The sequence below is a fragment of the Procambarus clarkii genome, chromosome 52 (genome assembly GCF_040958095.1).
Source record: "Procambarus clarkii isolate CNS0578487 chromosome 52, FALCON_Pclarkii_2.0, whole genome shotgun sequence".
NCBI classification, from domain to species: Eukaryota; Metazoa; Arthropoda; class Malacostraca; order Decapoda; family Cambaridae; genus Procambarus; species Procambarus clarkii.
In genome coordinates this window covers 9,183,093-9,317,555 of record NC_091201.1, presented here as the reverse complement: position 1 = coordinate 9,317,555, position 134,463 = coordinate 9,183,093, and the positions used below count along the sequence as shown (strand labels likewise).

The 134,463-nt window shown below is 59.3% G+C and overlaps 2 protein-coding genes across 2 annotated transcripts; one reads left to right on the top strand and one right to left on the bottom strand.

Annotated features, from left to right (window-relative positions):
• Positions 1 to 4,715: 4,715 nt before the first annotated feature.
• On the top strand, positions 4,716 to 10,670 carry LOC138352072 (putative uncharacterized protein DDB_G0271606). The gene is made up of 7 exons (XM_069304256.1): positions 4,716 to 5,063; positions 5,136 to 5,252; positions 5,297 to 5,446; positions 7,501 to 7,746; positions 8,977 to 9,180; positions 9,306 to 9,443; positions 10,437 to 10,670. The coding sequence occupies exons 1-7, from the start codon at positions 4,716 to 4,718 to the stop codon at positions 10,668 to 10,670; spliced, it is 1,437 nt and encodes a 478-aa protein (XP_069160357.1).
• Positions 10,671 to 15,995: 5,325 nt separating this feature from the next.
• On the bottom strand, positions 15,996 to 114,911 carry LOC138352071 (protein AHNAK2-like). Its single transcript, XM_069304255.1, has 69 exons — positions 114,822 to 114,911; positions 112,305 to 112,439; positions 110,744 to 111,067; positions 107,567 to 107,890; positions 106,612 to 106,839; positions 104,847 to 105,035; positions 104,551 to 104,793; positions 102,802 to 102,936; positions 102,101 to 102,343; positions 100,352 to 100,486; positions 98,708 to 98,842; positions 97,416 to 97,739; positions 91,735 to 91,896; positions 91,061 to 91,195; positions 89,850 to 90,092; positions 87,172 to 87,426; positions 86,471 to 86,941; positions 85,326 to 85,460; positions 83,844 to 83,978; positions 82,552 to 82,875; positions 79,981 to 80,154; positions 79,496 to 79,750; positions 79,131 to 79,265; positions 78,795 to 79,022; positions 75,899 to 76,114; positions 74,335 to 74,577; positions 71,159 to 71,266; positions 70,632 to 70,861; positions 69,825 to 70,120; positions 67,266 to 67,507; positions 66,281 to 66,415; positions 64,059 to 64,313; positions 57,610 to 57,717; positions 57,085 to 57,366; positions 56,492 to 56,638; positions 53,612 to 53,866; positions 49,077 to 49,184; positions 48,525 to 48,779; positions 47,932 to 48,078; positions 46,773 to 47,162; positions 46,153 to 46,273; positions 45,910 to 46,044; positions 45,236 to 45,504; positions 43,511 to 43,927; positions 42,943 to 43,172; positions 41,300 to 41,447; positions 39,118 to 39,261; positions 36,645 to 36,779; positions 36,256 to 36,429; positions 34,275 to 34,382; positions 33,697 to 33,790; positions 32,552 to 32,754; positions 31,866 to 32,013; positions 29,470 to 29,631; positions 27,515 to 27,744; positions 26,802 to 26,895; positions 26,028 to 26,168; positions 24,944 to 25,051; positions 23,948 to 24,217; positions 23,192 to 23,326; positions 22,573 to 22,707; positions 21,980 to 22,369; positions 21,654 to 21,872; positions 21,172 to 21,561; positions 19,286 to 19,729; positions 17,120 to 17,349; positions 16,877 to 17,038; positions 16,537 to 16,660; positions 15,996 to 16,444 (listed from the first exon to the last, which is right to left on the bottom strand). Exons 1-69 carry the CDS (start codon positions 114,909 to 114,911, stop codon positions 15,996 to 15,998), a joined length of 14,583 nt encoding a protein of 4,860 aa, XP_069160356.1.
• Positions 114,912 to 134,463: the final 19,552 nt, after the last annotated feature.

Here is a 134,463-nt window from a genome sequence, read left to right as displayed (position 1 = left end):
AACCTAACCTAACCTAACTTTTTAGGGTACCTAACCTAACCTAACACATAAAGATAGGTTAGGTTAGGTTAGGTAGGGTTGGTTAGGTTCGGTCATATATCTACGTTAATTTTAACTCCAATAAAAAAAATTTACTTTATACATAATGAAATGGGTACCTTTATCATTTCATAAGAAAAAAAATAGAGAAAATATATTAATTCAGGAAAACTTGGCTTATTAGGCAAATCGGGCCTTGCATAGTAGGCTGAGAAGTGCGTTCTGGCTATTAGGTACGACATATATATATATATATATATATATATATATATATATAATCGTAGTGTCACGGTGCCTAGTGTTATTGTGTCATTTACTGTGTGGTGATTGAAATATATTGACCTATGTTCTAGGAGTTATTGAGAGCACTGGGGTCATTTGCAACAGTAAGTAAGTAAGTGTGTGCAGTATTCTAATATTTGGAAATTAGAGTACTTGCCGTGTGTGTTATTGCCGAGGGGTTTTTATTTGACGGTGATTGTTGCTAGTGTTGAGCATCACCGTAGGTGATTGCAGTTTAGTAAAGTCATTGTGGGGCAGTGTTCTAGAGGGTTCATGTCCTGTATGTTATTTTACTAGGTTCTGCAGTATTGTCATTTTAACCGGATTGTAACGTAAATCACTGTGATTTGTCATTGTCGTGGGGGAACTCGGCTGTAGACGAGTACTTGGGTACACATATATTCTCCTGTTATCACATCGAAGTCCAGTATTCAGTGAGGTGATTGCGAGGCAATTAATATAACGTAACCAAGGGAACGCCCATTGCTTTAAGAGAATTTGTTCTTTGACAATTTGAGTAACGTAGAATACGTTTGGGTTAATTTACTTTCCTGCAAGCAGCTACGGTAGTCTCGAGGAGCCTAGCCATCAGCCAGATAAGAATTAGAGTATTGTCTGTCGTAATTAACGGTCAGTGGGCCGGGTAATTGACGTGTTTCAGGAAGTCAAAGTAATTAACCTCGATTCTTGTTTGATCGACTCACACGAAGGCTACATTGTTCCATTAACGTAACGTCGTTATCTGCCCGGAAGTACCGGCACTTGATTGACTCGTGGGAAGAGTAACGTCATTTTAGAATAACGTAAACGTGGTGCTAATTACTATTATTAGCCACCTGAATTGGTCTGAGTATGGAAGGCTTAGACGGAATTCATACCTTAATGTAAATTGCTGAGCCAGTGTGAAAGGTTGCGTAATTTAATTGTTTAATTATTGATCTTGAGGATAGTAATTAATTACTCTAAAGGTAATCACGAGTGATTACCGTTCTCTTAGCACTTTGGACATTGTAAATCAGAGTTTACCATCGCTGAGTGATTAGTAACCGATTAACGTAAATTAACGTAACTACTAAAGAGCTGTAACTATTAATCAGCTGTCTGGTAGGACAGGGATTAATGGGATTTTCTCACTGAATGCTCGACGGGTAGAGTGTTGTGTAATTTCCGCGTTATTAGTGACAGTTGTAAGAGTTATTAATTTAACGTAAATGTTATTTTGTTATTAACATAAATCAATTGTTATTGATTGTTGATCGTCCGTGGGACGGAGTGTTAACGTAAGGATTGATTTGAGGAAGGGTGCTGGAGTTGCTAGTGAACCCATTAGTTATTGTTGTCATTGAAAGACTGCTGATTTGATTGCATTGCAACCGCTATTGCAGGTGTAGACTGCACTGAGGCGTAGAACAGTTAGGAGGTTACTGGAGACGTGTTTCAGAACCTACTGTGTCATTTGTTGTAATTGTGATTATAGATCTGTTAGTTCTTGTTTCTTGTTGATTCCTCTGTGGTCACGTTCGAGTTAGTTCATTATGCAGTCCGAGGGGCTGGTGTCTAGCTGTCACTGATAGTGTCACAGGAAGGATTTCGAGTAACGTCATTGACATTTCTTTTTGTTTTGTTGTAGTAATTAGTACTTTATTGAATAAACTAAGTTGTTATGGTTAACACTGTCTTTTCGTTACACCCCCACACATTATTATTGTTATGCAAATGTTCTTCACACTCGACTAATAAAATTGAGACTGATTCTGAGCTTTGGACCAAATATACGGCACCACACAACTATAAATTATTGTTGTGAGAGCCCAGGACCTACTCGTTAGATTCGCTTCGGCGAATAGCGAAGGTCGTCGGCCTAGTGGAGGGGATTTCAATTTTCATTGGGGTCTCGGCGTTTGCTCACGCCTAGTCAATTGTTCATACATGGTCCCAAAGTGAGGAATGAGCTGCCTACTACACTGGTGTGTTAGCTAAGCAAGTCCTTCCTCAGGCGACCTAATTGAATATCACGACAGGAATAAAGGTTAAATAATAAAGAAAATTCTTAGAAATTTTCCGAGCTAAATTCCTTATACCAATTTCATTTTATTCCAAACTTCTCACAAGTTACACAAAAACTCTCACAGATACTCGCTCACGAATTCTGAGCAGGTACTGACGGAAGTAGCCTAGGGTTAAATTTGCAGTCACTAGGCTTAAGTCCTACCTCCTTGAAGGATAGCTAAAAAATAATAATATATATATGTATAATCATACACAAATACTATGAGGGTTAATCAGTGTCACTGGATGTGCCTAAAGTTAGCTCCTCAAAATCACCCTTGGTTGGTATAGAAACTAATTAACACTCAAAGGTGAAATGATTACCGATAAATAACTGGAGATACACAACACAACTCTTGCTGGTAAAGATTCCACCCAAAATAAGGTCTCTACAATTAATTATGATACTAGATTGTTATATATTTAGTACAACTCTAGACTATGGCAATGTAATGGGATTAGGTTGAACATCATTTATTTCAACAATAGACAATTTTAATATATTGGACTAGATTGAACAATATTTATTTATACTAGTCAGTGTTAATATATGGGACAAGGTTATCAATAAACACGAGTCAATGTTAATGTCCTACCCCTGAAGTAGGATGGCAATTAGATATAGCAAATTAAGTAATAGAGACCAGTGCAATATATGTAATTGGAGTTATAGTTTATATGTGAAATAATTCTCTATTCAAGAGAAAATATTTACACCTCTAATATATACAAATAATATACAGCTGATGATAGACTCTCATTAACCTCTACTGTTATTTGGAAGTATTAATTCCTTTATTAGTCACTTTGCGAAATTATACACCACAAATTTAGTGCAGATAAACTCTGTGAAGGATTAGTCACAATTTGGCTGGATTTTGTGTATGCGGTGTCACTCCACAGATATAAAACGCCACATAAATGGGGGTTATACTCCGTGAAACCGCTGAGGCTAGTATGGCCCATCTGCGACTGGCTATCTCTATAATATATTATTTACTGATTTATTGCACTGTTTATTTATTGATGGATAAGTGTAGCATTTTTGGCTCATGTAAGAGCCATTCATCATGATCCTAGTTCGAAGTAGATCAATCATATGTGGTCTGAGAACCAGTATAATGTTCCTGGTTCATGCGGTTCGTTGAGGACTAATCATATGGGGAAAACTGACTCATGGGATTTTTTATTTATTTTATTAAAATTATTAATTTATTTAATGAATTTTTATATTATAATTAATATATAATTTATACATTAATATATTTCTTACGTTAATTAATTTTTTTTGATAGCGGACTGTATGATGATAAATTAGACAGTATGATATTAAATTCCCACAAATCGTTTTCTACACAAGCTTGGGGTTTATTATTTATATATAGTCTACCAATCGAAATTTATCAATTGGTAGACATTCATTACAATGTTACTAGGTGTTAAGACTACAAAGGTTACTATATACTGGGAAAGCCTTATCTGATAAGAAGGCTTCTGCATTCAGTTATTGGTGTAGAAAATTTGGGTAGCTAGTCTGCCACGTGGTCTCCCCTGAGTAATGCCACATTACTTCACTTCTCAATTTACCTATAGAAGAGTTTACACAATAAATTTTGCCACATATAAGTTATTTAGTGATATGTATAATAATAACCTGTAATAAAGAGATAAGATAGTTGCTCACCCTTGGATTTATTGTTTATATATGGCATAACAATAACAGTAAAATTACTCAATGAAATAAGAGCTCTACAAATCATTTAGTATACTGTACGGATATAATGCCTGGTAACGATGGTGCCCATTTTGCTGTTTAACTCCTCGACAATAACTTGTTATGCACAAGTACTGCAGATGATAACATGACATGTTTGAACTCTCCAGGGTTAAAATAGCTTCTCCCCTCTTTCTCATCCATATCGGCGTCAACACCAGATGTGTTTTTTATGGAGGAAAGAGGCTTTAAATTTAATATATTCTAGTACTGATAATTTATTTCGTTTAAAGGAATTTATTTTATTATGTTTACTTCTCCAGCGACAGATGATTTAAGAAGAATTCCCAATATTATTAGATGGTGAATTAAACGGTAACATTGCAATTATATCCCTGTTTTCTTTTGAGGAAAATTCCACGTCAATCTCGTTTTCTTTGAGTTAACTTGTTAGAAGTAAATCAGCAGCAAGAATATCCGCCTAATGTATTGAAAGTTAGCAAATGGTGCCGTTGTTGTAACAGTTATCACAACCTGGTGTATTAAACTCTACAACTATGATAACCTTACAGGTACTTCCACCTGGTCTATTATACACTATCTATATGAGAACCTTTACAAGTACTACTACATGGTGTATTATACACTACACATGTATGAGAACAGATGGAGAACTGCAGGAAAAAATTATCTCGAAGAACTACAGCAGCTGTCTGTGGGTCACCAGCTGCAGCAGCTGTCTGTCGGTCAACAGCTGCAGCAGCTGTCTGTGGGTCAACAGCTGCAGCAGGTGTCTGAGGGTCACCAGCTGCAGCAGGTGTCTGAGGGTCAACAGCTGCAGCAAGTTTCTCAGGGTCACCAGCTGCTGCAGCTGTCTGTGAGTCAACAGCTGCAGCAGGTACCTGTGGGTCACCAGCTGCAGCAGGTGTCTGTGGGTCAACAGCTGCAGCAGGTGTCTGAGGGTCAACAGCTACAACAGGTGCCTGATGGTCAACAGCTGCAGCAGGTGTATAAGGGTCAACAGCTGCAGCATGTGACTGTGGGTCAACAGCTGCAGCAGGTGCCTGATGGTCAACAGCTGCAGCAGGTGACTGTGGGTCAACAGCTGCAGCAAGTGCATGTAAGTCAACAGCTGCAGCAGGTGCCAGAGGGTCAACAGCTGCAGCAGGTACCTGTGGGTCAACAGCTGCAGAAGTGCCTGTGGGTCAACAGCTGCAGCAGGTGCCTGTGGGTCAACAGCTGCAGCAAGTGCATGTAAGTCAACAGCTGCAGCAGGTGCCAGAGGGTCAACAGCTGCAGCAGGTACCTGTGGGTCAAGAGCTGCAGCAGGAGCCAGTAAGCCAACAGCTGCAGCAGGTGCCAGTGAGTCAACACCTGCAGCAGGTGTCTGAGGGTCAACAGCTGCAGCAGGTGTCTGAGGGTCAACAGCTGCAGCATGTGACTGTGGGTCAACAGCTGCAGCAGGTGCCTGTGGGTCAACAGCTGAAGCAGGTGCCTGAGTGTCAACAGCTGCAGCAGGTGCCTGTGGGTCAACAGCTGTAGCAGGTGCCTGTAGGACAACAGCTGCAGCAGGTGCCAGTGAGTCAACACCTGCAGCAGGTGTCTGAGGGTCAACAGCTGCAGCAGGTGTCTGAGGGTCAACAGCTGCAGCATGTGACTGTGGGTCAACACCTGCAGCAGGTGCCTGTAGGACAACAGCTGCAGCAGGTGCCAGTGAGTCAACACCTGCAGCAGGGGCCTGAGGGTCAACAGCTGCAGCAAAGGCCTGTGGGTCAACAGGTGATTGGGGTCAACAGCTGCAGCAGGTGCCTGAGGGTCAACAACTGCAGCAGGTGCCTGAGGGTCAACAGCTGCAGCAGGTGCCTGTGGGTCAACAGCTGCAGCAGGTGCCTGAGGGTCAACAGCTGCAGCAGGTGCCTGAGGGTCAACAGCTGCAGCAGGTGCCTGAGGGTCAACAACTGCAGCAGGTGCCTGAGGGTCAACAGCTGCAGCAGGTGCCTGTGGGTCAACAGCTACAGCAGGTGCCTGAGGGTCAACAGCTGCAGAAGTGCCTGTGGGTCAACAGCAGCAGCAGGTGCCTGAGGGTCAACAGCTGCAGAAGGTGCCTGAGGGTCAACAGCTGCAGCAGGTGCCTGAGGGTCAACAGCTGCAGAAGGTGCCTGAGGGTCAACAGCTGCAGCAAAGGCCTGTGGGTCAACAGCTGCAGCAGGTGCCTGTGGGTCAACAGCTGCAACAGGTGCCTGAGGGTCAACAGCTGCAACAGGTGCCTGAGGGTCAACAGCTGCAGCAGGTGCCTGAGGGTCAACAGCTGCAACAGGTGCCTGAGGGTCAACAGATGCAGCAGGTGCCTGAGGATCAACAACTGCAGCAGTTGCCAGTGGGTCAACAGCTGCAGAAGTGCCTGTGGGTCAACAGCAGCAGCAGGTGCCTGAGGGTCAACAGCTGCAGCAGGTGCCAGTGGGTCAACAGCTGCAGAAGTGCCTGTGGGTCAACAGCTGCAGCAGGTGCCTGTGGGTCAACAGCTGCAGCAGGTGCCTGAGGGTCAACACCTGCAGCAGGTGCCAGTGGGTCAACAGCTGCAGCAGGTGCCTGAGGGTCAACACCTGCAGCAGGTGCCTGAGGGTCAACAACTGCAGCAGGTGCCTGAGTGTCAAAAGCTCCAGCAGGTGCCTGAGGGACAACAGCTCCAGCAGGTGCCTGTGGGTAAACAGCTGCAGCAGGTGCCTGTGGGTCAACAGCTGCAGAAGTGCCTGAGGATCAACAGCTGCAGCAGGTGCCTGAGGGTCAACACCTGCAGCAGGTGCCTGAGGGTCAACAACTGCAGCAGGTGCCTGAGTGTCAAAAGCTCCAGCAGGTGCCTGAGGGACAACAGCTCCAGCAGGTGCCTGTGGGTAAACAGCTGCAGCAGGTGCCTGTGGGTCAACAGCTGCAGAAGTGCCTGAGGATCAACAGCTGCAGCAGGTGCCTGAGGGTCAACACCTGCAGCAGGTGCCTGTGGGTCAACAGCTGCAGCAGGTGACTGTGGGTCAACACCTGCAGGAGGTGCCTGTGGGTCAACACCTGCAGCAGGTGCCTGAGGGTCAACAGCTGCAGCAGGTGCCTGAGGGTCAACAGCTGCAGCAGGTGCCTAAGGGTCAACAGCTGCAGCAGGTGCCTGAGTGTCAACATCTGCAGCAGGTGCGTGAGTGTCAACAGCTGCAGCAGGTGCCTGCGGGTCAACAGCTGCAGCAGGTGCCTGAGGGTCAACAGCTGCAGCAGGTGCCTGTGGGTCAACAGCTGCAGAAGTGCCTGAGGGTCAATAGTTGCAGCAGGTGTCTGTGGGTCAACAGCTGCAGCAGGTGCCTGAGGGTCAACAGCTGCAGCAGGTGCCTTAGGGTCAACAGCTGCAGCAGGTGACTGTGGGTCAACACCTGCAGGAGGTGCCTGTGGGTCAACACCTGCGGCAGGTGCCTGTGAATCAACACCTGCAGCAGGGGACTGTGGGTCAACACCTGCAGCAGGTGCCTGTGGGACAACAGCTGCAGCAGGTGCCAGTGAGTCAACAGCTGCAGCAGGTGCCTGAGGGTCTACAGCTGAAGCAGGTGCCTGTGTGTCAACAGCTGCAGCAGGTGCCAATGAGTCAACAGCTGCAGCAGGTGCCTGTGGGTCAACAGCTGCAACAGGTGCCTGAGGGTCAACAGCTGCAGCAGGTGCCTGAATGTCAACAGCTGCAGCAGGTGCCTGAGGGTCAACAGCTGCAGCAGGTGCATGAGGGTCAACAGCTGCCGCTGGTGCCTGAGTGTCAACAGCTGCAGCAGGTGCCTGAGGGTCAACAGCTGCTGCAAAGGCCTGTGGGTCAACAGCTGCAACAGGTGCCTGTGGGTCAACAGCTGCAGCAGGTGCTTGAGTGTCAACAGCTGCAGCAGGTGCCTGAGTGTCAACAGCTGCAGCAGGTGCCTGAGTGTCAACACCTGCAACAGGTGCTTGAGGGTCAACAGCTGCAGCAGGTGACTGTGGGTCAACACCTGCAGCAGATGCCAGTGGGTCAACAGCTGCAGCAGGTGCCTGAAGGTCAACAGCTGCAGCAGGTGCCTGAGGGTCAACAGCTGCAGCAGGTGACTGTGGGTCAACACCTGCAAGAGGTGTGTGGGTCAACACCTGCAGCAGGTGCCTGAGGGTCAACACCTGCAGCTTTTGCCTGAGGGTCAACAGCTGCAGCAGATGCCTGTGGGTCAACAGCTGCAGCAGGTGCCTGTGGGTGAACAGCTGCAGCAGGTGCCAGTGGGTCAACAGCTGCAGCAGGTGCCTGTGGGTCAACAGATGCAGCAGGTGTCTGAAGGTCAACAGCTGCAGCAGGTGCCTCAGGGTCAACAGCTGCAGCAGGTGTCTGAGGGTAAACACCTGCAGCAGGTGCCTGAGGGTCAACTGCTGCAGCTGGTGCCTGTGGGTCAACAGCTCCAGCAGGTGCCTGAGGGTCAACAGCTGCAGCAGGTGCCTGAGGGTCAACACCTGCAGCAGGTGCCTGAGGGTCAACAGCTGCAGCACGTGACTGTGGGTCAACACCTGCAGGAGGTGCCTTTGGGTCAACAGCTGCAGCAGTTGCCTGAGGGTCAACACCTGCAGCAGGTGACTCTGGGTCAACACCTGCAGCAGGTGACTATGGGTCAACACCTGCAGCAGGTGCCTGAGGGTCAACAGCTGCAGCAGGTGCCTGAGGGTCAACACCTGCAGCAGGTACCTGAGGGTCAACAGCTGCAGCAGTTTCCTGAGGGTCAACACCTGCAGCAGGTGCCTGAGGGTCAACACCTGCAGCAGGTGCCAGAGGGTCAACACCTGCAGCAGGTGACTGTGGGTCAACACCTGCAGCAGGTGCCAGTGGGTCAACAGCTGCAGAAGTGCCTGTGGGTCAACAGCTGCAACAGGTGCCTGAGGGACAACATCTCCAGCAAGTGCCTGTGGGTCAACAGCTCCAGCAGGTGCCTGAGGGTCAACAGCTGCAGCAGGTGCCTGAGTGTCAACAGCTGCAGCAGGTGCCTAAGAGACAACATCTCCAGCAGGTGCCTGAGGGTCAACAGCTGCAGCAGGTGTCTGTGGGTCAACACCTGCAGCAGGTGCCAGTGGGTCAACTGCTGCAGAAGTGCCTGTGGGTCAACACCTGCAGCAGGTGCCTGAGGGTCAACACCTGCAGCAGGTGCCTGAGGGTCAACAGCTGCAGCAGGTGACTGTGGGTCAACACCTGCAGGAGGTGCCTATGGGTCAACACCTGCAGCAGGTGCCTGAGGGTCTACACCTGCAGCAGGCGCCTGTGGGTCAAGACCTGCAGCAGGTGCCTGAGGGTCAACACCTGCAGCAGGTGCTTGAGGGTCAACAGCTGCAGCAGGTGCCTGAGGGTCAACACCTGCAGCAGATGACTGTGGGTCAACACCTGCAGCAGGTGACTGTGGGTCAACACCTGCAGCAGGTGCCTGAGGGTCAACAGCTGCAGCAGGTGCCTGAGGGTCAACACCTGCAGCAGGTGCCTGAGGGTCAACACCTGCAGCAGGTGCCTGAGTGTCAACAGCTGCAGCAGGTGCCTGAGAGACAACATCTCCAGCAGGTGCCTGAGGGTCAACAGCTGCAGCAGGTGACTGTGGGTCAACACCTGCAGCAGATGCCTGTGGGTCAACAGCTGCAGCAGGTGCCTGAGGGTCAACAGCTGCAGCAGGTGCCTGAGGGTCAACAGCTGCAGCAGGTGACTGTGGGTCAATAGCTGCAGAAGTGCCTGAGGGTCAACAGCTGCAGCAGGTGCCAGTGGGTTAACAGCTGCAGAAGTGCCTGTGGGTCAACACCTGTAGCAGGTGCCTGAGGGTCAACAGCTGCAGCAGGTGTCTGAGGGTCAACAGCTGCAGCAGGTGCCTGAGGGTCAACAGCTGCAGCAGGTGCCTGTGGGTCAACAGCTGCAACATGTGCCTGAGGGTCAACAGCTGCAGCAGGTGCCTGAGGGTCAACACCTGCATTAGTTACTTGAGGGTCAACCGCTGCAGCAGGTGCCTGAGGATCAACACCTGCAGCAGGTGCCAGTGGGTCAACAGCTGCAGAAGTGCCTGTGGGTCAACAGCTGCAACAGGTGCCTGAGGGTCAACAGCTGCAGCAGGTGCCTGAGGGTCAACAGCTGCAGCAGGTGACTGTGGGTCAACACCTGCAGGAGGTGCCTGTGGGTCAACACCTGCAGTAGGTGACTGTGGGTCAACACCTGCAGGAGGTGCCTGAGGGTCAACACCTGTAGCAGGTGCCTGAGGGTCAATAGCTGCAGCAGGTGCCTGAGGATCAACAGCTGCAGCAGGTGCCTGAGGGTCAACAGCTGCAGCAGGTGTCTGTGGGTCAACACCTGCAGGAGGTGCCTGTGGGTCAACACCTGCAGGAGGTGCCTGAGGGTCAACAGCTGCAGCAGGTGCCTGAGAGACAACATCTCCAGCAGGTGCCTGAGGGTCAACAGCTGCAACAGGTGACTGTGGGTCAACACCTCCAGCAGATGCCTGTGGGTCAACAGCTGCAGCAGTTGCCTGAGGGTCAACAGCTGCAGCAGGTGCCTGAGGGTCAACACCTGCAGCAGTTGCTTGAGGGTTAACCGCTGCAGCAGGTGCCTTAGGGTCAACACCTGCAGCAAGTAGCTGAGGGTCAACAGCTGCAGCAGGTGACTGTGGGTCAACAGCTGCAGAAGTGCCTGAGGGTCAACAGCTGCAGCAGGTGCCAGTGGGTTAACAGCTGCAGAAGTGCTTTTGGGTCAACACCTGCAGCAGGTGCCTGAGGGTCAACAGCTGCAGCAGGTGTCTGAGGGTAGGTGCCTGAGGGTCAACAGCTGCAGCAGGTGCCTGTGGGTCAACAGCTGCAACAGGTGCCTGAGGGTCAACAGCTGCAGCAGGTGCCTGAGGGTCAACAGCGCTAGGAGGTGCCTGATGGTCAACACCTGCAGCAGGTGCTGTGGGTCAACACCTGCAGCAGGTGCCAGTGGGTCAACAGCTGCAGAAGTGCCTGTGGGTTACCAGCTGCAACAGGTGCCTGAGGGTCAACAGCTGCAGCAGATGCCTTAGGACCAACACCTGCAGCAGGTGCCTTAGGGTCAACAGCTGCAGCAGGTGCCTGAGGGTCAACAGCTGCAGCAGGTGCCTGAGGGTCAACAGCTGCAGCAGGTGACTGTGGGTCAACACCTGCAGGAGGTGCCTGTGGGTCAACACCTGCAGGAGGTGACTGTGGGTCAACACCTGCAGCAGGTGCCTGAGGGTCAACACCTGTAGCAGGTGCCTGAGGGTCAACAGCTGCAGCAGGTGCCTGAGGATCAACAGCTGCAGCAGGTGCCTGAGGGTCAACAGCTGCAACAGGTGACTGTGGGTCAACACCTGCAGAAGGTGCCTGTGGGTCAACACCTGCAGGAGGTGCCTGAGGGTCAACACCTGCAGCAGGTGCCTGAGGGTCAACAGCTGCAGCAGATGCTTGTGGGTCAACAGCTGCAGCAGGTGCCTGTGGGTCAACAGCTGCAGCAGGTGCCTGAGGGTCAACAGCTGCAGCAGGTGCCTGAGGGTCAACAGCTGCAGCAGGTGCATGAGGGTCAACAGCTGCAGCAGGTGACTGTGGGTCAACACCTGCAGCAGATGCCTGTGGGTCAACAGCTGCAGCAGGTGCCTGAGGGTCAACAGCTGCAGGAGGTGCATGAGGGTCAACACCTGCATTAGTTGCTTGAGGGTCAACCGCTGCAGCAGGTGCCTGAGGGTCAACACCTGCAGCAGGTGCCTGAGGGTCAACAGCTGCAGCAGGTGACTGTGGGTCAACAGCTGCAGAAGCGCCTGAGGGTCAACAGCTGCAGCAGGTGCCAGTGGGTTAACAGCTGCAGAAGTGCCTGTGGGTCAACACCTGCAGCAGGTGCCTGAGGGTTAACAGCTGCAGCAGGTGCTGTGGGTCAACACCTGCAGCAGGTGCCAGTAGGTCAACAGCTGCAGAAGTGCCTATGGGTCAACAGATGCAACAGGTGCCTGAGGGTCAACAGCTGCAGCAGGTGCCTGAGGGTCAACACCTGCATCAGGTGCCTGAGGGTCAACAGCTGCAGCAGGTGACTGTGGGTCAACACCTGCAGCAGGTGCCAGTGGTTCAACAGCTGCAGCAGGTGCCTGAGGGTCAACAGCTGCAGCAAGTGCCTGAGGGTCAACAGCTGCAGCAGGTGATTGTGGGTCAACACCTGCAGCAGGTGCCAGTGGGTCAACAGCTGCAGCAGGTGCCTGAGGGTCAACAGCTGCAGCAGGTGCCTGAGGGTCAACAGCTGCAGCAGGTGATTGTGGGTCAACACCTGCAGGAGGTGCCTGTGGGTCAACACCTGCAGTAGGTGACTGTGGGTCAACTCCTGCAGGAGGTGCCTGAGGGTCAAAACCTGTAGCAGGTGCCTGAGGGTCAACAGCTTCAGCAGGTGCCTGAGGATCAACAGCTGCAGCAGGTGCCTGAGGGTCAACAGCTGCAGCAGGTGACTGTGGGTCAACACCTGCAGGAGGTGCCTGAGGGTCAACACCTGCAGGAGGTGCCTGAGGGTCAACACCTGCAGCAGGTGCCTGAGGGTCAACCGCTGCAGCAGATGCCTGTGGGTCAACAGCAGCAGCAGGTGCCTGTGGGTCAATAGCTGCAGCAGGTGCCTGAGGGTCAAAAGCTGCAGCAGGTGCCTGAGGGTCAACAGCTGCAGCAGGTGCCTGAGGGTCAACAGCTGCAGCAGGTGACTGTGGGTCAACAGCTGCCGCAGGTGCCTGAGGGTCAACACCTGCAGCAGGTGCCTGAGGGTCAACAGCTGCAGCAGGTGCCTGAGGGTCAACAGCTGCAGCAGGTGCCTGAGGGTCAACACCTGCAGCAGGTGCCTGAGGGTCAACAGCTGCAGCAGGTGACTGTGGGTCAAAAGCTGCAGAAGTGCCTGAGGGTCAACAGCTGCAGCAGGTGCCAGTGGGTTAACAGCTGCAGAAGTGATTTTGGGTCAACACCTGCAGCAGGTGCCTGAGGGTCAACAGCTGCAGCAGGTGTCTGAGGGTAGGTGCCTGAGGGTCAACAGCTTCAGCAGGTGCCTGAGGGTCAACAGCTCCAGCAGATGCCTGAGGGTCAACACCTGCAGCAGATGCTGTGGGTCAACACCTGCAGCAGGTGCCAGTGGGTCAACAGCTGCAGAAGTGCCTGTGGGTCAACAGCTGCAACAGGTGCCTGAGGGTCAACAGCTGCAGCAGGTGCCTGAGGGTCAACACCTGCAGCAGGTGCCTGAGGGTCAACAGCTGCAGCAGGTGTCTGAGGGTCAACAGCTGCAGCAGGTGCTTGAGGGTCAACAGCTGCAGCAGGTGACTGTGGGTCAACATCTGCAGGAGGTGCCTGTGGGTCAACTCCTGCAGCAGGTGACTGTGGGTCAACACCTGCAGGAGGTGCCTGAGGGTCAACACCTGTAGCAGGTGCCTGAGGGTCAACAGCTGCAGCAGGTGCCTGAGGATCAACAGCTGCAGCAGGTGCCTGAGGGTCAACAGCTGCAGCACGTGACTGTTGATCAACACCTGCAGGAGGTGCCTGTGGGTCAACACCTGCAGGAGGTGCCTGAGGGTCAACACCTGCAGCAGGTGCCTGAGGGTCAACAGCTGCAGCAGATGCCTGTGGGTCAACAGCTGCAGCAGGTGCCTGTGGGTCAACAGCTGCAGCAGGTGCCTGAGGGTCAACTGCTGCAGCAGGTGCCTGAGGGTCAACAGATGCAGAAGGTGACTGTGGGTCAACACCTGCAGGAGGTGCCTGTGTGTCAACACCTGCGGTAGGTGACTGTTGGTCAACAGCTGCAGCAGGTGACTGTGGGTCAACACCTGCAGCAGATGCCTGTTTGTCAACAGCTGCAGCAAGTGCCTGAGGGTCAACAGCTGCAGCAGGTGCCTGAGGGTCAACACCTGCATTAGTTGCTTGGGGGTCAACCGCTGCAGCAGGTGCCTGAGGGTCAACACCTGCAGAAGTGCCTGAGGGTCAACAGCTGCATCAGGTGCCAGTGGGTTAACAGCTGCAGCAGGTGCCAGTGGGTTAACAGCTGCAGAAGTGCCTGTGGGTCAACACCTGCAGCAGGTGCCTGAGGGTCAACAGCTGCAGCAGGTGTCTGAGGGTCAACAGCTGCAGCAGGTGCCTGAGGGTCAACAGCTGCAGCAGGTGTCTGAGGGTCAACAGCTGCAGCAGGTGCCTGAGGGTCAACAGCTGCAGCAGGTGCCTGTGGGTCAACAGCTGCAACAGGTGCCTGAGGGTCAACAGCTGCAGCAGGTGCCTGAGGGTCAACAGCTCCAGCAGGTGCCTGGGGGTCAACACCTGCAGCAGGTGCTGTGGGTCAACACCTGCAGCAGGTGCCAGTGGGTCAACAGCTGCAGAAGTGCCTGTGGGTCAACAGCTGCAACAGGTGCCTGATGGTCAACAGCTGCAGCAGGTGCCTGAAGGTCAACACCTGCAGCAGGTGCCTGAGGGTCAACAGCTGCAGCAGGTGACTGTGGGTCAACACCTGCAGCAGGTGCCAGAGGGTCAACAGCTGCAGCAGGTGCCTGAGGGTCAACAGCTGCAGCAGGTGCCTGAGGGTCAACAGATGCAGCAGGTGACTGTGGGGCAACACCTGCAGGAGGTGCCTGTGGGTCAACACCTGCAGTAGGTGACTGTGGGTCAACACCTGCAGGAGGTGCCTGAGGGTCAACACCTGTAGCAGGTGCCTGAGGGTCAACAGCTGCAGCAGGTGCCTGAGGATCAACAGCTGCAGCAGGTGCCTGAGGGTCAACAGCTGCAGCAGGTGACTGTGGGTCAACACCTGCAGGAGGTGCCTGTGGGTCAACACCTGCAGGAGGTGTCTGAGGGTCAACACCTGCAGCAGGTGCCTGAGGGTCAACAGCTGCCGCAGATGCCTGTGGGTCAACAGCTGCAGCAGGTGCCTGTGGGTCAACAGCTGCAGCAGGTGCCTGAGGGTCAACAGCTGCAGCAGGTGCCTGAGGGTCAACAGCTCCAGCAGGTGCCTGAGGGTCAACACCTGCAGCAGGTGCTGTGGGTCAACACCTGCAGCAGGTGCCAGTGGGTCAACAGCTGCAGAAGTGCCTGTGGGTCAACAGCTGCAACAGGTGCCTGATGGTCAACAGCTGCAGCAGGTGCCTGAAGGTCAACACCTGCAGCAGGTGCCTGAGGGTCAACAGCTGCAGCAGGTGACTGTGGGTCAACACCTGCAGGAGGTGCCAGAGGGTCAACAGCTGCAGCAGGTGCCTGAGGGTCAACAGCTGCAGCAGGTGCCTGAGGGTCAACAGATGCAGCAGGTGACTGTGGGTCAACACCTGCAGGAGGTGCCTGTGGGTCAACACCTGCAGTAGGTGACTGTGGGTCAACACCTGCAGGAGGTGCCTGAGGGTCAACACCTGTAGCAGGTGCCTGAGGGTCAACAGCTGCAGCAGGTGCCTGAGGATCAACAGCTGCAGCAGGTGCCTGAGGGTCAACAGCTGCAGCAGGTGACTGTGGGTCAACACCTGCAGGAGGTGCCTGTGGGTCAACACCTGCAGGAGGTGCCTGAGGGTCAACACCTGCAGCAGGTGCCTGAGGGTCAACAGCTGCTGCAGATGCCTGTGGGTCAACAGCTGCAGCAGGTGCCTGTGGGTCAACAGCTGCAGCAGGTGCCTGAGGGTCAACAGCTGCAGCAGGTGCCTGAGGGTCAACAGCTGCAGCAGGTGACTGTGGGTCAACACCTGCAGCAGGTGCCTGAGGGTCAACAGCTGCAGCAGGTGTCTGAGGGTCAACAGCTGCAGCAGGTGCCAGTGGGTCAACAACTGCAGCAGGTGCCTGAGGTTCAACAGCTGCAGCAGGTGCCTGAGGGTCAACAGGTGCAGCAGGTGCCTGAGGGTCAACACCTGCAGCAGGTGCCTGAGGGTCAACAGCTGCAGAAGGTGCCTGTGGGTCAACAGCTCCAGCAGGTGCTGAGGGTCAACAGCTGCAGCAGGTGCCTGTGGGTCAACAGCTCCAGCAGGTGCTGAGGGTCAATGGCTGCAGCAGGTGACTGTGGGTCAACACCTGCAGGAGGTGCCTGTGGGTAAACAGCTGCAGCAGGTGCCTGAGGGTCAACACCTGCAGCAGATGACTGTGGGTCAAAACCTGCAGCAGGTGACTGTGGGTCAACACCTGCAGCAGGTGCCTGAGGGTCACCAGCTGCAGCAGATGCCTGAGGGTCAACACCTGCAGCAGGTGCCTGAGGGTCAACACCTGCAGCAGGTGCCTGAGGGTCATCCGCTGCAGCATGTGCCTGTGGGTCAACACCTGCAGCAGGTGCCTGAGGGTCAACAGCTGCAGCAAGTGACTGTGGGTCAACAGCTGCAGCAGGTGCCAGTGGGTCAACAGCTGCAGAAGTGCCTGTGGGTCAACAGCTGCAACAGGTGCCTGAGGGACAACATCTCCAGCAAGTGCCTGTGGGTCAACAGCTCCAGCAGGTGCCTGATTGTCACCAGCTGCAGCAGGTGCCTGAGTGTCAAGAGCTGCAGCAGGTGCCTGAGAGACAACATCTCCAGCAGGTGCCTGTGGGTCAACAGCTGCAGCAGGTGCCAGTGGGTCAACAGCTGCAGCAGGTGCCTGTGGGTCAACAGCTGCAGCAGGTGTCTGAGTGTCAACAGCTGCAGCAGGTGCCTGAGGGTCAACAGCTGCAGCAGGTGCTTGAGGGTCAACAGCTGCAGTAGGTGACTGTGGGTCAACATCTGCAGGAGGTGCCTGTGGGTCAACACCTGCAGCAGGTGACTGTGGGTCAACACCTGCAGGAGGTGCCTGAGGGTCAACACCTGTAGCAGGTGCCTGAGGGTCAACAGCTGCAGCAGGTGCCTGAGGATCAACAGCTGCAGCAGGTGCCTGAGGGTCAACAACTGCAGCACGTGACTGTGGATCAACACCTGCAGGAGGTGCCTGTGGGTCAACACCTGCAGGAGGTGCCTGAGGGTCAACACCTGCAGCAGGTGCCTGAGGGTCAACAGCTGCAGCAGATGCCTGTGGGTCAACAGCTGCAGCAGGTGCCTGTGGGTCAACAGCTGCAGCAGGTGCCTGAGGGTCAACTGCTGCAGCAGGTGCCTGAGGGTCAACAGATGCAGCAGGTGACAGTTGGTCAACAGCTGCAGCAGGTGACTGTGGGTCAACACCTGCAGCAGATGCCTGTGGGTCAACAGCTGCAGCAAGTGCCTGAGGGTCAACAGCTGCAGCAGGTGCCTGAGGGTCAACACCTGCATTAGTTGCTTGGGGGTCAACCGCTGCAGCAGGTGCCTGAGGGTCAACACCTGCAGAAGGTGCCTGAGGGTCAACAGCTGCAGCAGGTGACTGTGGGTCAACAGCTGCAGAAGTGCCTGAGGGTCAACAGCTGCAGCAGGTGCCAGTGGGTTAACAGCTGCAGAAGTGCCTGTGGGTCAACACCTGCAGCAGGTGCCTGAGGGTCAACAGCTGCAGCAGGTGTCTGAGGGTCAACAGCTGCAGCAGGTGCCTGAGGGTCAACAGCTGCAGCAGGTGCCTGTGGGTCAACAGCTGCAACAGGTGCCTGAGGGTCAACAGCTGCAGCAGGTGCCTGAGGGTCAACAGCTCCAGCAGGTGCCTGAGGGTCAACACCTGCAGCAGGTGCTGTGGGTCAACACCTGCAGCAGGTGCCAGTGGGTCAACAGCTGCAGAAGTGCCTGTGGGTCAACAGCTGCAACAGGTGCCTGATGGTCAACAGCTGCAGCAGGTGCCTGAAGGTCAACACCTGCAGCAGGTGCCTGAGGGTCAACAGCTGCAGCAGGTGACTGTGGGTCAACACCTGCAGCAGGTGCCAGAGGGTCAACAGCTGCAGCAGGTGCCTGAGGGTCAACAGCTGCAGCAGGTGCCTGAGGGTCAACAGATGCAGCAGGTGACTGTGGGTCAACCCCTTCAGGAGGTGCCTGTGGGTCAACACCTGCAGTAGGTGACTGTGGGTCAACACCTGCCGGAGGTGCCTGAGGGTCAACACCTGTAGCAGGTGCCTGAGGGTCAACAGCTGCAGCAGGTGCCTGAGGATCAACAGCTGCAGCAGGTGCCTGAGGGTCAACAGCTGCAGCAGGTGACTGTGGGTCAACACCTGCAGGAGGTGCCTGTGGGTCAACACCTGCAGGAGGTGCCTGAGGGTCAACACCTGCAGCAGGTGCCTGAGGGTCAACAGCTGCCGCAGATGCCTGTGGGTCAACAGCTTCAGCAGGTGCCTGTGGGTCAACAGCTGCAGCAGGTGCCTGAGGGTCAACAGCTGCAGCAGGTGCCTGAGGGTCAACAGCTCCAGTAGGTGCCTGAGGGTCAACACCTGCAGCAGGTGCTGTGGGTCAACACCTGCAGCAGGTGCCAGTGGGTCAACCGCTGCAGAAGTGCCTGTGGGTCAACAGCTGCAACAGGTGCCTGAGGGTCAACACCTGCAGCAGGTGCCTGAGGGTCAACAGCTGCAGCAGGTGACTGTGGGTCAACACCTGCAGCAGGTGCCAGAGGGTCAACAGCTGCAGCAGGTGCCTGAGGGTCAACAGCTGCAGCAGGTGCCTGAGGGTCAACAGATGCAGCAGGTGACTGTGGGTCAACACCTGCAGGAGGTGCCTGTGGGTCAACACCTGCAGTAGGTGACTGTGGGTCAACACCTGCAGGAGGTGCCTGAGGGTCAACACCTGTAGCAGGTGCCTGAGGGTCAACAGCTGCAGCAGGTGCCTGAGGATCAACAGCTGCAGCAGGTGCCTGAGGGTCAACAGCTGCAGCAGGTGACTGTGGGTCAACACCTGCAGGAGGTGCCTGTGGGTCAACACCTGCAGGAGGTGCCCGAGGGTCAACACCTGCAGCAGGTGCCTGAGGGTCAACAGCTGCCGCAGATGCCTGTGGGTCAACAGCTGCAGCAGGTGCCTGTGGGTCAACAGCTGCAGCAGGTGCCTGAGGGTCAACAGCTGCAGCAGGTGCCTGAGGGTCAACAGCTGCAGCAGGTGCCTGAAGGTCAACAGCTGCAGCAGGTGACTGTGGGTCAACACCTGCAGCAGGTGCCTGAGGGTCAACAGCTGCAGCAGGTGTCTGAGGGTCAACAGCTGCAGCAGGTGCCAGTGGGTCAACAGCTGCAGCAGGTGCCTGAGGTTCAACAGCTGCAGCAGGTGCCTGAGGGTCAACAGCTGCAGCAGGTGCCTGAGGGTCAACACCTGCAGCAGGTGCCCGAGGGTCAACAGCTGCAGAAGGTGCCTGTGGGTCAACAGCTCCAGCAGGTGCTGAGGGTCAACAGCTGCAGCAGGTGCCTGTGGGTCAACAGCTCCAGCAGGTGCTGAGGGTCAATGGCTGCAGCAGGTGACTGTGGGTCAACACCTGCAGGAGGTCCCTGTGGGTAAACAGCTGCAGCAGGTGCCTGAGGGTCAACACCTGCAGCAGATGACTGTGGGTCAAAACCTGCAGCAGGTGACTGTGGGTCAACACCTGCAGCAGGTGCCTGAGGGTCACCAGCTGCAGCAGATGCCTGAGGGTCAACACCTGCAGCAGGTGCCTGAGGGTCAACACCTGCAGCAGGTGCCTGAGGGTCATCCGCTGCAGCATGTGCCTGTGGGTCAACACCTGCAGCAGGTGCCTGAGGGTCAACAGCTGCAGCAAGTGACTGTGGGTCAACAGCTGCAGCAGGTGCCAGTGGGTCAACAGCTGCAGAAGTGCCTGTGGGTCAACAGCTGCAACAGGTGACTGAGGGACAACATCTCCAGCAAGTGCCTGTGGGTCAACAGCTCCAGCAGGTGCCTGATTGTCACCAGCTGCAGCAGGTGCCTGAGTGTCAAGAGCTGCAGCAGGTGCCTGAGAGACAACATCTCCAGCAGGTGCCTGTGGGTCAACAGCTGCAGCAGGTGCCAGTGGGTCAACAGCTGCAGCAGGTGCCTGTGGGTCAACAGCTGCAGCAGGTGTCTGAGTGTCAACAGCTGCAGCAGGTGCCTGAGGGTCAACAGCTGCAGCAGGTGCCTGTGGGTCAACAGCTGCAACAGGTGCCTGAGGGTCAACAGCTGCAGCAGGTGCCTGAGGGTCAACAGCTCCAGCAGGTGCCTGAGGGTCAACACCTGCAGCAGGTGCTGTGGGTCAACACCTGCAGCAGGTGCCAGTGGGTCAACAGCTGCAGAAGTGCCTGTGGGTCAACAGCTGCAACAGGTGCCTGATGGTCAACAGCTGCAGCAGGTGCCTGAAGGTCAACACCTGCAGCAGGTGCCTGAGGGTCAACAGCTGCAGCAGGTGACTGTGGGTCAACACCTGCAGCAGGTGCCAGTGGGTCAACAGCTGCAGCAGGTGCCTGAGGGTCAACAGCTGCAGCAGGTGCCTGAGGGTCAACAGATGCAGCAGGTGACTGTGGGTCAACACCTGCAGGAGGTGCCTGTGGGTCAACACCTGCAGTAGGTGACTGTGGGTCAACACCTGCAGGAGGTGCCTGAGGGTCAACACCTGTAGCAGGTGCCTGAGGGTCAAGAGCTGCAGCAGGTGCCTGAGGATCAACAGCTGCAGCAGGTGCCTGAGGGTCAACAGCTGCAGCAGGTGACTGTGGGTCAACACCTGCAGGAGGTGCCTGTGGGTCAACACCTGCAGGAGGTGCCTGAGGGTCAACACCTGCAGCAGGTGCCTGAGGGTCAACAGCTGCCGCAGATGCCTGTGGGTCAACAGCTGCAGCAGGTGCCTGTGGGTCAACAGCTGCAGCAGGTGCCTGAGGGTCAACAGCTGCAGCAGGTGCCTGAGGGTCAACAGCTGCAGCAGGTGCCTGAAGGTCAACAGCTGCAGCAGGTGACTGTGGGTCAACACCTGCAGCAGGTGCCTGAGGGTCAACAGCTGCAGCAGGTGTCTGAGGGTCAACAGCTACAGCAGGTGCCTGTGGGTCAACAGCTGCAGCAGGTGCCAGTGGGTCAACAGCTGCAGCAGGTGCCTGTGGGTCAACAGCTGCAGCAGGTATCTGAGGTTCAACAGCTGCAGCAGGTGCCTGAGGGTCAACAGCTGCAGCAGGTGCCTGAGGGTCAACACCTGCAGCAGGTGCCTGAGGGTCAACAGCTGCAGCAGGTGCCTGTGGGTCAACAGCTCCAGCAGGTGCTGAGGGTCAACAGCTGCAGCAGGTGCCTGAGGGTCAACACCTGTAGCAGGTGCCTGAGGGTCAATGGCTGCAGCAGGTGACTGTGGGTCAACACCTGCAGGAGGTGCCTGTGGGTAAACAGCTGCAGCAGGTGCCTGAGGGTCAACACCTGCAGCAGATGACTGTGGGTCAAAACCTGTAGCAGGTGACTGTGGGTCAACACCTGCAGCAGGTGCCTGAGGGTCACCAGCTGCAGCAGATGCCTGAGGGTCAACACCTGCAGCAGGTGCCTGAGGGTCAACACCTGCAGCAGGTGCCTGAGGGTCATCCGCTGCAGCATGTGCCTGTGGGTCAACACCTGCAGCAGGTGCCTGAGGGTCAACAGCTGCAGCAGGTGACTGTGGGTCAACAGCTGCAGCAGGTGCCAGTGGGTCAACAGCTGCAGAAGTGCCTGTGGGTCAACAGCTGCAACAGATGCCTGAGGGACAACATCTCCAGCAAGTGCCTGTGGGTCAACAGTTCCAGCAGGTGCCTGATTGTCACCAGCTGCAGCAGGTGCCTGAGTGTCAAGAGCTGCAGCAGGTGCCTGAGAGACAACATCTCCAGCAGGTGCCTGTGGGTCAACAGCTGCAGCAGGTGCCAGTGGGTCAACAGCTGCAGCAGGTGCCTGTGGGTCAACAGCTGCAGCAGGTATCTGAGGTTCAACAGCTGCAGCAGGTGCCTGAGGGTCAACAGCTGCAGCAGGTGCCTGAGGGTCAACACCTGCAGCAGGTGCCTGAGGGTCAACAGCTGCAGCAGGTGCCTGTGGGTCAACAGCTCCAGCAGGTGCTGAGGGTCAACAGCTGCAGCAGGTGCCTGAGGGTCAATACCTGCAGCAGGTGCCTGAGGGTCAATGGCTGCAGCAGGTGACTGTGGGTCAACACCTGCAGGAGGTGCCTGTGGGTAAACAGCTGCAGCAGGTGCCTGAGGGTCAACACCTGCAGCAGATGACTGTGGGTCAAAACCTGCAGCAGGTGACTGTGGGTCAACACCTGCAGCAGGTGCCTGAGGGTCACCAGCTGCAGCAGATGCCTGAGGGTCAACACCTGCAGCAGGTGCCTGAGGGTCAACACCTGCAGCAGGTGCCTGAGGGTCATCCGCTGCAGCATGTGCCTGTGGGTCAACACCTGCAGCAGGTGCCTGAGGGTCAACAGCTGCAGCAGGTGACTGTGGGTCAACAGCTGCAGCAGGTGCCAGAGGGTCAACAGCTGCAGAAGTGCCTGTGGGTCAACAGCTGCAACAGGTGCCTGAGGGACAACATCTCCAGCAAGTGCCCGTGGGTCAACAGCTCCAGCAGGTGCCTGATTGTCACCAGCTGCAGCAGGTGCCTGAATGTCAAGAGCTGCAGCAGGTGCCTGAGAGACAACATCTCCAGCAGGTGCCTGAGGGTCAACAGCTGCAGCAGGTTACTGTGGGTCAACACCTGCAGCAGATGCCTGTGGGTCAACAGCTGCAGCAGGTGCCTGAGGGTCAACACCTGCAGCAGTTGCTTGAGGGTCAACCGCTGCAGCAGGTGCCTGAGGGTCAACACCTGCAGCAGGTGCCTGAGGGTCAACAGCTGCAGCAGGTGACTGTGGGTCAACAGCTGCAGAAGTGCATGAGGGTCAACAGCTGCAGCAGGTGCCAGTGGGTTAACAGCTGCAGAAGTGCTTTTGGGTCAACACCTGCAACAGGTGCCTGAGGGTCAACAGCTGCAGCAGGTGTCTGAGGGTCAACAGCTGCAGCAGGTGCCTGAGGGTCAACAGCTGCAGCAGGTGCCTGTGGGTCAACAGCTGCAACAGGTGCCTGAGGGTCAACAGCTGCAGCAGGTGCCTGCGGGTCAACAGCTCCAGCAGGTGCCTGAGGGTCAACAGCTGCAGCAGGTGACTGTGGGTCAACACCTGCAGCAGGTGCCAGTGTATCAATAGCTGCAGCAGGTGTCTCAGGGTCAACAGCTTCAGCAGGTGCCTGAGGGTCAACAGCTGCAGCAGGTGACTGCGGGTCAACACCTGCAAGAGGTGCCTGTGGGTCAACACCTGCAGCAGGTGACTGTGGGTCAACACCTGCAGGAGGTGCCTGAGGGTCAACACCTGTAGCAGGTGCCTGAGGGTCAACAGCTGCAGTAGGTGCCTGAGGATCAACAGCTGCAGCAGGTGCCTGAGGGTCAACAGCTGCAGCAAATGACTGTGGGTCAACACCTGCAGGAGGTGCCTGTGGGTCAACACTTGCAGGAGGTGCCTGAGGGTCAACACCTGCAGCAGGTGCCTGAGGGTCAACAGCTGCAGCAGATGCCTGTGGGTCAACAGCTGCAGCAAGTGCCTGTGGGTCAACAGCTGCAGCAGGTGCCTGAGGGTCAACAGCTGCAGCAGGTGCCTGAGGGTCAACAGCTGCAGCAGGTGCCTGAGGGTCAACAGCTGCAGCAGGTGACTGTGGGTCAACACCTGCAGCAGGTGCCTGAGGGTCAACAGCTGCAGAAGGTGCCTGAGGGTCAACAGCTGCAGCAGGTGCCTGTGGGTCAACAGCTGCAGCAGGTGCCAGTGGGTCAACAGCTGCAGCAGGTGCCTGTGAGTCAACAGCTGCAGCAGGTATCTGAGGTTCTACAGCTGCAGCAGGTGCCTGAGGGTCAACAGCTGCAGCAGGTGTCTGAGGGTCAACACCTGCAGCAGGTGCCTGAGGGTCAACAGCTGCAGCAGGTGCCTGTGGGTCAACAGCTCCAACAGGTCCCTGAGGGTCAACAGCTGCAGCAGGTGCCTGAGGGTCAACACCTGCAGCAGGTGCCTGAGGGTCAACAGCTGCAGCAGGTGACTGTGGGTCAACACCTGCAGGAGGTGCCTGTGGGTCAACAGCTGCAGCAGGTGCCTGAGGGTCAACACCTGTAGCAGATGACTGTTGGTCAACACCTGCAGCAGGTGACTGTGGGTCAACACCTGCAGCAGGTGCCTGAGGGTCAACAGCTGCAGCAGGTGCCTGAGGGTCAACACCTGCAGCAGGTGCCTGAGAGTCATCCGCTGCAGCAGGTTCCTGTGGGTCAACACCTGCAGCAGGTGCCTGAGGGTCAACAGCTGCAGCACTTAACTGTGGGTCAACACCTGCAGAAGGTGCCAGTGGGTCAACAGCTGCAGAAGTGCCTGTGGGTCAACAGCTACAACAGGTGCCTGAGGGACAACATCTCCAGGAAATGCCTGTGGGTCAACAGCTCCAGCAGGTGCCTGATTGTCAACAGCTGCAGCAGGTGTCTGTGGGTCAACACCTGCAGCAGGTGCCAGTGGGTCAACAGCTGCAGAATGGCCTGTGGGTAAACAGCTGCAGCAGGTGCCTGAGGGTCAACACCTGCAGCAGGTGCCTGAGGGTCAACAGCTGCAGCAGGTGAGTCTGGGTCAACACCTGCAGCAGATGCCTGTGGGTCAACACTTGCAGCAGGTGCCTGAGGGTCAACAGCTGCAGCAGGTGACTGTGGGTCAACACCTGCAGCAGGTGCCTGAGGGTCAACCGCTGCAGCAGGTGCCTGAGGGTCAACACCTGCAGCAGGTGCCTGAGGGTCAACAGCTGCAGATGGTGACTGTGGGTCACCAGCTGCAGCAGGTACCAGTGGGTTAACAGCTGCAGAAGTGCCTGTGGGTCAACACCTGCAGCAGGTGCCTGAGGGTCAACACCTGCAGCAGGTGCCTGAGGGTCAACAGCTGCAGCAGGTGACTGTGGGTCAACACCTGCAGCAGGTGCCTGAGGGTCAACACCTGCAGCAGGTGCCTGAGGGTCAACAGCTGCAGCAGGTGACTGTGGGTCAACAACTGCAGCAGGTGACTGAGGGTCAATACCTGCAGCAGGTGCCTGAGGGTCAACAGCTGCAGCGGGTGACTCTGGGTCAACAGCTGCAGCAGGTGCCAGTGGGTCAACAGCTGCAGCAGGTGCCTGTGGGTCAACAGCTGCAACAGGTGCCTGAGAGTCAACAGCTGCAGCAGGTGCCTGAATGTCAACAGCTGCAGCAGGTGCCGAGGGTCAACAGCTGCAGCAGGTGCCTGAGGGTCAACAGCTGCAGCAGGTGCCTGAGTGTCAACAGCTGCAGCAGGTGCCTGAGTGTCAACAGCTGCAGCAGGTGCCTGAGGGTCAACAGCTGCAGCAGGTGCCTGAGTGTCAACAGCTGCAGCAGGTGCCTGAGTGTCAACAGCTGCAGCAGGTGCCTGAGGGTGAACAGCTGCAGCAGGTGCCTGTGGGTCAAGAGCTGCAGCAGGTGTCTGAGGGTCAACAGCTGCAGCAGGTGCCTGAGGGTCAACAGCCGCAGCAGGTGCCTGAGGGTCAACACCTGCAGCAGGTGCCTGTGGGTCAACACCTGCAGCAGGTGCCAGTGGGTCAACTTCTGCAGAAGTGCCTGTTGGTCAACAGCTGCAACAGGTGCCTGAGGGTCAACAGCTGCAACAGGTGCCTGAGGGTCAACAGCTGCAGCAGGTGCCTGAGGGTCAACAGCTGCAGCAGGTGCCTGAGGGTCAACAGCTGAAGCAGGTGACTGTGGGTCAACAGCTGCAGCAGGTGCCTGAGGGTCAAAAGCTTCAGCAGGTGCCTGAGGGTCAACAGCTGCAGCAGGTGCCTAAGGATCAACACTTGCATCAGGTGACTGAGGGTCAACAGCTGCAGCAGGTGACTGTGGGTCAACACCTGCAGGATTTGCCTGTGGGTCAACACCTGCAGCAGGTGCCTGAGGGTCAACACCTGCAGCATGTGCCTGAGGGTCAACAGCTGCAGCAGATGCCTGTGGGTCAACAGCTGCAACAGGTGCCTGTGGGTCAACAGCTGCAGCAGGTGCCTGATGGTCAACAGCTGCAGCAGGTGCCTGAGGGTCAACAGCTGCAGCAGGTGCCTGAGGGTCAACAGCTGCAGCAGGTGACTGTGGGTCAACACCTGCACCAGGTGCCTGAGGGGAAACAGCTGCAGCAGGTGCCTGAGGGTCAACAGCTGCAGCAGGTGCCTGTGGATCAACAGCTGCAGCAGGTGTCTGAGTGTCAACAGCTCCAGCAGGTGCCTGTGGGTCTACACTGCAGGAGTTGCCTGTGGGTCAACAGCTGCAGCAGGTGCCTGAGGGTCAACACCTGCAGCAGGTGACTGTGGGTCAACACCTGCAGCAGGTGCCAGTGGGTCAACAGCTGCAGAATGGCCTGTGGGTAAACAGCTGCAGCAGGTGCCTGAGGGTCAACACCTGCAGCAGGTGCCTGAGGGTCAACAGCTGCAGCAGGTGAGTCTGGGTCAACACCTGCAGCAGATGCCTGTGGGTCAACACTTGCAGCAGGTGCCTGAGGGTCAACAGCTGCAGCAGGTGACTGTGGGTCAACACCTGCAGCAGGTGCCTGAGGGTCAACCGCTGCAGCAGGTGCCTGAGGGTCAACACCTGCAGCAGGTGCCTGAGGGTTAACAGCTGCAGATGGTGACTGTGGGTCACCAGCTGCAGCAGGTACCAGTGGGTTAACAGCTGCAGAAGTGCCTGTGGGTCAACACCTGCAGCAGGTGCCTGAGGGTCAACACCTGCAGCAGGTGCCTGAGGGTCAACAGCTGCAGCAGGTGACTGTGGGTCAACACCTGCAGCAGGTGCCTGAGGGTCAACACCTGCAGCAGGTGCCTGAGGGTCAACAGCTGCAGCAGGTGACTGTGGGTCAACAACTGCAGCAGGTGACTGAGGGTCAATACCTGCAGCAGGTGCCTGAGGGTCAACAGCTGCAGCGGGTGACTCTGGGTCAACAGCTGCAGCAGGTGCCAGTGGGTCAACAGCTGCAGCAGGTGCCTGTGGGTCAACAGCTGCAACAGGTGCCTGAGAGTCAACAGCTGCAGCAGGTGCCTGAATGTCAACAGCTGCAGCAGGTGCCGAGGGTTAACAGCTGCAGCAGGTGCCTGGGGGTCAACAGCTGCAGCAGGTGCCTGAGTGTCAACAGCTGCAGCAGGTGCCTGAGTGTCAACAGCTGCAGCAGGTGCCTGAGGGTCAACAGCTGCAGCAGGTGCCTGAGTGTCAACAGCTGCAGCAGGTGCCTGAGTGTCAACAGCTGCAGCAGGTGCCTGAGGGTGAACAGCTGCAGCAGGTGCCTGTGGGTCAAGAGCTGCAGCAGGTGTCTGAGGGACAACAGCTGCAGCAGGTGCCTGAGGGTCAACAGCCGCAGCAGGTGCCTGAGGGTCAACACCTGCAGCAGGTGCCTGTGGGTCAACACCTGCAGCAGGTGCCAGTGGGTCAACTTCTGCAGAAGTGCCTGTTGGTCAACAGCTGCAACAGGTGCCTGAGGGTCAACAGCTGCAACAGGTGCCTGAGGGTCAACAGCTGCAGCAGGTGCCTGAGGGTCAACAGCTGCAGCAGGTGCCTGAGGGTCAACAGCTGAAGCAGGTGACTGTGGGTCAACAGCTGCAGCAGGTGCCTGAGGGTCAAAAGCTTCAGCAGGTGCCTGAGGGTCAACAGCTGCAGCAGGTGCCTGAGGATCAACACTTGCATCAGGTGACTGAGGGTCAACAGCTGCAGCAGGTGACTGTGGGTCAACACCTGCAGGATTTGCCTGTGGGTCAACACCTGCAGCAGGTGCCTGAGGGTCAACACCTGCAGCATGTGCCTGAAAGTCAACAGCTGCAGCAGATGCCTGTGGGTCAACAGCTGCAACAGGTGCCTGTGGGTCAACAGCTGCAGCAGGTGCCTGATGGTCAACAGCTGCAGCAGGTGCCTGAGGGTCAACAGCTGCAGCAGGTGCCTGAGGGTCAACAGCTGCAGCAGGTGACTGTGGGTCAACACCTGCACCAGGTGCCTGATGGTCAACAGCTGCAGCAGGTGCCTGAGGGTCAACAGCTGCAGCAGGTGCCTGAGGGTCAACACCTGCAGCAGGTGACTGTGGGTCAACACCTACAGCAGGTGACTGTGGGTGAACACCTGCAGCAGGTGCCTGAGGGTCAACAGCTGCAGCAGGTGCCTGAGGGTCAACACCTGCAGCAGGTGCCTGAGGGTCAACACCTGCAGCAGGTGCGTGAGAATTATCCGCTGCAGCAGGTGCCTGTGGGTCAACACCTGCAGCAGGTGCCTGAGGGTCACCAGCTGCAGCAGGTGACTGTGGGTCAACACCTGCAGCAGGTGCCTAAGGGTCAACAGCTGCAGCAGGTGACTGTGGGTCAACACCTGCAGCAGGTGCCAGTGGGTCAACAGCTGCAGAAGTGCCTGTGGGTCAACAGCTGCAGCAGGTGCCTGAGGGTCAACACCTGCAGCAGGTGGCTGAGGGTCAACAGCTCCAGCAGGTGCCTGATTGTCAACAGCTGCAGCAGGTGTCTGTGGGTCAACACCTGCAGTAGGTGCCAGTGGGTCAACTGCTGCAGAAGGGCCTGTGGGTCAACAGCTGCAGCAGGTGCCTGAGGGTCAACACCTGCAGCAGGTGCCTGAGGGACAACAGCTGCAGCAGGTGAGTCTGGGTCAACACCTGCAGCAGATGCCTGTGGGTCAACAGTTGCAGAAGGTGCCTGAGGGTCAACAGCTGCAGCAGGTGACTGTGGGTCAACACCTGCAGCAGGTGCCTGAGGGTCAACCGCTGAAGCAGGTGCCTGAGGGTCAACTCCTGCAGCAGGTGCCTGAGGGTCAACAGCTGCAGCAGGTGCCAGTGGGTCAAAATCTGCAGAAGTGCCTGTGGGTCAACACCTGCAACAGGTGGCTGAGGGTCAACAGCTGTAGCAGTTGCCTGTGGGTCAACAGCTGCAACAGGTGCCTGAGGGTCAACAGCTGCAGCAGGTGCCTGAATGTCAACAGCTGCAGCAGGTGCCTGAGTGTCAACAGCTGCAGGAGGTGCCTGAGGGTCAACAGCTGCAGTAAAGGCCTGTGGGTCAACACCTGCAACAGGTGCCTGTGGGTCAACAGCAGCAGCAGGTGCCTGAGTGTCAACAGTAGCAGCAGGTGCCTGTGGGTCAACAGCAGCAGCAGGTGCCTGAGTGTCAACAGCTGCAGCAGGTGCCTGAGTGTCAACAGCAGCAGCAGGTGCCTGAGGGTCCACAGCTGCAGCAGGTGCCTGAGGGTCAACAGCTGCAGCAGGTGCCTGAGTGTCAACAGCTGCAGCAGGTGCCTGAGTGTCAACAGCTGCAGCAGGTGCCTGAGGGTCAACAGCTGCAGCAGGTGCCTGAGTGTCAACAGCTGCAGCAGGTGCCTGAGTGTCAACAGCTGCAGCAGGTGCCTGAGGGTAAACAGGTGCAGCAGGTGCCTGTGGGTCAACAGCTGCAGCAGGTGTCTGAGGGTCAACAGTTGCAGCAGGTGCCTGAGGGTCAACACCTGCAGCAGGTGCCTGAGGGTCAACAGCTGCAGCAGGTGACTGTGGGTCAACAACTGCAGCAGGTGACTGAGGGTCAATACCTGCAGCAGGTGCCTGAGGGTCAACAGCTGCAGCGGGTGACTCTGGGTCAACAGCTGCAGCAGGTGCCAGTGGGTCAACAGCTGCAGCAGGTGCCTGTGGGTCAACAGCTGCAACAGGTGCCTGAGAGTCAACATCTGCAGCAGGTGCCTGAATGTCAACAGCTGCAGCAGGTGCCGAGGGTCAACAGCTGCAGCAGGTGCCTGAGGGTCAACAGCTGCAGCAGGTGCCTGAGTGTCAACAGCTGCAGCAGGTGCCTGAGTGTCAACAGCTGCAGCAGGTGCCTGAGGGTCAACAGCTGCAGCAGGTGCCTGAGTGTCAACAGCTGCAGCAGGTGCCTGAGTGTCAACAGCTGCAGCAGGTGCCTGAGGGTGAACAGCTGCAGCAGGTGCCTGTGGGTCAAGAGCTGCAGCAGGTGTCTGAGGGTCAACAGCTGCAGCAGGTGCCTGAGGGTCAACAGCCGCAGCAGGTGCCTGAGGGTCAACACCTGCAGCAGGTGCCTGTGGGTCAACACCTGCAGCAGGTGCCAGTGGGTCAACTTCTGCAGAAGTGCCTGTTGGTCAACAGCTGCAACAGGTGCCTGAGGGTCAACAGCTGCAACAGGTGCCTGAGGGTCAACAGCTGCAGCAGGTGCCTGAGGTTCAACAGCTGCAGCAGGTGCCTGAGGGTCAACAGCTGCAGCAGGTGACTGTGGGTCAACACCTGCACCAGGTGCCTGAGGGTAAACAGCTGCAGCAGGTGCCTGAGGGTCAACAGCTGCAGCAGGTGCCTGTGGATCAACAGCTGCAGCAGGTGTCTGAGGGTCAACAGCTCCAGCAGGTGCCTGTGGGTCTACACTGCAGGAGTTGCCTGTGGGTCAACAGCTGCAGCAGGTGCCTGAGGGTCAACACCTGCAGCAGGTGACTGTGGGTCAACACCTACAGCAGGTGACTGTGGGTGAACACCTGCAGCAGGTGCCTGAGGGTCAACAGCTGCAGCAGGTGCCTGAGGGTCAACACCTGCAGCAGGTGCCTGAGGGTCAACACCTGCAGCAGGTGCGTGAGAATTATCCGCTGCAGCAGGTGCCTGTGGGTCAACACCTGCAGCAGGTGCCTGAGGGTCACCAGCTGCAGCAGGTGACTGTGGGTCAACACCTGCAGCAGGTGCCTAAGGGTCAACAGCTGCAGCAGGTGACTGTGGGTCAACACCTGCAGCAGGTGCCAGTGGGTCAACAGCTGCAGAAGTGCCTGTGGGTCAACAGCTGCAGCAGGTGCCTGAGGGTCAACACCTGCAGCAGGTGGCTGAGGGTCAACAGCTCCAGCAGGTGCCTGATTGTCAACAGCTGCAGCAGGTGTCTGTGGGTCAACACCTGCAGTAGGTGCCAGTGGGTCAACTGCTGCAGAAGGGCCTGTGGGTCAACAGCTGCAGCAGGTGCCTGAGGGTCAACACCTGCAGCAGGTGCCTGAGGGACAACAGCTGCAGCAGGTGAGTCTGGGTCAACACCTGCAGCAGATGCCTGTGGGTCAACAGTTGCAGAAGGTGCCTGAGGGTCAACAGCTGCAGCAGGTGACTGTGGGTCAACACCTGCAGCAGGTGCCTGAGGGTCAACCGCTGAAGCAGGTGCCTGAGGGTCAACTCCTGCAGCAGGTGCCTGAGGGTCAACAGCTGCAGCAGGTGCCAGTGGGTCAAAATCTGCAGAAGTGCCTGTGGGTCAACACCTGCAACAGGTGCCTGAGGGTCAACAGCTGTAGCAGTTGCCTGTGGGTCAACAGCTGCAACAGGTGCCTGAGGGTCAACAGCTGCAGCAGGTGCCTGAATGTCAACAGCTGCAGCAGGTGCCTGAGTGTCAACAGCTGCAGGAGGTGCCTGAGGGTCAACAGCTGCAGCAAAGGCCTGTGGGTCAACACCTGCAACAGGTGCCTGTGGGTCAACAGCAGCAGCAGGTGCCTGAGTGTCAACAGTAGCAGCAGGTGCCTGTGGGTCAACAGCAGCAGCAGGTGCCTGAGTGTCAACAGCTGCATCAGGTGCCTGAGTGTCAACAGCAGCAGCAGGTGCCTGAGGGTCAACAGCTGCAGCAGGTGCCTGAGGGTCAACAGCTGCAGCAGGTGCCTGAGTGTCAACAGCTGCAGCAGGTGCCTGAGTGTCAACAGCTGCAGCAGGTGCCTGAGGGTCAACAGCTGCAGCAGGTGCCGAGTGTCAACAGCTGCAGCAGGTGCCTGAGTGTCAACAGCTGCAGCAGGTGCCTGAGGGTAAACAGCTGCAGCAGGTGCCTGTGGGTCAACAGCTGCAGCAGGTGTCTGAGGGTCAACAGTTGCAGCAGGTGCCTGAGGGTCAACACCTGCAGCAGGTGCCTGAGGGTCAACAGCTGCAGCAGGTGACTGTGGGTCAACAACTGCAGCAGGTGACTGAGGGTCAATACCTGCAGCAGGTGCCTGAGGGTCAACAGCTGCAGCGGGTGACTCTGGGTCAACAGCTGCAGCAGGTGCCAGTGGGTCAACAGCTGCAGCAGGTGCCTGTGGGTCAACAGCTGCAACAGGTGCCTGAGAGTCAACATCTGCAGCAGGTGCCTGAATGTCAACAGCTGCAGCAGGTGCCGAGGGTCAACAGCTGCAGCAGGTGCCTGAGGGTCAACAGCTGCAGCAGGTGCCTGAGTGTCAACAGCTGCAGCAGGTGCCTGAGTGTCAACAGCTGCAGCAGGTGCCTGAGGGTCAACAGCTGCAGCAGGTGCCTGAGTGTCAACAGCTGCAGCAGGTGCCTGAGGGTGAACAGCTGCAGCAGGTGCCTGTGGGTCAAGAGCTGCAGCAGGTGTCTGAGGGTCAACAGCTGCAGCAGGTGCCTGAGGGTCAACAGCCGCAGCAGGTGCCTGAGGGTCAACGCCTGCAGCAGGTGCCTGTGGGTCAACACCTGCAGCAGGTGCCAGTGGGTCAACTTCTGCAGAAGTGCCTGTTGGTCAACAGCTGCAACAGGTGCCTGAGGGTCAACAACTGCAACAGGTGCCTGAGGGTCAACAGCTGCAGCAGGTGCCTGAGGGTCAACAGTTGCAGCAGGTGCCTGAGGGTCAACAGCTGAAGCAGGTGACTGTGGGTCAACAGCTGCAGCAGGTGCCTGAGGGTCAAAAGCTTCAGCAGGTGCCTGAGGGTCAACAGCTGCAGCAGGTGCCTGAGGATCAACACTTGCATCAGGTGACTGAGGGTCAACAGCTGCAGCAGGTGACTGTGGGTCAACACCTGCAGGATTTGCCTGGGGGTCAACACCTGCAGCAGGTGCCTGAGGGTCAACACCTGCAGCATGTGCCTGAGGGTCAACAGCTGCAGCAGATGCCTGTGGGTCAACAGCTGCAACAGGTGCCTGTGGGTCAACAGCTGCAGCAGGTGCCTGATGGTCAACAGCTGCAGCAGGTGCCTGAGGGTCAACAGCTGCAGCAGGTGCCTGAGGGTCAACAGCTGCAGCAGGTGACTGTGGGTCAACACCTGCACCAGGTGCCTGAGGGTAAACAGCTGCAGCAGGTGCTTGAGGGTCAACAGCTGCAGCAGGTGCCTGTGGATCAACAGCTGCAGCAGGTGTCTGAGGGTCAACAGCTCCAGCAGGTGCCTGTGGGTCTACACTGCAGGAGTTGCCTGTGGGTCAACAGCTGCAGCAGGTGCCTGAGGGTCAACACCTGCAGCAGGTGACTGTGGGTCAACACCTGCAGCAGGTGCCAGTGGGTCAACAGCTGCAGAATGGCCTGTGGGTAAACAGCTGCAGCAGGTGCCTGAGGGTCAACACCTGCAGCAGGTGCCTGAGGGTCAACAGCTGCAGCAGGTGAGTCTGGGTCAACACCTGCAGCAGATGCCTGTGGGTCAACACTTGCAGCAGGTGCCTGAGGGTCAACAGCTGCAGCAGGTGACTGTGGGTCAACACCTGCAGCAGGTGCCTGAGGGTCAACCGCTGCAGCAGGTGCCTGAGGGTCAACACCTGCAGCAGGTGCCTGAGGGTCAACAGCTGCAGATGGTGACTGTGGGTCACCAGCTGCAGCAGGTACCAGTGGGTTAACAGCTGCAGAAGTGCCTGTGGGTCAACACCTGCAGCAGGTGCCTGAGGGTCAACACCTGCAGCAGGTGCCTGAGGGTCAACAGCTGCAGCAAGTGACTGTGGGTCAACACCTGCAGCAGGTGCCTGAGGGTCAACACCTGCAGCAGGTGCCTGAGGGTCAACAGCTGCAGCAGGTGACTGTGGGTCAACAACTGCAGCAGGTGACTGAGGGTCAATACCTGCAGCAGGTGCCTGAGGGTCAACAGCTGCAGCGGGTGACTCTGGGTCAACAGCTGCAGCAGGTGCCAGTGGGTCAACAGCTGCAGCAGGTGCCTGTGGGTCAACAGCTGCAACAGGTGCCTGAGAGTCAACAGCTGCAGCAGGTGCCTGAATGTCAACAGCTGCAGCAGGTGCCGAGGGTTAACAGCTGCAGCAGGTGCCTGAGGGTCAACAGCTGCAGCAGGTGCCTGAGGGTCAACAGCCGCAGCAGGTGCCTGAGGGTCAACACCTGCAGCAGGTGCCTGTGGGTCAACACCTGCAGCAGGTGCCAGTGGGTCAACTTCTGCAGAAGTGCCTGTTGGTCAACAGCTGCAACAGGTGCCTGAGGGTCAACAGCTGCAACAGGTGCCTGAGGGTCAACAGCTGCAGCAGGTGCCTGAGGGTCAACAGCTGCAGCAGGTGCCTGAGGGTCAACAGCTGAAGCAGGTGACTGTGGGTCAACAGCTGCAGCAGGTGCCTGAGGGTCAAAAGCTTCAGCAGGTGCCTGAGGGTCAACAGCTGCAGCAGGTGACTGTGGGTCAACACCTGCAGGATTTGCCTGTGGGTCAACACCTGCAGCAGGTGCCTGAGGGTCAACACCTGCAGCATGTGCCTGAAAGTCAACAGCTGCAGCAGATGCCTGTGGGTCAACAGCTGCAACAGGTGCCTGTGGGTCAACAGCTGCAGCAGGTGCCTGATTGTCAACAGGTGCAGCAGGTGCCTGAGGGTCAACAGCTGCAGCAGGTGCCTGAGGGTCAACAGCTGCAGCAGGTGACTGTGGGTCAACACCTGCACCAGGTGCCTGAGGGTAAACAGCTGCAGCAGGTGCCTGAGGGTCAACAGCTGCAGCAGGTGCCTGTGGATCAACAGCTGCAGCAGGTGTCTGAGGGTCAACAGCTCCAGCAGGTGCCTGTGGGTCTACACTGCAGGAGTTGCCTGTGGGTCAACAGCTGCAGCAGGTGCCTGAGGGTCAACACCTGCAGCAGGTGACTGTGGGTCAACACCTACAGCAGGTGACTGTGGGTGAACACCTGCAGCAGGTGCCTGAGGGTCAACAGCTGCATCAGGTGCCTGAGGGTCAACACCTGCAGCAGGTGCCTGAGGGTCAACACCTGCAGCAGGTGCGTGAGAATCATCCGCTGCAGCAGGTGCCTGTGGGTCAACACCTGCAGCAGGTGCCTGAGGGTCACCAGCTGCAGCAGGTGACTGTGGGTCAACACCTGCAGCAGGTGCCTAAGTGTCAACAGCTGCAGCAGGTGACTGTGGGTCAACACCTGCAACAGGTGCCTGTGGGTCAACAGCAGAAGCAGGTGCCTGAGTGTCAAAAGTAGCAGCAGGTGCCTGTGGGTCAACAGCAGCAGCAGGTGCCTGAGTGTCAACAGTAGCAGCAGGTGCCTGAGGGTCAACAGCTGCAGCAGGTGCCTGAGGGTCAACAGCTGCAGCAGGTGCCTGAGTGTCAACAGCTGCAGCAGGTGCCTGAGTGTCAACAGCTGCAGCAGGTGCCTGAGGGTCAACAGCTGCAGCAGGTGCCTGAGTGTCAACAGCTGCAGCAGGTGCCTGAGTGTCAACAGCTGCAGCAGGTGCCTGAGGGTAAACAGCTGCAGCAGGTGCCTGTGGGTCAACAGCTGCAGCAGGTGTCTGAGGGTCAACAGGTGCAGCAGGTGCCTGAGGGTCAACAGCCGCTGCAGGTGCCTGAGGGTCAACACATGCAGCAGGTCCCTGTGGGTCAACACCTGCAACATGTGCCAGTGGGTCAACTTCTGCAGAAGTGCCTGTGGGTCAACAGCTGCAACAGGTACCTGAGGGTCAACAGCTGCAACAGGTGCCTGAGGGTCAACAGCTGCAGCAGGTGCCTGAGGGTCAACAGCTGCAGCAGGTGCCTGAGGGTCAACAGCTGAAGCAGGTGACTGTGGGTCAACAGCTGCAGCAGGTGCCTGAGGGTCAACAGCTTTAGCAGGTGCCTGAGGGTCAACAGCTGCAGAAGGTGCCCGAGGATCAACACCTGCATCAGGTGACTGAGGGTCAACAGCTGCAGCAGGTGACTGTGGGTCAACACCTGCAGGAGGTGCCTGTGGGTCAACACCTGCAGCAGGTGCCTGAGGGTCAACACCTGTAGCAGGTGCCTGAGGGTCAACAGCTGCAGCAGATGCCTGTGGGTCAACAGCTGCAACAGGTGCCTGTGGGTCAACAGCTGCAGCAGGTGCCTGATGGTCAACAGCTGCAGCAGGTGCCTGAGGGTCAACAGCTGCAGCAGGTGCCTGAGGGTCAACAGCTGCAGCAGGTGACTGTGGGTCAACACCTGCACCAGGTGCCTGAGGGTAAACAGCTGCAGCAGGTGCCTGAGGGTCAACAGCTGCAGCAGGTGCCTGAGGGTCACCAGCTGCAGCAGGTGACTGTGGGTCAACACCTGCAGCAGGTGCCTAAGGGTCAACAGCTGCAGCAGGTGACTGTGGGCCAACACCTGCAGCAGGTGCCAGTGGGTCAACAGCTGCAGAAGTGCCTGTGGGTCAACAGCTGCAGCAGGTGCCTGATGGTCATACCTGCAGCAGGTGGCTGACGGTCAACAGCTCCAGCAGGTGCCTGATTGTCAACAGCTGCAGCAGGTGTCTGTGGGTCAACACCTGCAGTAGGTGCCAGTGGGTCAACTGCTGCAGAAGGGCCTGTGGGTCAACAGCTGCAGCAGGTGCCTGAGGGTCAACACCTGCAGCAGGTGCCTGAGGAACAACAGCTGCAGCAGGTGAGTCTGGGTCAACACCTGCAGCAGGTGCCTGAGGGTCAACCGCTGAAGCAGGTGCCTGAGGGTCAACTCCTGCAGCAGGTACCTGAGGGTCAACAGCTGCAGCAGGTGCCAGTGGGTCAAAATCTGCAGAAGTGCCTGTGGGTCAACACCTGCAACAGGTGCCTGAGGGTCAACAGCTGTAGCAGTTGCCTGTGGGTCAACAGCTGCAACAGGTGCCTGAGGGTCAACAGCTGCAGCAGGTTCCTGAATGTCAACAGCTGTAGCAGGTGCCTGTGGGTCAACAGCTGCAGCAGGTGCCTGAGGGTCAACAGCTGCAGCAGGTGCCTGAGTGTCAACAGCTGCAGCAGGTGCCTGAGTGTCAACAGCTGCAGCAGGTGCCTGAGGGTCAACAGCTGTAGCAGGTGCCTGAGTGTCAACAGCTGCAGCAGGTGCCTGAGTGTCAACAGTTGCAGCAGGTGCCTGAGGGTAAACAGCTGCAGCAGGTGCCTGTGTGTCAACAGTAGCAGCAGGTGCCTGTGGGTCAACAGCAGCAGCAGGTGCCTGAGTGTCAACAGTAGCAGCAGGTGCCTGAGGGTCAACAGCTGCAGCAGGTGCCTAAAGGTCAACAGCTGCAGCAGGTGCCTGAGGGTAAACAGCTGTAGCAGGTGCCTGAGGGTCAACAGCTGCAGCAGGTGCCTGTGGATCAACAGCTGCAGCAGGTGTCTGAGGGTCAACAGCTCCAGCAGGTGCCTGTGGGTCAACACCTGCAGGTGTTGCCTGTGGGTCAACAGCTGCAGCAGGTGCCTGAGGGTCAATACCTACAGCAGGTGACTGTGGGTCAACACCTACAGCAGGTGACTGTGGGTGAACACCTGCAGCAGGTGCCTGAGGGTCAACAGCTGCAGCAGGTGCCTGAGGGTCAACATCTGCAGCAGGTGCCTGAGGGTCAACACCTGCAGCAGGTGCCTGAGGGTTACCCGCTGCAGCAGGTGACTGTGGGTCAACACCTGCAGCAGGCGCCTAAGGGTCAACAGCTGCAGAAGGTGACTGTGGGTCAACACCTGCTGCAGGTGCCAGTGTGTCAACAGCTGCAGAAGTGCCTGTGGGTCAACAGCTGCAGCAGGTGCCTGAGGGTCAACACCTGCAGCAGGTGGCTGAGGGTCAACAGCTCCAGCAGGTGCCTGATTGTCAACAGCTGCAGCAGGTGTCTGTGGGTCAACACCTGCAGTAGGTGCCTGTGGGTCAACAGCTGCAACAGGTGCCTGTGGGTCAATAGCTGCAGCAGGTGCCTGATGGTCAACAGCTGCAGCAGGTGCCTGAGGGTCAACAGCTGCAGCAGGTGCCTGAGGGTCAACAGCTGCAGCAGATGACTGTGGGTCAACACCTGCAGCAGGTGCCTGAGGGTCAACAGCTGCAGCAGGTGCCTGAGGGTCAACACCTGCAGCAGGTGCCTGAGGGTCAACAGCTGCAGCAGGTGCCTGAGGGTCATCTGCTGCAGCAGGTGCCTGTGGGTCAACACATGCAGCAGGTGCCTGAGGGTAAACAGTTGCAGCAGGTGCCTGTGGGTCAACAGCTGCAGCAGGTGTCTGAGGGTCAACAGCTGCAACAGGTGCCTGAGGGTCAACAGCCGCAGCAGGTGCCTGAGGGTCAATACATGTAGCAGGTCCCTGTGGGTCAACACCTGCAGCAGGTGCCAGTGGGTCAACTTCTGCAGAAGTGCCTGTGGGTCAACAGCTGCAACAGGTGCCTGAGGGTCAACAGCTGCAGCAGGTGCCTGAGGGTCAACAGCTGCAGCAGGTGCCTGAGTGTCAACAGCTGAAGCAGGTGACTGTGGGTCAACAGCTGCAGCAGGTGCCTGAGGGTCAACAGCTTTAGCAGGTGCCTGATGGTCAACAGCTGCAGCAGGTGCCCGAGGATCAACACCTGCAGCAGGTGACTGAGGGTCAACAGCTGCAGCAGGTGACTGTGGGTCAACACCTGCAGGAGGTGCCTGTGGGTCAACACCTGCAGCAGGTGCCTGAGGGTCAACACCTGTAGCAGGTGCCTGAGGGTCAACAGCTGCAGCAGATGCCTGTGGGTCAACAGCTGCAACAGGTGCCTGTGGGTCAACAGCTGCAGCAGGTGCCTGATGGTCAACAGCTGCAGCAGGTGCCTGAGGGTCAACAGCTGCAGCAGGTGCCTGAGGGTCAACAGCTGCAGCAGGTGACTGTGGGTCAACACCTGCACCAGGTGTCTGAGGGTAAACAGCTGCAGCAGGTGCCTGAGGGTCAACAGCTGCAGCAGGTGCCTGTGGGTCAACAGCTGCAGCAGGTGCCATTGGGTCACCAGCTGCAGCAGGTGCCTGTGGATCAACAGCTGCAGCAGGTGTCTGAGGGTCAACAGCTCCAGCAGGTGCCTGTGGGTCAACACCTGCAGGAGGTGCCTGTGGGTCAACAGCTGTAGCAGGTGCCTGAGGGTCAACACCTGCAGCAGGTGACTGTGGGTCAACACCTACAGCAGGTGACTGTGGGACAACACCTGCAGCAGGTGCCTGAGGATCAACAGCTGCAGCAGGTGTCTGAGGGTCAACAGCTCCAGCAGGTGCCTGTGGGTCAACACCTGCAGGAGGTGCCTGTGGGTCAACAGCTGTAGCAGGTGCCTGAGGGTCAACACCTGCAGCAGGTGACTGTGGGTCAACACCTACAGCAGGTGACTGTGGGACAACACCTGCAGCAGGTGCCTGAGGGTCAACAGCTGCAGCAGGTGCCTGTGGATCAACAGCTGCAGTAGGTGTCTGAGGGTCAACAGCTCCAGCAGGTGCCTGTGGGTCAACACCTGCAGGAGGTGCCTGTGGGTCAACAGCTGTAGCAGGTGCCTGAGGGTCAACACCTGCAGCAGGTGACTGTGGGTCAACACCTACAGCAGGTGTCTGTGGGACAACACCTGCAGGAGGTGCCTGAGGGTCAACAGCTGCAGCAGGTGCCTGAGGGTCAACACCTGCAGCAGGTGCCTGAGGGTCACCAGCTGCAGCAGGTGACTGTGGGTCAACACCTGCAGCAGGTGCCTAAGGGTCAACAGCTGCAGCAGGTGACTGTGGGTCAATACCTGCAGCAGGTGCCAGTGGGTCAACAGCTGCAGAAGCGCCTGTGGGTCAACAGCTGCAACAGGTGCCAGTGGGTCAACAGCTGCAGAAGGTGCCTGTGGGTCAACAGCAGCAGCCGGTATCTGAGGGTCAACACCTGCAGCAGGTGCCTGAGGGTCAACACCTGCAGCAGGTGCCTGAGGGTCAACAGCTGCAACAGATGCCTGTGGGTCAACAGCTGCAGCAGGTGCCTGTGGGTCAACAGCTGCAGCAGGTGCCTGAGGGTCAACAGCTGCAGCAGGTGCCTGAGGGTCAACACCTGCAGCAGGTGCCTGAGGGTCAACAGCTCCAGCAGGTGCCTGATTGTCAACAGCTGCAGCAGGTGTCTGTGGGTCAACACCTGCAGCAGGTGCCAGTGGGTCAACAGCTGCAGAAGGGCCTGTGGGTCAACAGCTGCAGCAGGTGCCTGAGGGTCAATACCTGCAGCAGGTGCATGAGGGTCAACAGCTGCAGCAGGAGAGTCTGGGTCAACACCTGCAGCAGATGCCTGTGGGTCAACACCTGCAGCAGGTAACTGAGGGTCAACAGCTGCAGCAGGTGACTGTGGGTCAACACCTGCAGCAGGCGCCTGAGGGTCAAAACCTGCAGCAGGTGCCTGAGGGTCAACAGCTGCAGCAGGTGACTATGGGTCAACAACTGCAGCAGGTGACTGAGGGTCAATACCTGCAGCAGGTGCCTGAGGGGTCAACAGCTGCAGCGGGTGACTGTGGGTCAACAACAGCAGCAGGTGCCAGTGGGTCAACAGCTGCAGCAGGTGCCTGAATGTCAAGAGCTGCAGCAGGTGCCTGAGGGTCAACAGCTGCAGCAGGTGCCTGAGGGTCAACAGCTGCAGCAGGTGCCTGAGTGTCAACAGCTGCAGGAGGTGCCTGAGGGTCAACAGCTGCAGCAAAGGTCTGTGGGTCAACACCTGCAACAGGTGCCTGTGGGTCAACAGCAGCAGCAGGTGCCTGAGTGTCAACAGTAGCAGCAGGTGCCTGAGGGTCAACAGCTGCAGCAGGTGCCTGAGGGTAAACAGCTGCAGCAGGTGCCTGAGTGTCAACAGCTGCAGTAGGTGCCTGAGTGTCAACAGCTGCAGCAGGTGCCTGAGGGTCAACAGCTGCAGCAGGTGCCTGAGTGTCAACAGCTGCAGCAGGTGCCTGAGTGTCAACACCTGCAGCAGGTGCCTGTGGGTCAACACCTGCAGCAGGTGCCAGTGGGTCAACTGCTGCAGAAATGCCTGTGGGTCAACAGCTGCAACAGGTGCCTGAGGGTCAACAGCTGCAACAGGTGCCTGAGGGTCAACAGCTGCAGCAGGTCCCTGAGGGTCAACAGCTGCAGCAGGTGCCTGAGGGTCAACAGGTGAAGAAAGGTGACTGTGGGTCAACAGCTGCAGCAGGTGCTTGAGGGTCAAGAGCTTCAGCAGGTGCCTGAGGGTCAACAGCTGCAGCAGGTGCCTGATGATCAACACCTGCAGCAGGTGACTGAGGGTCAACACCTGCAGCAGGTGCCTGAGGGTCAACAGCTGCAGCAGATGCCTGTGGGTCAACAGCTGCAACAGGTGTCTGTGGGTCAACAGCTGCAGCAGGTGCCTGATGGTCAACAGCTGCAGCAGGTGCCTGAGGGTCAACAGCTGCAGCAGGTGCCTGAGGGTCAACAGCTGCAGCAGGTGACTGTGGGTCAACACCTGCACCAGGTGCCTGAGGGTAAACAGCTGCAGCAGGTGCCTGAGGTTCAACAGCTGCAGCAGGTGCCTGAGGGTCAACACCTGCAGCAGGTGCCTGAGGGTCAACACCTGCAGCAGGTGCGTGAGAATCATCCGCTGCAGCAGGTGCCTCTGGGTCAACACCTGCAGCAGGTGCCTGAGGGTCACCAGCTGCAGCAGAAGACTGTGGGTCAACACCTGCTGCAGGTGCCTAAGGGTCAACAGCTGCAGCAGGTGACTGTGGGTCTACACCTGCAGCAGGTGCCAGTGGGTCAACAGCTGCAGAAGTGCCTGTGGGTCAACAGCTGCAACAGGTGTCTGAGGGACAACATCTCCAGCAAGTGCCTGAGGGTCAACAGCTGCAGCAGATGCCTGTGGGTCAACAGCTGCAACAGGTGCCTGTGGGTCAATAGCTGCAGCAGGTGCCTGATGGTCAACAGCTGCAGCAGGTGCCTGAGGGTCAACAGCTGCAGCCGGTGCCTGAGGGTCAACAGCTGCAGCAGGTGACTGTGGGTCAACACCTGCAGCAGGTGCCTGAGGGTCAACAGCTGCAGCAGGTGCCCGAGGGTCAACACCTGCAGCAGGTGCCTGAGGGTCAACAGCTGCAGCAGGTGCCTGTGGATCAACAGCTGCAGCAGGTGTCTGAGGGTCAACAGCTCCAGCGGGTGCCTGTGGGTCAACACCTGCAGGAGGTGCCTGTGGGTCAACAGCTGTAGCAGGTGCCTGAGGGTCAACACCTGCAGCAGGTGACTGTGGGTCAACACCTACAGCAGGTGACTGTGGGACAACACCTGCAGCAGGTGCCTGAGGGTCAACAGCTGCAGCAGGTGCCTGAGGGTCAACACCTGCAGCAGGTGCCTGAGGGTCACCAGCTGCAGCAGGTGACTGTGGGTCAACACCTGCAGCAGGTGCCTAAGGGTCAACAGCTGCAGCAGGTGACTGTGGGTCAACACCTGCAGCAGGTGCCAGTGGGTCAACAGCTGTAGAAGCGCCTGTGGGTCAACAGCTGCAACAGGTGCCTGAGGGACAACATCTCCAGCAAGTGCCTGTGGGTCAACAGCTCCAGCAGGTGCCTAAGGTCAACAGCTGCAGCAGGTGCCTGTGGGTCAACAGCAGCAGCCGGTATCTGAGGGTCAACACCTGCAGCAGGTGCCTGAGGGTCAACACCTGCAGCAGGTGCCTGAGGGTCAACAGCTGCAGCAGATGCCTGTGGGTCAACAGCTGCAGCAGGTGCCTGTGGGTCAACAGCTGCAGCAGGTGCCTGAGGGTCAATAGCTGCAGCAGGTGCCTGAGGGTCAACACCTGCAGCAGGTGCCTGAGGGTCAACAGCTCCAGCAGGTGCCTGATTGTCAACAGCTGCAGCAGGTGTCTGTGGGTCAACACCTGCAGCAGGTGCCAGTGGGTCAACAGCTGCAGAAGGGCCTGTGGGTCAACAGCTGCAGCAGGTGCCTGAGGGTCAACACCTGCAGCAGGTGCATGAGGGTCAACAGCTGCAGCAGGAGAGTCTGGGTCAACACCTGCAGCAGATGCCTGTGGGTCAACACCTGCAGAAGGTAACTGAGGGTCAACAGCTGCAGCAGGTGACTGTGGGTCAACACCTGCAGCAGGTGCCTGAGGGTCAAAACCTGCAGCAGGTGCCTGAGGGTCAACAGCTGCAGCAGGTGACTATGGGTCAACAACTGCAGCAGGTGACTGAGGGTCAATACCTGCAGCAGGTGCCTGAGGGGTCAACAGCTGCTGCGGGTGACTGTGGGTCAACAGCAGCAGCAGGTGCCAGTGGGTCAACAGCTGCAGCAGGTGCCTGTGGGTCAACAGCTGCAACAGGTGCCTGAGGGTCAAGAGCTGCAGCAGGTGCCTGAATGTCAAGAGCTGAAGCAGGTGCCTGAGGGTCAACAGCTGCAGCAGGTGCCTGAGGGTCAACAGCTGCAGCAGGTGCCTGAGTGTCAACAGCTGCAGGAGGTGCCTGAGGGTCAACAGCTCCAGCAAAGGCCTGTGGGTCAACACCTGCAACAGGTGCCTGTGGGTCAACAGCAGCAGCAGGTGCCTGAGTGTCAACAGTAGCAGCAGGTGCCTGAGGGTCAACAGCTGCAGCAGGTGCCTGAGGGTAAACAGCTGCAGCAGGTGCCTGAGTGTCAACAGCTGCAGTAGGTGCCTGAGTGTCAACAGCTGCAGCAGGTGCCTGAGGGTCAACAGCTGCAGTTGGTGCCTGAGTGTCAATAGCTGCAGCAGGTGCCTGAGTGTCAACACCTGCAGCAGGTGCCTGTGGGTCAACACCTGCAGCAGGTGCCAGTGGGTCAACTGCTGCAGAAATGCCTGTGGGTCAACAGCTGCAACTGGTGCCTGAGGGTCAACAGCTGCAACAGGTGCCTGAGGGTCAACAGCTGCAACAGGTGCCTGAGAGTCAACAGCTGCAGCAGGTGCCTGAGGGTGAACAGCTGAAGCAGGTGACTGTGGGTCAACAGCTGCAGCAGGTGCCTGAGGGTCAACAGCTTCAGCAGGTGCCTGAGGGTCAACAGCTGCAGCAGGTGCCTGATGATCAACACCTGCAGCAGGTGACTGAGGGTCAACACCTGCAGCAGGTGCGTGAGAATCATCCGCTGCAGCAGGTGCCTGTGGGTCAACACCTGCAGCAGGTGCCTGAGGGTCACCAGCTGCAGCAGGTGACTGTGGGTCAACACCTGCTGCAGGTGCCTAAGGGTCAACATCTGCAGCAGGTGACTGTGGGTCTACACCTGCAGCAGGTGCCAGTGGGTCAACAGCTGCAGAAGTGCCTGTGGGTCAACAGCTGCAACAGGTGTCTGAGGGACAACATCTCCAGCAAGTGCCTGAGGGTCAACAGCTGCAGCAGATGCCTGTGGGTCAACAGCTGCAACAGGTGCCTGTGGGTCAATAGCTGCAGCAGGTGCCTGATGGTCAACAGCTGCAGCAGGTGTCTGAGGGTCAACAGCTGCAGCAGGTGCCTGAGGGTCAACAGCTGCAGCAGGTGACTGTGGGTCAACACCTGCACCAGGTGCCTGAGGGTAAACAGCTGCAGCAGGTGCCTGAGGGTCAACAGCAGCAGCAGGTGCCTGAGGGTAAACAGCTGCAGCAGGTGCCTGAGGGTCAACAGCAGCAGCAGGTGCCTGAGGGTCAACAGCAGCAGCAGGTGCCTGAGGGTCAACACCTGCAGCAGGTGCCTGAGGGTCAACAGCTGCAGCAGGTGCCTGAGGGTCAACAGCTGCCGCAGGTGCCTGAGGGTCAACAGCTGCAGCAGGTGACTGTGGGTCAACACCTGCACCAGGTGCCTGAGGGTAAACAGCTGCAGCAGGTACCTGAGGGTCAACAGCAGCAGCAGGTGCCTGAGGGTCAACACCTGCAGCAGGTGCCTGAGGGTCAACAGCTGCAGCAGGTGCCTGAGGGTCAACAGCTGCAGCAGGTGACTGTGGGTCAACACCTGCAGCAGGTGCCAGTGGGTCAACAGCTGCAGAAGTGCCTGTGGGTCAACAGCTGCAACAGGTGTCTGAGGGACAACATCTCCAGCAAGTGCCTGAGGGTCAACAGCTGCAGCAGATGCCTGTGGGTCAACAGCTGCAACAGGTGCCTGATGGTCAACAGCTGCAGCAGGTGCCTGAGGGTCAACAGCTGCAGCAGGTGCCTGAGGGTCAACAGCTGCAGCAGGTGACTGTGGGTCAACACCTGCAGCAGGTGCCTGAGGGTCAACAGCTGCAGCAGGTGCCTGAGGGTCAACACCTGCAGCAGGTGCCTGAGGGTCAACACCTGCAGCAGGTGCCTGAGGGTCATCCGCTGCAGCAGGTGCCTGTGGGTCAACACCTGCAGCAGGTGCCTGAGGGTCAACAGCTGCAGCAGGTGCCTGAGGGTCAACACCTGCAGCAGGTGCCTGAGGGTCAACACCTGCAGCAGGTGCCTGAGGGTCATCCGCTGCAGCAGGTGCCTGTGGGTCAACACTTGCAGCAGGTGCCTGAGGGTCAACAGCTGCAGCAGGTGACTGTGGGTCAACACCTGCAGCAGGTGCCAGTGGGTCAACAGCTGCAGAAGTGCCTGTGGGTCAACAGCTGCAACAGGTGGTTGAAGGAAAACATCTCCAGAAAGTGCCTGTGGGTCAACAGCTCCAGCAGGTGCCTGAGGGTCAACAGCTGCAGCAGGTGCCAGTGGGTCAACAGCTGGAGCAGGTGCCTGTACTTCGAAAGCTACAGCAGGTATCTGAGGGTCAACACCTGCAGCAGGTGCCTGAGTGTCAACACCCGCAGCAGGTGCCTGAGGGTCAACAGCTGCAGCAGATGCCTGTGGGTCAACAGCTGCAGCAGGTGCCTGTGGGTCAACAGCTGCAGCAGGTGCCTGAGGGTCAACAGCTGCAGCAGGTGCCTGAGGGTCAACACCTGCAGTAGGTGCCTGAGGTTCAACAGCTGCAGCAGGTGCCTGAGGGTCAACAGCTGCAGCGGGTGACTGTGGGTCAACAGCTGCAGCAGGTGCCAGTGGGTCAACAGCTGCAGCAGGTGCCTGTGGGTCAACCGCTGCAACAGGTGCCTGAGGGTCAACAGCTGTAGCAGATGACTGAATGTCAACAGCTGCAGCAGGTGCCTGAGGGTCAACAGCTGCAGCAGGTGCCTGAGGGTCAACAGCTGCAGCAGGTGCCTGAGTGTCAACACCTGCAGCAGGTGCCTGAGGGTCAACACCTGCAGCAGGTGCCTGAGGGTCAACACCTGCAGCAGGTGCCTGAGGGTCATCTGCTGCAGCAGGTGCTTGTGGGTCAACACCTGCAGCAGGTGCCTGAGGGTCAACAGCTGCAGCAAAGGCCTGCGGGTCAACACCTGCAGCAGGTGCCTGAGTGTCAACAGCTGCAGCAAAAGCCTGTGGGTCAACACCTGCAACAGGTGCCTGAGGGTCAACAGCTGCAGCAGGTGCCTGAGGGTCAACACCTGCAGCAGGTGCCTGAGGGTCAACACCTGCAGCAGGTGCCTGAGGGTCATCCGCTGCAGCAGGTGCTTGTGAGTCAACACCTGTAGCAGGTGCCTGAGGGTCAACAGCTGCAGCAGGTGTCTGTGGGTCAACACCTGCAGCAGGTGCCAGTGGGTCAACAGCTGCAGAAGTGCCTGTGGGTCAAAAGCTGCAGCAGGTGCCTGAGGGTCAACTCCTGCAGCAGGTGCCTGAGGGTCAACAACTGCAGCAGGTGAGTCTGGGTGAACACCTGCAGCAGATGCCTGTGGGTCAACAGCTGCAGCAGGTGCCTAAGGGTCAACAGCGGCAGCAGGTCACTGTGGGTCAACACCTGCAGCAGGTGCCTGATGGTCAACCGCTGCAGCAGGTGCCTGAGTGTCAACAGTAGCAGCAGGTGCCTGAGGGTCAACAGCTGCAGCAGGTGCCTGAGGGTAAACAGCTGCAGCAGGTGCCTGAGTGTCAACAGCTGCAGTAGGTGCCTGAGTGTCAACAGCTGCAGCAGATGCCTGAGGGTCAACAGCTGCAGCAGGTGACTGAGTGTCAACAGCTGCAGCAGGAGCCTGAGTGTCAACACCTGCAGCAGGTGCCTGTGGGTCAACACCTGCAGCAGGTGCCAGTGGGTCAACTGCTGCAGAAATGCCTGTGGGTCAACAGCTGCAACAGGTGACTGAGGGTCAACAGCTGCAACAGGTGCCTGAGGGTCAACAGCTGCAGCAGGTGCCTGAGGGTCAACAGCTGCAGCAGGTGCCTGAGGGTGAACAGCTGAAGCAGGTGACTGTGGGTCAACAGCTGCAGCAGGTGCCTGAGGGTCAACAGCTTCAGCAGGTGCCTGAGGGTCAACAGCTGCAGCAGGTGCCTGATGATTAACACCTGCAGCAGGTGACTGAGGGTCAACACCTGCAGCAGGTGCGTGAGAATCATCCGCTGCAGCAGGTGCCTGTGGGTCAACACCTGCAGCAGGTGACTGTGGGTCAACACCTGCTGCAGGTGCCTAAGGGTCAACAGCTGCAGCAGGTGACTGTGGGTCTACACCTGCAGCAGGTGCCAGTGGGTCAACAGCTGCAGAAGTGCCTGTGGGTCAACAGCTGCAACAGGTGTCTGAGGGACAACATCTCCAGCAAGTGCCTGAGGGTCAACAGCTGCAGCAGATGCCTGTGGGTCAACAGCTGCAACAGGTGCCTGTGGGTCAATAGGTGCAGCAGGTGCCTGATGGTCAACAGCTGCAGCAGGTGTCTGAGGGTCAACAGCTGCAGCAGGTGCCTGAGGGTCAACAGCTGCAGCAGGTGACTGTGGGTCAACACCTGCACCAGGTGCCTGAGGGTAAACAGCTGCAGCAGGTGCCTGAGGGTCAACAGCAGCAGCAGGTGCCTGAGGGTCAACACCTGCAGCAGGTGCCTGAGGGTCAACAGCTGCAGCAGGTGCCTGAGGGTCAACAGCTGCAGCAGGTGACTGTGGGTCAACACCTGCAGCAGGTGCCAGTGGGTCAACAGCTGCAGCAGGTGCCTGAGGGTCAACACCTGCAGCAGGTGCCTGAAGGTCAACAGCTGCCGCAGGTGCCTGAGGGTCAACAGCTGCAGCAGGTGACTGTGGGTCAACACCTGCACCAGGTGCCTGAGGGTAAACAGCTGCAGCAGGTGCCTGAGGGTCAACAGCAGCAGCAGGTGCCTGAGGGTCAACACCTGCAGCAGGTGCCTGAGGGTCAACAGCTGCAGCAGGTGCCTGAGGGTCAACAGCTGCAGCAGGTGACTGTGGGTCAACACCTGCAGCAGGTGCCAGTGGGTCAACAGCTGCAGAAGTGCCTGTGGGTCAACAGCTGCAACAGGTGTCTGAGGGACAACATCTCCAGCAAGTGCCTGAGGGTCAACAGCTGCAGCAGATGCCTGTGGGTCAACAGCTGCAACAGGTGCCTGTGGGTCAATAGCTGCAGCAGGTGCCTGATGGTCAACAGCTGCAGCAGGTGCCTGAGGGTCAACAGTTGCAGCAGGTGCCTGAGGGTCAACAGCTGCAGCAGGTGACTGTGGGTCAACACCTGCAGCAGGTGCCTGAGGGTCAACAGCTGCAGCAGGTGCCTGAGGGTCAACACCTGCAGCAGGTGCCTGAGGGTCAACAGCTGCAGCAGGTGCCTGAGGGTCATCCGCTGCAGCAGGTGCCTGTGGGTCAACACCTGCAGCAGGTGCCTGAGGGTCAACAGCTGCAGCAGGTGCCTGAGGGTCAACACCTGCAGCAGGTGCCTGAGGGTCAACACCTGCAGCAGGTGCCTGAGGGTCATCCGCTGCAGCAGGTGCCTGTGGGTCAACACTTGCAGCAGGTGCCTGAGGGTCAACAGCTGCAGCAGGTGACTGTGGGTCAACACCTGCAGCAGGTGCCAGTGGGTCAACAGCTGCAGAAGTGCCTGTGGGTCAACAGCTGCAACAGGTGGTTGAAGGAAAACATCTCCAGCAAGTGCCTGTGGGTCAACAGCTCCAGCAGGTGCCTGAGGGTCAACAGCTGCAGCAGGTGCCAGTGGGTCAACAGCTGGAGCAGGTGCCTGTACTTCGAAAGCTACAGCAGGTATCTGAGGGTCAACACCTGCAGCAGGTGCCTGAGTGTCAACACCTGCAGCAGGTGCCTGAGGGTCAACAGCTGCAGCAGATGCCTGTGGGTCAACAGCTGCAGCAGGTGCCTGTGGGTCAACAGCTGCAGCAGGTGCCTGAGGGTCAACAGCTGCAGCAGGTGCCTGAGGGTCAACACCTGCAGCAGGTGCCTGAGGGTCAACAGCTGCAGCAGGTGACTGTGGGTCAACACCTGCAGCAGGTGCCTGAGGTTCAACAGCTGCAGCAGGTGCCTGAGGGTCAACAGCTGCAGCGGGTGACTGTGGGTCAACAGCTGCAGCAGGTGCCAATGGGTCAACAGCTGCAGCAGGTGCCTGTGGGTCAACAGCTGCAACAGGTGCCTGAGGGTCAACAGCTGCAGCAGATGCCTGAATGTCAACAGCTGCAGCAGGTGCCTGAGGGTCAACAGCTGCAGCAGGTGCCTGAGGGTCAACAGCTGCAGCAGGTGCCTGAGTGTCAACACCTGCAGCAGGTGCCTGAGGGTCAACAGCTGCAGCAGGTGCCTGAGGGTCATCACCTGCAGCAGGTGCCTGAGGGTCATCCGCTGCAGCAGGTGCTTGTGGGTCAACACCTGCAGCAGGTGCCTGAGGGTCAACAGCTGCAGCAAAGGCCTGCGGGTCAACACCTGCAGCAGGTGCCTGAGGGTCAACAGCTGCAGCAAATCCTGTGGGTCAACACCTGCAACAGGTGCCTGAGGGTCAACAGCTGCAGCAGGTGCCTGAGGGTCAACACCTGCAGCAGGTGCCTGAGGGTCAACACCTGCAGCAGGTGCATGAGGGTCATCCGCTGCAGCAGGTGCTTGTGGGTCAACACCTGCAGCAGGTGCCTGAGGGTCAACAGCTGCAGCAGGTGTCTGTGGGTCAACACCTGCAGCAGGTGCCAGTGGGTCAACAGCTGCAGAAGTGCCTGTGGGTCAAAAGCTGCAGCAGGTGCCTGAGGGTCAACACCTGCAGCAGGTGCCTGAGGGTCAACAACTGCAGCAGGTGAGTCTGGGTCAACACCTGCAGCAGATGCCTGTGGGTCAACAGCTGCAGCAGGTGCCTAAGGGTCAACAGCGGCAGCAGGTCACTGTGGGTCAACACCTGCAGCAGGTGCCTGATGGTCAACCGCTGCAGCAGGTGCCTGAGTGTCATCACCTGCAGCAGGTGCCTGAGGGTCAACAGCTGCAGAAGTGCCTGTGGGTCAACAGCTGCAACAGGTGCCTGAGGGTCAACACCTGCAGGAGGTGCCTGATGGTCAACCGCTGCAGCAGGTGACTGTGGGTCAACACCTGCAGCAGGTGCCAGTGGGTCAACAGCTGCAGAAGTGCCTGTGGGTCAACAGCTGCAACAGGTGCCTGAGGGTCAACACCTGCAGCAGGTGCCTGAGGGTCAACAGCTGCAGCAGGTGCCAGTGGGTCAATAGCTGCAGAAGTGCCTGTGGGTCAACAGCTGCAACAGGTGCCTGAGGGACAACATCTCCAGCAAGTGCCTGTGGGTCAACAGCTCCAGCATGTGCTGAGGGTCAACAGCTACAGCAGGTGCCAGTGGGTCAACACCTGCAGCAGGTGCCTAAGGGTGAACAGCTGCAGAAGGTGACTGTGGGTCAATACCTGCAGCAGGTGCCAGTGGGTCAACAGCTGCAGAAGTGCCTGTGGGTCAACAGCTGCAGCAGGTGCCTGAGGGTCAACACCTGCAGCAGGTGGCTGAGGGTCAACAGCTCCAGCAGGTGCCTGATTGTCAACAGCTGCAGCAGGTGTCTGTGGGTCAACACCTGCAGTAGGTGCCAGTGGGTCAACAGCTGCAGAAGGGCCTGTGGGTCAACAGCTGCAGCAGGTGCCTGAGGGTCAACACCTACAGCAGGTGCCTGAGGGACAACAGCTGCAGCAGGTGAGTCTGGGTCAACACCTGCAGCAGGTGCCTGAGGGTCAACAGCTGCAGCAGGTGCCAGTGGGTCAAAATCTGCAGAAGTGCTTTTGGGTCAACACCTGCAACAGGTGCCTGAGGGTCAACACCTGCAACAGGTGCCTGAGGGTCAACAGCTGTAGCAGTTGCCTGTGGGTCAACAGCTGCAACAGGTGCCTGAGGGTCAACAGCTGCAGCAGGTGCCTGAATGTCAACAGCTGCAGCAGGTGCCTGAGGGTCAACAGCTGAAGCAGGTGCCTGAGGGTCAACAGCTGCAGCAGGTGCCTGAGTGTCAACAGCTGCAGGAGGTGCCTGAGGGTCAACAGCTGCAGCAAAGGCCTGTGGGTCAACACCTGCAACAGGTGCCTGTGGGTCAACAGCAGCAGCAGGTGCCTGAGTGTCAACAGTAGCAGCAGGTGCTTGAGGGTCAACAGCTGCAGCAGGTGCCTGAGGGTCAACAGCTGCAGCAGGTGCCTGAGTGTCAACAGCTGCAGCAGGTGCCTGAGTGTCAACAGCTGCAGCAGGTGCCTGAGGGTCAACAGCTGCAGCAGGTGCCTGAGTGTCAACAGCTGCAGCAGGTGCCTGAGTGTCAACAGCTGCAGCAGGTGCCTGAGGGTAAACAGCTGCAGCAGGTGCCTGTGGGTCAACAGCTGCAGCAGGTGTCTGAGGGTCAACAGCTGCAACAGGTGCCTGAGGGTCAACAGCCGCAGCAGGTGCCTGAGGGTCAACACATGCAGCAGGTCCCTGTGGGTCAACACCTGCAGCAGGTGCCAGTGGGTCAACTTCTGCAGAAGTGCCTGTGGGTCAACAGCTGCAACAGGTGCCTGAGGGTCAACAGCTGCAACAGGTGCCTGAGGGTCAACAGCTGCAGCAGGTGCCTGAGGGTCAACAGCTGCAGCAGGTGCCTGAGGGTCAACAGCTGAAGCAGGTGACTGTGGGTCAACAGCTGCAGCAGGTGCCTGAGGGTCAACAGCTTTAGCAGGTGCCTGAGGGTCAACAGCTGCAGCAGGTGCCCAAGGATCAACACCTGCAGCAGGTGACTGAGGGTCAACAGCTGCAGCAGGTGACTGTGGGTCAACAAATGCAGGAGGTGCCTGTGGGTCAACACCTGCAGCAGGTGCCTGAGGGTCAACACCTGTAGCAGGTGCCTGATGGTCAACAGCTGCAGCAGGTGCCTGAGGGTCAACAGCTGCAGCAGGTGCCTGAGGGTCAACAGCTGCAGCAGGTGACTGTGGGTCAACACCTGCACCAGGTGTCTGAGGGTAAACAGCTGCAGCAGGTGCCTGAGGGTCAACAGCTGCAGCAGGTGCCTGTGGGTCAACACCTGCAGCAGGTGCCATTGGGTCACCAGCTGCAGCAGGTGCCTGTGGATCAACAGCTGCAGCAGGTGTCTGAGGGTCAACAGCTCCAGCAGGTGCCTGTGGGTCAACACCTGCAGGAGGTGCCTGTGGGTCAACAGCTGTAGCAGGTGCCTGAGGGTCAACACCTGCAGCAGGTGACTGTGGGTCAACACCTACAGCAGGTGACTGTGGGACAACACCTGCAGCAGGTGCCTGAGGGTCAACAGCTGCAGCAGGTGCCTGAGGGTCAACACCTGCAGCAGGTGCCTGAGGGTCACCAGCTGCAGCAGGTGACTGTGGGTCAACACCTGCAGCAGGTGCCTAAGGGTCAACAGCTGCAGCAGGTGACTGTGGGTCAACACCTGCAGCAGGTGCCAGTGGGTCAACAGCTGCAGAAGTGCCTGTGGGTCAACAGCTGCAACAGGTGCCTGAGGGACAACATCTCCAGCAAGTGCCTGTGGGTCAACAGCTCCAGCAGGTGCCTAAGGTCAACAGCTGCAGCAGGTGCCAGTTGGTCAACAGCTGCAGAAGGTGCCTGTGGGTCAACAGCAGCAGCCGGTATCTGAGGGTCAACACCTGCAGAAGGTGCCTGAGGGTCAACACCTGCAGCAGGTGCCTGAGGGTCAACAGCTGCAGCAGATGCCTGTGGGTCAACAGCTGGAGCAGGTGCCTGAGGGTCAATAGCTGCAGCAGGTGCCTGAGGGTCAACACCTGCAGCAGGTGCCTGAGGGTCAACAGCTCCAGCAGGTGCCTGATTGTCAACAGCTGCAGCAGGTGTCTGTGGGTCAACACCTGCAGCAGGTGCCAGTGGGTCAACAGCTGCAGAAGGGCCTGTGGGTCAACAGCTGCAGCAGGTGCCTGAGGGTCAACACCTGCAGCAGGTGCCTGAGGGTCAACAGCTGCAGCAGGTGACTGTTGGTCAACAACTGCAGAAGGGCCTGTGGGTCAGCACCTGCAGCAGGTGCCTGAGGGTCAACAGCTGCAGCAGGTGCCTGAGGGTCAACAGCTGCAGCAGGTGACTGTGGGTCAACACCTGCAGCAGGTGCCAGTGGGTCAACAGCTGCAGAAGTGCCTGTGGGTCAACAGCTGCAACAGGTGTCTAAGGGACAACATCTCCAGCAAGTGCCTGAGGGTCAACAGCTGCAGCAGATGCCTGTGGGTCAACAGCTGCAACAGGTGCCTGTGGGTCAATAGCTGCAGCAGGTGCCTGATGGTCAACAGCTGCAGCAGGTGCCTGAGGGTCAACAGCTGCATCAGGTGCCTGAGGGTCAACAGCTGCAGCAGGTGACTGTGGGTCAACACCTGCAGCAGGTGCCTGAGGGTCAACAGCTGCAGCAGGTGCCTGAGGGTCAACACCTGCAGCAGGTGCCTGAGGGTCAACACCTGCAGCAGGTGCCTGAGGGTCATCCGCTGCAGCAGGTGCCTGTGGGTCAACACCTGCAGCAGGTGCCTGAGGGTCAACAGCTGCAGCAGGTGCCTGAGGGTCAACACCTGCAGCAGGTGCCTGAGGGTCAACACCTGCAGCAGGTGCCTGAGGGTCATCCGCTGCAGCAGGTGCCTGTGGGTCAACCCCTGCAGCAGGTGCCTGAGGGTCAACAGCTGCAGCAGGTGACTGTGGGTCAACACCTGCAGCAGGTGCCAGTGGGTCAACAGCTGCAGAAGTGCCTGTGGGTCAACAGCTGCAACAGGTGGTTGAAGGAAAACATCTCCAGCAAGTGCCTGTGGGTCAACAGCTCCAGCAGGTGCCTGAGGGTCAACAGCTGCAGCAGGTGCCAGTGGGTCAACAGCTGCAGCAGGTGCCTGTACTTCGACAGCTACAGCAGGTGTCTGAGGGTCAACACCTGCAGCAGGTGCCTGAGTGTCAACACCTGCAGCAGGTGCCTGAGGGTCAACAGCTGCAGCAGATGCCTGTGGGTCAACAGCTGCAGCAGGTGCCTGTGGGTCAACAGCTGCAGCAGGTGCCTGGGGGTCAACAGCTGCAGCAGGTGCCTGAGGGTCAACACCTGCAGCAGGTGCCTGAGGGTCAACAGCTGCAGAAGTGCCTGTGGGTCAACAGCTGCAACAGGTGCCTGAGGGTCAACACCTGCAGCAGGTGCCTGAGGGTCAACAGCTGCAGCAGGTGCCAGTGGGTCAATAGCTGCAGAAGTGCCTGTGGGTCAACAGCTGCAACAGGTGCCTGAGGGACAACATCTCCAGCAAGTGCCTGTGGGTCAACAGCTCCAGCATGTGCTGAGGGTCAACAGCTGCAGCAGGTGCCAGTGGGTCAACACCTGCAGCAGGTGCCTAAGGGTCAACAGCTGCAGAAGGTGACTGTGGGTCAATACCTGCAGCAGGTGTCAGTGGGTCAACAGCTGCAGAAGTGCCTGTGGGTCAACAGCTGCAGCAGGTGCCTGAGGGTCAACACCTGCAGCAGGTGGCTGAGGGTCAACAGCTCCAGCAGGTGCCTGATTGTCAACAGCTGCAGCAGGTGTCTGTGGGTCAACACCTGCAGTAGGTGCCAGTGGGTCAACAGCTGCAGAAGGGCCTGTGGGTCAACAGCTGCAGCAGGTGCCTGAGGGTCAACACCTACAGCAGGTGCCTGAGGGACAACAGCTGCAGCAGGTGAGTCTGGGTCAACACCTGCAGCAGGTGCCTGAGGGTCAACAGCTGCAGCAGGTGCCAGTGGGTCAAAATCTGCAGAAGTGCTTTTGGGTCAACACCTGCAACAGGTGCCTGAGGGTCAACACCTGCAACAGGTGCCTGAGGGTCAACAGCTGTAGCAGTTGCCTGTGGGTCAACAGCTGCAACAGGTGCCTGAGGGTCAACAGCTGCAGCAGGTGCCTGAATGTCAACAGCTGCAGCAGGTGCCTGAGGGTCAACAGCTGCAGCAGGTGCCTGAGGGTCAACAGCTGCAGCAGGTGCCTGAGTGTCAACAGCTGCAGGAGGTGCCTGAGGGTCAACAGCTGCAGCAAAGGCCTGTGGGTCAACACCTGCAACAGGTGCCTGTGGGTCAACAGCAGCAGCAGGTGCCTGAGTGTCAACAGTAGCAGCAGGTGCTTGAGGGTCAACAGCTGCAGCAGGTGCCTGAGGGTCAACAGCTGCAGCAGGTGCCTGAGTGTCAACAGCTGCAGCAGGTGCCTGAGTGTTAACAGCTGCAGCAGGTGCCTGAGGGTCAACAGCTGCAGCAGGTGCCTGAGTGTCAACAGCTGCAGCAGGTGCCTGAGTGTCAACAGCTGCAGCAGGTGCCTGAGGGTAAACAGCTGCAGCAGGTGCCTGTGGGTCAACAGCTGCAGCAGGTGTCTGAGGGTCAACAGCTGCAACAGGTGCCTGAGGGTCAACAGCCGCAGCAGGTGCCTGAGGGTCAACACATGCAGCAGGTCCCTGTGGGTCAACACCTGCAGCAGGTGCCAGTGGGTCAACTTCTGCAGAAGTGCCTGTGGGTCAACAGCTGCAACAGGTGCCTGAGGGTCAACAGCTGCAACAGGTGCCTGAGGGTCAACAGCTGCAGCAGGTGCCTGAGGGTCAACAGCTGCAGCAGGTGCCTGTGGGTCAACAGCTGAAGCAGGTGACTGTGGGTCAACAGCTGCAGCAGGTGCCTGAGGGTCAACAGCTTTAGCAGGTGCCTGAGGGTCAACAGCTGCAGCAGGTGCCCAAGGATCAACACCTGCAGCAGGTGACTGAGGGTCAACAGCTGCAGCAGGTGACTGTGGGTCAACACCTGCAGCAGGTGCCTGAGGGTCAACACCTGTAGCAGGTGCCTGAGGGTCAACAGCTGCAGCAGATGCCTGTGGGTCAACAGCTGCAACAGGTGCCCGTGGGTCAACAGCTGCAGCAGGTGCCTGATGGTCAACAGCTGCAGCAGGTGCCTGAGGGTCAACAGCTGCAGCAGGTGCCTGAGGGTCAACAGCTGCAGCAGGTGACTGTGGGTCAACACCTGCACCAGGTGTCTGAGGGTAAACAGCTGCAGCAGGTGCCTGAGGGTCAACAGCTGCAGCAGGTGCCTGTGGGTCAACACCTGCAGCAGGTGCCATTGGGTCACCAGCTGCAGCAGGTGCCTGTGGATCAACAGCTGCAGCAGGTGTCTGAGGGTCAACAGCTCCAGCAGGTGCCTGTGGGTCAACACCCGCAGGAGGTGCCTGTGGGTCAACAGCTGTAGCAGGTGCCTGAGGGTCAACACCTGCAGCAGGTGACTGTGGGTCAACACCTACAGCAGGTGACTGTGGGTCAACACCTGCAGCAGGTGCCAAAGGGTCAACAGCTGCAGCAGGTGACTGTGGGTCAACACCTGCAGCAGGTGCCAGTTGGTCAACAGCTGCAGAAGGTGCCTGTGGGTAAACAGCAGCAGCCGGTATCTGAGGGTCAACACCTGCAGAAGGTGCCTGAGGGTCAACACCTGCAGCAGGTGCCTGAGGGTCAACAGCTGCAGCAGATGCCTGTGGGTCAACAGCTGCAGCAGGTGCCTGTGGGTCAACAGCTGGAGCAGGTGCCAGTGGGTCAACAGCTGCAGAAGTGCCTGTGGGTCAACACCTGCAGCAGGTGCCAGTGGGTCAACAGCTGCAGAAGTGCCTGTGGGTCAACAGCTGCAACAGGTGTCTGAGGGACAACATCTCCAGCAAGTGCCTGAGGGTCAACAGCTGCAGCAGATGCCTGTGGGTCAACAGCTGCAACAGGTGCCTGTGGGTCAATAGCTGCAGCAGGTGCCTGATGGTCAACAGCTGCAGCAGGTGCCTGAGGGTCAACAGCTGCATCAGGTGCCTGAGGGTCAACAGCTGCAGCAGGTGACTGTGGGTCAACACCTGCAGCAGGTGCCTGAGGGTCAACAGCTGCAGCAGGTGCCTGAGGGTCAACACCTGCAGCAGGTGCCTGAGGGTCAACACCTGCAGCAGGTGCCTGAGGGTCATCCGCTGCAGCAGGTGCCTGTGGGTCAACACCTGCAGCAGGTGCCTGAGGGTCAACAGCTGCAGCAGGTGCCTGAGGGTCAACACCTGCAGCAGGTGCCTGAGGGTCAACACCTGCAGCAGGTGCCTGAGGGTCATCCGCTGCAGCAGGTGCCTGTGGGTCAACCCCTGCAGCAGGTGCCTGAGGGTCAACAGCTGCAGCAGGTGACTGTGGGTCAACACCTGCAGCAGGTGCCAGTGGGTCAACAGCTGCAGAAGTGCCTGTGGGTCAACAGCTGCAACAGGTGGTTGAAGGAAAACATCTCCAGCAAGTGCCTGTGGGTCAACAGCTCCAGCAGGTGCCTGAGGGTCAACAGCTGCAGCAGGTGCCAGTGGGTCAACAGCTGCAGCAGGTGCCTGTACTTCGACAGCTACAGCAGGTGTCTGAGGGTCAACACCTTCAGCAGGTACCTGAGTGTCAACACCTGCAGCAGGTGCCTGAGGGTCAACAGCTGCAGCAGATGCCTGTGGGTCAACAGCTGCAGCAGGTGCCTGTGGGTCAACAGCTGCAGCAGGTGCCTGAGGGTCAACACCTGCAGCAGGTGCCTGAGGGTCAACAGCTGCAGCAGGTGACTGTGGGTCAACACCTGCAGCAGGTGCCTGAGGTTCAACAGCTGCAGCAGGTGCCTGAGGGTCAACAGCTGCAGCGGGTGACTGTGGGTCAACAGCTGCAGCAGGTGCCAGTGGGTCAACAGCTGCAGCAGGTGCCTGTGGGTCAACAGCTGCAACAGGTGCCTGAGGGTCAACAGCTGCAGCAGATGCCTGAATGTCAACAGCTGCAGCAGGTGCCTGAGGGTCAACAGCTGCAGCAGGTGCCTGAGGGTCAACAGCTCCAGCAGGTGCCTGAGTGTCAACACCTGCAGCAGGTGCCTGAGGGTCAACACCTGCAGCAGGTGCCTGAGGGTCAACACCTGCAGCAGGGGCCTGAGGGTCATCCGCTGCAGCAGGTGCTTGTGGGTCAACACCTGCAGCAGGTGCCTGAGGGTCAACAGCTGCAGCAAAGGCCTGTGGGTCAACACCTGCAGCAGGTGCCTGAGGGTCAACAGCTGCAGCAAAGGCCTGTGGGTCAACACCTGCAACAGGTGCCTGAGGGTCAACAGCTGCAGCAGGTGCCTGAGGGTCAACACCTGCAGCAGGTGCCTGAGGGTCAACACCTGCAGCAGGTGCCTGAGGGTCATCCGCTGCAGCAGGTGCTTGTGGGTCAACACCTGCAGCAGGTGCCTGAGGGTCAACAGCTGCAGCAGGTGTCTGTGGGTCAACACCTGCAGCAGGTGCCAGTGGGTCAACAGCTGCAGAAGTGCCTGTGGGTCAAAAGCTGCAGCAGGTGCCTGAGGGTCAACACCTGCAGCAGGTGCCTGAGGGTCAACAACTGCAGCAGGTGAGTCTGGGTCAACACCTGCAGCAGATGCCTGTGGGTCAACAGCTGCAGCAGGTGCCTAAGGGTCAACAGCGGCAGCAGGTTACTGTGGGTCAACACCTGCAGCAGGTGCCTGATGGTCAACCGCTGCAGCAGGTGCCTGAGTGTCAACACCTGCAGCAGGTGCCTGAGGGTCAACAGCTGCAGAAGTGCCTGTGGGTCAACAGCTGCAACAGGTGCCTGAGGGTCAACACCTGCAGGAGGTGCCTGATGGTCAACCGCTGCAGCAGGTGACTGTGGGTCAACACCTGCAGCAGGTGCCAGTGGGTCAACAGCTGCAGAAGTGCCTGTGGGTCAACAGCTGCAACAGGTGCCTGAGGGTCAACACCTGCAGCAGGTGCCTGAGGGTCAACAGCTGCAGCAGGTGCCAGTTGGTCAATAGCTGCAGAAGTGCCTGTGGGTCAACAGCTGCAACAGGTGCCTGAGGGACAACATCTCCAGCAAGTGCCTGTGGGTCAACAGCTCCAGCAGGTGCCTGAGGATCAACAGCTGCAGCAGGTGCCAGTGGGTCAACAGCTGCAGCAGGTGCCTGTGAGTCAACAGCTGCAGCAGGTATCTGAGGGTCAACACCTGCAGCAGGTGCCTGAGGGTCAACACCTACAGCAGGTGCCTGAGGGTCAACAGCTGCAGCAGATGCCTGTGGGTCAAGAGCTGCAGCAGGTGCCTGTGGGTCAACAGCTGCAGTAGGTGCCTGAGGGTCAACAGCTGCAGCAGGTGCCTGAGGGTCAACACCTGCAGCAGGTGCCTGAGGGTCAACAGCTGCAGCAGGTGCCTGAAGGTCAACAGCTGCAGCAGGTGCCTGTGGGTCAACAGCTGCAGCAGGTGCCAGTGGGTCAACAGCTGGAGCAGGTGCCTGTGGGTCAACAGCTGCAGCAGATATCTGAGGGTCAACACCTGCAGCAGGTGCCTGAGGGTCAACAGCTGCAGCAGGTGTCTGAGGGTCAACACCTGCAGCAGGTGCCTGAGGTTCAACAGCTGCAGTAGGTGCCTGTGGGTCAACAGCTCCAGCAGGTGCCTGAGGGTCAACAGCTGCAGCAGGTGCCTGAGGGTCAACACCTGCAGCAGGTGCCTGAGGGTCAACAGCTGCAGCAGGTGCCTGATTGTCAACACCTGCAGCAGATGACTGTGGGTCAACACCTGCAGCAGGTGACTGTGGGTCAACACATGCAGCATGTGCCTGAGGGTCAACAGCTGCAGCAGGTGCCTGAGGGTCAACACCTGCAGCAGGTGCCTGAGGGTCAACACCTGCAGCAGGTGCCTGAGGGTCATCCGCTGCAGCAGGTGCCTGTGGGTCAACACCTGCAGCAGGTGCCTGAGGGTCAACAGCTGCAGCAGGTGATTGCGGGTCAACACCTGCAGGAGGTGCCAGTGGGTCAAAAGCTGCAGAAGTCCCTGTGGGACAACAGCTGCAACAGGTGCCTGAGGGAAAACATCTCCAGCAAATGCCTGTGGGTCAACAGCTCCAGCAGGTGCCTGATTGTCAACAGCTGCAGCAGGTGTCTGTGGGTCAACACCTGCAGCAGGTGCCTGAGGGTCAACAGCTGCAGCAGGTGCCTGAGTGTCAACAGCTGCAGGAGGTGCCTGAGGGTCAACAGCTGCAGCAAAGGCCTGTGGGTCAACACCTGCAACAGGTGCCTGAGGGTCAACACCTGCAGCAGGTGCCTGAGGGTCATCCGCTGCAGCAGGTGCTTGTGGGTCAACACCTGCAGCAGGTGCCTGAGGGTCAACAGCTGCAGCAGGTGCCTGAGGGTCAACACCTGCAGCAGGTGCCTGAGGGTCAACACCTGCAGCAGGTGCCTGAGGGTCATCCGCTGCAGCAGGTGCCTGTGGGTCAACCCCTGCAGCAGGTGCCTGAGGGTCAACAGCTGCAGCAGGTGACTGTGGGTCAACCCCTGCAGCAGGTGCCTGAGGGTCAACAGCTGCAGCAGGTGACTGTGGGTCAACACCTGCACCAGGTGTCTGAGGGTAAACAGCTGCAGCAGGTGCCTGATGGTCAACCGCTGCAGCAGGTGCCTGAGTGTCATCACCTGCAGCAGGTGCCTGAGGGTCAACAGCTGCAGAAGTGCCTGTGGGTCAACAGCTGCAACAGGTGCCTGAGGGTCAACACCTGCAGGAGGTGCCTGATGGTCAACCGCTGCAGCAGGTGACTGTGGGTCAACACCTGCAGCAGGTGCCAGTGGGTCAACAGCTGCAGAAGTGCCTGTGGGTCAACAGCTGCAACAGGTGCCTGAGGGTCAACACCTGCAGCAGGTGCCTGAGGGTCAACAGCTGCAGCAGGTGCCAGTGGGTCAATAGCTGCAGAAGTGCCTGTGGGTCAACAGCTGCAACAGGTGCCTGAGGGACAACATCTCCTGCAAGTGCCTGTGGGTCAACAGCTCCAGCATGTGCTGAGGGTCAACAGCTACAGCAGGTGCCAGTGGGTCAACACCTGCAGCAGGTGCCTAAGGGTCAACAGCTGCAGAAGGTGACTGTGGGTCAATACCTGCAGCAGGTGCCAGTGGGTCAACAGCTGCAGAAGTGCCTGTGGGTCACCAGCTGCAGCAGGTGCCTGAGGGTCAACACCTGCAGCAGGTGGCTGAGGGTCAACAGCTCCAGCAGGTGCCTGATTGTCAACAGCTGCAGCAGGTGTCTGTGGGTCAACACCTGCAGTAGGTGCCAGTGGGTCAACAGCTGCAGAAGGGCCTGTGGGTCAACAGCTGCAGCAGGTGCCTGAGGGTCAACACCTACAGCAGGTGCCTGAGGGACAACAGCTGCAGCAGGTGAGTCTGGGTCAACACCTGCAGCAGGTGCCTGAGGGTCAACAGCTGCAGCAGGTGCCAGTGGGTCAAAATCTGCAGAAGTGCTTTTGGGTCAACACCTGCAACAGGTGCCTGAGGGTCAACACCTGCAACAGGTGCCTGAGGGTCAACAGCTGTAGCAGTTGCCTGTGGGTCAACAGCTGCAACAGGTGCCTGAGGGTCAACAGCTGCAGCAGGTGCCTGAATGTCAACAGCTGCAGCAGGTGCCTGAGGGTCAACAGCTGCAGCAGGTGCCTGAGGGTCAACAGCTGCAGCAGGTGCCTGAGTGTCAACAGCTGCAGGAGGTGCCTGAGGGTCAACAGCTGCAGCAAAGGCCTGTGGGTCAACACCTGCAACAGGTGCCTGTGGGTCAACAGCAGCAGCAGGTGCCTGAGTGTCAACAGTAGCAGCAGGTGCTTGAGGGTCAACAGCTGCAGCAGGTGCCTGAGGGTCAACAGCTGCAGCAGGTGCCTGAGTGTCAACAGCTGCAGCAGGTGCCTGAGTGTCAACAGCTGCAGCAGGTGCCTGAGGGTCAACAGCTGCAGCAGGTGCCTGAGTGTCAACAGCTGCAGCAGGTGCCTGAGTGTCAACAGCTGCAGCAGGTGCCTGAGGGTAAACAGCTGCAGCAGGTGCCTGTGGGTCAACAGCTGCAGCAGGTGTCTGAGGGTCAACAGCTGCAACAGGTGCCTGAGGGTCAACAGCCGCAGCAGGTGCCTGAGGGTCAACACATGCAGCAGGTCCCTGTGGGTCAACACCTGCAGCAGGTGCCAGTGGGTCAACTTCTGCAGAAGTGCCTGTGGGTCAACAGCTGCAACAGGTGCCTGAGGGTCAACAGCTGCAACAGGTGCCTGAGGGTCAACAGCTGCAGCAGGTGCCTGAGGGTCAACAGCTGCAGCAGGTGCCTGAGGGTCAACAGCTGAAGCAGGTGACTGTGGGTCAACAGCTGCAGCAGGTGCCTGAGGGTCAACAGCTTTAGCAGGTGCCTGAGGGTCAACAGCTGCAGCAGGTGCCCAAGGATCAACACCTGCAGCAGGTGACTGAGGGTCAACAGCTGCAGCAGGTGACTGTGGGTCAACACCTGCAGGAGGTGCCTGTGAGTCAACACCTGCAGCAGGTGCCTGAGGGTCAACACCTGTAGCAGGTGCCTGATGGTCAACAGCTGCAGCAGGTGCCTGAGGGTCAACAGCTGCAGCAGGTGCCTGAGGGTCAACAGCTGCAGCAGGTGACTGTGGGTCAACACCTGCACCAGGTGTCTGAGGGTAAACAGCTGCAGCAGGTGCCTGAGGGTCAACAGCTGCAGCAGGTGCCTGTGGGTCAACACCTGCAGCAGGTGCCATTGGGTCACCAGCTGCAGCAGGTGCCTGTGGATCAACAGCTGCAGCAGGTGTCTGAGGGTCAACAGCTCCAGCAGGTGCCTGTGGGTCAACACCTGCAGGAGGTGCCTGTGGGTCAACAGCTGTAGCAGGTGCCTGAGGGTCAACACCTGCAGCAGGTGACTGTGGGTCAACACCTACAGCAGGTGACTGTGGGACAACACCTGCAGCAGGTGCCTGAGGGTCAACAGCTGCAGCAGGTGCCTGAGGGTCAACACCTGCAGCAGGTGCCTGAGGGTCACCAGCTGCAGCAGGTGACTGTGGGTCAACACCTGCAGCAGGTGCCTAAGGGTCAACAGCTGCAGCAGGTGACTGTGGGTCAACACCTGCAGCAGGTGCCAGTGGGTCAACAGCTGCAGAAGTGCCTGTGGGTCAACAGCTGCAACAGGTGCCTGAGGGACAACATCTCCAGCAAGTGCCTGTGGGTCAACAGCTCCAGCAGGTGCCTAAGGTCAACAGCTGCAGCAGGTGCCAGTTGGTCAACAGCTGCAGAAGGTGCCTGTGGGTCAACAGCAGCAGCCGGTATCTGAGGGTCAACACCTGCAGAAGGTGCCTGAGGGTCAACACCTGCAGCAGGTGCCTGAGGGTCAACAGCTGCAGCAGATGCCTGTGGGTCAACAGCTGGAGCAGGTGCCTGAGGGTCAATAGCTGCAGCAGGTGCCTGAGGGTCAACACCTGCAGCAGGTGCCTGAGGGTCAACAGCTCCAGCAGGTGCCTGATTGTCAACAGCTGCAGCAGGTGTCTGTGGGTCAACACCTGCAGCAGGTGCCAGTGGGTCAACAGCTGCAGAAGGGCCTGTGGGTCAACAGCTGCAGCAGGTGCCTGAGGGTCAACACCTGCAGCAGGTGCCTGAGGGTCAACAGCTGCAGCAGGTGACTGTTGGTCAACAACTGCAGAAGGGCCTGTGGGTCAGCACCTGCAGCAGGTGCCTGAGGGTCAACAGCTGCAGCAGGTGCCTGAGGGTCAACAGCTGCAGCAGGTGACTGTGGGTCAACACCTGCAGCAGGTGCCAGTGGGTCAACAGCTGCAGAAGTGCCTGTGGGTCAACAGCTGCAACAGGTGTCTAAGGGACAACATCTCCAGCAAGTGCCTGAGGGTCAACAGCTGCAGCAGATGCCTGTGGGTCAACAGCTGCAACAGGTGCCTGTGGGTCAATAGCTGCAGCAGGTGCCTGATGGTCAACAGCTGCAGCAGGTGCCTGAGGGTCAACAGCTGCATCAGGTGCCTGAGGGTCAACAGCTGCAGCAGGTGACTGTGGGTCAACACCTGCAGCAGGTGCCTGAGGGTCAACAGCTGCAGCAGGTGCCTGAGGGTCAACACCTGCAGCAGGTGCCTGAGGGTCAACACCTGCAGCAGGTGCCTGAGGGTCATCCGCTGCAGCAGGTGCCTGTGGGTCAACACCTGCAGCAGGTGCCTGAGGGTCAACAGCTGCAGCAGGTGCCTGAGGGTCAACACCTGCAGCAGGTGCCTGAGGGTCAACACCTGCAGCAGGTGCCTGAGGGTCATCCGCTGCAGCAGGTGCCTGTGGGTCAACCCCTGCAGCAGGTGCCTGAGGGTCAACAGCTGCAGCAGGTGACTGTGGGTCAACACCTGCAGCAGGTGCCAGTGGGTCAACAGCTGCAGAAGTGCCTGTGGGTCAACAGCTGCAACAGGTGGTTGAAGGAAAACATCTCCAGCAAGTGCCTGTGGGTCAACAGCTCCAGCAGGTGCCTGAGGGTCAACAGCTGCAGCAGGTGCCAGTGGGTCAACAGCTGCAGCAGGTGCCTGTACTTCGACAGCTACAGCAGGTGTCTGAGGGTCAACACCTTCAGCAGGTGCCTGAGTGTCAACACCTGCAGCAGGTGCCTGAGGGTCAACAGCTGCAGCAGATGCCTGTGGGTCAACAGCTGCAGCAGGTGCCTGTGGGTCAACAGCTGCAGCAGGTGCCTGAGGGTCAACACCTGCAGCAGGTGCCTGAGGGTCAACAGCTGCAGCAGGTGACTGTGGGTCAACACCTGCAGCAGGTGCCTGAGGTTCAACAGCTGCAGCAGGTGCCTGAGGGTCAACAGCTGCAGCGGGTGACTGTGGGTCAACAGCTGCAGCAGGTGCCAGTGGGTCAACAGCTGCAGCAGGTGCCTGTGGGTCAACAGCTGCAACAGGTGCGTGAGGGTCAACAGCTGCAGCAGATGCCTGAATGTCAACAGCTGCAGCAGGTGCCTGAGGGTCAACAGCTGCAGCAGGTGCCTGAGGGTCAACAGCTCCAGCAGGTGCCTGAGTGTCAACACCTGCAGCAGGTGCCTGAGGGTCAACACCTGCAGCAGGTGCCTGAGGGTCAACACCTGCAGCAGGTGCCTGAGGGTCATCCGCTGCAGCAGGTGCTTGTGGGTCAACACCTGCAGCAGGTGCCTGAGGGTCAACAGCTGCAGCAAAGGCCTGTGGGTCAACACCTGCAGCAGGTGCCTGAGGGTCAACAGCTGCAGCAAAGGCCTGTGGGTCAACACCTGCAACAGGTGCCTGAGGGTCAACAGCTGCAGCAGGTGCCTGAGGGTCAACACCTGCAGCAGGTGCCTGAGGGTCAACACCTGCAGCAGGTGCCTGAGGGTCATCCGCTGCAGCAGGTGCTTGTGGGTCAACACCTGCAGCAGGTGCCTGAGGGTCAACAGCTGCAGCAGGTGTCTGTGGGTCAACACCTGCAGCAGGTGCCAGTGGGTCAACACCTGCAGCAGGTGCCTGAGGGTCAACAGCTGCAGCAGGTGTCTGTGGGTCAACACCTGCAGCAGGTGCCAGTGGGTCAACAGCTGCAGAAGTGCCTGTGGGTCAAAAGCTGCAGCAGGTGCCTGAGGGTCAACACCTGCAGCAGGTGCCTGAGGGTCAACAACTGCAGCAGGTGAGTCTGGGTCAACACCTGCAGCAGATGCCTGTGGGTCAACAGCTGCAGCAGGTGCCTAAGGGTCAACAGCGGCAGCAGGTTACTGTGGGTCAACACCTGCAGCAGGTGCCTGATGGTCAACCGCTGCAGCAGGTGCCTGAGTGTCAACACCTGCAGCAGGTGCCTGAGGGTCAACAGCTGCAGAAGTGCCTGTGGGTCAACAGCTGCAACAGGTGCCTGAGGGTCAACACCTGCAGGAGGTGCCTGATGGTCAACCGCTGCAGCAGGTGACTGTGGGTCAACACCTGCAGCAGGTGCCAGTGGGTCAACAGCTGCAGAAGTGCCTGTGGGTCAACAGCTGCAACAGGTGCCTGAGGGTCAACACCTGCAGCAGGTGCCTGAGGGTCAACAGCTGCAGCAGGTGCCAGTTGGTCAATAGCTGCAGAAGTGCCTGTGGGTCAACAGCTGCAACAGGTGCCTGAGGGACAACATCTCCAGCAAGTGCCTGTGGGTCAACAGCTCCAGCAGGTGCCTGAGGATCAACAGCTGCAGCAGGTGCCAGTGAGTCAACAGCTGCAGCAGGTGCCTGTGAGTCAACAGCTGCAGCAGGTATCTGAGGGTCAACACCTGCAGCAGGTGCCTGAGGGTCAACACCTACAGCAGGTGCCTGAGGGTCAACAGCTGCAGCAGATGCCTGTGGGTCAACAGCTGCAGCAGGTGCCTGTGGGTCAACAGCTGCAGTAGGTGCCTGAGGGTCAACAGCTGCAGCAGGTGCCTGAGGGTCAACACCTGCAGCAGGTGCCTGAGGGTCAACAGCTGCAGCAGGTGCCTGAAGGTCAACAGCTGCAGCAGGTGCCTGTGGGTCAACAGCTGCAGCAGGTGCCAGTGGGTCAACAGCTGGAGCAGGTGCCTGTGGGTCAACAGCTGCAGCAGATATCTGAGGGTCAACACCTGCAGCAGGTGCCTGAGGGTCAACAGCTGCAGCAGGTGTCTGAGGGTCAACACCTGCAGCAGGTGCCTGAGGTTCAACAGCTGCAGTAGGTGCCTGTGGGTCAACAGCTCCAGCAGGTGCCTGAGGGTCAACAGCTGCAGCAGGTGCCTGAGGGTCAACACCTGCAGCAGGTGCCTGAGGGTCAACAGCTGCAGCAGGTGCCTGATTGTCAACACCTGCAGCAGATGACTGTGGGTCAACACCTGCAGCAGGTGACTGTGGGTCAACACATGCAGCATGTGCCTGAGGGTCAACAGCTGCAGCAGGTGCCTGAGGGTCAACACCTGCAGCAGGTGCCTGAGGGTCAACACCTGCAGCAGGTGCCTGAGGGTCATCCGCTGCAGCAGGTGCCTGTGGGTCAACACCTGCAGCAGGTTCCTGAGGGTCAACAGCTGCAGCAGGTGATTGCGGGTCAACACCTGCAGCAGGTGCCAGTGGGTCAAAAGCTGCAGAAGTCCCTGTGGGACAACAGCTGCAACAGGTGCCTGAGGGAAAACATCTCCAGCAAATGCCTGTGGGTCAACAGCTCCAGCAGGTGCCTGATTGTCAACAGCTGCAGCAGGTGTCTGTGGGTCAACACCTGCAGCAGGTGCCTGAGGGTCAACAGCTGCAGCAGGTGCCTGAGTGTCAACAGCTGCAGGAGGTGCCTGAGGGTCAACAGCTGCAGCAAAGGCCTGTGGGTCAACACCTGCAACAGGTGCCTGAGGGTCAACACCTGCAGCAGGTGCCTGAGGGTCATCCGCTGCAGCAGGTGCTTGTGGGTCAACACCTGCAGCAGGTGCCTGAGGGTCAACAGCTGCAGCAGGTGCCTGAGGGTCAACACCTGCAGCAGGTGCCTGAGGGTCAACACCTGCAGCAGGTGCCTGCGGGTCATCCGCTGCAGCAGGTGCCTGTGGGTCAACCCCTGCAGCAGGTGCCTGAGGGTCAACAGCTGCAGCAGGTGACTGTGGGTCAACACCTGCAGCAGGTGCCAGTGGGTCAACAGCTGCAGAAGTGCCTGTGGGTCAACAGCTGCAACAGGTGGTTGAAGGAAAACATCTCCAGCAAGTGCCTGTGGGTCAACAGCTCCAGCAGGTGCCTGAGGGTCAACAGCTGCAGCAGGTGCCAGTGGGTCAACAGCTTCAGCAGGTGCCTGTACTTCGACAGCTACAGCAGGTGTCTGAGGGTCAACACCTGCAGCAGGTGCCTGAGTGTCAACACCTGCAGCAGGTGCCTGAGGGTCAACAGCTGCAGCAGATGCCTGTGGGTCAACAGCTGCAGCAGGTGCCTGTGGGTCAACAGCTGCAGCAGGTGCCTGGGGGTCAACAGCTGCAGGAGGTGCCTGAGGGTCAACACCTGCAGCAGGTGCCTGAGGGTCAACAGCTGCAGCAGGTGACTGTGGGTCAACACCTGCAGCAGGTGCCTGAGGGTCAACAGCTGCAGCAGGTGCCTGAGGGTCAACAGCTGCAGCAGGTGCCTGTGGGTCAACAGCTGCAGCAGGTGCCTGGGGGTCAACAGCTGCAGGAGGTGCCTGAGGGTCAACACCTGCAGCAGGTGCCTGAGGGTCAACAGCTGCAGCAGGTGACTGTGGGTCAACACCTGCAGCAGGTGCCTGAGGTTCAACAGCTGCAGCAGGTGCCTGAGGGTCAACAGCTGCAGCGGGTGACTGTGGGTCAACAGCTGCAGCAGGTGCCAGTGGGTCAACAGCTGCAGCAGGTGCCTGTGTGTCAACAGCTGCAACAGGTGCCTGAGGGTCAACAGCTGCAGCAGATGCCTGAATGTCAACAGCTGCAGCAGGTGCCTGAGGGTCAACAGCTGCAGCAGGTGCCTGAGGGTCAACAGCTCCAGCAGGTGCCTGAGTGTCAACACCTGCAGCAGGTGCCTGAGGGTCAACACCTGCAGCAGGTGCCTGAGGGTCAACACCTGCAGCAGGTGCCTGAGGGTCATCCGCTGCAGCAGGTGCTTGTGGGTCAACACCTGCAGCAGGTGCCTGAGGGTCAACAGCTGCAGCAAAGGCCTGTGGGTCAACACCTCCAGCAGGTGCCTGAGGGTCAACAGCTGCAGCAAAGGCCTGTGGGTCAACACCTGCAACAGGTGCCTGAGGGTCAACAGCTGCAGCAGGTGCCTGAGGGTCAACACCTGCAGCAGGTGCCTGAGGGTCAACACCTGCAGCAGGTGCCTGAGGGTCATCCGCTGCAGCAGGTGCTTGTGGGTCAACACCTGCAGCAGGTGCCTGAGGGTCAACAGCTGCAGCAGGTGTCTGTGGGTCAACACCTGCAGCAGGTGCCAGTGGGTCAACAGCTGCAGAAGTGCCTGTGGGTCAAAAGCTGCAGCAGGTGCCTGAGGGTCAACACCTGCAGCAGGTGCCTGAGGGTCAACAACTGCAGCAGGTGAGTCTGGGTCAACACCTGCAGCAGATGCCTGTGGGTCAACAGCTGCAGCAGGTGCCTAAGGGTCAACAGCGGCAGCAGGTGACTGTGGGTCAACACCTGCAGCAGGTGCCTGATGGTCAACCGCTGCAGAAGTGCCTGAGTGTCAACACCTGCAGCAGGTGCCTGAGGGTCAACAGCTGCAGAAGTGCCTGTGGGTCAACAGCTGCCACAGGTGCCTGAGGGTCAACACCTGCAGGAGGTGCCTGATGGTCAACCGCTGCAGCAGGTGACTGTGGGTCAACACCTGCAGCAGGTGCCAGTGGGTCAACAGCTGCAGAAGTGCCTGTGGGTCAACAGCTGCAACAGGTGCCTGAGGGTCAACACCTGCAGCAGGTGCCTGAGGGTCAACAGCTGCAGCAGGTGCCAGTTGGTCAATAGCTGCAGAAGTGCCTGTGGGTCAACAGCTGCAACAGGTGCCTGAGGGACAACATCTCCAGCAAGTGCCTGTGGGTCAACAGCTCCAGCAGGTGCCTGAGATTCAACAGCTGCAGCAGGTGCCAGTGGGTCAACAGCTGCAGCAGGTGCCTGTGAGTCAACAGCTGCAGCAGGTATCTGAGGGTCAACACCTGCAGCAGGTGCCTGAGGGTCAACACCTACAGCAGGTGCCTGAGGGTCAACAGCTGCAGCAGATGCCTGTGGGTCAAGAGCTGCAGCAGGTGCCTGTGGGTCAACAGCTGCAGTAGGTGCCTGAGGGTCAACAGCTGCAGCAGGTGCCTGAGGGTCAACACCTGCAGCAGGTGCCTGAGGGTCAACAGCTGCAGCAGGTGCCTGAAGGTCAACAGCTGCAGCAGGTGCCTGTGGGTCAACAGCTGCAGCAGGTGCCAGTGGGTCAACAGCTGGAGCAGGTGCCTGTGGGTCAACAGCTGCAGCAGATATCTGAGGGTCAACACCTGCAGCAGGTGCCTGAGGGTCAACAGCTGCAGCAGGTGTCTGAGGGTCAACACCTGCAGCAGGTGCCTGAGGTTCAACAGCTGCAGTAGGTGCCTGTGGGTCAACAGCTCCAGCAGGTGCCTGAGGGTCAACATCTGCAGCAGGTGCCTGAGGGTCAACACCTGCAGCAGGTGCCTGAGGGTCAACAGCTGCAGCAGGTGCCTGATTGTCAACACCTGCAGCAGATGACTGTGGGTCAACACCTGCAGCAGGTGACTGTGGGTCAACACATGCAGCATGTGCCTGAGGGTCAACAGCTGCAGCAGGTGCCTGAGGGTCAACACCTGCAGCAGGTGCCTGAGGGTCAACACCTGCAGCAGGTGCCTGAGGGTCATCCGCTGCAGCAGGAGCCTGTGGGTCAACACCTGCAGCAGGTGCCTGAGGGTCAACAGCTGCAGCAGGTGATTGCGGGTCAACACCTGCAGCAGGTGCCAGTGGGTCAAAAGCTGCAGAAGTCCCTGTGGGACAACATCTGCAACAGGTGCCTGAGGGAAAACATCTCCAGCAAATGCCTGTGGGTCAACAGCTCCAGCAGGTGCCTGATTGTCAACAGCTGCAGCAGGTGTCTGTGGGTCAACACCTGCAGCAGGTGCCTGAGGGTCAACAGCTGCAGCAGGTGCCTGAGTGTCAACAGCTGCAGGAGGTGCCTGAGGGTCAACAGCTGCAGCAAAGGCCTGTGGGTCAACACCTGCAACAGGTGCCTGAGGGTCAACACCTGCAGCAGGTGCCTGAGGGTCATCCGCTGCAGCAGGTGCTTGTGGGTCAACACCTGCAGCAGGTGCCTGAGGGTCAACAGCTGCAGCAGGTGCCTGAGGGTCAACACCTGCAGCAGGTGCCTGAGGGTCAACACCTGCAGCAGGTGCCTGAGGGTCATCCGCTGCAGCAGGTGCCTGTGGGTCAACCCCTGCAGCAGGTGCCTGAGGGTCAACAGCTGCAGCAGGTGACTGTGGGTCAACACCTGCAGCAGGTGCCAGTGGGTCAACAGCTGCAGAAGTGCCTGTGGGTCAACAGCTGCAACAGGTGGTTGAAGGAAAACATCTCCAGCAAGTGCCTGTGGGTCAACAGCTCCAGCAGGTGCCTGAGGGTCAACAGCTGCAGCAGGTGCCAGTGGGTCAACAGCTGCAGCAGGTGCCTGTACTTCGACAGCTACAGCAGGTGTCTGAGGGTCAACACCTGCAGCAGGTGCCTGAGTGTCAACACCTGCAGCAGGTGCCTGAGGGTCAACAGCTGCAGCAGATGCCTGTGGGTCAACAGCTGCAGCAGGTGCCTGTGGGTCAACAGCTGCAGCAGGTGCCTGGGGGTCAACAGCTGCAGCAGGTGCCTGAGGGTCAACACCTGCAGCAGGTGCCTGAGGGTCAACAGCTGCAGCAGGTGACTGTGGGTCAACACCTGCAGCAGGTGCCTGAGGTTCAACAGCTGCAGCAGGTGCCTGAGGGTCAACAGCTGCAGCGGGTGACTGTGGGTCAACAGCTGCAGCAGGTGCCAGTGGGTCAACAGCTGCAGCAGGTGCCTGTGGGTCAACAGCTGCAACAGGTGCCTGAGAGTCAACAGCTGCAGCAGATGCCTGAATGTCAACAGCTGCAGCAGGTGCCTGAGGGTCAACAGCTGCAGCAGGTGCCTGAGGGTCAACAGCTCCAGCAGGTGCCTGAGTGTCAACACCTGCAGCAGGTGCCTGAGGGTCAACACCTGCAGCAGGTGCCTGAGGGTCAACACCTGCAGCAGGTGCCTGAGGGTCATCCGCTGCAGCAGGTGCTTGTGGGTCAACACCTGCAGCAGGTGCCTGAGGGTCAACAGCTGCAGCAAAGGCCTGTGGGTCAACACCTGCAGCAGGTGCCTGAGGGTCAACAGCTGCAGCAAAAGCCTGTGGGTCAACACCTGCAACAGGTGCCTGAGGGTCAACAGCTGCAGCAGGTGCCTGAGGGTCAACACCTGCAGAAGGTGCCTGAGGGTCAACACCTGCAGCAGGTGCCTGAGGGTCATCCGCTGCAGCAGGTGCTTGTGGGTCAACACCTGCAGCAGGTGCCTGAGGGTCAACAGCTGCAGCAGGAGTCTGTGGGTCAACACCTGCAGCTGGTGCCAGTGGGTCAACAGCTGCAGAAGTGCCTGTGGGTCAAAAGCTGCAGCAGGTGCCTGAGGGTCAACACCTGCAGCAGGTGCCTGAGGGTCAACAACTGCAGCAGGTGAGTCTGGGTCAACACCTGCAGCAGATGCCTGTGGGTCAACAGCTGCAGCAGGTGCCTAAGGGTCAACAGCGGCAGCAGGTGACTGTGGGTCAACACCTGCAGCAGGTGCCTGATGGTCAACCGCTGCAGCAGGTGCCTGAGTGTCAACACCTGCAGCAGGTGCCTGAGGGTCAACAGCTGCAGAAGTGCCTGTGGGTCAACAGCTGCAACAGGTGCCTGAGGGTCAACACCTGCAGGAGGTGCCTGATGGTCAACCGCTGCAGCAGGTGACTGTGGGTCAACACCTGCAGCAGGTGCCAGTGGGTCAACAGCTGCAGAAGTGCCTGTGGGTCAACAGCTGCAACAGGTGCCTGAGGGTCAACACCTGCAGCAGGTGCCTGAGGGTCAACAGCTGCAGCAGGTTCCAGTTGGTCAATAGCTGCAGAAGTGCCTGTGGGTCAACAGCTGCAACAGGTGCCTGAGGGACAACATCTCCAGCAAGTGCCTGTGGGTCAACAGCTCCAGCAGGTGCCTGAGGGTCAACAGCTGCAGCAGGTGCCAGTGGGTCAACAGCTGCAGCAGGTGCCTGTGGGTCAACAGCTGCAGCAGGTATCTGAGGGTCAACACCTGCAGCAGGTGCCTGAGGGTCAACACCTACAGCAGGTGCCTGAGGGTCAACAGCTGCAGCAGATGCCTGTGGGTCAAGAGCTGCAGCAGGTGCCTGTGGGTCAACAGCTGCAGTAGGTGCCTGAGGGTCAACAGCTGCAGCAGGTGCCTGAGAGTCAACACCTGCAGCAGGTGCCTGAGGGTCAACAGCTGCAGCAGGTGCCTGAGGGTCAACAGCTGCAGCAGGTGCCTGTGGGTCAACAGCTGCAGCAGGTGCCAGTGGGTCAACAGCTGGAGCAGGTGCCTGTGGGTCAACAGCTGCAGCAGATATCTGAGGGTCAACACCTGTAGCAGGTGCCTGAGGGTCAACAGCTGCAGCAGGTGTCTGAGGGTCAACACCTGCAGCAGGTGCCTGAGGTTCAACAGCTGCAGCAGGTGCCTGTGGGTCAACAGCTCCAGCAGGTGCCTGAGGGTCAACAGCTGCAGCAGGTGCCTGAGGGTCAACACCTGCAGCAGGTGCCTGAGGGTCAACAGCTGCAGCAGGTGCCTGATTGTCAACACCTGCAGCAGATGACTGTGGGTCAACACCTGCAGCAGGTGACTGTGGGTCAACACATGCAGCATGTGCCTGAGGGTCAACAGGTGCAGCAGGTGCCTGAGGGTCAACACCTGCAGCAGGTGCCTGAGGGTCAACACCTGCAGCAGGTGCCTGAGGGTCATCCGCTGCAGCAGGTGCCTGTGGGTCAACACCTGCAGCAGGTGCCTGAGGGTCAACAGCTGCAGCAGGTGATTGCGGGTCAACACCTGCAGCAGGTGCCAGTATGACAAAAGCTGCAGAAGTGCCTGTGGGACAACAGCTGCAACAGGTGCCTGAGGGAAAACATCTCCAGCAAATGCCTGTGGGTCAACAGCTCCAGCAGGTGCCTGATTGTCAACAGCTGCAGCAGGTGTCTGTGGGTCAACACCTGCAGCAGGTGCCTGAGGGTCAACAGCTGCAGCAGGTGCCTGAGTGTCAACAGCTGCAGGAGGTGCCTGAGGGTCAACAGCTGCAGCAAAGGCCTGTGGGTCAACACCTGCAACAGGTGCCTGAGGGTCAACACCTGCAGCAGGTGCCTGAGGGTCATCCGCTGCAGCAGGTGCTTGTGGGTCAACACCTGCAGCAGGTGCCTGAGGGTCAACAGCTGCAGCAGGTGACTGCGGGTCAACACCTGCAGCAGGTGCCAGTGGGTCAACAGCTGAAGAAGTGCCTGTATGTCAACAGCTGCAACAGGTGCCTGAGGGACAACATCTCCAGCAAGTGCCTGTGGGTCAACAGCTCCAGCAGGTGCCTGATTGTCAACAGCTGCAGCATGTGTCTGTGGGTCAACACCTGCAGCAGGTGCTTGTGGGTCAATAGCTGCAGAAGTGCCTCTGGGTCAACAGCTGCAGCTGGTGCCTGAGGGTCAACACCTGCAGCAGGTGCCTGAGGGTCAACAACTGCAGCAGGTGAGTCTAGGTCAACACCTGCAGCAGATGCCTGTGGGTCAACAGCTGCAGCAGGTGCCTAAGGGTCAACAGCGGCAGCAGGTGACTGTGGGTCAACACCTGCAGCAGGTGCCTGATGGTCAACCGCTGCAGCAGGTGCCTGACTGTCAACACCTGCAGCAGGTGCCTGAGGGTCAACAGCTGCAGAAGTGCCAGTGGGTCAACAGCTGCAACAGGTGCCTGAGGGTCAATACCTGCAGGAGGTGCCTGATGGTCAACCGCTGCTGCAAGTGACTGTGGGTCAACACCTGCAGCAGGTGCCAGTGGGTCAACAGCTGCAGAAGTGCCTGTGGGTCAACAGCTGCAACAGGTGCCTGAGGGTCAACACCTGCAGCAGGTGCCTGAGGGTCAACAGCTGCAGCAGGTGCCAGTGGGTCAACAGCTGCAGAAGTGCCTGTGGGTCAACAGCTGCAACAGGTGCCTGAGGGACAACATCTACAGCAAGTGCCTGTGGGTCAACAGCTCCAGCAGGTGCCTGAGGGTCAACAGCTGCAGCAGGTGCCAGTGGGTCAACAGCTGCAGCAGGTGCCTGTGGGTCAACAGCTGCAGCAGGTATCTGAGGGTCAACATCTGCAGCCGGTGCCTGAGGGTCAACACCTGCAGCAGGTGCCTGAGGGTCAACAGCTGCAGCAGATGCCTGTGGGTCAACAGCTGCAGCAGGTGCCTGTGGGTCAACAGCTGCAGCAGGTGCCTGAGGGTCAACAGCTGCAGCAGGGACCTGAGGGTCAACACCTGCAGCAGGTGCCTGAGGGTCAACAGTTGTAGCAGGTGCCTGAGGGTCAACAGGTGCAGCAGGTGCCTGTGGGTCAACAGCTGCAGCAGGTGCCAGTGGGTCAGCAGCTGCAGCAGGTGCCTGTGGGTCAACAGCTGCAGCAGATATCTGAGGGTCAACACCTGCAGCAGGTGCCTGAGGGTCAACAGCTGAAGCAGGTGTCTGAGGGTCAACACCTGCAGCAGGTGCTTGAGGGTCAACAGCTGCAGCAAGTGCCTGTGGGTCAACAGCTCCAGCAGGTGCCTGAGGGTCAGCAGCTGCAGCCGGTGCCTGAGGGTCAACACCTGCAACAGGTGCCTGAGGGTCAACACCTGCAGCAGGTGACTGTGGGTCAACACCTGCAGGAGGTGCCTGTGGGTCAACAGCTGCAGCAGGTGCCTGATTGTCAACACCTGCAGCAGGTGCCTGAGGGTCAGCACCTGCAGCAGGTGCCTGAGGGTCAACACCTGCAGCAGGTGCCTGAGGGTCATCCGCTGCAGCAGGTGCCTGTGGGTCAACACCTGCAGCAGGTGCCTGAGGGTCAACAGCTGCAGCAGGTGACTGCGGGTCAACACCTGCAGGAGGTGCCTGTGGGTCAACACCTGCAGCAGGTGCCTGACGGTCAACAGCTGCAGCAGGTGCCTGAGGGTCAACACCTGCAGCAGGTGCCTGAGGGTCAACACCTGCAGCAGGTGCCTGAGGGTCATCCGCTGCAGCAGGTGCCTGTGGGTCAACACCTGCAGCAGGTGCCTGATTGTCAACAGCTGCAGCAGGTGTCTGTGGGTCAACACCTGCAGCAGGTGCCAGTGGGTCAACAGCTGCAGAAGTGCCTGTGGGACAACAGCTGCAGTAGGTGCCTGAGGGTCAACACCTGCAGCAGGTGCCTGAGGGTCAACAGCTGCAGCAGGTGACTGTGGGTCAACACCTGCAGCAGGTGCCTGATGGTCAACCGCTGCAGCAGGTGCCTGAGGGTCAACACCTGCAGCAGGTGCCTGAGGGTCAACAGCTGCAGCAGGTGACTGTGGGTCAACACCTGCAGCAGGTGCCAGTGTGTCAACAGCTGCAGAAGTGCCTGTGGGTCAACACCTGCAGCAGGTGCCTGAGGGTCAACACCTGCAGCAGATGCCTGAGGGTCAACAGCTGCAGCAGGTGACTGTGGGTCAACACCTGCAGCATGTGCCTGAGGGTCAACACCTGCAGCAGGTGCCTGAGGGTCAACAGCTGCAGCAGGTGACTGTGGGTCAACAACTGCAGCAGGTGACTGAGGGTCAACATCAGCAGCAGGTGCCTGAGGGTCAACAGCTGCAGCGGGTGACTGTGGGTCAACAGCTGCAGCAGGTGCCAGCGGGTCAACATCTGCAGCAGGTGCCTGTGGGTCAACAGCTGCAACAGGTGCCTGAGGGTCAACAGCTGCAACAGGTGCCTGAGGGTCAGCAGATGCAGCAGGTGCCTGAATGTCAAAAGCTGCAGCAGGTGCCTGAGGGTCAACAGCTGCAGCAGGTGCCTGAGGGTCAACAGCTGCAGCAGGTGCCTGAGTGTCAACAGCTGCAGCAGGTGCCTGAGTGTCATCAGCGGCAGCAGGTGCCTGAGGGTCAACAGCTGCAGCATGTGCCTGAGTGTCAACAGCTGCAGCAGGTGCCTGAGTGTCAACAGCTGCAGCAGGTGCCTGAGGGTCAACAGCTGCAGCAGGTGCCTGTGGGTCAATAGCTGCAGCAGGTGTCTGAGGGTCAACACCTGCAGCAGGTAACTGTGGGTTAACAGCTGCAGCAGGTGCCAGTGGGTCAACAGCTGCAGAAGTGCCTGTGGGTCAACAGCTGCAACAGGTGCCTGAGCGTCAACCGCTGCAACAGGTGCCTGAGGGTCAACAGCTGCAGCAGGTGCCTGAGGGTCAACACCTGCAGCAGGTGCCTGAGGGTCAACAGCGGCAGCAGGTGACTGTGGGTCAACACCTGCAGAAGGTGCCAGTGGGTCAACAGCTGCAGCAGGTGCTTGAGGGTCAACAGCTTCAGTAGGTGCCTGAGGGTCAACAGCTGCAGCAGGTGCCTGAGTGTCAACAGCTGCAGCAGGTGCCTGAGGGTAAACAGCTGCAGCAGGTGCCTGAGGGTCAACACCTGCAGCAGGTGCCTGAGGGTCAACACCTGCAGCAGGTGCCTGAGGGTCATCCGCTGCAGCAGGTGCTTGTGGGTCAACACCTGCAGCAGGTTCCTGAGGGTCAACAGCTGCAGCAGGTGACTGCGGGTCAACACCTGCAGCAGGTGCCAGTGGGTCAACAGCTGCAGAAGTGCCTGTGGGTCAACAGCTGCAACAGGTGCCTGAGGGACAACATCTCCAGCAAGTACCTGTGGGTCAAAAGCTCCAGCAGGTGCCTGATTGTCAACAGCTGCAGCAGGTGTCTGTGGGTCAACACCTGCAGCAGGTGCCCGTGGGTCAACAGCTGCAGAAGTGCCTGTGGGTCAACAGCTGCAGCAGGTGCCTGAGGGTCAACACCTGCAGCAGGTGCCTGAGGGTCAACAACTGCAGCAGGTGAGTCTGGGTCAACACCTGCAGCAGATGCCTGTGGGTCAACAGCTGCAGCAGGTGCCTAAGGGTCAACAGCGGCAGCAGGGTACTGTGGGTCAACACCTGCAGCAGGTGCCTGATGGTCAACCGCTGCAGCAGGTGCCTGAGTGTCAACACCTGCAGCAGGTGCCTGAGGGTCAACAGCTGCAGAAGTGCATGTGGGTCAACAGCTGCAACAGGTGCCTGAGGGTCAACACCTGCAGGAGGTGCCTTATGGTCAACCGCAGCAGCAGGTGACTGTGGGTCAACACCTGCAGCAGGTGCCAGTGGGTCAACAGCTGCAGAAGTGCCTGTGGGTCAACAGCTGCAACAGGTGCCTGAGGGTCAACACCTGCAGCAGGTGCCTGAGGGTCAACAGCTGCAGCAGGTGCCAGTGGGTCAAAAGCTGTAGAAGTGCCTGTGGGTCAACAGCTGCAACAGGTGCCTGAGGGACAACATCTCCAGCAAGTGCCTGTGGGTCAACAGCTCCAGCAGGTGCCTGAGGGTCAACAGCTGCAGCAGGTGCCAGTGGGTCAACAGCTGCAGCAGGTGCCTGTGGGTCAACAGCTGCAGCAGGTATCTGAGGGTCAACACCTGCAGCAGGTGCCTGAGGGTCAACAGCTGCAGCAGGTGCCTGAGGGTCAACAGCTGCAGCAGATGCCTGTGGGTCAACAGCTGCAGCAGGTGCCTGAGGGTCAACAGCTGCAGCAGGTGCCTGAGTTTCAACACCTGCAGCAGGTGCCTGAGGGTCAACAGCTGCAGCAGGTGACTGTGGGTCAACACCTGCAGCAGGTGCCTGAGGGTCAACAGCTGCAGCAGGTGCCTGAGGGTCAACAGCTGCAGCAGGTGCCTGAGGGTCAACAGCTGCAGCAGGTGCCTGTGGGTCAACAGCTGCAGCAGGTGCCAGTGGGTCAACAGCTGCAGCAGGTGCCTGTGGGTCAACAGCTGCAGCAGGTATCTGAGGGTCAACACCTGCAGCAGGTGCCTGAGGGTCAACAGCTGCAGCAGGTGTCTGAGGGTCAACACCTGCAGCAGGTGCCTGAGGGTCAACAGCTGCAGCAGGTGCCTGTGGGTCAACAGCTGCAGCAGGTGCCTGAGGGTCAACACCTGCAGCAGGTGCCTGAGGGTCAACAGCTGCAGCAGGTGACTGTGGGTCAACACCTGCAGCAGGTGCCTGTGGGTCAACACCTGCAGCAGGTGCCTGATTGTCAACACCTGCAGCAGATGACTGTGGGTCAACACCTGCAGCAGGTGCCTGAGGGTCAATAGCTGCAGCAGGTGCCTGAGGGTCAACACCTGCAGCAGGTGCCTGAGGGTCAACACCTGCAGCAGGTGCCTGAGGGTCATCCGCTGCAGCAGGTGCCTGAGGGTCAACAGCTGCAGCAGGTGACTGCGGGTCAACACCTGCAGCAGGTGCCAGTGGGTCAAAAGCTGCAGAAGTGCCTGTGGGACAACAGCTGCAACAGGTGCCTGAGGGACAACATCTCCAGCAAGTGCCTGTGGGTCAACAGCTCCAGCAGGTGCCTGATTGTCAACAGCTACAGCAGGTGTCTGTGGGTCAACACCTGCAGCAGGTGCCAGTGGGTCAACAGCTGCAGAAGTGCCTGTGGGTCAACAGCTGCAGTAGGTGCCTTAGGGTCTAAAGCTGCAGCAGGTGCCTGAGGGTCAACAGCTGCAGCAGGTGACTGTGGGTCAACACCTGCAGCAGGTCCCAGTGGGTCAACAGCTGCAGCAGGTGAATGTGGGTCAACAACTGCAGCAGGTGACTGAGGGTCAACACCTGCAGCAGGTGCCTGAGGGTCAACAGCTGCAGCGGGTGACTGTGGGTCAACAGCTGCAGCAGGTGCCAGTGGGTCAACAGCTGCAGCAGGTGAGTGTGGGTCAACAGCTGCAACAGGTGCCTGAGAGTCAACAGCTGCAACAGGTGCCTGAGGGTCAACAGCTGCAGCAGGTGCCTGAATGTCAAAAGCGGCAGCAGGTGCCTGAGGGTCAACAGCTGCAGCAGGTGCCTGAGGGTCAACAGCTGCAGCAGGTGCCTGAAAGTCAACAGCTGCAGCAGGTGCCTGAGTGTCAACAGCTGCAGCAGGTGCCTGAGTGTCAACAGCTGCAGCAGGTGCCTGAGGGTCAACAGCTGTAGCAGGTGCCTGTGGGTCAATAGCTGCAGCAGGTGTCTGAGGGTCAACAGCTGCAGCTGGTGCCTGAGGGTCAACAGCTGCAGCAGGTGCCTAAGGGTCAACACCTGCAGCAGGTGCCTGTGGGTCAACACCTGCAGCAGGTGCCAGTGGGTCAACAGCTGCATAAGTGCATGTAGGTCAACAGCTGCAACAGGTGCCTGAGGGTCAACAGCTGCAACAGGTGCCTGAGGGTCAACAGCTGCAGCAGGTGCCTGAGGGTCAACACCTGCAGCAGGTGCCAGAGGGTCAACAGCTGCAGCAGGTGAGTCTGGGTCAACACATGCAGCAGAGGCCTGTGGGTCAACAGCTGCAGCAGGTGCCTGAGGGTCAACAGCGGCAACAGGTGCCTGTGGGTCAACAGCTGCAGCAGGTATCTGAGGGTCAACACCTGCAGCAGGTGCCTGAGGGTCAACAGCTGCAGCAGGTGCCTGAGGGTCAACACCTGCAGCAGGTGCTTGAGGGTCAACAGCTGCAGCAGGTGAGTCTGGTTCAACACATGCAGCAGATGCCTGTGGGTCAACAGCTGCAGCAGGTGCCTGAGGGTCAACAGCGGCAGCAGGTGACTGTGGGTCAACACCTGCAGCAGTTGCCTGATGGTCACCGCTGCAGCAGGTGCCTGAGGGTCAACACCTGCAGCAGGTGCCTGAGGGTCAACACCTGCAGCAGGTTCCTGAGGGTCATCCGCTGCAGCAGGTGCCTGTGGGTCAACACCTGCAGCAGGTGCCTGTGGGTCAACAGCTGCAGCAGGTGACTGCGGGTCAACACCTGCAGCAGGTGCCAGTGGGTCAAAAGCTGCAGAAGTGCCTGTGGGTCAACAGCTGCAGTAGGTGCCTGAGGGTCAACACCTGCAGCAGGTGCCTGAGGGTCAACAGCTGCAGCAGGTGAGTCTGGGTCAACACCTGCAGCAGATGAATGTGGGTCAACAGCTGCAGCAGGTGCCTGAGGTTCAACAGCGGCAGCAGGTGACTGTGGGTCAACACCTGCAGCAGGTGCCTGATGGTCAACCGCTGCAGCAGGTGCCTGAGGGTCAACACCTGCAGCAGGTGCCTGAGGGTCAACAGCTGCCGCAGGTGACTGTGGGTCAACACCTGCAGCAGGTGCCAGTGGGTCAACAGATGCAGAAGTGCCTGTGGGTCAACACCTGCTGCAGGTGCCTGAGGGTCAACACCTGCAGCAGGTGCCTGAGGGTCAACAGCTGCAGCAGGTGACTGTGGGTCAACACCTGCAGCATGTGCCTGAGGGTCAACACCTGCAGCAGGTGCCTGAGGGTCAACAGCTGCAGCAGGTGCCTGAGGGTCAACAGCTGCAGCAGGTGACTGTGGGTCAAAAACTGCAGCAGGTGACTGAGGGTCAACACCTGCAGCAGGTGCCTGAGGGTCAACAGCTGCAGCGGGTGACTGTGGGTCAACAGCTGCAGCAGGTGCCAGTGGGTCAACAGCTGCAGCAGGTGCCTGTGGGTCAACAGCTGCAACAGGTGCCTGAGGGTCAACAGCTGCAGCAGGTGCCTGAGGGTCAACAGCTGCAGCAGGTGCCTGAAAGTCAACAGCTGCAGCACTTGCCTGAGTGTCAACAGCTGCAGCAGGTGCCTGAGTGTCAACAGCTGCAGCAGGTGCCTGAGGGTCAACAGCTGCAGCAGGTGCCTGTGGGTCAAAAGCTGCAGCAGGTGTCTGAGGGTCAACAGCTGCAGCTGGTGCCTGAGGGTCAACAGCTGCAGCAGGTGCCTAAGGGTCAACACCTGCAGCAGGTGCCTGTGGGTCAACAGCTGCATAAGTGCCTGTGGGTCAACAGCTGCAACAGGTGCCTGAGGGACAACAGCTGCAACAGGTGCCTGAGGGTCAACAGCTGCAGCAGGTGCCTGAGGGTCAACACCTGCAGCAGATGCCTGAGGGTCAACAGCTGCAGCAGGTGAGTCTGGGTCAACACATGCAGCAGATGCCTGTGGGTCAACAGCTGCAGCAGGTGCCTGAGGGTCAACAGAGGCAGCAGGTGACTGTGGGTCAACACCTGCAGCAGGTGCCTGATGGTCAACCGCTGCAGCAGGTGCCTGAGGGTCAACACCTGCAGCAGGTGCCTGAGGGTCAACAGCTGCAGCAGGTGACTGTGGGTCAACACCTGCAGCAGGTGCCAGTGGGTCAACAGCTGCAAAAGTGCCTGTGGGTCAACACCTGCAGCAGGTGCCTGAGGGTCAACACCTGCAGCAGGTGCCTGAGGCTCAACAGCTGCAGCAGGTGACTGTGGGTCAACACCTGCAGCATGTGCCTGAGGGTCAACACCTGCAGCAGGTGCCTGAGGGTCAACAGCTGCAGCAGGTGCCTGTGGGTCAATAGCTGCAGCAGGTGTCTGAGGGTCAACAGCTGCAGCTGGTGCCTGAGGGTCAACAGCTGCAGCAGGTGCCTAAGGGTCAACACCTGCAGCAGGTGCCTGTGGGTCAACACCTGCAGCAGGTGCCAGTGGGTCAACAGCTGCAGAAGTGCCTGTGGGTCAACACCTGCAGCAGGTGCCTGAGGGTCAACACCTGCAGCAGGTGCCTGAGGGTCAACAGCTGCAGCAGGTGACTGTGGGTCAAAACCTGCAGCATGTGCCTGAGGGTCAACACCTGCAGCAGGTGCCTGAGGGTCAACAGCTGCAGCGGGTGACTGTGGGTCAACAGCTGCAGCAGGTGCCTGAGTGTCAACAGCTTCAGTAGGTGCCTGAGGGTCAACAGCTGCAGCAGGTGCCTGAGTGTCAACAGCTGCAGCAGGTGCCTGAGGGTAAACAGCTGCAGCAGGTGCCTGAGGGTCAACACCTGCAGCAGGTGCCTGAGGGTCAACACCTGCAGCAGGTGCCTGAGGGTCATCCGCTGCAGCAGGTGCTTGTGGGTCAACACCTGCAGCAGGTTCCTGAGGGTCAACAGCTGCAGCAGGTGACTGCGGGTCAACACCTGCAGCAGGTGCCAGTGGGTCAACAGCTGCAGAAGTGCCTGTGGGTCAACAGCTGCAACAGGTGCCTGAGGGACAACATCTCCAGCAAGTACCTGTGGGTCAAAAGCTCCAGCAGGTGCCTGATTGTCAACAGCTGCAGCAGGTGTCTGTGGGTCAACACCTGCAGCAGGTGCCCGTGGGTCAACAGCTGCAGCAGGTGCCAGTGGGTCAACAGCTGCAGCAGGTGCCTGTGGGTCAACAGCTGCAACAGGTGCCTGAGGGTCAACAGCTGCAGCAGGTGCCTGAATGTCAAAAGCTGCAGCAGATGCCTGAGGGTCAAAAGCTGCAGCAGGTTCCTGAGGGTCAACAGCTGCAGCAGGTGCCTGAGTGTCAACAGCTGCAGCAGGTGCCTGAGTGTCAACAGCTGCAGCAGGTGCCTGAGTGTCAACAGCTGCAGAAGGTGCCTGAGGGTCAACAGCTGCAGCAGGAGCCTGTGGGTCAATAGCTGCAGCAGGTGTCTGAGGGTCAACAGCTGCAGCTGGTGCCTGAGGGTCAACAGCTGCAGCAGGTGCCTGAGGGTCAACACCTGCAGCAGGTGCCTGTGGGTCAACACCTGCAGCAGGTGCCAGTGGGTCAACAGCTGCAGAAGTGCCCGTGTGTCAACAGCTGCAACAGGTGCCTGAGGGTCAACAGCTGCAACAGGTGCTTGAGGGTCAACAGCTGCAGCAGGTGACTGTGGGTCAACACCTGCAGCAGGTGCCTGATGGTCAACCGCTGCAGCAGGTGCCTGAGGGTCAACACCTGCAGCAGGTGCCTGAGGGTCAACAGCTGCAGCAGGTGACTGTGGGTCAACACCTGCAGCAGGTGCCAGTGGGTCAACAGCTGCAGAAGTGCCTGTGGGTCAACACCTGCTGCAGGTGCCTGAGGGTCAACACCTGCAGCAGGTGCCTGAGGGTCAACACCTGCAGCAGGTACCAGTGGGTCAACAGCTGCAGAAGTGCCAGTGGGTCAACACCTGCTGCAGGTGCCTGAGGGACAACACCTGCCACAGGTGCCTGAGGGTCAACAGCTGCAGCAGGTGACTGTGGGTCAACAGCTGCAGCAGGTGCCTGAGGGTCAACAGCGGCAGCAGGTGACTGTGGGTCAACACCTGCAGCAGGTGCCTGATGGTCAACCGCTGCAGCAGGTGCCTGAGGGTCAACACCTGCAGCAGGTGCCTGAGGGTCAACAGCTGCAGCAGGTGACTGTGGGTCAACACCTGCAGCAGGTGCCAGTGGGTCAACAGCTGCAGAAGTGCCTGTGGGTCAACACCTGCTGCAGGTGACTGAGGGTCAACACCTCCAGCAGGTGCCTGAGGGTCAACAGCTGCAGCAGGTGACTGTGGGTCAACACCTGCAGCATGTGCCTGAGGGTCAACACCTGCAGCAGGTGCCTGAGGGTCAACAGCTGCAGCAGGTGACTGTGGGTCAACAACTGCAGCAGGTGACTGAGGGTCAACAGCTGCAGCAGGTGAGTGTGGGTCAACAGCTGCAACAGGTGCCTGAGGGTCAACAGCTGCAACAGGTGCCTGAGGGTCAACAGCTGCAGCAGGTGCATGAATGTCAAAAGCTGCAGCAGGTGCCTGAGGGTCAACAGCTGCAGCAGGTGCATGAGGGTCAACAGCTGCAGCAGGTGCCTGAAAGTCAACAGCTGCAGCAGGTGCCTGAGGGTCAACAGCTGCAGCGGGTGACTGTGGGTCAACAGCTGCAGCAGGTGCCAGTGGGTCAACAGCTGCAGCAGGTGAGTGTGGGTCAACAGCTGCAACAGGTGCCTGAGGGTCAACAGCTGCAACAGGTGCCTGAGGGTCAACAGCTGCAGCAGGTGCCTGAATGTCAAAAGCTGCAGCAGGTGCCTGAGGGTCAACAGCTGCAGCAGGTGCCTGAGGGTCAACAGCTGCAGCAGGTGCCTGAAAGTCAACAGCTGCAGCAGGTGCCTGAGTGTCAACAGCTGCAGCAGGTGCCTGAGTGTCAACAGCTGCAGCAGGTGCCTGAGGGTCAACAGCTGCAGCAGGTGCCTGTGGGTCAATAGCTGCAGCAGGTGTCTGAGGGTCAACAGCTGCAGCTGGTGCCTGAGGGTCAACAGCTGCAGCAGGTGCCTAAGGGTCAACACCTGCAGCAGGTGCCTGTGGGTCAACACCTGCAGCAGGTGCCAGTGGGTCAACAGCTGCATAAGTGCCTGTGGGTCAACAGCTGCAACAGGTGCCTGAGGGTCAACAGCTGCAACAGGTGCCTGAGGGTCAACAGCTGCAGCAGGTGCACGAGGTTCACCACCTGCAGCAGATGCCTGAGGGTCAACAGCTGCAGCAGGTGAGTCTGGGTCAACACATGCAGCAGATGCCTGTGGGTCAACAGCTGCATAAGTGCCTGTGGGTCAACAGCTGCAACAGGTGCCTGAGGGTCAACAGCTGCAACAGGTGCCTGAGGGTCAACAGCTGCAGCAGGTGCACGAGGTTCACCACCTGCAGCAGATGCCTGAGGGTCAACAGCTGCAGCAGGTGAGTCTGGGTCAACACATGCAGCAGATGCCTGTGGGTCAACAGCTGCAGCAGGTGCCTGAGGGTCAACAGCGGCAGCAGGTGACTGTGGGTCAACACCTGCAGCAGGTGACTGTGGGTCAACACCTGCAGCAGGTGCCTGATGGTCAACCGCTGCAGCAGGTGCCTGAGGGTCAACACCTGCAGCAGGTGCCTGAGGGTCAACAGCTGCAGCAGGTGACTGTGGGTCAACACCTGCAGCAGGTGCCAGTGGGTCAACAGCTGCAGAAGTGCCTGTGGGTCAACACCTGCAGCAGGTGCCTGAGGGTCAACACCTGCAGCAGGTGCCTGAGGGTCAACAGCTGCAGCAGGTGACTGTGGGTCAAAACCTGCAGCATGTGCCTGAGGGTCAACACCTGCAGCAGGTGCCTGAGGGTCAACAGCTGCAGCGGGTGACTGTGGGTCAACAGCTGCAGCAGGTGCCAGTGGGTCAACAGCTGGAGCAGGTGCCTGTGGGTCAACAGCTGCAACAGGTGCCTGAGGGTCAACAGCTGCAGCAGGTGCCTGAATGTCAAAAGCTGCATCAGGTGCCTGAGGGTCAACAGCTGCAGCAGGTTCCTGAGGGTCAACAGCTGCAGCAGGTGCCTGAGTGTCAACAGCTGCAGCAGGTGCCTGAGTGTCAACAGCTGCAGCAGGTGCCTGAGTGTCAACAGCTGCAGCAGGTGCCTGAGGGTCAACAGCTGCAGCAGGTGCCTGTGGGTCAATAGCTGCAGCAGGTGTTTGAGGGTCAACAGCTGCAGCTGGTGCCTGAGGGTCAACAGCTGCAGCAGGTGCCTGAGGGTCAACACCTGCAGCAGGTGCCTGTGGGTCAACACCTGCAGCAGGTGCCAGTGCGTCAACAGCTGCAGAAGTGCCTGTGTGTCAACAGCTGCAACAGGTGCCTGAGGGTCAACAGCTGCAACAGGTGCCTGAGGGTCAACAGCTGCAGCAGGTGACTGTGGGTCAACACCTGCAGCAGGTGCCTGATGGTCAACCGCTGCAGCAGGTGCCTGAGGGTCAACACCTGCAGCAGGTGCCTGAGGGTCAACAGCTGCAGCAGGTGACTGTGGGTCAACACCTGCAGCAGGTGCCAGTGGGTCAACAGCTGCAGAAGGGCCTGTGGGTCAACACCTGCTGCAGGTGCCTGAGGGTCAACACCTGCAGCAGGTGCCTGAGGGTCTACAGCTGCAGCAGGTGACTGTGGGTCAACACCTGCAGCAGGTGCCTGTGGGTCAACACCTGCAGCAGGTGCCTGATTGTCAACACCTGCAGCAGATGACTGTGGGTCAACACCTGCAGCAGGTGCCTGAGGGTCAATAGCTGCAGCAGGTGCCTGAGGGTCAACACCTGCAGCAGGTGCCTGAGGGTCAACACCTGCAGCAGGTGCCTGAGGGTCATCCGCTGCAGCAGGTGCCTGAGGGTCAACAGCTGCAGCAGGTGACTGCGGGTCAACACATGCAGCAGGTGCCAGTGGGTCAAAAGCTGCAGAAGTGCCTGTGGGACAACAGCTGCAACAGGTGCCTGAGGGACAACATCTCCAGCAAGTGCCTGTGGGTCAACAGCTCCAGCAGGTGCCTGATTGTCAACAGCTACAGCAGGTGTCTGTGGGTCAACACCTGCAGCAGGTGCCAGTGGGTCAACAGCTGCAGAAGTGCCTGTGGGTCAACAGCTGCAGTAGGTGCCTTAGGGTCTAAAGCTGCAGCAGGTGCCTGAGGGTCAACAGCTGCAGCAGGTGACAGTGGGTCAACACCTGCAGCAGGTCCCAGTGGGTCAACAGCTGCAGCAGGTGAATGTGGGTCAACAACTGCAGCAGGTGACTGATGGTCAACACCTGCAGCAGGTGCCTGAGGGTCAAAAGCTGCAGCGGGTGACTGTGGGTCAACAGCTGCAGCAGGTGCCAGTGGGTCAACAGCTGCAGCAGGTGAGTGTGGGTCAACAGCTGCAACAGGTGCCTGAGAGTCAACAGCTGCAACAGGTGCCTGAGGGTCAACAGCTGCAGCAGGTGCCTGAATGTCAAAAGCGGCAGCAGGTGCCTGAGGGTCAACAGCTGCAGCAGGTGCCTGAGGGTCAACAGCTGCAGCAGGTGCCTGAAAGTCAACAGCTGCAGCAGGTGCCTGAGTGTCAACAGCTGCAGCAGGTGCCTGAGTGTCAACAGCTGCAGCAGGTGCCTGAGGGTCAACAGCTGTAGCAGGTGCATGTGGGTCAATAGCTGCAGCAGGTGTCTGAGGGTCAACAGCTGCAGCTGGTGCCTGAGGGTCAACAGGTGCAGCAGGTGCCTAAGGGTCAACACCTGCAGCAGGTGCCTGTGGGTCAACACCTGCAGCAGGTGCCAGTGGGTCAACAGCTGCATAAGTGCCTGTAGGTCAACAGCTGCAACAGGTGCCTGAGGGTCAACAGCTGCAACAGGTGCCTGAGGGTCAACAGCTGCAGCAGGTGCCTGAGGGTCAACACCTGCAGCAGGTGCCAGAGGGTCAACAGCTGCAGCAGGTGAGTCTGGGTCAACACATGCAGCAGAGGCCTGTGGGTCAACAGCTGCAGCAGGTGCCTGAGGGTCAACAGCGGCAACAGGTGCCTGTGGGTCAACAGCTGCAGCAGGTATCTGAGGGTCAACACCTGCAGCAGGTGCCTGAGGGTCAACAGCTGCAGCAGGTGCCTGAGGGTCAACACCTGCAGCAGGTGCTTGAGGGTCAACAGCTGCAGCAGGTGAGTCTGGTTCAACACATGCAGCAGATGCCTGTGGGTCAACACATGCAGCAGATGCCTGTGGGTCAACAGCTGCAGCAGGTGCCTGAGGGTCAACAGCGGCAGCAGGTGACTGTGGGTCAACACCTGCAGCAGTTGCCTGATGGTCACCGCTGCAGCAGGTGCCTGAGGGTCAACACCTGCAGCAGGTGCCTGAGGGTCAACACCTGCAGCAGGTGCCTGTGGGTCAACACCTGCAGCAGGTGCCTGTGGGTCAACAGCTGCAGCAGGTGACTGCGGGTCAACACCTGCAGCAGGTGCCAGTGGGTCAAAAGCTGCAGAAGTGCCTGTGGGTCAACAGCTGCAGTAGGTGCCTGAGGGTCAACACCTGCAGCAGGTGCCTGAGGGTCAACAGCTGCAGCAGGTGAGTCTGGGTCAACACCTGCAGCAGATGAATGTGGCTCAACAGCTGCAGCAGGTGCCTGAGGTTCAACAGCGGCAGCAGGTGACTGTGGGTCAACACCTGCAGCAGGTGCCTGATGGTCAACCGCTGCAGCAGGTGCCTGAGGGTCAACACCTGCAGCAGGTGCCTGAGGGTCAACAGCTGCCGCAGGTGACTGTGGGTCAACACCTGCAGCAGGTGCCAGTGGGTCAACAGATGCAGAAGTGCCTGTGGGTCAACACCTGCTGCAGGTGCCTGAGGGTCAACACCTGCAGCAGGTGCCTGAGGGTCAACAGCTGCAGCAGGTGACTGTGGGTCAACACCTGCAGCATGTGCCTGAGGGTCAACACCTGCAGCAGGTGCCTGAGGGTCAACAGCTGCAGCAGGTGCCTGAGGGTCAACAGCTGCAGCAGGTGACTGTGGGTCAAAAACTGCAGCAGGTGACTGAGGGTCAACACCTGCAGCAGGTGCCTGAGGGTCAACAGCTGCAGCGGGTGACTGTGGGTCAACAGCTGCAGCAGGTGCCAGTGGGTCAACAGCTGCAGCAGGTGCCTGTGGGTCAACAGCTGCAACAGGTGCCTGAGGGTCAACAGCTGCAGCAGGTGCCTGAGGGTCAACAGCTGCAGCAGGTGCCTGAAAGTCAACAGCTGCAGCACTTGCATGAGTGTCAACAGCTGCAGCAGGTGCCTGAGTGTCAAGAGCTGCAGCAGGTGCCTGAGGGTCAACAGCTGCAGCAGGTGCCTGTGGGTCAAAAGCTGCAGCAGGTGTCTGAGGGTCAACAGCTGCAGCTGGTGCCTGAGGGTCAACAGCTGCAGCAGGTGCCTAAGGGTCAACACCTGCAGCAGGTGCCTGTGGGTCAACAGCTGCATAAGTGCCTGTGGGTCAACAGCTGCAACAGGTGCCTGAGGGACAACAGCTGCAACAGGTGCCTGAGGGTCAACAGCTGCAGCAGGTGCCTGAGGGTCAACACCTGCAGCAGATGCCTGAGGGTCAACAGCTGCAGCAGGTGAGTCTGGGTCAACACATGCAGCAGATGCCTGTGGGTCAACAGCTGCAGCAGGTGCCTGAGGGTCAACAGAGGCAGCAGGTGACTGTGGGTCAACACCTGCAGCAGGTGCCTGATGGTCAACCGCTGCAGCAGGTGCCTGAGGGTCAACACCTGCAGCAGGTGCCTGAGGGTCAACAGCTGCAGCAGGTGACTGTGGGTCAACACCTGCAGCAGGTGCCAGTGGGTCAACAGCTGCAAAAGTGCCTGTTGGTCAACACCTGCAGCAGGTGCCTGAGGGTCAACACCTGCAGCAGGTGCCTGAGGCTCAACAGCTGCAGCAGGTGACTGTGGGTCAACACCTGCAGCATGTGCCTGAGGGTCAACACCTGCAGCAGGTGCCTGAGGGTCAACAGCTGCAGCAGGTGCCTGTGGGTCAATAGCTGCAGCAGGTGTCTGAGGATCAACAGCTGCAGCTGGTGCCTGAGGGTCAACAGCTGCAGCAGGTGCCTAAGGGTCAACACCTGCAGCAGGTGCCTGTGGGTCAACACCTGCAGCAGGTGCCAGTGGGTCAACAGCTGCAGAAGTGCCTGTGGGTCAACACCTGCAGCAGGTGCCTGAGGGTCAACACCTGCAGCAGGTGCCTGAGGGTCAACAGCTGCAGCAGGTGACTGTGGGTCAAAACCTGCAGCATGTGCCTGAGGGTCAACACCTGCAGCAGGTGCCTGAGGGTCAACAGCTGCAGCGGGTGACTGTGGGTCAACAGCTGCAGCAGGTGCCAGTGGGTCAACAGCTGCAGCAGGTGCCTGTGGGTCAACAGCTGCAACAGGTGCCTGAGGGTCAACAGCTGCAGCAGGTGCCTGAATGTCAAAGCTGCAGCAGATGCCTGAGGGTCAAAAGCTGCAGCAGGTTCCTGAGGGTCAACAGCTGCAGCAGGTGCCTGAGTGTCAACAGCTGCAGCAGGTGCCTGAGTGTCAACAGCTGCAGCAGGTGCCTGAGTGTCAACAGCTGCAGAAGGTGCCTGAGGGTCAACAGCTGCAGCAGGAGCCTGTGGGTCAATAGCTGCAGCAGGTGTCTGAGGGTCAACAGCTGCAGCTGGTGCCTGAGGGTCAACAGCTGCAGCAGGTGCCTGAGGGTCAACACCTGCAGCAGGTGCCTGTGGGTCAACACCTGCAGCAGGTGCCAGTGGGTCAACAGCTGCAGAAGTGCCCGTGTGTCAACAGCTGCAACAGGTGCCTGAGGGTCAACAGCTGCAGCAGGTGCTTGAGGGTCAACAGCTGCAGCAGGTGACTGTGGGTCAACACCTGCAGCAGGTGCCTGATGGTCAACCGCTGCAGCAGGTGCCTGAGGGTCAACACCTGCAGCAGGTGCCTGAGGGTCAACAGCTGCAGCAGGTGACTGTGGGTCAACACCTGCAGCAGGTGCCAGTGGGTCAACAGCTGCAGAAGTGCCTGTGGGTCAACACCTGCTGCAGGTGCCTGAGGGTCAACACCTGCAGCAGGTGCCTGAGGGTCAACACCTGCAGCAGGTACCAGTGGGTCAACAGCTGCAGAAGTGCCTGTGGGTCAACACCTGCTGCAGGTGCCTGAGGGACAACACCTGCAGCAGGTGCCTGAGGGTCAACAGCTGCAGCAGGTGACTGTGGGTCAACAGCTGCAGCAGGTGCCTGAGGGTCAACAGCGGCAGCAGGTGACTGTGGGTCAACACCTGCAGCAGGTGCCTGATGGTCAACCGCTGCAGCAGGTGCCTGAGGGTCAACACCTGCAGCAGGTGCCTGAGGGTCAACAGCTGCAGCAGGTGACTGTGGGTCAACACCTGCAGCAGGTGCCAGTGGGTCAACAGCTGCAGAAGTGCCTGTGGGTCAACACCTGCTGCAGGTGACTGAGGGTCAACACCTCCAGCAGGTGCCTAAGGGTCAACAGCTGCAGCAGGTGACTGTGGGTCAACACCTGCAGCATGTGCCTGAGGGTCAACACCTGCAGCAGGTGCCTGAGGGTCAACAGCTGCAGCAGGTGACTGTGGGTCAACAACTGCAGCAGGTGACTGAGGGTCAACAGCTGCAGCAGGTGAGTGTGGGTCAACAGCTGCAACAGGTGCCTGAGGGTCAACAGCTGCAACAGGTGCCTGAGGGTCAACAGCTGCAGCAGGTGCATGAATGTCAAAAGCTGCAGCAGGTGCCTGAGGGTCAACAGCTGCAGCAGGTGCATGAGGGTCAACAGCTGCAGCAGGTGCCTGAAAGTCAACAGCTGCAGCAGGTGCCTGAGGGTCAACAGCTGCAGCGGGTGACTGTGGGTCAACAGCTGCAGCAGGTGCCAGTGGGTCAACAGCTGCAGCAGGTGAGTGTGGGTCAACAGCTGCAACAGGTGCCTGAGGGTCAACAGCTGCAACAGGTGCCTGAGGGTCAACAGCTGCAGCAGGTGCCTGAATGTCAAAAGCTGCAGCAGGTGCCTGAGGGTCAACAGCTGCAGCAGGTGCCTGAGGGTCAACAGCTGCAGCAGGTGCCTGAAAGTCAACAGCTGCAGCAGGTGCCTGAGTGTCAACAGCTGCAGCAGGTGCCTGAGTGTCAACAGCTGCAGCAGGTGCCTGAGGGTCAACAGCTGCAGCAGGTGCCTGTGGGTCAATAGCTGCAGCAGGTGTCTGAGGGTCAACAGCTGTAGCTGGTGCCTGAGGGTCAACAGCTGCAGCAGGTGCCTAAGGGTCAACACCTGCAGCAGGTGCCTGTGGGTCAACACCTGCAGCAGGTGCCAGTGGGTCAACAGCTGCATAAGTGCCTGTGGGTCAACAGCTGCAACAGGTGCCTGAGGGTCAACAGCTGCAACAGGTGCCTGAGGGTCAACAACTGCAGCAGGTGCACGAGGTTCACCACCTGCAGCAGATGCCTGAGGGTCAACAGCTGCAGCAGGTGAGTCTGGGTCAACACATGCAGCAGATGCCTGTGGGTCAACAGCTGCATAAGTGCCTGTGGGTCAACAGCTGCAACAGGTGCCTGAGGGTCAACAGCTGCAACAGGTGCCTGAGGGTCAACAGCTGCAGCAGGTGCACGAGGTTCACCACCTGCAGCAGATGCCTGAGGGTCAAAACTGCAGCAGGTGAGTCTGGGTCAACACATGCAGCAGATGCCTGTGGGTCAACAGCTGCAGCAGGTGCCTGAGGGTCAACAGCGGCAGCAGGTGACTGTGGGTCAACACCTGCAGCAGGTGCCTGATGGTCAACCGCTGCAGCAGGTGCCTGAGGGTCAACACCTGCAGCAGGTGCCTGAGGGTCAACAGCTGCAGCAGGTGACTGTGGGTCAACACCTGCAGCAGGTGCCAGTGGGTCAACAGCTGCAGAAGTGCCTGTGGGTCAACACCTGCAGCAGGTGCCTGAGGGTCAACACCTGCAGCAGGTGCCTGAGGGTCAACAGCTGCAGCAGGTGACTGTGGGTCAAAACCTGCAGCATGTGCCTGAGGGTCAACACCTGCAGCAGGTGCCTGAGGGTCAACAGCTGCAGCGGGTGACTGTGGGTCAACAGCTGCAGCAGGTGCCAGTGGGTCAACAGCTGGAGCAGGTGCCTGTGGGTCAACAGCTGCAACAGGTGCCTGAGGGTCAACAGCTGCAGCAGGTGCCTGAATGTCAAAAGCTGCAGCAGGTGCCTGAGGGTCAACAGCTGCACCAGGTTCCTGAGGGTCAACAGCTGCAGCAGGTGCCTGAGTGTCAACAGCTGCAGCAGGTGCCTGAGTGTCAACAGCTGCAGCAGGTGCCTGAGTGTCAACAGCTGCAGCAGGTGCCTGAGGGTCAACAGCTGCAGCAGGTGCCTGTGGGTCAATAGCTGCAGCAGGTGTTTGAGGGTCAACAGCTGCAGCTGGTGCCTGAGGGTCAACAGCTGCAGCAGGTGCCTGAGGGTCAACACCTGCAGCAGGTGCCTGTGGGTCAACACCTGCAGCAGGTGCCAGTGGGTCAACAGCTGCAGAAGTGCCTGTGTGTCAACAGCTGCAACAGGTGCCTGAGGGTCAACAGCTGCAACAGGTGCCTGAGGGTCAACAGCTGCAGCAGGTGACTGTGGGTCAACACCTGCAGCAGGTGCCTGATGGTCAACCGCTGCAGCAGGTGCCTGAGGGTCAACACCTGCAGCAGGTGCCTGAGGGTCAACAGCTGCAGCAGGTGACTGTGGGTCAACACCTGCAGCAGGTGCCAGTGGGTCAACAGCTGCAGAAGGGCCTGTGGGTCAACACCTGCTGCAGGTGCCTGAGGGTCAACACCTGCAGCATGGTGCCTGAGGGTCAACACCTGCAGCAGATGCCAGTGGGTCAACAGCTGCAGAAGTGCCTGTGGGTCAACACCTGCTGCAGGTGCCTGAGGGACAACACCTGCAGCAGGTGCCTGAGGGTCAACAGCTGCAGCAGGTGACTGTTGGTCAACAGCTGCAGCAGGTGCCTGAGGGTCAACAGCGGCAGCAGGTGACTGTGGGTCAACACCTGCAGCAGGTGCCTGATGGTCAACAGCTGCAGCACTTGCCTGAGTGTCAACAGCTGCAGCAGGTGCCTGAGTGTCAACAGCTGCAGCAGGTGCCTGAGGGTCAACAGCTGCAGCAGGTGCCTGTGGGTCAAAATCTGCAGCAGGTGTCTGAGGGTCAACAGCTGCAGCTGGTGCCTGAGGGTCAACAGCTGCAGCAGGTGCCTAAGGGTCAACACCTGCAGCAGGTGCCTGTGGGTCAACAGCTGCATAAATGCCTGTGGGTCAACAGCTGCAACAGGTGCCTGAGGGACAACAGCTGCAACAGGTGCCTGAGGGTCAACAGCTGCAGCAGGTGCCTGAGGGTCAACACCTGCAGCAGATGCCTGAGGGTCAACAGCTGCAGCAGGTGAGTCTGGGTCAACACATGCAGCAGATGCCTGTGGGTCAACAGCTGCAGCAGGTGCCTGAGGGTCAACAGAGGCAGCAGGTGACTGTGGGTCAACACCTGCAGCAGGTGCCTGATGGTCAACCGCTGCAGCAGGTGCCTGAGGGTCAACACCTGCAGCAGGTGCCTGAGGGTCAACAGCTGCAGCAGGTGATTGTGGGTCAACACCTGCAGCAGGTGCCAGTGGGTCAACAGCTGCAAAAGTGCCTGTGGGTCAACACCTGCAGCAGGTGCCTGAGGGTCAACACCTGCAGCAGGTGCCTGAGGCTCAACAGCTGCAGCAGGTGACTGTGGGTCAACACCTGCAGCATGTGCCTGAGGGTCAACACCTGCAGCAGGTGCCTGAGGGTCAACAGCTGCAGCAGGTGCCTGTGGGTCAATAGCTGCAGCAGGTGTCTGAGGGTCAACAGCTGCAGCTGGTGCCTGAGGGTCAACAGCTGCAGCAGGTGCCTAAGGGTCAACACCTGCAGCAGGTGCCTGTGGGTCAACACCTGCAGCAGGTGCCAGTGGGTCAACAGCTGCATAAGTGCCTGTGGGTCAACAGCTGCAACAGGTGCCTGAGGGTCAACAGCTGCAACAGGTGCCTGAGGGTCAACAGCTGCAGCAGGTGCACGAGGTTCACCACCTGCAGCAGATGCCTGAGGGTCAACAGCTGCAGCAGGTGAGTCTGGGTCAACACATGCAGCAGATGCCTCTGGGTCAACAGCTGCATAAGTGCCTGTGGGTCAACAGCTGCAACAGGTGCCTGAGGGTCAACAGCTGCAACAGGTGCCTGAGGGTCAACAGCTGCAGCAGGTGCACGAGGTTCACCACCTGCAGCAGATGCCTGAGGGTCAACAGCTGCAGCAGGTGAGTCTGGGTCAACACATGCAGCAGATGCCTGTGGGTCAACAGCTGCAGCAGGTGCCTGAGGGTCAACAGCGGCAGCAGGTGACTGTGGGTCAACACCTGCAGCAGGTGCCTGATGGTCAACCGCTGCAGCAGGTGCCTGAGGGTCAACACCTGCAGCAGGTGCCTGAGGGTCAACAGCTGCAGCAGGTGACTGTGGGTCAACACCTGCAGCAGGTGCCAGTGGGTCAACAGCTGCAGAAGTGCCTGTGGGTCAACACCTGCAGCAGGTGCCTGAGGGTCAACACCTGCAGCAGGTGCCTGAGGGTCAACAGCTGCAGCAGGTGACTGTGGGTCAAAACCTGCAGCATGTGCCTGAGGGTCAACACCTGCAGCAGGTGCCTGAGGGTCAACAGCTGCAGCGAGTGACTGTGGGTCAACAGCTGCAGCAGGTGCCAGTGGGTCAACAGCTGGAGCAGGTGCCTGTGGGTCAACAGCTGCAACAGGTGCCTGAGGGTCAACAGCTGCAGCAGGTGCCTGAATGTCAAAAGCTGCAGCAGGTGCCTGAGGGTCAACAGCTGCAGCAGGTTCCTGAGGGTCAACAGCTGCAGCAGGTGCCTGAGTGTCAACAGCTGCAGCAGGTGCCTGAGTGTCAACAGCTGCAGCAGGTGCCTGAGTGTCAACAGCTGCAGCAGGTGCCTGAGGGTCAACAGCTGCAGCAGGTGCCTGTGGGTCAATAGCTGCAGCAGGTGTTTGAGGGTCAACAGCTGCAGCTGGTGCCTGAGGGTCAACAGCTGCAGCAGGTGCCTGAGGGTCAACAGCTGCAGCAGGTGCCTGTGGGTCAATAGCTGCAGCAGGTGTTTGAGGGTCAACAGCTGCAGCTGGTGCCTGAGGGTCAACAGCTGCAGCAGGTGCCTGAGGGTCAACACCTGCAGCAGGTGCCTGTGGGTCAACACCTGCAGCAGGTGCCAGTGGGTCAACAGCTGCAGAAGTGCCTGTGTGTCAACAGCTGCAACAGGTGCCTGAGGGTCAACAGCTGCAACAGGTGCCTGAGGGTCAACAGCTGCAGCAGGTGACTGTGGGTCAACACCTGCAGCAGGTGCCTGATGGTCAACCGCTGCAGCAGGTGCCTGAGGGTCAACACCTGCAGCAGGTGCCTGAGGGTCAACAGCTGCAGCAGGTGACTCTGGGTCAACACCTGCAGCAGGTGCCAGTGGGTCAACAGCTGCAGAAGGGCCTGTGGGTCAACACCTGCTGCAGGTGCCTGAGGGTCAACACCTGCAGCAGGTGCCTGAGGGTCAACACCTGCAGCAGATGCCAGTGGGTCAACAGCTGCAGAAGTGCCTGTGGGTCAACACCTGCTGCAGGTGCCTGAGGGACAACACCTGCAGCAGGTGCCTGAGGGTCAACAGCTGCAGCAGGTGACTGTTGGTCAACAGCTGCAGCAGGTGCCTGAGGGTCAACAGCGGCAGCAGGTGACTGTGGGTCAACACCTGCAGCAGGTGCCTGATGGTCAACCGCTGCAGCAGGTGCCTGAGGGTCAACACCTGCAGCAGGTGCCTGAGGGTCAACAGCTGCAGCAGGTGCCTGAAAGTCAACAGCTGCAGCACTTGCCTGAGTGTCAACAGCTGCAGCAGGTGCCTGAGTGTCAACAGCTGCAGCAGGTGCCTGAGGGTCAACAGCTGCAGCAGGTGCCTGTGGGTCAAAAGCTGCAGCAGGTGTCTGAGGGTCAACAGCTGCAGCTGGTGCCTGAGGGTCAACAGCTGCAGCAGGTGCCTAAGGGTCAACACCTGCAGCAGGTGCCTGTGGGTCAACAGCTGCATAAGTGCCTGTGGGTCAACAGCTGCAACAGGTGCCTGAGGGACAACAGCTGCAACAGGTGCCTGAGGGTCAACAGCTGCAGCAGGTGCCTGAGGGTCAACACCTGCAGCAGATGCCTGAGGGTCAACAGCTGCAGCAGGTGAGTCTGGGTCAACACATGCAGCAGATGCCTGTGGGTCAACAGCTGCAGCAGGTGCCTGAGGGTCAACAGAGGCAGCAGGTGACTGTGGGTCAACACCTGCAGCAGGTGCCTGATGGTCAACCGCTGCAGCAGGTGCCTGAGGGTCAACACCTGCAGCAGGTGCCTGAGGGTCAACAGCTGCAGCAGGTGACTGTGGGTCAACACCTGCAGCAGGTGCCAGTGGGTCAACAGCTGCAAAAGTGCCTGTGGGTCAACACCTGCAGCAGGTGCCTGAGGGTCAACACCTGCAGCAGGTGCCTGAGGCTCAACAGCTGCAGCAGGTGACTGTGGGTCAACACCTGCAGCATGTGCCTGAGGGTCAACACCTGCAGCAGGTGCCTGAGGGTCAACAGCTGCAGCAGGTGCCTGTGGGTCAATAGCAGCAGCAGGTGTCTGAGGGTCAACAGCTGCAGCTGGTGCCTGAGGGTCAACAGCTGCAGCAGGTGCCTAAGGGTCAACACCTGCAGCAGGTGCCTGTGGGTCAACACCTGCAGCAGGTGCCAGTGGGTCAACAGCTGCAGAAGTGCCTGTGGGTCAACACCTGCAGCAGGTGCCTGAGGGTCAACACCTGCAGCAGGTGCCTGAGGGTCAACAGCTGCAGCAGGTGACTGTGGGTCAAAACCTGCAGCATGTGCCTGAGGGTCAACACCTGCAGCAGGTGCCTGAGGGTCAACAGCTGCAGCGGGTGACTGTGGGTCAACAGCTGCAGCAGGTGCCAGTGGGTCAACAGCTGCAGCAGGTGCCTGTGGGTCAACAGCTGCAACAGGTGCCTGAGGATCAACAGCTGCAGCAGGTGCCTGAATGTCAAAAGCTGCAGCAGATGCCTGAGGGTCAAAAGCTGCAGCAGGTTCCTGAGGGTCAACAGCTGCAGCAGGTGCCTGAGTGTCAACAGCTGCAGCAGGTGCCTGAGTGTCAACAGCTGCAGCAGGTGCCTGAGTGTCAACAGCTGCAGAAGGTGCCTGAGGGTCAACAGCTGCAGCAGGAGCCTGTGGGTCAATAGCTGCAGCAGGTGTCTGAGGGTCAACAGCTGCAGCTGGTGCCTGAGGGTCAACAGCTGCAGCAGGTGCCTGAGGGTCAACACCTGCAGCAGGTGCCTGTGGGTCAACACCTGCAGCAGGTGCCAGTGGGTCAACAGCTGCAGAAGTGCCCGTGTGTCAACAGCTGCAACAGGTGCCTGAGGGTCAACAGCTGCAACAGGTGCTTGAGGGTCAACAGCTGCAGCAGGTGACTGTGGGTCAACACCTGCAGCAGGTGCCTGATGGTCAACCGCTGCAGCAGGTGCCTGAGGGTCAACACCTGCAGCAGGTGCCTGAGGGTCAACAGCTGCAGCAGGTGACTGTGGGTCAACACCTGCAGCAGGTGCCAGTGGGTCAACAGCTGCAGAAGTGCCTGTGGGTCAACACCTGCTGCAGGTGCCTGAGGGTCAACACCTGCAGCAGGTGCCTGAGGGTCAACACCTGCAGCAGGTACCAGTGGGTCAACAGCTGCAGAAGTGCCTGTGGGTCAACACCTGCTGCAGGTGCCTGAGGGACAACACCTGCAGCAGGTGCCTGAGGGTCAACAGCTGCAGCAGGTGACTGTGGGTCAACAGCTGCAGCAGGTGCCTGAGGGTCAACAGCGGCAGCAGGTGACTGTGGGTCAACACCTGCAGCAGGTGCCTGATGGTCAACCGCTGCAGCAGGTGCCTGAGGGTCAACACCTGCAGCAGGTGCCTGAGGGTCAACAGCTGCAGCAGGTGACTGTGGGTCAACACCTGCAGCAGGTGCCAGTGGGTCAACAGCTGCAGAAGTGCCTGTGGGTCAACACCTGCTGCAGGTGACTGAGGGTCAACACCTCCAGCAGGTGCCTGAGGGTCAACAGCTGCAGCAGGTGACTGTGGGTCAACACCTGCAGCATGTGCCTGAGGGTCAACACCTGCAGCAGGTGCCTGAGGGTCAACAGCTGCAGCAGGTGACTGTGGGTCAACAACTGCAGCAGGTGACTGAGGGTCAACAGCTGCAGCAGGTGAGTGTGGGTCAACAGCTGCAACAGGTGCCTGAGGGTCAACAGCTGCAACAGGTGCCTGAGGGTCAACAGCTGCAGCAGGTGCATGAATGTCAAAAGCTGCAGCAGGTGCCTGAGGGTCAACAGCTGCAGCAGGTGCATGAGGGTCAACAGCTGCAGCAGGTGCCTGAAAGTCAACAGCTGCAGCAGGTGCCTGAGGGTCAACAGCTGCAGCGGGTGACTGTGGGTCAACAGCTGCAGCAGGTGCCAGTGGGTCAACAGCTGCCGCAGGTGAGTGTGGGTCAACAGCTGCAACAGGTGCCTGAGGGTCAACAGCTGCAACAGGTGCCTGAGGGTCAACAGCTGCAGCAGGTGCCTGAATGTCAAAAGCTGCAGCAGGTGCCTGAGGGTCAACAGCTGCAGCAGGTGCCTGAGGGTCAACAGCTGCAGCAGGTGCCTGAAAGTCAACAGCTGCAGCAGGTGCCTGAGTGTCAACAGCTGCAGCAGGTGCCTGAGTGTCAACAGCTGCAGCAGGTGCCTGAGGGTCAACAGCTGCAGCAGGTGCCTGTGGGTCAATAGCTGCAGCAGGTGTCTGAGGGTCAACAGCTGCAGCTGGTGCCTGAGGGTCAACAGCTGCAGCAGGTGCCTAAGGGTCAACACCTGCAGCAGGTGCCTGTGGGTCAACACCTGCAGCAGGTGCCAGTGGGTCAACAGCTGCATAAGTGCCTGTGGGTCAACAGCTGCAACAGGTGCCTGAGGGTCAACAGCTGCAACAGGTGCCTGAGGGTCAACAGCTGCAGCAGGTGCACGAGGTTCACCACCTGCAGCAGATGCCTGAGGGTCAACAGCTGCAGCAGGTGAGTCTGGGTCAACACATGCAGCAGATGCCTGTGGGTCAACAGCTGCATAAGTGCCTGTGGGTCAACAGCTGCAACAGGTGCCTGAGGGTCAACAGCTGCAACAGGTGCCTGAGGGTCAACAGCTGCAGCAGGTGCACGAGGTTCACCACCTGCAGCAGATGCCTGAGGGTCAACAGCTGCAGCAGGTGAGTCTGGGTCAACACATGCAGCAGATGCCTGTGGGTCAACAGCTGCAGCAGGTGCCTGAGGGTCAACAGCGGCAGCAGGTGACTGTGGGTCAACACCTGCAGCAGGTGCCTGATGGTCAACCGCTGCAGCAGGTGCCTGAGGGTCAACACCTGCAGCAGGTGCCTGAGGGTCAACAGCTGCAGCAGGTGACTGTGGGTCAACACCTGCAGCAGGTGCCAGTGGGTCAACAGCTGCAGAAGTGCCTGTGGGTCAACACCTGCAGCAGGTGCCTGAGGGTCAACACCTGCAGCAGGTGCCTGAGGGTCAACAGCTGCAGCAGGTGACTGTGGGTCAAAACCTGCAGCATGTGCCTGAGGGTCAACACCTGCAGCAGGTGCCTGAGGGTCAACAGCTGCAGCGGGTGACTGTGGGTCAACAGCTGCAGCAGGTGCCAGTGGGTCAACAGCTGGAGCAGGTGCCTGTGGGTCAACAGCTGCAACAGGTGCCTGAGGGTCAACAGCTGCAGCAGGTGCCTGAATGTCAAAAGCTGCAGCAGGTGCCTGAGGGTCAACAGCTGCAGCAGGTTCCTGAGGGTCAACAGCTGCAGCAGGTGCCTGAGTGTCAACAGCTGCAGCAGGTGCCTGAGTGTCAACAGCTGCAGCAGGTGCCTGAGTGTCAACAGCTGCAGCAGGTGCCTGAGGGTCAACAGCTGCAGCAGGTGCCTGTGGGTCAATAGCTGCAGAAGGTGTTTGAGGGTCAACAGCTGCAGCTGGTGCCTGAGGGTCAACAGCTGCAGCAGGTGCCTGAGGGTCAACACCTGCAGCAGGTGCCTGTGGGTCAACACCTGCAGCAGGTGCCAGTGGGTCAACAGCTGCAGAAGTGCCTGTGTGTCAACAGCTGCAACAGGTGCCTGAGGGTCAACAGCTGCAACAGGTGCCTGAGGGTCAACAGCTGCAGCAGGTGACTGTGGGTCAACACCTGCAGCAGGTGCCTGATGGTCAACCGCTGCAGCAGGTGCCTGAGGGTCAACACCTGCAGCAGGTGCCTGAGGGTCAACAGCTGCAGCAGGTGACTGTGGGTCAACACCTGCAGCAGGTGCCAGTGGGTCAACAGCTGCAGAAGGGCCTGTGGGTCAACACCTGCTGCAGGTGCCTGAGGGTCAACACCTGCAGCAGGTGCCTGAGGGTCAACACCTGCAGCAGATGCCAGTGGGTCAACAGCTGCAGAAGTGCCTGTGGGTCAACACCTGCTGCAGGTGCCTGAGGGACAACACCTGCAGCAGGTGCCTGAGGGTCAACAGCTGCAGCAGGTGACTGTTGGTCAACAGCTGCAGCAGGTGCCTGAGGGTCAACAGCGGCAGCAGGTGACTGTGGGTCAACACCTGCAGCAGGTGCCTGATGGTCAACCGCTGCAGCAGGTGCCTGAGGGTCAACACCTGCAGCAGGTGCCTGAGGGTCAACAGCTGCAGCAGGTGCCTGAAAGTCAACAGCTGCAGCACTTGCCTGAGTGTCAACAGCTGCAGCAGGTGCCTGAGTGTCAACAGCTGCAGCAGGTGCCTGAGGGTCAACAGCTGCAGCAGGTGCCTGTGGGTCAAAAGCTGCAGCAGGTGTCTGAGGGTCAACAGCTGCAGCTGGTGCCTGAGGGTCAACAGCTGCAGCAGGTGCCTAAGGGTCAACACCTGCAGCAGGTGCCTGTGGGTCAACAGCTGCATAAGTGCCTGTGGGTCAACAGCTGCAACAGGTGCCTGAGGGACAACAGCTGCAACAGGTGCCTGAGGGTCAACAGCTGCAGCAGGTGCCTGAGGGTCAACACCTGCAGCAGATGCCTGAGGGTCAACAGCTGCAGCAGGTGAGTCTGGGTCAACACATGCAGCAGATGCCTGTGGGTCAACAGCTGCAGCAGGTGCCTGAGGGTCAACAGAGGCAGCAGGTGACTGTGGGTCAACACCTGCAGCAGGTGCCTGATGGTCAATCGCTGCAGCAGGTGCCTGAGGGTCAACACCTGCAGCAGGTGCCTGAGGGTCAACAGCTGCAGCAGGTGACTGTGGGTCAACACCTGCAGCAGGTGCCAGTGGGTCAACAGCTGCAAAAGTGCCTGTGGGTCAACACCTGCAGCAGGTGCCTGAGGGTCAACACCTGCAGCAGGTGCCTGAGGCTCAACAGCTGCAGCAGGTGACTGTGGGTCAACACCTGCAGCATGTGCCTGAGGGTCAACACCTGCAGCAGGTGCCTGAGGGTCAACAGCTGCAGCAGGTGCCTGTGGGTCAATAGCTGCAGCAGGTGTCTGAGGGTCAACAGCTGCAGCTGGTGCCTGAGGGTCAACAGCTGCAGCAGGTGCCTAAGGGTCAACACCTGCAGCAGGTGCCTGTGGGTCAACACCTGCAGCAGGTGCCAGTGGGTCAACAGCTGCATAAGTGCCTGTGGGTCAACAGCTGCAACAGGTGCCTGAGGGTCAACAGCTGCAGCAGGTGCCTGTGGGTCAATAGCTGCAGAAGGTGTTTGAGGGTCAACACCTGCAGCAGGTGCACGAGGTTCACCACCTGCAGCAGATGCCTGAGGGTCAACAGTTGCAGCAGGTGCACGAGGTTCACCACCTGCAGCAGATGCCTGAGGGTCAACAGCTGCAGCAGGTGAGTCTGGGTCAACACATGCAGCAGATGCCTGTGGGTCAACAGCTGCATAAGTGCCTGTGGGTCAACAGCTGCAACAGGTGCCTGAGGGTCAACAGCTGCAACAGGTGCCTGAGGGTCAACAGCTGCAGCAGGTGCACGAGGTTCACCACCTGCAGCAGATGCCTGAGGGTCAACAGCTGCAGCAGGTGAGTCTGGGTCAACACATGCAGCAGATGCCTGTGGGTCAACAGCTGCAGCAGGTGCCTGAGGGTCAACAGCGGCAGCAGGTGACTGTGGGTCAACACCTGCAGCAGGTGCCTGATGGTCAACCGCTGCAGCAGGTGCCTGAGGGTCAACAGCTGCAGCAGGTGCCTGAATGTCAAAAGCTGCAGCAGGTGCCTGAGGGTCAACAGCTGCAGCAGGTTCCTGAGGGTCAACAGCTGCAGCAGGTGCCTGAGTCTCAACAGCTGCAGCAGGTGCCTGAGTGTCAACAGCTGCAGCAGGTGCCTGAGTGTCAACAGCTGCAGCAGGTGCCTGAGGGTCAACAGCTGCAGCAGGTGCCTGTGGGTCAATAGCTGCAGAAGGTGTTTGAGGGTCAACAGCTGCAGCTGGTGCCTGAGGGTCAACAGCTGCAGCAGGTGCCTGAGGGTCAACACCTGCAGCAGGTGCCTGTGGGTCAACACCTGCAGCAGGTGCCAGTGGGTCAACAGCTGCAGAAGTGCCTGTGTGTCAACAGCTGCAACAGGTGCCTGAGGGTCAACAGCTGCAGCAGGTGCCTGAGGGTCAACAGCTGCAGCAGGTGACTGTGGGTCAACACCTGCAGCAGGTGCCTGATGGTCAACCGCTGCAGCAGGTGCCTGAGGGTCAACACCTGCAGCAGGTGCCTGAGGGTCAACAGCTGCAGCAGGTGACTGTGGGTCAACACCTGCAGCAGGTGCCAGTGGGTCAACAGCTGCAGAAGGGCCTGTGGGTCAACACCTGCTGCAGGTGCCTGAGGGTCAACACCTGCAGCAGGTGCCTGAGGGTCAACACCTGCAGCAGATGCCAGTGGGTCAACAGCTGCAGAAGTGCCTGTGGGTCAACACCTGCTGCAGGTGCCTGAGGGACAACACCTGCAGCAGGTGCCTGAGGGTCAACAGCTGCAGCAGGTGACTGTTGGTCAACAGCTGCAGCAGGTGCCTGAGGGTCAACAGCGGCAGCAGGTGACTGTGGGTCAACACCTGCAGCAGGTGCCTGATGGTCAACCGCTGCAGCAGGTGCCTGAGGGTCAACACCTGCAGCAGGTGCCTGAGGGTCAACAGCTGCAGCAGGTGCCTGAAAGTCAACAGCTGCAGCACTTGCCTGAGTGTCAACAGCTGCAGCAGGTGCCTGAGTGTCAACAGCTGCAGCAGGTGCCTGAGGGTCAACAGCTGCAGCAGGTGCCTGTGGGTCAAAAGCTGCAGCAGGTGTCTGAGGGTCAACAGCTGCAGCTGGTGCCTGAGGGTCAACAGCTGCAGCAGGTGCCTAAGGGTCAACACCTGCAGCAGGTGCCTGTGGGTCAACAGCTGCATAAGTGCCTGTGGGTCAACAGCTGCAACAGGTGCCTGAGGGACAACAGCTGCAACAGGTGCCTGAGGGTCAACAGCTGCAGCAGGTGCCTGAGGGTCAACACCTGCAGCAGATGCCTGAGGGTCAACAGCTGCAGCAGGTGAGTCTGGGTCAACACATGCAGCAGATGCCTGTGGGTCAACAGCTGCAGCAGGTGCCTGAGGGTCAACAGAGGCAGCAGGTGACTGTGGGTCAACACCTGCAGCAGGTGCCTGATGGTCAACCGCTGCAGCAGGTGCCTGAGGGTCAACACCTGCAGCAGGTGCCTGAGGGTCAACAGCTGCAGCAGGTGACTGTGGGTCAACACCTGCAGCAGGTGCCAGTGGGTCAACAGCTGCAAAAGTGCCTGTGGGTCAACACCTGCAGCAGGTGCCTGAGGGTCAACACCTGCAGCAGGTGCCTGAGGCTCAACAGCTGCAGCAGGTGACTGTGGGTCAACACCTGCAGCATGTGCCTGAGGGTCAACACCTGCAGCAGGTGCCTGAGGGTCAACAGCTGCAGCAGGTGCCTGTGGGTCAATAGCTGCAGCAGGTGTCTGAGGGTCAACAGCTGCAGCTGGTGCCTGAGGGTCAACAGCTGCAGCAGGTGCCTAAGGGTCAACACCTGCAGCAGGTGCCTGTGGGTCAACACCTGCAGCAGGTGCCAGTGGGTCAACAGCTGCATAAGTGCCTGTGGGTCAACAGCTGCAACAGGTGCCTGAGGGTCAACAGCTGCAGCAGGTGCCTGTGGGTCAATAGCTGCAGAAGGTGTTTGAGGGTCAACACCTGCAGCAGGTGCACGAGGTTCACCACCTGCAGCAGATGCCTGAGGGTCAACAGTTGCAGCAGGTGCACGAGGTTCACCACCTGCAGCAGATGCCTGAGGGTCAACAGCTGCAGCAGGTGAGTCTGGGTCAACACATGCAGCAGATGCCTGTGGGTCAACAGCTGCATAAGTGCCTGTGGGTCAACAGCTGCAACAGGTGCCTGAGGGTCAACAGCTGCAACAGGTGCCTGAGGGTCAACAGCTGCAGCAGGTGCACGAGGTTCACCACCTGCAGCAGATGCCTGAGGGTCAAAAGCTGCAGCAGGTGAGTCTGGGTCAACACATGCAGCAGATGCCTGTGGGTCAACAGCTGCAGCAGGTGCCTGAGGGTCAACAGCGGCAGCAGGTGACTGTGGGTCAACACCTGCAGCAGGTGCCTGATGGTCAACCGCTGCAGCAGGTTCCTGAGGGTCAACACCTGCAGCAGGTGCCTGAGGGTCAACAGCTGCAGCAGGTGACTGTGGGTCAACACCTGCAGCAGGTGCCAGTGGGTCAACAGCTGCAGAAGTGCCTGTGGGTCAACACCTGCAGCAGGTGCCTGAGGGTCAACACCTGCAGCAGGTGCCTGAGGGTCAACAGCTGCAGCAGGTGACTGTGGGTCAAAACCTGCAGCATGTGCCTGAGGGTCAACACCTGCAGCAGGTGCCTGAGGGTCAACAGCTGCAGCGGGTGACTGTGGGTCAACAGCTGCAGCAGGTGCCAGTGGGTCAACAGCTGGAGCAGGTGCCTGTGGGTCAACAGCTGCAACAGGTGCCTGAGGGTCAACAGCTGCAGCAGGTGCCTGAATGTCAAAAGCTGCAGCAGGTGCCTGAGGGTCAACAGCTGCAGCAGGTTCCTGAGGGTCAACAGCTGCAGCAGGTGCCTGAGTGTCAACAGCTGCAGCAGGTGCCTGAGTGTCAACAGCTGCAGCAGGTGCCTGAGTGTCAACAGCTGCAGCAGGTGCCTGAGGGTCAACAGCTGCAGCAGGTGCCTGTGGGTCAATAGCTGCAGCAGGTGTTTGAGGGTCAACAGCTGCAGCTGGTGCCTGAGGGTCAACAGCTGCAGCAGGTGCCTGAGGGTCAACACCTGCAGCAGGTGCCTGTGGGTCAACACCTGCAGCAGGTGCCAGTGGGTCAACAGCTGCAGAAGTGCCTGTGTGTCAACAGCTGCAACAGGTGCCTGTGGGTCAACAGCTGCAACAGGTGCCTGAGGGTCAACAGCTGCAGCAGGTGACTGTGGGTCAACACCTGCAGCAGGTGCCTGATGGTCAACCGCTGCAGCAGGTGCCTGAGGGTCAACACCTGCAGCAGGTGCCTGAGGGTCAACAGCTGCAGCAGGTGACTGTGGGTCAACACCTGCAGCAGGTGCCAGTGGGTCAACAGCTGCAGAAGGGCCTGTGGGTCAACACCTGCTGCAGGTGCCTGAGGGTCAACACCTGCAGCAGGTGCCTGAGGGTCAACACCTGCAGCAGATGCCAGTGGGTCAACAGCTGCAGAAGTGCCTGTGGGTCAACACCTGCTGCAGGTGCCTGAGGGACAACACCTGCAGCAGGTGCCTGAGGGTCAACAGCTGCAGCAGGTGACTGTTGGTCAACAGCTGCAGCAGGTGCCTGAGGGTCAACAGCGGCAGCAGGTGACTGTGGGTCAACACTTGCAGCAGGTGCCTGATGGTCAACCGCTGCAGCAGGTGCCTGAGGGTCAACACCTGCAGCAGGTGCCTGAGGGTCAACAGCTGCAGCAGGTGCCTGAAAGTCAACAGCTGCAGCACTTGCCTGAGTGTCAACAGCTGCAGCAGGTGCCTGAGTGTCAACAGCTGCAGCAGGTGCCTGAGGGTCAACAGCTGCAGCAGGTGCCTGTGGGTCAAAAGCTGCAGCAGGTGTCTGAGGGTCAACAGCTGCAGCTGGTGCCTGAGGGTCAACAGCTGCAGCAGGTGCCTAAGGGTCAACACCTGCAGCAGGTGCCTGTGGGTCAACAGCTGCATAAGTGCCTGTGGGTCAACAGCTGCAACAGGTGCCTGAGGGACAACAGATGCAACAGGTGCCTGAGGGTCAACAGCTGCAGCAGGTGCCTGAGGGTCAACACCTGCAGCAGATGCCTGAGGGTCAACAGCTGCAGCAGGTGAGTCTGGGTCAACACATGCAGCAGATGCCTGTGGGTCAACAGCTGCAGCAGGTGCCTGAGGGTCAACAGAGGCAGCAGGTGACTGTGGGTCAACACCTGCAGCAGGTGCCTGATGGTCAACCGCTGCAGCAGGTGCCTGAGGGTCAACACCTGCAGCAGGTGCCTGAGGGTCAACAGCTGCAGCAGGTGACTGTGGGTCAACACCTGCAGCAGGTGCCAGTGGGTCAACAGCTGCAAAAGTGCCTGTGGGTCAACACCTGCAGCAGGTGCCTGAGGGTCAACACCTGCAGCAGGTGCCTGAGGCTCAACAGCTGCAGCAGGTGACTGTGGGTCAACACCTGCAGCATGTGCCTGAGGGTCAACACCTGCAGCAGGTGCCTGAGGGTCAACAGCTGCAGCAGGTGCCTGTGGGTCAATAGCTGCAGCAGGTGTCTGAGGGTCAACAGCTGCAGCTGGTGCCTGAGGGTCAACAGCTGCAGCAGGTGCCTAAGGGTCAACACCTGCAGCAGGTGCCTGTGGGTCAACACCTGCAGCAGGTGCCAGTGGGTCAACAGCTGCAGAAGTGCCTGTGGGTCAACATCTGCAGCAGGTGCCTGAGGGTCAACACCTGCAGCAGGTGCCTGAGGGTCAACAGCTGCAGCAGGTGACTGTGGGTCAAAACCTGCAGCATGTGCCTGAGGGTCAACACCTGCAGCAGGTGCCTGAGGGTCAACAGCTGCAGCGGGTGACTGTGGGTCAACAGCTGCAGCAGGTGCCAGTGGGTCAACAGCTGCAGCAGGTGCCTGTGGGTCAACAGCTGCAACAGGTGCCTGAGGGTCAACAGCTGCAGCAGGTGCCTGAATGTCAAAAGCTGCAGCAGATGCCTGAGGGTCAAAAGCTGCAGCAGGTTCCTGAGGGTCAACAGCTGCAGCAGGTGCCTGAGTGTCAACAGCTGCAGCAGGTGCCTGAGTGTCAACAGCTGCAGCAGGTGCCTGAGTGTCAACAGCTGCAGAAGGTGCCTGAGGGTCAACAGCTGCAGCAGGAGCCTGTGGGTCAATAGCTGCAGCAGGTGTCTGAGGGTCAACAGCTGCAGCTGGTGCCTGAGGGTCAACAGCTGCAGCAGGTGCCTGAGGGTCAACACCTGCAGCAGGTGCCTGTGGGTCAACACCTGCAGCAGGTGCCAGTGGGTCAACAGCTGCAGAAGTGCCCGTGTGTCAACAGCTGGAACAGGTGCCTGAGGGTCAACAGCTGCAACAGGTGCTTGAGGGTCAACAGCTGCAGCAGGTGACTGTGGGTCAACACCTGCAGCAGGTGCCTGATGGTCAACCGCTGCAGCAGGTGCCTGAGGGTCAACACCTGCAGCAGGTGCCTGAGGGTCAACAGCTGCAGCAGGTGACTGTGGGTCAACACCTGCAGCAGGTGCCAGTGGGTCAACAGCTGCAGAAGTGCCTGTGGGTCAACACCTGCTGCAGGTGCCTGAGGGTCAACACCTGCAGCAGGTGCCTGAGGGTCAACACCTGCAGCAGGTGCCTGAGGGTCAACAGCTGCAGCAGGTGACTGTGGGTCAACACCTGCAGCAGGTGCCAGTGGGTCAACAGCTGCAGAAGTGCCTGTGGGTCAACACCTGCAGCAGGTGCCTGAGGGTCAACACCTGCAGCAGGTGCCTGAGGGTCAACAGCTGCAGCAGGTGACTGTGGGTCAAAACCTGCAGCATGTGCCTGAGGGTCAACACCTGCAGCAGGTGCCTGAGGGTCAACAGCTGCAGCGGGTGACTGTGGGTCAACAGCTGCAGCAGGTGCCAGTGGGTCAACAGCTGGAGCAGGTGCCTGTGGGTCAACAGCTGCAACAGGTGCCTGAGGGTCAACAGCTGCAGCAGGTGCCTGAATGTCAAAAGCTGCAGCAGGTGCCTGAGGGTCAACAGCTGCAGCAGGTTCCTGAGGGTCAACAGCTGCAGCAGGTTCCTGAGGGTCAACAGCTGCAGCAGGTGCCTGAGTGTCAACAGCTGCAGCAGGTGCCTGAGTGTCAACAGCTGCAGCAGGTGCCTGAGGGTCAACAGCTGCAGCAGGTGCCTGTGGGTCAATAGCTGCAGCAGGTGTTTGAGGGTCAACAGCTGCAGCTGGTGCCTGAGGGTCAACAGCTGCAGCAGGTGCCTGAGGGTCAACACCTGCAGCAGGTGCCTGTGGGTCAACACCTGCAGCAGGTGCCAGTGGGTCAACAGCTGCAGAAGTGCCTGTGTGTCAACAGCTGCAACAGGTGCCTGTGGGTCAACAGCTGCAACAGGTGCCTGAGGGTCAACAGCTGCAGCAGGTGACTGTGGGTCAACACCTGCAGCAGGTGCCTGATGGTCAACCGCTGCAGCAGGTGCCTGAGGGTCAACACCTGCAGCAGGTGCCTGAGGGTCAACAGCTGCAGCAGGTGACTGTGGGTCAACACCTGTAGCAGGTGCCAGTGGGTCAACAGCTGCAGAAGGGCCTGTGGGTCAACACCTGCTGCAGGTGCCTGAGGGTCAACACCTGCAGCAGGTGCCTGAGGGTCAACACCTGCAGCAGATGCCAGTGGGTCAACAGCTGCAGAAGTGCCTGTGGGTCAACACCTGCTGCAGGTGCCTGAGGGACAACACCTGCAGCAGGTGCCTGAGGGTCAACAGCTGCAGCAGGTGACTGTTGGTCAACAGCTGCAGCAGGTGCCTGAGGGTCAACAGCGGCAGCAGGTGACTGTGGGTCAACACTTGCAGCAGGTGCCTGATGGTCAACCGCTGCAGCAGGTGCCTGAGGGTCAACACCTGCAGCAGGTGCCTGAGGGTCAACAGCTGCAGCAGGTGCCTGAAAGTCAACAGCTGCAGCACTTGCCTGAGTGTCAACAGCTGCAGCAGGTGCCTGAGTGTCAACAGCTGCAACAGGTGCCTGAGGGTCAACAGCTGCAGCAGGTGCCTGTGGGTCAAAAGCTGCAGCAGGTGTCTGAGGGTCAACAGCTGCAGCTGGTGCCTGAGGGTCAACAGCTGCAGCAGGTGCCTAAGGGTCAACACCTGCAGCAGGTGCCTGTGGGTCAACAGCTGCATAAGTGCCTGTGGGTCAACAGCTGCAACAGGTGCCTGAGGGACAACAGCTGCAACAGGTGCCTGAGGGTCAACAGCTGCAGCAGGTGCCTGAGGGTCAACACCTGCAGCAGATGCCTGAGGGTCAACAGCTGCAGCAGGTGAGTCTGGGTCAACACATGCAGCAGATGCCTGTGGGTCAACAGCTGCAGCAGGTGCCTGAGGGTCAACAGAGGCAGCAGGTGACTGTGGGTCAACACCTGCAGCAGGTGCCTGATGGTCAACCGCTGCAGCAGGTGCCTGAGGGTCAACACCTGCAGCAGGTGCCTGAGGGTCAACAGCTGCAGCAGGTGACTGTGGGTCAACACCTGCAGCAGGTGCCAGTGGGTTAACAGCTGCAAAAGTGCCTGTGGGTCAACACCTGCAGCAGGTGCCTGAGGGTCAACACCTGCAGCAGGTGCCTGAGGCTCAACAGCTGCAGCAGGTGACTGTGGGTCAACACCTGCAGCATGTGCCTGAGGGTCAACACCTGCAGCAGGTGCCTGAGGGTCAACAGCTGCAGCAGGTGCCTGTGGGTCAATAGCTGCAGCAGGTGTCTGAGGGTCAACAGCTGCAGCTGGTGCCTGAGGGTCAACAGCTGCAGCAGGTGCCTAAGGGTCAACACCTGCAGCAGGTGCCTGTGGGTCAACACCTGCAGCAGGTGCCAGTGGGTCAACAGCTGCAGAAGTGCCTGTGGGTCAACATCTGCAGCAGGTGCCTGAGGGTCAACACCTGCAGCAGGTGCCTGAGGGTCAACAGCTGCAGCAGGTGACTGTGGGTCAAAACCTGCAGCATGTGCCTGAGGGTCAACACCTGCAGCAGGTGCCTGAGGGTCAACAGCTGCAGCGGGTGACTGTGGGTCAACAGCTGCAGCAGGTGCCAGTGGGTCAACAGCTGCAGCAGGTGCCTGTGGGTCAACAGCTGCAACAGGTGCCTGAGGGTCAACAGCTGCAGCAGGTGCCTGAATGTCAAAAGCTGCAGCAGATGCCTGAGGGTCAAAAGCTGCAGCAGGTTCCTGAGGGTCAACAGCTGCAGCAGGTGCCTGAGTGTCAACAGCTGCAGCAGGTGCCTGAGTGTCAACAGCTGCAGCAGGTGCCTGAGTGTCAACAGCTGCAGAAGGTGCCTGAGGGTCAACAGCTGCAGCAGGAGCCTGTGGGTCAATAGCTGCAGCAGGTGTCTGAGGGTCAACAGCTGCAGCTGGTGCCTGAGGGTCAACAGCTGCAGCAGGTGCCTGAGGGTCAACACCTGCAGCAGGTGCCTGTGGGTCAACACCTGCAGCAGGTGCCAGTGGGTCAACAGCTGCAGAAGTGCCCGTGTGTCAACAGCTGGAACAGGTGCCTGAGGGTCAACAGCTGCAACAGGTGCTTGAGGGTCAACAGCTGCAGCAGGTGACTGTGGGTCAACACCTGCAGCAGGTGCCTGATGGTCAACCGCTGCAGCAGGTGCCTGAGGGTCAACACCTGCAGCAGGTGCCTGAGGGTCAACAGCTGCAGCAGGTGACTGTGGGTCAACACCTGCAGCAGGTGCCAGTGGGTCAACAGCTGCAGAAGTGCCTGTGGGTCAACACCTGCTGCAGGTGCCTGAGGGTCAACACCTGCAGCAGGTGCCTGAGGGTCAACACCTGCAGCAGGTACCAGTGGGTCAACAGCTGCAGAAGTGCCTGTGGGTCAACACCTGCTGCTGGTGCCTGAGGGACAACACCTGCAGCAGGTGCCTGAGGGTCAACAGCTGCAGCAGGTGACTGTGGGTCAACAGCTGCAGCAGGTGCCTGAGGGTCAACAGCGGCAGCAGGTGACTGTGGGTCAACACCTGCAGCAGGTGCCTGATGGTCAACCGCTGCAGCAGGTGCCTGAGGGTCAACACCTGCAGCAGGTGCCTGAGGGTCAACACCTGCAGCAGGTACCAGTGGGTCAACAGCTGCAGAAGTGCCTGTGGGTCAACACCTGCTGCAGGTGCCTGAGGGACAACACCTGCAGCAGGTGCCTGAGGGTCAACAGCTGCAGCAGGTGACTGTGGGTCAACAGCTGCAGCGGGTGCCTGAGGGTCAACAGCGGCAGCAGGTGACTGTGGGTCAACACCTGCAGCAGGTGCCTGATGGTCAACCGCTGCAGCAGGTGCCTGAGGGTCAACACCTGCAGCAGGTGCCTGAGGGTCAACAGCTGCAGCAGGTGACTGTGGGTCAACACCTGCAGCAGGTGCCAGTGGGTCAACAGCTGCAGAAGTGCCTGTGGGTCAACACCTGCTGCAGGTGACTGAGGGTCAACACCTCCAGCAGGTGCCTGAGGGTCAACAGCTGCAGCAGGTGACTGTGGGTCAACACCTGCAGCATGTGCCTGAGGGTCAACACCTGCAGCAGGTGCCTGAGGGTCAACAGCTGCAGCAGGTGACTGTGGGTCAACAACTGCAGCAGGTGACTGAGGGTCAACAGCTGCAGCAGGTGAGTGTGGGTCAACAGCTGCAACAGGTGCCTGAGGGTCAACAGCTGCAACAGGTGCCTGAGGGTCAACAGCTGCAGCAGGTGCATGAATGTCAAAAGCTGCAGCAGGTGCCTGAGGGTCAACAGCTGCAGCAGGTGCATGAGGGTCAACAGCTGCAGCAGGTGCCTGAAAGACAACAGCTGCAGCAGGTGCCTGAGGGTCAACAGCTGCAGCGGGTGACTGTGGGTCAACAGCTGCAGCAGGTGCCAGTGGGTCAACAGCTGCAGCAGGTGAGTGTGGGTCAACAGCTGCAACAGGTGCCTGAGGGTCAACAGCTGCAACAGGTGCCTGAGGGTCAACAGCTGCAGCAGGTGCCTGAATGTCAAAAGCTGCAGCAGGTGCCTGAGGGTCAACAGCTGCAGCAGGTGCCTGAGGGTCAACAGCTGCAGCAGGTGCCTGAAAGTCAACAGCTGCAGCAGGTGCCTGAGTGTCAACAGCTGCAGCAGGTGCCTGAGTGTCAACAGCTGCAGCAGGTGCCTGAGGGTCAACAGCTGCAGCAGGTGCCTGTGGGTCAATAGCTGCAGCAGGTGTCTGAGGGTCAACAGCTGCAGCTGGTGCCTGAGGGTCAACAGCTGCAGCAGGTGCCTAAGGGTCAACACCTGCAGCAGGTGCCTGTGGGTCAACACCTGCAGCAGGTGCCAGTGGGTCAACAGCTGCATAAGTGCCTGTGGGTCAACAGCTGCAACAGGTGCCTGAGGGTCAACAGCTGCAACAGGTGCCTGAGGGTCAACAGCTGCAGCAGGTGCACGAGGTTCACCACCTGCAGCAGATGCCTGAGGGTCAACAGCTGCAGCAGGTGAGTCTGGGTCAACACATGCAGCAGATGCCTGTGGGTCAACAGCTGCATAAGTGCCTGTGGGTCAACAGCTGCAACAGGTGCCTGAGGGTCAACAGCTGCAACAGGTGCCTGAGGGTCAACAGCTGCAGCAGGTGCACGAGGTTCACCACCTGCAGCAGATGCCTGAGGGTCAACAGCTGCAGCAGGTGAGTCTGGGTCAACACATGCAGCAGATGCCTGTGGGTCAACAGCTGCAGCAGGTGCCTGAGGGTCAACAGCGGCAGCAGGTGACTGTGGGTCAACACCTGCAGCAGGTGCCTGATGGTCAACCGCTGCAGCAGGTGCCTGAGGGTCAACACCTGCAGCAGGTGCCTGAGGGTCAACAGCTGCAGCAGGTGACTGTGAGTCAACACCTGCAGCAGGTGCCAGTGGGTCAACAGCTGCAGAAGTGCCTGTGGGTCAACACCTGCAGCAGGTGCCTGAGGGTCAACACCTGCAGCAGGTGCCTGAGGGTCAACAGCTGCAGCAGGTGACTGTGGGTCAAAACCTGCAGCATGTGCCTGAGGGTCAACACCTGCAGCAGGTGCCTGAGGGTCAACAGCTGCAGCGGGTGACTGTGGGTCAACAGCTGCAGCAGGTGCCAGTGGGTCAACAGCTGGAGCAGGTGCCTGTGGGTCAACAGCTGCAACAGGTGCCTGAGGGTCAACAGCTGCAGCAGGTGCCTGAATGTCAAAAGCTGCAGCAGGTGCCTGAGGGTCAACAGCTGCAGCAGGTTCCTGAGGGTCAACAGCTGCAGCAGGTGCCTGAGTGTCAACAGCTGCAGCAGGTGCCTGAGTGTCAACAGTGCAGCAGGTGCCTGAGTGTCAACAGCTGCAGCAGGTGCCTGAGGGTCAACAGCTGCAGCAGGTGCCTGTGGGTCAATAGCTGCAGCAGGTGTTTGAGGGTCAACAGCTGCAGCTGGTGCCTGAGGGTCAACAGCTGCAGCAGGTGCCTGAGGGTCAACACCTGCAGCAGGTGCCTGTGGGTCAACACCTGCAGCAGGTGCCAGTGGGTCAACAGCTGCAGAAGTGCCTGTGTGTCAACAGCTGCAACAGGTGCCTGAGGGTCAACAGCTGCAACAGGTGCCTGAGGGTCAACAGCTGCAGCAGGTGACTGTGGGTCAACACCTGCAGCAGGTGCCTGATGGTCAACCGCTGCAGCAGGTGCCTGAGGGTCAACACCTGCAGCAGGTGCCTGAGGGTCAACAGCTGCAGCAGGTGACTGTGGGTCAACACCTGCAGCAGGTGCCAGTGGGTCAACAGCTGCAGAAGGGCCTGTGGGTCAACACCTGCTGCAGGTGCCTGAGGGTCAACACCTGCAGCAGGTGCCTGAGGGTCAACACCTGCAGCAGATGCCAGTGGGTCAACAGCTGCAGAAGTGCCTGTGGGTCAACACCTGCTGCAGGTGCCTGAGGGACAACACCTGCAGCAGGTGCCTGAGGGTCAACAGCTGCAGCAGGTGACTGTTGGTCAACAGCTGCAGCAGGTGCCTGAGGGTCAACAGCGGCAGCAGGTGACTGTGGGTCAACACCTGCAGCAGGTGCCTGATGGTCAACCGCTGCAGCAGGTGCCTGAGGGTCAACACCTGCAGCAGGTGCCTGAGGGTCAACAGCTGCAGCAGGTGACTGTGGGTCAACACCTGCAGCAGGTGCCAGTGGGTCAACAGCTGCAGAAGTGCCTGTGGGTCAATACCTGCTGCAGGTGACTGAGGGTCAACACCTCCAGCAGGTGCCTGAGGGTCAACAGCTGCAGCAGGTGACTGTGGGTCATCACCTGCAGCATGTGCCTGAGGGTCAACACCTGCAGCAGGTGCCTGAGGGTCAACAGCTGCAGCAGGTGACTGTGGGTCAACAACTGCAGCAGGTGACTGAGGGTCAACAGCTGCAGCAGGTGAGTGTAGGTCAACAGCTGCAACAGGTGCCTGAGGGTCAACAGCTGCAACAGGTGCCTGAGGGTCAACAGCTGCAGCAGGTGCCTGAATGTCAAAAGCTGCAGCAGGTGCCTGAGGGTCAACAGCTGCAGCAGGTGCCTGAGGGTCAACAACTGCAGCAGGTGCCTGAAAGTCAACAGCTGCAGCAGGTGCCTGAGTGTCAACAGCTGCAGCAGGTGCCTGAGTGTCAACAGCTGCAGCAGGTGCCTGAGGGTCAACAGCTGCAGCAGGTGCCAGTGGGTCAACAGCTGCAGCAGGTGCCTGTGGGTCAATAGCTGCAGCAGGTGTCTGAGGGTCAACAGCTGCAGCTGGTGCCTGAGGGTCAACAGCTGCAGCAGGTGCCTAAGGGTCAACACCTGCAGCAGGTGCCTGTGGGTCAACACCTGCAGCAGGTGCCAGTGGGTCAACAGCTGCATAAGTGCCTGTGGGTCAACAGCTGCAACAGGTGCCTGAGGGTCAACAGCTGCAACAGGTGCCTGAGGGTCAACAGCTGCAGCAGGTGCACGAGGTTCACCACCTGCAGCAGATGCCTGAGGGTCAACAGCTGCAGCAGGTGAGTCTGGGTCAACACATGCAGCAGATGCCTGTGGGTCAACAGCTGCAGCAGGTGCCTGAGGGTCAACAGCGGCAGCAGGTGACTGTGGGTCAACACCTGCAGCAGGTGCCTGATGGTCAACCGCTGCAGCAGGTGCCTGAGGGTCAACACCTGCAGCAGGTGCCTGAGGGTCAACAGCTGCAGCAGGTGACTGTGGGTCAACACCTGCAGCAGGTGCCTGAGGGTCAACACCTGCAGCAGGTGCCTGAGGGTCAACAGCTGCAGCAGGTGACTGTGGGTCAACAACTGCAGCAGGTGACTGAGGGTCAACAGCTGCAGCAGGTGAGTGTGGGTCAACAGCTGCAACAGGTGCCTGAGGGTCAACAGCTGCAACAGGTGCCTGAGGGTCAACAGCTGCAGCAGGTGCCTGAATGTCAAAAGCTGCAGCAGGTGCCTGAGGGTCAACAGCTGCAGCAGGTGCCTGAGGGTCAACAGCTGCAGCAGGTGCCTGAAAGTCAACAGCTGCAGCAGGTGCCTGAGTGTCAACAGCTGCAGCAGGTGCCTGAGTGTCAACAGCTGCAGCAGGTGCCTGAGGGTCAACAGCTGCAGCAGGTGACTGTGGGTCAACACCTGCAGCAGGTGCCTGAGGGTCAACACCTGCAGCAGGTGCCTGAGGGTCAACAGCTGCAGCAGGTGACTGTGGGTCAACAACTGCAGCAGGTGACTGAGGGTCAACAGCTGCAGCAGGTGAGTGTGGGTCAACAGCTGCAACAGGTGCCTGAGGGTCAACAGCTGCAACAGGTGCCTGAGGGTCAACAGCTGCAGCAGGTGCCTGAATGTCAAAAGCTGCAGCAGGTGCCTGAGGGTCAACAGCTGCAGCAGGTGCCTGAGGGTCAACAGCTGCAGCAGGTGCCTGAAAGTCAACAGCTGCAGCAGGTGCCTGAGTGTCAACAGCTGCAGCAGGTGCCTGAGTGTCAACAGCTGCAGCAGGTGCCTGAGTGTCAACAGCTGCAGCAGGTGCCTGAGGGTCAACAGCTGCAGCAGGTGCCAGTGGGGCAACAGCTGCAGCAGGTGCCTGTGGGTCAATAGCTGCAGCAGGTGTCTGAGGGTCAACAGCTGCAGCTGGTGCCTGAGGGTCAACAGCTGCAGCAGGTGCCTAAGGGTCAACACCTGCAGCAGGTGCCTGTGGGTCAACACCTGCAGCAGGTGCCAGTGGGTCAACAGCTGCATAAGTGCCTGTGGGTCAACAGCTGCAACAGGTGCCTGAGGGTCAACAGCTGCAACAGGTGCCTGAGGGTCAACAGCTGCAGCAGGTGCACGAGGTTCACCACCTGCAGCAGATGCCTGAGGGTCAACAGCTGCAGCTGGTGAGTCTGGGTCAACACATGCAGCAGATGCCTGTGGGTCAACAGCTGCAGCAGGTGCCTGAGGGTCAACAGCGGCAGCAGGTGACTGTGGGTCAACACCTGCAGCAGGTGCCTGATGGTCAACCGCTGCAGCAGGTGCCTGAGGGTCAACACCTGCAGCAGGTGCCTGAGGGTCAACAGCTGCAGCAGGTGACTGTGGGTCAACACCTGCAGCAGGTGCCAGTGGGTCAACAGCTGCAGAAGTGCCTGTGGGTCAACACCTGCAGCAGGTGCCTGAGGGTCAACACCTGCAGCAGGTGCCTGAGGGTCAACAGCTGCAGCAGGTGACTGTGGGTCAAAACCTGCAGCATGTGCCTGAGGGTCAACACCTGCAGCAGGTGCCTGAGGGTGAACAGCTGCAGCGGGTGACTGTGGGTCAACAGCTGCAGCAGGTGCCAGTGGGTCAACAGCTGGAGCAGGTGCCTGTGGGTCAACAGCTGCAACAGGTGCCTGAGGGTCAACAGCTGCAGCAGGTGCCTGAATGTCAAAAGCTGCAGCAGGTGCCTGAGGGTCAACAGCTGCAGCAGGTTCCTGAGGGTCAACAGCTGCAGCAGGTGCCTGAGTGTCAACAGCTGCATCAGGTGCCTGAGTGTCAACAGCTGCAGCAGGTGCCTGAGTGTCAACAGCTGCAGCAGGTGCCTGAGGGTCAACAGCTGCAGCAGGTGCCTGTGGGTCAATAGCTGCAGCAGGTGTTTGAGGGTCAACAGCTGCAGCTGGTGCCTGAGGGTCAACAGCTGCAGCAGGTGCCTGAGGGTCAACACCTGCAGCAGGTGCCTGTGGGTCAACACCTGCAGCAGGTGCCAGTGGGTCAACAGCTGCAGAAGTGCCTGTGTGTCAACAGCTGCAACAGGTGCCTGAGGGTCAACAGCTGCAACAGGTGCCTGAGGGTCAACAGCTGCAGCAGGTGACTGTGGGTCAACACCTGCAGCAGGTGCCTGATGGTCAACCGCTGCAGCAGGTGCCTGAGGGTCAACACCTGCAGCAGGTGCCTGAGGGTCAACAGCTGCAGCAGGTGACTGTGGGTCAACACCTGCAGCAGGTGCCAGTGGGTCAACAGCTGCAGAAGGGCCTGTGGGTCAACACCTGCTGCAGGTGCCTGAGGGTCAACACCTGCAGCAGGTGCCTGAGGGTCAACACCTGCAGCAGATGCCAGTGGGTCAACAGCTGCAGAAGTGCCTGTGGGTCAACACCTGCTGCAGGTGCCTGAGGGACAACACCTGCAGCAGGTGCCTGAGGGTCAACAGCTGCAGCAGGTGACTGTTGGTCAACAGCTGCAGCAGGTGCCTGAGGTTCAACAGCGGCAGCAGGTGACTGTGGGTCAACACCTGCAGCAGGTGCCTGATGGTCAACAGCTGCAGCAGGTGCCTGAGGGTCAACAGCTGCAGCAGGTGCCAGTGGGTCAACAGCTGCAGCAGGTGCCTGTGGGTCAATAGCTGCAGCAGGTGTCTGAGGGTCAACAGCTGCAGCTGGTGCCTGAGGGTCAACAGCTGCAGCAGGTGCCTAAGGGTCAACACCTGCAGCAGGTGCCTGTGGGTCAACACCTGCAGCAGGTGCCAGTGGGTCAACAGCTGCATAAGTGCCTGTGGGTCAACAGCTGCAACAGGTGCCTGAGGGTCAACAGCTGCAACAGGTGCCTGAGGGTCAACAGCTGCAGCAGGTGCACGAGGTTCACCACCTGCAGCAGATGCCTGAGGGTCAACAGCTGCAGCAGGTGAGTCTGGGTCAACACATGCAGCAGATGCCTGTGGGTCAACAGCTGCAGCAGGTGCCTGAGGGTCAACAGCGGCAGCAGGTGACTGTGGGTCAACACCTGCAGCAGGTGCCTGATGGTCAACCGCTGCAGCAGGTGCCTGAGGGTCAACACCTGCAGCAGGTGCCTGAGGGTCAACAGCTGCAGCAGGTGACTGTGGGTCAACACCTGCAGCAGGTGCCAGTGGGTCAACAGCTGCAGAAGTGCCTGTGGGTCAACACCTGCAGCAGGTGCCTGAGGGTCAACACCTGCAGCAGGTGCCTGAGGGTCAACAGCTGCAGCAGGTGACTGTGGGTCAAAACCTGCAGCATGTGCCTGAGGGTCAACACCTGCAGCAGGTGCCTGAGGGTGAACAGCTGCAGCGGGTGACTGTGGGTCAACAGCTGCAGCAGGTGCCAGTGGGTCAACAGCTGGAGCAGGTGCCTGTGGGTCAACAGCTGCAACAGGTGCCTGAGGGTCAACAGCTGCAGCAGGTGCCTGAATGTCAAAAGCTGCAGCAGGTGCCTGAGGGTCAACAGCTGCAGCAGGTTCCTGAGGGTCAACAGCTGCAGCAGGTGCCTGAGTGTCAACAGCTGCATCAGGTGCCTGAGTGTCAACAGCTGCAGCAGGTGCCTGAGTGTCAACAGCTGCAGCAGGTGCCTGAGGGTCAACAGCTGCAGCAGGTGCCTGTGGGTCAATAGCTGCAGCAGGTGTTTGAGGGTCAACAGCTGCAGCTGGTGCCTGAGGGTCAACAGCTGCACCAGGTGCCTGAGGGTCAACACCTGCAGCAGGTGCCTGTGGGTCAACACCTGCAGCAGGTGCCAGTGGGTCAACAGCTGCAGAAGTGCCTGTGTGTCAACAGCTGCAACAGGTGCCTGAGGGTCAACAGCTGCAACAGGTGCCTGAGGGTCAACAGCTGCAGCAGGTGACTGTGGGTCAACACCTGCAGCAGGTGCCTGATGGTCAACCGCTGCAGCAGGTGCCTGAGGGTCAACACCTGCAGCAGGTGCCTGAGGGTCAACAGCTGCAGCAGGTGACTGTGGGTCAACACCTGCAGCAGGTGCCAGTGGGTCAACAGCTGCAGAAGGGCCTGTGGGTCAACACCTGCTGCAGGTGCCTGAGGGTCAACACCTGCAGCAGGTGCCTGAGGGTCAACACCTGCAGCAGATGCCAGTGGGTCAACAGCTGCAGAAGTGCCTGTGGGTCAACACCTGCTGCAGGTGCCTGAGGGACAACACCTGCAGCAGGTGCCTGAGGGTCAACAGCTGCAGCAGGTGACTGTTGGTCAACAGCTGCAGCAGGTGCCTGAGGTTCAACAGCGGCAGCAGGTGACTGTGGGTCAACACCTGCAGCAGGTGCCTGATGGTCAACAGCTGCAGCAGGTGCCTGAGGGTCAACAGCTGCAGCAGGTGCCAGTGGGTCAACAGCTGCAGCAGGTGCCTGTGGGTCAATAGCTGCAGCAGGTGTCTGAGGGTCAACAGCTGCAGCTGGTGCCTGAGGGTCAACAGCTGCAGCAGGTGCCTAAGGGTCAACACCTGCAGCAGGTGCCTGTGGGTCAACACCTGCAGCAGGTGCCAGTGGGTCAACAGCTGCATAAGTGCCTGTGGGTCAACAGCTGCAACAGGTGCCTGAGGGTCAACAGCTGCAACAGGTGCCTGAGGGTCAACAGCTGCAGCAGGTGCACGAGGTTCACCACCTGCAGCAGATGCCTGAGGGTCAACAGCTGCAGCAGGTGAGTCTGGGTCAACACATGCAGCAGATGCCTGTGGGTCAACAGCTGCAGCAGGTGCCTGAGGGTCAACAGCGGCAGCAGGTGACTGTGGGTCAACACCTGCAGCAGGTGCCTGATGGTCAACCGCTGCAGCAGGTGCCTGAGGGTCAACACCTGCAGCAGGTGCCTGAGGGTCAACAGCTGCAGCAGGTGACTGTGGGTCAACACCTGCAGCAGGTGCCAGTGGGTCAACAGCTGCAGAAGTGCCTGTGGGTCAACACCTGCAGCAGGTGCCTGAGGGTCAACACCTGCAGCAGGTGCCTGAGGGTCAACAGCTGCAGCAGGTGACTGTGGGTCAAAACCTGCAGCATGTGCCTGAGGGTCAACACCTGCAGCAGGTGCCTGAGGGTGAACAGCTGCAGCGGGTGACTGTGGGTCAACAGCGGCAGCAGGTGCCAGTGGGTCAACAGCTGGAGCAGGTGCCTGTGGGTCAACAGCTGCAACAGGTGCCTGAGGGTCAACAGCTGCAGCAGGTGCCTGAATGTCAAAAGCTGCAGCAGGTGCCTGAGGGTCAACAGCTGCAGCAGGTTCCTGAGGGTCAACAGCTGCAGCAGGTGCCTGAGTGTCAACAGCTGCATCAGGTGCCTGAGTGTCAACAGCTGCAGCAGGTGCCTGAGTGTCAACAGCTGCAGCAGGTGCCTGAGGGTCAACAGCTGCAGCAGGTGCCTGTGGGTCAATAGCTGCAGCAGGTGTTTGAGGGTCAACAGCTGCAGCTGGTGCCTGAGGGTCAACAGCTGCACCAGGTGCCTGAGGGTCAACACCTGCAGCAGGTGCCTGTGGGTCAACACCTGCAGCAGGTGCCAGTGGGTCAACAGCTGCAGAAGTGCCTGTGTGTCAACAGCTGCAACAGGTGCCTGAGGGTCAACAGCTGCAACAGGTGCCTGAGGGTCAACAGCTGCAGCAGGTGACTGTGGGTCAACACCTGCAGCAGGTGCCTGATGGTCAACCGCTGCAGCAGGTGCCTGAGGGTCAACACCTGCAGCAGGTGCCTGAGGGTCAACAGCTGCAGCAGGTGACTGTGGGTCAACACCTGCAGCAGGTGCCAGTGGGTCAACAGCTGCAGAAGGGCCTGTGGGTCAACACCTGCTGCAAGTGCCTGAGGGTCAACACCTGCAGCAGGTGCCTGAGGGTCAACACCTGCAGCAGATGCCAGTGGGTCAACAGCTGCAGAAGTGCCTGTGGGTCAACACCTGCTGCAGGTGCCTGAGGGACAACACCTGCAGCAGGTGCCTGAGGGTCAACAGCTGCAGCAGGTGACTGTTGGTCAACACCTGCAGCAGGTGCCTGATGGTCAACCGCTGCAGCAGGTGCCTGAGGGTCAACACCTGCAGCAGGTGCCTGAGGGTCAACAGCTGCAGCAGGTGACTGTGGGTCAACACCTGCAGCAGGTGCCAGTGGGTCAACAGCTGCAGAAGTGCCTGTGGGTCAACACCTGCTGCAGGTGACTGAGGGTCAACACCTCCAGCAGGTGCCTGAGGGTCAACAGCTGCAGCAGGTGACTGTGGGTCAACACCTGCAGCATGTGCCTGAGGGTCAACACCTGCAGCAGGTGCCTGAGGGTCAACAGCTGCAGCAGGTGACTGTGGGTCAACAACTGCAGCAGGTGACTGAGGGTCAACAGCTGCAGCAGGTGAGTGTGGGTCAACAGCTGCAACAGGTGCCTGAGGGTCAACAGCTGCAACAGGTGCCTGAGGGTCAACAGCTGCAGCAGGTGCCTGAATGTCAAAAGCTGCAGCAGGTGCCTGAGGGTCAACAGCTGCAGCAGGTGCCTGAGGGTCAACAGCTGCAGCAGGTGCCTGAAAGTCAACAGCTGCAGCAGGTGCCTGAGGGTCAACAGCTGCAGCGGGTGACTGTGGGTCAACAGCTGCAGCAGGTGCCAGTGGGTCAACAGCTGCAGCAGGTGAGTGTGGGTCAACAGCTGCAACAGGTGCCTGAGGGTCAACAGCTGCAACAGGTGCCTGAGGGTCAACAACTGCAGCAGGTGCCTGAATGTCAAAAGCTGCAGCAGGTGCCTGGGGGTCAACAGCTGCAGCAGGTGCCTGAGGGTCAACAGCTGCAGCAGGTGCCTGAAAGTCAACAGCTGCAGCAGGTGCCTGAGTGTCAACAGCTGCAGCAGGTGCCTGAGTGTCAACAGCTGCAGCAGGTGCCTGAGGGTCAACAGCTGCAGCAGGTGCCTGTGGGTCAATAGCTGCAGCAGGTGTCTGAGGGTCAACAGCTGCAGCTGGTGCCTGAGGGTCAACAGCTGCAGCAGGTGCCTAAGGGTCAACACCTGCAGCAGGTGCCTGTGGGTCAACACCTGCAGCAGGTGCCAGTGGGTCAACAGCTGCATAAGTGCCTGTGGGTCAACAGCTGCAACAGGTGCCTGAGGGTCAACAACTGCAACAGGTGCCTGAGGGTCAACAGCTGCAGCAGGTGCCAGTGGGTCAACAGCTGCCTAAGTGCCTGTGGGTCAACAGCTGCAACAGGTGCCTGAGGGTCAACAACTGCAACAGGTGCCTGAGGGTCAACAGCTGCAGCAGGTGCCTGAGGGTTAACACCTGCAGCAGGTGCCTGAGGGTCAACAGCTGCAGCAGGTGAGTCTGGGTCAACACATGCAGCAGATGCCTGTGGGTCAACAGCTGCAGCAGGTGTCTGAGGGTCAACAGCGGCAACAGGTGCCTGAGGGTCAACAGCTGCAACAGGTGCCTGAGGGTCAACAGCTGCAGCAGGTGCCTGAGGGTCAACACCTGCAGCAGGTGCCTGAGGGTCAACAGCTGCAGCAGGTGAGTCTGGGTCAACACATGCAGCAGATGCCTGTGGGTCAACAGCTGCAGCAGGTGCCTGAGGGTCAACAGCGGCAGCAGGTGACTGTGGGTAAACACCTGCAGCAGTTGCCTGATGGTCACCCGCTGCAGCAGGTGCCTGAGGGTCAACACATGCAGCAGGTGCCTGAGGGTCAACACCTGCAGCAAATGCCTGAGGGTCATCCGCTGCAGCAGGTGCCTGTGGGTCAACACCTGCAGCAGGTGCCTGAGGGTCAACAGCTGCAGCAGGTGACTGCGGGTCAACACCTGCAGCAGGTGCCAGTGGGTCAAAAGCTGCAGAAGTGCCTGTGGGACAACAGCTGCAACAGGTGCCTGAGGGACAACATCTCCAGCAAGTGCCTGTGGGTCAACAGCTCCAGCAGGTGCCTGACTGTCAACAGCTACAGCAGGTGTCTGTGGGTCAACACCTGCAGCAGGTGCCAGTGGGTCAACAGCTGCAGAAGTGCCTGTGGGTCAACAGCTGCAGTAGATGTCTGAGGGTCAACACCTGCAGCAGGTGCCTGAGGGTCAACAGCTGCAGCAGGTGAGTCTGGGTCAACACCTGCAGCAGATGAATGTGGGTCAACAGCTGCAGCAGGTGCCTGAGGTTCAACAGCGGCAGCAGGTGACTGTGGGTCAACACCTGCAGCAGGTGCCTGATGGTCAACCGCTGCAGCAGGTGCCTGAGGGTCAACACCTGCAGCAGGTGCCTGAGGGTCAACAGCTGCAGCAGGTGCCTGTGGGTCAATAGCTGCAGCAGGTGTCTGAGGGTCAACAGCTGCAGCTGGTGCCTGAGGGTCAACAGCTGCAGCAGGTGCCTGAGGGTCAACAGCTGCAGCAGGTGCCTGAATGTCAAAAGCTGCAGCAGGTGCCTGGGGGTCAACAGCTGCAGCAGGTGCCTGAGGGTCAACAGCTGCAGCAGGTGCCTGAAAGTCAACAGCTGCAGCAGGTGCCTGAGTGTCAACAGCTGCAGCAGGTGCCTGAGTGTCAACAGCTGCAGCAGGTGCCTGAGGATCAACAGCTGCAGCAGGTGCCTGTGGGTCAATAGCTGCAGCAGGTGCCTGAGGGTCAACAGCTGCAGCAGGTGCCTGTGGGTCAATAGCTGCAGCAGGTGTCTGAGGGTCAACAGCTGCAGCTGGTGCCTGAGGGTCAACAGCTGCAGCAGGTGCCTAAGGGTCAACACCTGCAGCAGGTGCCTGTGGGTCAACACCTGCAGCAGGTGCCAGTGGGTCAACAGCTGCATAAGTGCCTGTGGGTCAACAGCTGCAACAGGTGCCTGAGGGTCAACAACTGCAACAGGTGCCTGAGGGTCAACCGCTGCAGCAGGTGCCAGTGGGTCAACAGCTGCATAAGTGCCTGTGGGTCAACAGCTGCAACAGGTGCCTGAGGGTCAACAACTGCAACAGGTGCCAGAGGGTCAACAGCTGCAGCAGGTGCCTGAGGGTCAACAGCTGCAGCAGGTGAGTCTGGGTCAACACATGCAGCAGATGCCTGTGGGTCAACAGCTGCAGCAGGTGCCTGAGGGTCAACAGCGGCAACAGGTGCCTGAGGGTCAACAGCTGCAACAGGTGCCTGAGGGTCAACAGCTGCAGCAGGTGCCTGAGGGTCAACACCTGCAGCAGGTGCCTGAGGGTCAACAGCTGCAGCAGGTGAGTCTGGGTCAACAACACATGCAGCAGATGCCTGTGGGTCAACAGCTGCAGCAGGTGCCTGAGGGTCAACAGCGGCAGCAGGTGACTGTGGGTAAACACCTGCAGCAGTTGCCTGATGGTCAACCGCTGCAGCAGGTGCCTGAGGGTCAACACCTGCAGCAGGTGCCTGAGGGTCGACACCTGCAGCAGGTGCCTGAGGGTCAACACCTGCAGCAAATGCCTGAGGGTCATCCGCTGCAGCAGGTGCCTGTGGGTCAACACCTGCAGCAGGTGCCTAAGGGTCAACAGCTGCAGCAGGTGACTGCGGGTCAACACCTGCAGCAGGTGCTTGTGGGTCAAAAGCTGCAGAAGTGCCTGTGGGACAACAGCTGCAACAGGTGCCTGAGGGACAACATCTCCAGCAAGTGCCTGTGGGTCAACAGCTCCAGCAGGTGCCTGATTGTCAACAGCTACAGCAGGTGTTTGTGGGTCAACACCTGCAGCAGGTGCCAGTGGGTCAACAGCTGCAGAAGTGCCTGTGGGTCAACAGCTGCAGTAGATGCCTGAGGGTCAACACCTGCAGCAGGTGCCTGAGGGTCAACAGCTGCAGCAGGTGAGTCTGGGTCAACACCTGCAGCAGATGAATGTGGGTCAACAGCTGCAGCAGGTGCCTGAGGTTCAACAGCGGCAGCAGGTGACTGTGGGTCAACACCTGCAGCAGGTGCCTGATGGTCAACCGCTGCAGCAGGTGCCTGAGGGTCAACACCTGCAGCAGGTGCCTGAGGGTCAACAGCTGCAGCAGGTGCCTGTGGGTCAACAGCTGCAGCAGGTGTCTGAGGGTCAACAGCTGCAGCTGGTGCCTGAGGGTCAACAGCTGCAGCAGGTGCCTGAGGGTCAACACCTGCAGCAGGTGCCTGTGGGTCAACACCTGCAGCAGGTGCCAGTGGGTCAACAGCTGCAGAAGTGCATGTGTGTCAACAGCTGCAACAGGTGCCTGAGGGTCAACAGCTGCAACAGGTGCCTGAGGGTCAACAGCTGCAGCAGGTGACTGTGGGTCAACACCTGCAGCAGGTGCCTGATGGTCAACCGCTGCAGCAGGTGCCTGAGGGTCAACACCTGCAGCAGGTGCCTGAGGGTCAACAGCTGCAGCAGGTGACTGTGGGTCAACACCTGCAGCAGGTGCCAGTGGGTCAACAGGTGCAGAAGTGCCTGTGGGTCAACACCTGCTGCAGGTGCCTGAGGGTCAACACCTGCAGCAGGTGCCTGAGGGTCAACACCTGCAGCAGGTGCCAGTGGGTCAACAGCTGCAGAAGTGCCTGTGGGTCAACACCTGCTGCAGGTGCCTGAGGGACAACACCTGCAGCAGGTGCCTGAGGGTCAACAGCTGCAGCAGGTGACTGTGGGTCAACAGCTGCAGCAGGTGCCTGAGGGTCAACAGCGGCAGCAGGTGACTGTGGGTCAACACCTGCAGCAGGTGCCTGATGGTCAACCGCTGCAGCAGGTGCCTGAGGGTCAACACCTGCAGCAGGTGCCTGAGGGTCAACAGCTGCAGCAGGTGACTGTGGGTCAACACCTGCAGCAGGTGCCAGTGGGTCAACAGCTGCAGAAGTGCCTGTGGGTCAACACCTGCTGCAGGTGACTGAGGGTCAACACCTCCAGCAGGTGCCTGAGGGTCAACAGTTGCAGCAGGTGACTGTGGGTCAACAACTGCAGCATGTGCCTGAGGGTCAACACCTGCAGCAGGTGCCTGAGGGTCAACAGCTGCAGCAGGTGACTGTGGGTCAACAACTGCAGCAGGTGACTGAGGATCAAAAGCTGCAGCAGGTGAGTGTGGGTCAACAGCTGCAACAGGTGCCAGTGGGTCAACAGCTGCAGAAGTGCCTGTGGGTCAACACCTGCAGCAGGTGCCTGAGGGTCAACACCTGCAGCAGGTGCCTGAGGGTCAACAGCTGCAGCAGGTGACTGTGGGTCAAAACCTGCAGCATGTGCCTGAGGGTCAACACCTGCAGCAGGTGCCTGAGGGTCAACAGCTGCAGCGGGTGACTGTGGGTCAACAGCTGCAGCAGGTGCCAGTGGGTCAACAGCTGCAGCAGGTGCCTGTGGGTCAACAGCTGCAACAGGTGCCTGAGGGTCAACAGCTGCAGCAGGTGCCTGAATGTCAAAAGCTGCAGCAGGTTCCTGAGGGTCAACAGCTGCAGCAGGTTCCTGAGGGTCAACAGCTGCAGCAGGTGCGTGAGTGTCAACAGCTGCAGCAGGTGCCTGAGTGTCAACAGCTGCAGCAGGTGCCTGAGGGTCAACACCTGCAGCAGGTGCCTGAGGGTCAACAGCTGCAGCAGGTGACTGTGGGTCAACACCTGCAGCAGGTGCCAGTGGGTCAACAGCTGCAGAAGTGCCTGTGGGTCAACACCTGCTGCAGGTGCCTGAGGGTCAACACCTGCAGCAGGTTCCTGAGGGTCAACAGCTGCAGCAGGTGACTGTGGGTCAACACCTGCAGCATGTGCCTGAGGGTCAACACCTGCAGCAGGTGCCTGAGGGTCAACAGCTGCAGCAGGTGACTGTGGGTCAACAACTGCAGCAGGTGACTGAGGGTCAACACCTGCAGCAGGTGCCTGAGGGTCAACAGCTGCAGCGGGTGACTGTGGGTCAACAGCTGCAGCAGGTGCCAGTGGGTCAACAGCTGCAGCAGGAGCCTGTGAGTCAACAGCTGCAACAGGTGCCTGAGGGTCAACAGCTGCAACAGGTGCCTGAGGGTCAACAGCTGCAGCAGGTGCCTGAATGTCAAAAGCTGCAGCAGGTGCCTGAGGGTCAACAGCTGCAGCAGGTGCCTGAAAGTCAACAGCTGCAGCACTTGCCTGAGTGTCAACAGCTGCAGCAGGTGCCTGAGTGTCAACAGCTACAGCAGGTGCCTGAGGGTCAACAGCTGCAGCAGGTGCCTGTGGGTCAATAGATGCAGCAGGTGTCTGAGGGTCAACAGCTGCAGCTGGTGCCTGAGGGTCAACAGCTGCAGCAGGTGCCTAAGGGTCAACACCTGCAGCAGGTGCCTGTGGGTCAACACCTGCAGCAGGTGCCAGTGTGTCAACAGCTGCATAAGTGCCTGTGGGTCAACAGCTGCAAAAGGGGCCTGAGGGTCAACAGCTGCAACAGGTGCCTGAGGGTCAACAGCTGCAGCAGGTGCCTGAGGGTCAACACCTGCAGCAGGTGCCTGAGGGTCAACAGCTGCAGCAGGTGAGTCTGGGTCAACACATGCAGCAGATGCCTGTGGGTCAACAGCTGCAGCAGGTGCCTGAGGGTCAACAGCGGCAGCAGGTGACTGTGGGTCAACACCTGCAGCAGGTGCCTGAGGGTCAACACCTGCAGCAGGTGCCTGAGTGTCAACAGCTGCAGCAGGTGACTGTGGGTCAACACCTGCAGCAGGTGCCAGTGGGTCAACAGCTGCAGAAATGCCTGTCGGGCAACACCTGCAGCAGGTGCCTGAGGGTCAACACCTGCAGCAGGTGCCTGAGGGTCAACAGCTGCAGCAGGTGACTGTGGGTCAACACCTGCAGCATGTGCCTAAGGGTCAACACCTGCAGCAGGTGCTTGAGGGTCAACAGCTGCAGCAGGTGACTGTGGGTCAACAGCTGCAGCAGGTGCCTGAGGGTCAACAGCGGCAGCAGGTGACTGTTGGTCAACACCTGCAGCAGGTGCCTGATGGTCAACCGCTGCAGCAGGTGCCTGAGGGTCAACACCTGCAGCAGGTGCCTGAGGGTCAACAGCTGCAGCAGGTGACTGTGGGTCAACACCTGCAGCAGGTGCCAGTGGGTCAACAGCTGCAGAAGTGCCTGTGGGTCAACACCTGCTGCAGGTGCCTGAGGGTCAACACCTGCAGCAGGTGCCTGAGGGCCAACAGCTGCAGCAGGTGACTGTGGGTCAACACCTGCAGCATGTGCCTGAGGGTCAACACCTGCAGCAGGTGCCTGAGGGCCAACAGCTGCAGCAGGTGACTGTGGGTCAACAACTGCAGCAGGTGACTGAGGGTCAACACCTGCAGCAGGTTCCTGAGGGTCAACAGCTGCAGCGGGTGACTGTGGGTCAACAGCTGCAGCAGGTGCCAGTGGGTCAACAGCTGCAGCAGGTGAGTGTGGGTCAACAGCTGCAACAGGTGCCTGAGGGTCAACAGCTGCAACAGGTGCCTGAGGGTCAACAGCTGCAGCAGGTGCCTGAATGTCAAAAGCTGCAGCAGGCGCCTGAGGGTCAACAGCTGCAGCAGGTGCCTGAGGGTCAACAGCTGCAGCAGGTGCCTGAAAGTCAACAGCTGCAGCAGGTGCCTGAGTGTCAACAGCTGCAGCAGGTGCCTGAGTGTCAACAGCTGCAGCAGGTGCCTGAGGGTCAACAGCTGCAGCAGGTGCCTGTGGGTCAATAGCTGCAGCAGGTGTCTGAGGGTCAACAGCTGCAGCTGGTGCCTGAGGGTCAACAGCTGCAGCAGGTGCCTAAGGGTCAACACCTGCAGCAGGTGCCTGTGGGTCAACACCTGCAGCAGGTGCCAGTGGGTCAACAGCTGCATAAGTGCCTGTGGGTCAACAGCTGCAACAGGTGCCTGAGGGTCAACAACTGCAACAGGTGCCTGAGGGTCAACAGCTGCAGCAGGTTCCTGAGGGTCAACACCTGCAGCAGGTGCCTGAGGGTCAACAGCTGCAGCAGGTGAGTCTGGGTCAACACATGCAGCAGATGCCTGTGGGTCAGCAGCTGCAGCACTTGCCTGAGTGTCAACAGCTGCAGCAGGTGCCTGAGTGTCAACAGCTGCAGCAGGTGCCTGAGGGTCAACAGCTTCAGCAGGTGCCTGTGGGTCAATAGCTGCAGCAGGTGTCTGAGGGTCAACAGCTGCAGCTGGTGCCTGAGGGTCAACAGCTGCAGCAGGTGCCTAAGGGTCAACACCTGCAACAGGTGCCTGTGGGTCAACACCTGCAGCAGGTGCCAGTTGGTCAACAGCTGCATAAGTGCCTGTGGGTCAACAGCTGCAACAGGTGCCTGAGGGTCAACAGCTGCAACAGGTGCCTGAGGGTCAACAGCTGCAGCAGGTGCCTGAATGTCAAAAGCTGCAGCAGGTGCCTGAGGGTCAACAGCTGCAGCAGGTGCCTGAGGGTCAACAGCTGCAGCAGGTGCCTGAAAGTCAACAGCTGCAGCAGGTGCCTGAGGGTCAACAGCTGCAGCGGGTGACTGTGGGTCTACAGCTGCAGCAGGTGCCAGTGGGTCAACAGCTGCAGCAGGTGAGTGTGGGTCAACAGCTGCAACAGGTGCCTGAGGGTCAACAGCTGCAACAGGTGCCTGAGGGTCAACAGCTGCAGCAGGTGCCTGAATGTCAAAAGCTGCAGCAGGTGCCTGAGGGTCAACAGCTGCAGCAGGTGCCTGAGGGTCAACAGCTGCAGCAGGTGCCTGAAAGTCAACAGCTGCAGCAGGTGCCTGAGTGTCAACAGCTGCAGCAGGTGCCTGAGTGTCAACAGCTGCAGCAGGTGCCTGAGGGTCAACAGCTGCAGCAGGTGCCTGTGGGTCAATAGCTGCAGCAGGTGTCTGAATGTCAACAGCTGCAGCTGGTGCCTGAGGGTCAACAGCTGCAGCATGTGCCTAAGGGTCAACACCTGCAGCAGGTGCCTGTGGGTCAACACCTGCAGCAGGTGCCAGTGGGTCAACAGCTGCATAAGTGCCTGTGGGTCAACAGCTGCAACAGGTGCCTGAGGGTCAACAACTGGAACAGGTGCATGAGGGTCAACAGCTGCAGCAGGTGCCAGTGGGTCAACAGCTGCATAAGTGCCTGTGGGTCAACAGCTGCAACAGGTGCCTGAGGGTCAACAACTGCAACAGGTGCCTGAGGGTCAACAGCTGCAGCAGGTGCCTGAGGGTTAACACCTGCAGCAGGTGCCTGAGGGTCAACAGCTGCAGCAGGTGAGTCTCGGTCAACACATGCAGCAGATGCCTGTGGGTCAACAGCTGCAGCAGGTGCCTGAGGGTCAACAGCGGCAACAGGTGCCTGAGGGTCAACAGCTGCAACAGGTGCCTGAGGGTCAACAGCTGCAGCAGGTGCCTGAGGGTCAACACCTGCAGCAGGTGCCTGAGGGTCAACAGCTGCAGCAGGTGAGTCTGGGTCAACACATGCAGCAGATGCCTGTGGGTCAACAGCTGCAGCAGGTGCCTGAGGGTCAACAGCGGCAGCAGGTGACTGTGGGTAAACACCTGCAGCATTTGCCTGATGGCCAACCGCTGCAGCAGGTGCCTGAGGGTCAACACCTGCAGCAGGTGCCTGAGGGTCAACACCTGCAGCAAATGCCTGAGGGTCATCCGCTGCAGCAGGTGCCTGTGGGTCAACACCTGCAGCAGGTGCCTGAGGGTCAACAGCTGCAGCAGGTGACTGCGGGTCAATACCTGCAGCAGGTGCCAGTGGGTCAAAAGCTGCAGAAGTGCCTGTGGGACAACAGCTGCAACAGGTGCCTGAGGGACAACAACTCCAGCAAGTGCCTGTGGGTCAACAGCTCCAGCAGGTGCCTGATTGTCAACAGCTACAGCAGGTGTCTGTGGGTCAACACCTGCAGCAGGTGCCAGTGGGTCAACAGCTGCAGAAGTGCCTGTGGGTCAACAGCTGCAGTAGGTGCCTGAGGGTCAACACCTGCAGCAGGTGCCTGAGGGTCAACTGCTGCAGCAGGTGAGTCTGGTTCAACACCTGCAGCAGATGAATGTGGGTCAACACCTGCAGCAGGTGCCAGTGGGTCAACACCTGCTGCAGGTGCCTGAGGGTCAACACCTGCAGCAGGTGCCTGAGGGTCAACAGCTGCAGCAGGTGACTGTGGGTCAACACCTGCAGCATGTGCCTGAGGGTCAAGACCTGCAGCAGGTGCCTGAGTGTCAACAGCTGCAGCAGGTGACTGTGGGTCAACACCTGCAGCAGGTGCCAGTGGGTCAACAGCTGCAGAAATGCCTGTCGGGCAACACCTGCAGCAGGTGCCTGAGGGTCAACACCTGCAGCAGGTGCCTGAGGGTCAACAGCTGCAGCAGGTGACTGTGGGTCAACACCTGCAGCATGTGCCTAAGGGTCAACACCTGCAGCAGGTGCTTGAGGGTCAACAGCTGCAGCAGGTGACTGTGGGTCAACAGCTGCAGCAGGTGCCTGAGGGTCAACAGCGGCAGCAGGTGACTGTTGGTCAACACCTGCAGCAGGTGCCTGATGGTCAACCGCTGCAGCAGGTGCCTGAGGGTCAACACCTGCAGCAGGTGCCTGAGGGTCAACAGCTGCAGCAGGTGACTGTGGGTCAACACCTGCAGCAGGTGCCAGTGGGTCAACAGCTGCAGAAGTGCCTGTGGGTCAACACCTGCTGCAGGTGCCTGAGGGTCAACACCTGCAGCAGGTGCCTGAGGGCCAACAGCTGCAGCAGGTGACTGTGGGTCAACACCTGCAGCATGTGCCTGAGGGTCAACACCTGCAGCAGGTGCCTGAGGGCCAACAGCTGCAGCAGGTGACTGTGGGTCAACAACTGCAGCAGGTGACTGAGGGTCAACACCTGCAGCAGGTTCCTGAGGGTCAACAGCTGCAGCGGGTGACTGTGGGTCAACAGCTGCAGCAGGTGCCAGTGGGTCAACAGCTGCAGCAGGTGAGTGTGGGTCAACAGCTGCAACAGGTGCCTGAGGGTCAACAGCTGCAACAGGTGCCTGAGGGTCAACAGCTGCAGCAGGTGCCTGAATGTCAAAAGCTGCAGCAGGCGCCTGAGGGTCAACAGCTGCAGCAGGTGCCTGAGGGTCAACAGCTGCAGCAGGTGCCTGAAAGTCAACAGCTGCAGCAGGTGCCTGAGTGTCAACAGCTGCAGCAGGTGCCTGAGTGTCAACAGCTGCAGCAGGTGCCTGAGGGTCAACAGCTGCAGCAGGTGCCTGTGGGTCAATAGCTGCAGCAGGTGTCTGAGGGTCAACAGCTGCAGCTGGTGCCTGAGGGTCAACAGCTGCAGCAGGTGCCTAAGGGTCAACACCTGCAGCAGGTGCCTGTGGGTCAACACCTGCAGCAGGTGCCAGTGGGTCAACAGCTGCATAAGTGCCTGTGGGTCAACAGCTGCAACAGGTGCCTGAGGGTCAACAACTGCAACAGGTGCCTGAGGGTCAACAGCTGCAGCAGGTTCCTGAGGGTCAACACCTGCAGCAGGTGCCTGAGGGTCAACAGCTGCAGCAGGTGAGTCTGGGTCAACACATGCAGCAGATGCCTGTGGGTCAGCAGCTGCAGCACTTGCCTGAGTGTCAACAGCTGCAGCAGGTGCCTGAGTGTCAACAGCTGCAGCAGGTGCCTGAGGGTCAACAGCTTCAGCAGGTGCCTGTGGGTCAATAGCTGCAGCAGGTGTCTGAGGGTCAACAGCTGCAGCTGGTGCCTGAGGGTCAACAGCTGCAGCAGGTGCCTAAGGGTCAACACCTGCAACAGGTGCCTGTGGGTCAACACCTGCAGCAGGTGCCAGTTGGTCAACAGCTGCATAAGTGCCTGTGGGTCAACAGCTGCAACAGGTGCCTGAGGGTCAACAGCTGCAACAGGTGCCTGAGGGTCAACAGCTGCAGCAGGTGCCTGAATGTCAAAAGCTGCAGCAGGTGCCTGAGGGTCAACAGCTGCAGCAGGTGCCTGAGGGTCAACAGCTGCAGCAGGTGCCTGAAAGTCAACAGCTGCAGCAGGTGCCTGAGGGTCAACAGCTGCAGCGGGTGACTGTGGGTCTACAGCTGCAGCAGGTGCCAGTGGGTCAACAGCTGCAGCAGGTGAGTGTGGGTCAACAGCTGCAACAGGTGCCTGAGGGTCAACAGCTGCAACAGGTGCCTGAGGGTCAACAGCTGCAGCAGGTGCCTGAATGTCAAAAGCTGCAGCAGGTGCCTGAGGGTCAACAGCTGCAGCAGGTGCCTGAGGGTCAACAGCTGCAGCAGGTGCCTGAAAGTCAACAGCTGCAGCAGGTGCCTGAGTGTCAACAGCTGCAGCAGGTGCCTGAGTGTCAACAGCTGCAGCAGGTGCCTGAGGGTCAACAGCTGCAGCAGGTGCCTGTGGGTCAATAGCTGCAGCAGGTGTCTGAATGTCAACAGCTGCAGCTGGTGCCTGAGGGTCAACAGCTGCAGCATGTGCCTAAGGGTCAACACCTGCAGCAGGTGCCTGTGGGTCAACACCTGCAGCAGGTGCCTGAAAGTCAACAGCTGCAGCAGGTGCCTGAGGGTCAACAGCTGCAGCGGGTGACTGTGGGTCTACAGCTGCAGCAGGTGCCAGTGGGTCAACAGCTGCAGCAGGTGAGTGTGGGTCAACAGCTGCAACAGGTGCCTGAGGGTCAACAGCTGCAACAGGTGCCTGAGGGTCAACAGCTGCAGCAGGTGCCTGAATGTCAAAAGCTGCAGCAGGTGCCTGAGGGTCAACAGCTGCAGCAGGTGCCTGAGGGTCAACAGCTGCAGCAGGTGCCTGAAAGTCAACAGCTGCAGCAGGTGCCTGAGTGTCAACAGCTGCAGCAGGTGCCTGAGTGTCAACAGCTGCAGCAGGTGCCTGAGGGTCAACAGCTGCAGCAGGTGCCTGTGGGTCAATAG

What these genes read in the sequence shown, in the direction of transcription:
- LOC138352071 (XM_069304255.1), bottom strand. Translation starts at nt 114,911, where the DNA reads ATGCTGCAGGTGATGACCCACAGTCACCTGCTGCAGCTGTTGACCCTC. An exon ending in TTGCAGCTGTTGACCCACAG is followed by an intron (nt 70,862 to 71,158) that starts GCACCTGCTGCA and finishes GTTGACCCTCAG; the next exon opens with GCACCTGCTGCAGGTGTTGA. An exon ending in CCCTCAGGCACCTGCTGCAG is followed by an intron (nt 27,745 to 29,469) that starts GTATTGACCCTC and finishes CACCTGTTGCAG; the next exon opens with CTGTTGACCCACAGGCATCT.
- LOC138352072 (XM_069304256.1), top strand. Translation starts at nt 4,716, where the DNA reads ATGGTGTATTATACACTACACATGTATGAGAACAGATGGAGAACTGCA. An exon ending in TGGGTCAACAGCTGCAACAG is followed by an intron (nt 7,747 to 8,976) that starts GTGCCTGAGGGT and finishes GTGGGTCAACAG; the next exon opens with CTGCAACAGGTGCCTGAGGG. An exon ending in AGGGTCAACAGCTGCAGCAG is followed by an intron (nt 9,444 to 10,436) that starts GTGCCTGAGGGT and finishes CAACACCTGCAG; the next exon opens with GAGGTGCCTGTGGGTCAACA.